General features: G+C 32.3%; 2 protein-coding genes and 1 long non-coding RNA gene across 4 annotated transcripts; 1 reads left to right on the top strand and 2 right to left on the bottom strand.

Moving 5' to 3' along the window:
* Nucleotides 1–64,153: 64,153 nt before the first annotated feature.
* LOC127698370 (uncharacterized) lies at nucleotides 64,154–67,290 on the bottom strand. The gene is made up of 3 exons (XR_007980806.1): nucleotides 67,091–67,290; nucleotides 64,659–64,727; nucleotides 64,154–64,238 (listed from the first exon to the last, which is right to left on the bottom strand). It is a non-coding gene; the product is annotated as an uncharacterized LOC127698370 (long non-coding RNA).
* A 2,382-nt stretch (nucleotides 67,291–69,672) lies between these two features.
* Nucleotides 69,673–108,508, bottom strand: LOC127698339 (uncharacterized). Its single transcript, XM_052201747.1, has 11 exons — nucleotides 108,416–108,508; nucleotides 104,763–104,961; nucleotides 99,879–100,184; nucleotides 96,329–96,383; nucleotides 95,048–95,127; nucleotides 90,230–90,310; nucleotides 85,584–85,634; nucleotides 83,758–83,814; nucleotides 78,101–78,193; nucleotides 70,698–70,853; nucleotides 69,673–70,325 (listed from the first exon to the last, which is right to left on the bottom strand). The coding sequence occupies exons 1-11, from the start codon at nucleotides 108,434–108,436 to the stop codon at nucleotides 69,850–69,852; spliced, it is 1,575 nt and encodes a 524-aa protein (XP_052057707.1). The 5' UTR covers nucleotides 108,437–108,508; the 3' UTR covers nucleotides 69,673–69,849.
* Nucleotides 108,509–108,518: 10 nt separating this feature from the next.
* On the top strand, nucleotides 108,519–140,455 carry LOC127698354 (uncharacterized). 2 transcript variants are annotated; one of them, XR_007980797.1, is made up of 11 exons: nucleotides 108,519–108,590; nucleotides 108,920–108,999; nucleotides 118,732–118,843; nucleotides 124,830–124,854; nucleotides 126,345–126,415; nucleotides 126,781–126,883; nucleotides 133,859–133,929; nucleotides 134,298–134,339; nucleotides 136,489–136,597; nucleotides 139,340–139,380; nucleotides 139,932–140,455. XR_007980797.1 is itself a non-coding variant. In XM_052201769.1 (8 exons), the coding sequence occupies exons 1-8, from the start codon at nucleotides 124,769–124,771 to the stop codon at nucleotides 140,219–140,221; spliced, it is 813 nt and encodes a 270-aa protein (XP_052057729.1). In that variant the 5' UTR covers nucleotides 124,711–124,768; the 3' UTR covers nucleotides 140,222–140,455. The 2 variants fall into 2 exon arrangements, 1 of the variants encoding a protein (XP_052057729.1); XM_052201769.1 differs by lacking the exons at nucleotides 108,519–108,590; nucleotides 108,920–108,999; nucleotides 118,732–118,843 and having other exon boundaries at nucleotides 124,711–124,854.
* Nucleotides 140,456–144,179: the final 3,724 nt, after the last annotated feature.

The following is a 144,179-nucleotide window of genomic DNA, read 5'->3' as shown; positions in this document are numbered from 1 at the left end:
AAAGAAAATTGTTCGGCTTAGAATGGGTGAAAATAAAAAGCGCATAAACTGTATGATACTATATAAGAAATATCTAAGCGACATCTTGCGAAACAAAAATTTTACGCGAGAACAAAATTAGGCGGAAGAAAAAAATAATAATAATAATAATAATAATCAGAACAAATACAATAGGTCTTTCCACAGAAAAGTGGAAAGACCTAATAATAATAATCAGAACAAATACAATATATCTTTCCACCGAAAAGTGGAAAGACCTAATTATTTTGAAAAAATCAAGTGGATTACTATAGCGGATATTTTAAGTTGGTATTTTATAGATGTATAATAGGCAAAGAGACATATGGATAATACATAAAATTGTTTTAATCAAAAAATTGTATAAATAGTTTGAAATTGTTTAATTTCGAAACGGCATGGTCGCCACGTGATGCCAATTATGATATAAAAGAGAAATTATTAAATCACAATACGACTAAAGTTAAAAGCAATGATATTTTTGTTGTGATTATATATTTGATGAATAATACGTGACCTCACGGTTATCGCCGCCATCTTGGATAGGGGGCAAGCTGCGTAGTAACTGCGATTGTTTACTTCCGGAAATTTCGTAGCGGGAATTTTGACAACATTAAATACAAATCAACTGGAGAAGGATTTGCCGTTGATGCTGGCACGGATAAATCCTATATGAGTTGTGAATGTTAATATATTATTACTTCTGCCCTTAATTTACATTCATTTATTAATAAATCACTCAGAAAACCCATGAAAACAAGGGGGCGTGGCACATACTTTGTTTTCATAACAGTGTGAAGAAAAACACATTTTATGAAAAAGCCATCATCTTTTTGGCATAAAGTTAAAAAAAAAGACACCCATATGTTCAAAATATAATCACTTACCTGAGTCCCTTGTGTAAGAGTGTTTTTGTGGTGTTGCATGCAATTACTGGAAAAATGGAGGTAAGTCTTAGAAAAAAAAATTAGCTATTATCATTTAAGAACAAGTGAGATTTCTTTAGGATAAGAGAAATCCAGTCCAAACTTGTTCTTTTCTTTATTCTTGGAGTGGTATTTTCATGGTCCTTATAATAAAAATAATTCAAAATAAATGCTAAAATACCAGGATAAACTTTCCTATTATATAAATTAAAGTGAAGCTTTTATGAAATCTATATTAAAAAAAAAACAAGTGTAGTCCATATAAAAAAAATAATTTAAAGAAATTTTCAAATATCATGAAGCAAAATATTATATATAAATTATAATAAAGCCTTTCTAAAAACTTCAATTCAATATTAAAAAAAAACAACAGTGATATGATGTAACATTTCAAAATTATGTCATGGATGTTTAATTTTCTATTTATGAAAATAAGAACATTAGATATGATTGACAATGAGATAACTATCCACCAGAGACCAAATGACCAGAATGTATTCTGTAAGCAACTGAATATGTTACCATATATCAATCAGCAACCTGTTATATTCATGTACACTAGGAGTTAACAAGTTTGTGTTAATAAAGATGTATTCACTTAACTTTATGAATAGCAATTAAACTTGAGTATATTACACTGGTCTTTAAGTCTCTTAGTCTGCTCAGAAGTTTTCAAGGTGATCCCTAATTTTTTTATTATGACCGCCAAAAAGTAACTGCTGATAAAAAATAAGATGTGCTAACAAATCAGTTCTTTTAGGTTATCAATGAGCCTCTAGGAGGATATTGAAATTGAATTGAAAAGAAAAAAAATAAATTCAAACTTTAAGAATTTGTATTCATAGTTTTAATTTATTTTACAGGTAAATTTAAAATGGATAATACAGATAATGCCTTTGAGAAACTTTCCTCTAACACTATTAGGCAAATTAAAAGATTTCTTGTCTACAAGAGGACTTTCATGTATGGGAACAAGCAACGGCTAGTATCAAGATGTTTTGTTGCATGGGAGTCGAACATTCCATTAAGGTATTCAGAACAGGAGCAACTAAGCAAACTAAAGACAGAATATGATAACAGATTAAAAGAGGCACATATAGATGACCCCAGGTCTTTAAAAGATGATGACTGGTCTTCAGATGTGAAGGAGTGGCCCAAAATAGATCTTGGCAAGATATTTTCTTTTATATTATCTATGAAAGAACAAGATATGGACTTCATTGGACATTACAAAACTCAAAAGGCCTACTCATATTACCAGTCTGGTTTTGTTGATACTGTGTTCTGTGCAACATTAAATGGATCTCAAACAATAAAGTCCCATGTGACTCCATCACAATCTGTCAGAAATGAGCCACATGATGTTTGGTTGGCTGTAAACAATGAAAATGAAATCCAAGTATCTTGGTGCAGCTGTATTGCTGGGCTTGCCCAAACTTGCAACCATGTTATTGCTGTGCTTTACAAGATTGAGTTTGCCACCAACATGGGTTACAATGACCCTTCCTGTACATCTGTTCCTTGTGGGTGGAATACCTCAACAAAGAAAAATGTTCAACCATGTCGTCTATCTGATTTGAATCTACGCCGAGACAACCGTAGTAAAATATCAGGTACTTTTGTAATAATAATTTTAATGAACACCTGTGTTAAAACAATTTTTTTACCTGGTCAATGTTTTCGCTTAATATGCAAATGAAGAATTTTGAAAACAATTTACCATCAAGAAAAAGCAACTGTTTCCAGACAAAAACAACAATACAAAAGTCAACGAAGGATGTCTGTTATGAGTTTTTGTATTAGGTTTTATTTTGTACTGTCTTTATATAATTGTGTAATATTATACATTAGTGGATAACAGTATATGGGAGATAACTCTAACTTATTTAGGAAGATTTTATAAAAACTGAAAATTCAATAAACAAACAATTTTAATGCAACATTATAACAAGGTATGACCTTAATAATTAAAGAAACTAAACATACCATACATTAACAATATACTATGCAAAATTCTAAACACACATGACAAAACATTGATATTGATACAGCTTTTTTTTATATGTGGTATGTTAAACCTGTCACAATATAAAAAAAATAAAAACCTTTGAACCTGTATTTATATTTTACATCATGATTGCATTGTGATTTTCTAGTTATTGAAAACTGTTTTTTTTCAGGATCTACAATGGACAATGCAGACGTAAACTTACAGTTAAAGCTAAAGTATGACCCAAGACGAGAAGATCACAAGTCAGTGTCAGATGGTAAAGTTGAGGGTTTATATTCATCACTTCACAGAGTAAGACCGAAAGCAGTACTTTTTACTGGTTTTCCAAATACACAGGCTGAAACCAATTGTCCAAAATCAATGCTTGACGCAGGAGCAATTTTTGACAAAAACAGTACAGATGCAAGCAGTTTCATAAACAGCTTAACTTTAACTCCTGATCAGTCTATCTTAATTGAAAAAACAATTCAAGGGCAGAGCAGTAACAATTTTTGGTTGGAGCAGAAAAAAAGGCAGATTAACAGCTTCAATCCTTCATGAAGTCTAAAAAAAATGAATGAGATTGTTAAAAACAAAATAACAAAAATCACTCCTTTAGTAGCAAAAGTTTTGGGTAAAACTTCTAACATTGACCATGTTCCAGCAATTAAATATGGCCGTGCTCATGAAAACACAGCCAGGAACTTGTTCCTAACTCTAGAATCTCCAACACATCGTAATTTTAAGGTTGAGCATTGTGGCTTATTTGTAAAAGCAGACCGTCCTTACATTGCAGCCAGTCCAGATGGAATTGTATCATGTCTTTGCTGTACAAAACAGGTGCTTGAGATAAAATGTCCATTTTCCTTGGCAAATAAATCTGTTGTTGATGGTTGGAAAAATCTAGATTACTTGCAAATGAATGAGAGCACTCAAAGATTAGAACTTAACCAGTCTCACTCATACTACACCCAAATGCAAGCTAAAATGGCAGTGACTGGTTTGAAAATGGGACATTTTTTTGTATGGTCTCCTAAGGGATCATTCCAAACCAAAGTTCAGTTTGATCCTATATACTGGGTAAATTTGCAGGAACAACATACAATATCTTTCAAAGCTTATGTTGTGGCATACTTGTTATGTAACAAGCAACTTTGTGTATTTCCAAATTGTGACAAGGTCTGCTGTGAAATTGAAGAAATATCTAATCAGTTGGAAAGTAGTGTTTTATGTGAATGTTGTGATTTGTGGTACCACTGGAAGTGTGTTGGCATTAAGAATAATCCAACTACTGAGACATGGGTTTGTTCCAGCTGTCTTTTGAATGCTCTTGACTTGTAAATTTCATGTTACATTGTATCATATTCATACATTTAGATTTGTTTTATAAGCATGAGGCAGCATACACTTTGTAGTTAACTAAATAATTTTACATTAATGTTCAAGCTACTTAATAAGTATTTCTGTTAGTTATTTCTAAAATTCTTTCAAGTTTAAATTGGTATATGATGCTTGCAATAGGTAAATGAATACAGAACTTCCACCAAAAAAATGTATGTTGCCTTGACAGTTACATTAGATTATAAGATAGGTTATTATAACAGTATTAAAGTCTGATAATTCAGAAATTAAGTTTTTTTAATAATGCGAATAATACCATTAACAAACCGATGTCTCACTTGGTAAAATGTACAAATATATGTAAAAATAAAGTCTCTGATTCTTAAAATATGTATGTAAACAGTTTTTCCTAGTTCTTTCATGAATCATTCATATTCAAATTGCAATAATTAAAACAAATTATTTCTAAATATTATAGTTTATAACAGAATTATATATATTAGTGAGTCTATTCTAGCATTACAGTATTATATATGTTAGTAAGTCTATCTTAGCACTACACTTGCATGCATTAATATTTTTTCACCATGACTGCATGCACTTTTAATTAATTTCCTATATAAATATTTTTGGAAATTATCGTTATAAAATCAAATTTTCTGTCAATATGGTTGTTAATCTTTATTTAATGATTTTCATTGTAAGATTAAATATGAACTACAGATATATCTTTATAAAGTACTTGTTTATTAACATGATTTTTTTTTTCTGAATACACTATTTTTTAATTCAAAAAAGACAGTCCAATAATTTTAAGGAAGTGACAACAGATAAGTATGCATACATAGTATATTATTGTTAAAAGTTAGCTTAATAATCTACATATTGAGACTAAATGAACAACAAAATACTGTAGTCCAGAATTGGTAGCAATCTGTTATATGTAAACATAATTTGCAATTCATATGCATTACTGGAAACTTGAAAAAAAGATAAAAGTTATAACTACTACTTTGTTCTTTGTTGTTCATTCAGGGAAAGCATGGTGCTAAATTATTTCACAATCAATATCTCTCATGTTTCAATAAATTATACATGCAAATCTCACTTCGAAATAGTATAATAATATCTTTAACAGTATTTTTCAATCAAACTTTCAGCATTTTTCATATCATGTATATTTTCTCTTCAAAACAATATTAATATTAATGCATACTAAATGTGAGAGATTTGATTTGATGACATAATTTAACATAAGGGGTCCAGCAGATTGCAAGCAGGACAACAAACAACAACAATATCATCGCACACAGGCAAACACGAAATAGGGATTTCGTTTTTAAAAAAACGAAATGTTTTGAGACGTCCAATTGCTTGCTCAACATAAATTCTAACATTTGCAATTTTGGAAGTTTCCAAAACATCTCCTGAAGGCATAGACAGTTTACCACAAGTGCTTGGCGGGATAGCAAGTCTTGCTTGAACAACCATTAAGTCTTCTATTATCTTAAAACCCCTGTCCGCCATAACTTGGTCATTTGGTTCCAAGTTAAAAATAAAGGCACAGTTGTTGAAGATAAATTTGTCGGACGCTCTGCCACCGTAGCATGGAGAAACATATGAAAACATTCCATTTGAAGTAATGGCAACTAAAAATTTAAATGTGCAGTGGTGTTTATAGTCAGACCAACACTGAGCCTGTGTGTCAAGGCTTGAAGGAGTTTCAATAAAAATCTCAGTACAATCAATGATGCATCTGACATTAGGGTAAAAAGTTTTAAAGCATGATGGGAGATTTTCTTTAATAACCAGTTTTGAAGGCCAAACTATAAGATGGCATAACTCCAACCTCATCAGTTTAATCCATGTTATAAATATGGAGCTGACAAGTGCCTCTGAAATTAGGAAACGATATGCCAAATCATGTACCAACAATCCTAACCTCAAACGCATCATCACCAACAATAACTCAATCTCTAATTTTAGTTTTCTACCAGGACCTGGTTTTACAAATAAATCTGGATCATCATCCATAGCATACCTCATTGGTGCCTCTTGTAAAGCTTGTTTTGGTCCCTTCCAGTAGTGCATAACTGAGGCTTTCAGACTTAAATGATCAAATACAGTTTTAAAAACAGTGGTATTCAGTAGACCAGTATAAAACTGTACATCCGCATCTCTGGATATCTTTACGGATGCAATAGACAGGGTAAATGATTCATTTATAACACTCAATTCTGATAAAGATTCTTTTTGGTTTTTTTTGGGTTTTTTTTTCAGGTGTTCTTAAAGTTAGTGAGCGTTTAACAGGAGGTTTCTAGGTTTTGTTGTCACTGTTTGTAAGAAAAAGTGTAGGAAAGGAACATCTAAATGTGCGTTCACCATCCTCAAAATGATAAGAACAAACTTTAGCATTTTTATTTTCAGTGTAATCGTTTCTTCCCTGATGAATCTTGGAATTCCAGATTTGACGTAGTTTTTCGTCTTTCAATAAGCCATGAAATTGGAAATTTGTTACATGTGATCGTATGACAATTTTGTCAGGATAGCGTCTGTCATTATTGCATATTCCAATGCTACACCTGTCACCTTTACCCATTGTTAGTAAATTACATAGACATGTTAAGGAATACAAGCAACAAGCATGCAGAGAAATGCAGTACATTTTCTTGAGAAGCAAATAAGCATGGTTAATTAAGGAAGAAGCATGTAGACAGGCAGGTATTGTTCAAAACTGTGAAAAGCACTCAAAACTGTTCTACCTGAAAGTAGAAAAAAGATCTTTTACTACTCTCTATTTATAGAACATTTTTTTATATAATGTGTATGGGTGTGAACAATTAATAGGAGGATTTTTTCATTCTGACACATTTTTGTAACCTTTGTAAAGCCATGGGGGATCTTTATTGCAGATTTATGAATGTCAGGTACCCCCTTTTTCCAGGTTATTTATTCACTGTTTCTCTCAAAATACTACTTTAATTTTGAACACATATATATATTGTTTGATTCTTAGCAAAAATAATTCGAACTGGCTAGCTAAAAATTATTTGAAATGATATAAAACTTTTTTCAGTTTGTTTTATAGAAATACCACGCCCCCTTTTTTCATCATGGAATTTTGTCTATTTATACTCTTTCATACTGTAAAATCATATCAGCGGAACATAATGGTCCTTTCTGTACAAAAAAACAAACTACAATGTGTTGAAATATTACCAAGAAAGTCATTATCAGTTTTATAAATGGTTGTCGTCAAAATTGCCGCCTCAAAAATTCCGGAAGTAAACAAAGGCGGTCGCCGAGCAACTTGCCCCTATCCAAGATGGCGGCGATAACCGTGAAGTCGTGTATTCACCCAGTGATTCTGCTGCGGAAATAATTACTTGGTAGAACACGACAAACTCTCTCAATTCAACAAGAACGATGCATACATCGTTTGAACGGCTACATCTTTAAGATATATTGAGACTTTTGGTTGCACACACAAACAAAACGAATAAATTTGAAATAAGTAAATAAGTAAATAAATAAACAAATCTATTTGTGAGTTTCAGTATGTTGAGAAGATCTACCAGGAAGCGTACAGCATCAGCCAGAGCAGGTGTAAGAAGGACCCCGGTGGTTTCGAAGGGAGTATCGTCACGGACGTCAGTACAATCAACTCTGAGGGATGTAAGACCTGAGGCTATATATACAACTTCTGGACCTGAAGGCGTTCCCATACCAACACCGGCAACAGTATCAACGACAAGAATGCTGATGCCAACACTTTCTAGCAATCCGGACAACGCCGTCCACATTCCGGACATGTTACCATGGCAACAAAGACGGGCAATAGACCCCGAACCAACTTGCGATAACACACAGTTTGTGTCACAAACAGGTAATGTGACCATTAATGATTATTTACCAGTTCCTAATAGAATTGAAAGTGTTCACGAGAATTTAGGCATAAATGTAACACAGTCAATTAAAGAAAAAATATTGAAAGGGGAATACATAGATTTAGCTTGTCTACTAAATAATTCAGTTAACACAGGTTCTGACAAACAAAAGCTAACATGGGTCCATGGGGAATTCATTTTACAACCCATGTCTCAACAATCAAAAGTTACAAATATTGAAAAATGGACAGATGCTTTCATAATTTTTATTTATTTTTATTGTTCAGTGCACATAAACCGATTTAGGGAATTGTTAAAGTACATGCATACAATACGCCTTGGGGCACAAAGAAACCAAGGGCTTGGCTGGAAAAACTACGATGAGCAATACAGACTAAGAAAAGCTCAAGAACCATCTAGTTTATGGAGTAATATAGACAATGAGCTTTGGTTATTATATATGCAACCAGTGAATACTATCTCAAACGTGTCTTTAAATGTAACTAATAGTAATATTAATGACGGTAGTGGTCATGGGAATAAATGCTATAGTTATAACTATGATGTAAGCTGTGGAAAAACACCTTGCTTTTATATCCATTTTTGTCTAAGGTGTAATGGTTCACATCCAATTATAAACTGTCAAAGACAATATGGAAATGTGAGACCACATGTTGGTAATACACAATATAGCACAGGCTCTCAGTTTCAGTTTCGGGCACCCGGGGCTCAGTATAGAACCGGGCCCCAGTTTCAGTTTCGCCCAAGGAGCGCTGAATCAAGAGTCAGATTTCCCCAAGAAATGCCATACAGTTCACACAAGCAAGATCTAGACCAAATATCAAACTATGGCAACTTGGTAGAAGCCCTATTAAGATTGGTGTTCTGAATGATATGCTGAGGGCATATCCGCATGCAGGTGTAGCAAAAGAATTATATGAAGGATTTTTATATGGTTTTCATTTGAAATATTCAGATCCGAGAATTTCTTTTATTTCCAAAAAATTACAGTCGGCAATTTGTCATAAAGTTGAAACGTTGGATAAGTTAGAATAGGAGGTAAAAGCGGGTAGGATGGCTGGTCCCTTTTTAGAAAAGCCGATTTCTACACTTCGAACTTCTCCTATCGGTCTAGTATCAAAAGAGAAATGTTGGAGGTTAATATCTCATTTGTCATATCCGCAAGGTTCAGGGGTCAACGATTTTAATGATCGCGATGAATGTTCCGTTCAATATGCATCTTTTGATGAAGTTATACAAATGGTCAGCTCACTCGGAAAGTCTGCATTGATTGGGGTCCGGGACATAAAGTCCGCTTTTCGTTTGCTGTCACTGCATGCATCAGAATTTGAATTGTTAGGGATTTATTTTGATGAAAAGTTCTTTGTAAATAAAAGTATGGCTATGGGATGCTCAATATCATGCAATTTATTCAATAAGTTTTCGACCTTTTTACACTGGTTAGTAGTTGAATGGAGTGGAGTGGGCCAAAAGACAAATTGTTAAAGCTAAAGTCCTTACTTGAACCGATTTTGTTGAATAAAAAGATTACACACAAGGACTTAGAATCAGTAGTGGGTTTGATGGCTTTCTGTTCAAGGGCGATTACTTCGTCTAGGGCTTTCCTTCGTAGGTTTTATGACGTCATAGGGTCTATAAAAAATAAAAAAGCCTTTTTATTCAATTAGAATAAATACAGATCTCAGAGAAAATGCAAAAGTTTGGCTGATTTTTCTGGAACATTTTAACGGAGATTGTTATCTATCAGAAAACGCATGGATAACAAAAGAAACATTATACATTTGTACATTGACAGCTGTGGTAACTCTGCTTTAGGTTGTGGTGCATATTTTGATGGTAAATGGGCACAATATAAATGGCCGGAAGCATGGTCAAATATGCAAATCATGAAGGACATTACCTTTTTAGAGTTAGTTCCAATTGTTTTAGCTATGTTTATATGGGCATCAAATTTCAAAAAAAGAAAGATTTTATTTCGAATTGACAATATGGCATTAGTTAGCATTATCAATAAAAGAACTGCCAAGTCGAAGCGTGTGATGACATTTATTTGCCCCCTTTTTTTTTAGAATGCAGCACAATATTCAGTTCAAAGCACAACATATTGATGGCTTAAAAAATGAAATTCCAGACTCGATTTCTCGATTTCTGTTGCACAGATTCCGGGAACTAGCACCCGGGGCCGAGTCGGTTCCAGAAAACAACCCAGATTTGATATGGAGTCTGAAACAAACAGATTAATTAATTGTTCGCTTGCTCCTAATACAATTCAAGCTTATCAACGAGCTTTAAATGCTTTGGTTAAATTTAGGGATAGTTTTGAATTAGATCATAATTTTCCAATACCATTGAACCACGTTACTCAGTTCTTTGCATACATGTCTTGCTTGGACATGGCTCCATCTACGGTGAAGTGTTATATCTCAGCTATCAGTTTTTATAATAAGATTAATAATTACGAAGATCTGTCTCAATCATTTGTTGTAAGAAAAATTATTAATGGAATGGCAAGGTCAAAGTTAAAGAGACCCGACTGTAGATTACCTATTACTATTGATCTATTAGACAAAACTATAAAGATTTTGCCCGCATTTTGTATCTCCAGATATGAAACTTTCTTATTTTCTAGTGCTTTTTCGATGGGATTTTTTGCATTTCTGCGAGTTAGTGAAATGACAACTGCATCCTGCAGGAAAGGGTCTAATGAAACTAATCATGCCATTAAAATTGGAACTGTGGAGGTTACTAATCATAATATCAAAATATACTTGGCGTCTTCAAAAACAGATCAGCTAGGTCGAGGGACATCAATTATTGTGGCCCAACAATCAAATAAAGAAATTTGTCCGGTAAAATTTTTGCAAGAATATATAAAAATTCGACCTCCAATTAGTGGTCAATTATATTGCCACTTTGATGGTTCCCCGCTGACTCGATATCAGTTTTCAGGGATGCTCAAAAAAGCCCTGGGGTATATTGGCTCTGACCAATCAAAGTATGGGACGCATTCATTTAGAATCGGTGGTGCGACTTCAGCAACTATGCTTGGTTTTTCTGACGAGCAAGTTAAAGTAATGGATCGTTGGAGTTTTGATACTTTCAAAAGTTATATACGAATACCACAATTTTGAATTAATTTCGATGAATTTGATGGTCAATTAAGATTTTTAATGTCGATACATGTATACATGTATTAAATTGTAGGCCAAGATGTGTCAGTATGGATAGTCGGCTCATCTTTGATAAGAAATGCATTTGTACACGCAAGAAGTAGAACAGGTGGTGTAAATTTAGGTCTCCATAGAATAGGAGTTAAAATTTGGTGGCAAGGGTATGGTGGCATGGGTTTGAAAGATTTGGAATCAACTATAAGAAAACTGCTGAAATATGAAAAACCCCCCGAAAGATGTTGTCCTTCATATTGCAGGCAATGATTTGGGGAAGACGAAAGTAGGTTATTTAAGAAATGAAATTAAGGCCACCTTGGAGAAGGTACAGTTATTTACTAAATAGTTCGATTGTTTGGTCTCAGATTTTACCGAGAACAAATTGGCGTTATTCAGAGTCATGATAGCATGATGGCATGCAGACTTAGGATAAATAGTGCCATAGCATCATTCGTGTTAAAGAATGGGGGACATTATATAAAGTATCCAGATATACTTCATAATAGTACCTTTTTAAAGGAAGATGGTGTTCATTTGACAGATCTAGGAAATGACATATTTCTAAATAATTTGCGCTTGAAATGTTTATTTGTTCTGGTTCGTCGACATATCCAGATAAATTTGGTAGTATGTATATATCTTAATTATCTTTGAAAACAGTATTGGCCACAGTCCTATCGCAGCTTCATCCCCACTTAAGTGGCGGTTGATCCGGTACGGTTGCGTTTGATATATACCGTACCTGATCAAATTGGCAACTTCGCTGCGTGTGATAAACTACAGTTACAGTTGTCTATATTTTAGTGATAAAGTACATTTTGTGGATCGCTGTATCCCAGGATCCAACAGCTAAGTTAGTTGATCGCTGTTTCCCAGGATCATAAATCTATCTATCATCTATATATATATATATATATATATCTAGTTTCTGTAGGTTGCCAGAGGTAACCAAAAAATGATCTATACAAAAAATGAGTTATCTATGAATATATCTAGTTGAACAATATATTATATCTTTGAATCAATCTAGTTGAACAATATATATCTTTGAATCTATCTAGATGAACAATATATATCGTTGAATCTAGTATATGTGTGTAAATATTTAAATTTGAGTTTAATGATAAAAAAGCTGTGGCCAATACTGCCAATGAATCTTAGTTTTACAAGCCATCTCGAATAATAGAATTTATGTATTATAGATAAATTCGGTTATTCTAGTGAAAAGTCTTAATCTCGTCCGTTGCAGTGCTTTCTTTTGTCAATTCATATATAGTCGTTAAGATGTATAGTTTGGACGTCAAAATTTGACGTTGACGTTCTTTTGAACTTTGAGCTGCAAGAGAGCAGACGTGAATAGTTATAGAGAGAAGTATTTTGAAAATACCCACCCTCCCTCCATCATGTATAGTTAAACCATGTATTTTGTTTTGGGTACTGCTCTTTTGTTTTTTTTCATATTTTCAGATACATGTATTTACTAGTAGTTAGAGTTCCAGTATGCAAAAATTCTTCTCTATTGATGATTTACCATTTGCTGTCAATAATTGCAGAAGTCAGTTAGATGTTGGATTTATAGAAACATTTGATCGTTAAAAAGTAAAAGAAATGTGTTTGGCAACTTCGCTGCGTGTGATAAACTACAGTTACAGTTGTCTATATTTTAGTGATAAAGTACATTTTGTGGATCGCTGTATCCCAGGATTTTACATCTATCTATCTATATATATATATCTATCTAGTTCCTGTAGGTTGCCAGAGGTAACCAAAAAATGATCTATACAAAAAATGAGTTATCTATGAATCTATCTAGTTGAACAATATATATCTTTGAATCAATCTAGTTGAACAATATATATCTTTGAATCTATCTAGTTGAACAATATATATCGTTGAATCTATATGTGTGTAAATATCTAAATTTGAGTTTAATAATAAAAAAGCTGTTGCCAATACTGCCAATGAATCTTAGTTTTACAAGCCATCTCGAATAAATGATACAATTTAATTTAGAAAAAAATTGCTAATAATTAAACCATAGACCAAAAGTCAGAAACTCTTTTGAACGGACACATATATTATAACAGACGTAATTTTATCTGAAACCTTATTTTAAATTTTGTGAATTTTTTATGTTCATATCTTAATACACTCTTGAGTACTAATTGAATTTTTAAATTGGATATACCTGTATGATTCATTGCTTTAAAAAAGAGGGACGAAAGATACCAAAGGGACAGTCAAACTCATAGATCGAAAACAAACTGACAACGCCATGGCCAAAAATAAAAAGACAAACAGACAAATAATAGTACAGATGACACAACATAGAAAACTAAAGACTAAGCAACACGAACCCCACCAAAAACTGGGGGTGATCTCAGTTTTAAGATATCGTTTACTCTTACTGTATTCATCTGATGTTCTATCAACGTCGTGTGGTAGATTAAGTGTTTCACAAACTGATATTTTCTCTTTTCTTGCATCGATATCATTGGATTTCTCTGGTTTGGAAGATTGTGAGTCGGAAATAATTACACACAACTCGAAAAACATGCATTATATTATAAAATTTCGTATGACATTAAAACAAATACATGTATAAATATACATGTCAATTTTTGGAAGTTCTATAATAAACAGGATCGTGCGTTTACTTGTTGAAAAGTCACTGTACACATGGTTCGAAAAGAAATCGAGTCTGAGTGTTCCGCGGAACCCTGTGTTTCGCCTGCGATTGCTGATGACAGTGTAAAAGTGCAATGTAGACTGAAAATAAAACTTAATCTTTTTATCATTACAATACGTCAAAATAAAAAAATAAAACCTTTTCTGAATAAATTTTTTCATTATGAAGAAGCCTCTGTCAAAGTTTCGTACATTTCATTAAGTTTTTACAAAGCTGTTGTCATCTTAATATATTTCATACTTGGACTGAATATAATGTTTTATTACTGCAAAAAAAAAAAAAAAACTAAAGTCAATTGTTAGTAAAATACTACAATCATTCAAAACGTTATCGTAATCAAAATAAAAATAGTTTTTTGTGTTGCTTTTGTTTATTTTTTTATTTTGGTTCATTTGTATGTTTTGCAGTTTATTGTGGCGTTCATTTCGGTGATCTTGTATACATTATTGTTCAAGGGCCAGATAAAGACCGTCTCCAGATGCGTGATTTAAACTGACAAGGTTGAGGTCACTTGTAATAACAATGGTCTTACAGATAAACGTTTGATCTTCGATCAAACGGGATTGACGTATAGTTTTAAAATAAGGACAGTTAAGTCTTAAATATTTTAAGTTAATAAATCACCTCTGTCAGTATTTTTACTTATTGTTTTGTTTGCTTCCAAGTTGTTTAATCCTTAAACAGCAGGAACATTAAGAAATGCTTTTTTGATAATGGTGTAGTTATTAATCTAAACAAAACACTTAAAAATTAGGTCAACATTACAGTCTTCTGGCAGTATTCTTTAACTGCTTACAAGTTTCAGAAATATTAGAGTATGGTCGATTGCGTATGTACTATATGAGTCATGTACTTAAAGTTATAGGGGAATCATGTAAGCTTCATGCTGATTTTTATGCCCTTCTTAATAATTAATCAGTTTACTGTAACTATTACAAGGTGTTGAACATTGGCAGAAAAGCATTTTCAACAGAATTTCCAAAAAAGATTATTGAACATCTTTTCTTTTTACTGATAACCGGAGTAAAGAAACATGGTTATCCCTTGACCTCGATCATCGGGCAGTTAAACTAATGCAATAAAAGAGGAATATCCGTTTCATGACTACGAAGGATGTATAAATACGCAACCACGTCGGAATGGGACGTTTATAAACCACTGTAGGCATAGCGTCAAGCTCTCTTAGCGTTATAAAAAAAATCTTTTAGAGGTTAGTAGGTGGCTATTGCATGCCAAAACAGCTGTCGAAATCTTTCACCTTCATCTTTATCGATTTACTTTGCAAAACCTCCCTATCAGATTTATTGTTATTTGTTTAGTCTTTAATTTTGTTTTTGCAACTGCTCTTTACACAATATATTCAAGTTTGATGGAAAAGATGCTTTCAACAGTCACCAAACTTTGAATTCTTAAGTAAGGGAACATAATCTATATATCGGAACGTGAAGTTAAAGGATATTGCTAGCTTCTTTTCATTCTTCCTAAGAAAATCCTGTATGAAGCCAGACTCATATGAATATAGGATTAGTCGCTAGAAGAGAAGCACAATTGGTTACTATGGGAATACCAATTGTTTGTTGAAAAACACGTCCTCCAAACGTAACAAATATGCTGTCAATTAAGAAATCTTGATAATGTCAGTTTCAGAGAATTATATTTGAATGAGGGTATTTTTATGCCCCACCTACGATAGTAGAGGGGCATTATGTTTTTTGGTCTGTGCGTTCATCCGTTCGTCCACGCTTTAGGTTAAATTTTTTAGTCAAGGTATTTTTTGATGAAGCTGAAGTCCAATCAACTTGACACTTAGTACACATGTTCCCTATGATATGATCTTTCTAATTTTAATGCAAAATTAGAGTTTTTACCCCAATTTCACTGTCCACTGAACATAGAAAATGATAGGGCGAGTGGGGCATCCGTGTACTATGGACATATTCTTATTTTTTTACAAAGTAAGGTCCTTGATTGGTCAAGTAAGAATTTAGAATTCCTACTCTGCTGAAAAAAATCCAAGCAAACATTTAGCTTTCGGATATGGGTTGCATTATGCACGATAGTAAGAATAAAACGGCTTTTCATTTTTGTTCTGTTTAAAGGCCCGACATTGTCCGTTTTCAATTTACCTTACGGTTTCTTAATGCTATGTGTTGGTATCATAGGTGTATAAAATGTACTTCAATTTTTGACATGTCACCAATATGCATCGGTCACAAACATTCCTGAAGGTACCTGGTCAGTAAAACGCTTTCAGAACACCCTTTGTATTTCCCAACCCTAAAGGACAAGGTAATTAATATCCTTAGGTTCATCAACTAACCACTCCTGAATCTAGAAGGATAACTCCATATTCGCCCATTAACTTTGCAGATACTTCTTCCTCCATTCTGTCTTTTACAGTCTGAGATCGTGTTTACTATTCATGACGTCTACCCCCAACAACGGAACTGCGTTTAGTAAGGTAATAGTGCCACCTGACGATGTCCCTTATTAAATGGTGTTTCCAGCTTAAAAATAGCCAGTGTTGCTTGGAATCGTGACATATAGCTGTGTACATGGTTTTTATGTTCCTGTCCAGTCAAAATGTAACTTGATTAACTCAGTTTTCACGTATTAAAGTCATTGATGCACCAGTGTCCTACACACATGATATGTCCTATTGATTGATTACCAGGTCGAGCGGGATTTAGGGAGAAACAACATAGATTCTTACAGATCACACGAAAATACACTTTTTTTTTGGTAATATTTGCATGTTCAATTTATCTCACAGAAACAGAACAATGCAGTTTCTTGCATAGAACGATGTTTACTATATTTGATTTTTCATTTACTTATTGTTGCAATTCACAATTCGACACGCATTTAGCCTGTATGAATATTTGTGACGTTAGAGATTTGTTTTTAAATAAAACTTTGCTCATCTGGTACCTGATGAATCTCGAAAACTATAGTAGTCCATCGTCACTGAAGCCAATGGACTTCAAGCTTTAAATGTCAATTTACCTTTAACAACTTTTCAATCAAATTTTAACATTCAGATTCATATTACGGCAAATACCATTCAAAGTAGTGTTCTAGGTAAAAAAAAATACCACAAAACGTCTAAATAAGCGTAACATCAACGCCTTGTTGGCTGGAAAACGTCAATTTTTGAAGTTTTTCACAACCAACTAGATTACTAAAAACAAAGTCGGTGATCCAATGATTATTTTACATCATTAAAACGGAAATTAATATACCAACAACATATAGTTTTTTTTAAGAAAAATCTATGTATTAGAAATTGGACATTTTATTGATTTTAAGACAAATTTAAGAACGTTTTTCGCTTATTGTATGTGCTTTATATACAAATGTTCATCTATTTTGAAAGAATTCAATCAGTAATATTTCAGACAATAAAAGAGATAAAAAAATTTCGATATTCAGTTGTATTTCAATGAGCCAAAGTTGTATGCAAAATTATACCTGCATACAGTATTATCTGTGACATAGCCCATTTACTATTCCTTGACCTTAAATGATACATGATTCTTTAATTATACTGCAGAAATTTGCCTAAGAAAATTTACTTTAAATAAACGTAATATGAACAGCAAAAATTGTCCTTTTCTAAAAAAAATATAACAAAATTACCGAACTCCAAGGCAAATCCAAGAAGGAGAAGTCCATAAAAACTGACAATTAAACGCTATCAACCAACAGAACAAGTGAAAAACAACCATTATCCTGACTTGGTACAGGTATTTTCCGAAGAAAATAGTGGGTTAAACCTGGTTGTATAGCTAACTTAACATCCCACTTGTATGACAATTGTTTATAGTTCCGTTATATTGACAAAACTGGGCGAGCAACCCAAACAGATATAATAGGTTAATGTGACAATAATTGGGATCTAGCATACATCCTCATTTTTACGGAGATGTTGTTTACCGTGCCCGGAAATTTAGAAACGATCCTGGTAAACTTTTCGATCCTTTAAATAAACTTATTCTAAAAGGTTACCAATTCAACACTGTTATTAGAACTTTGAATATTGTTTTTATTGGTATTCATATTTATTTTGTTATCAGTAAATTAAAAGCAAACTAAATATTATTGTTATATACAGATGCACTTTCATGGATCTACAATCTGTCGATACCTGTATCTTGGCATTGCACAAGGTCATGTTTTTCTCTGACTGTTTATGACGTCTTTACACTAAATCCATTGGATGTTAGATGTGTACTGATTGATAATTTAGTCTTAGATGCATGACTTTTTTTTTATAAGTTGTTAGTGGCTTTGAACTAGCTGTGACTGCGAGTACTCTCAGATCTGTACTTAGTGTCTTTTTGTTGTTGGGATGTACAAGTTCCCGGCCACGTCCACTCTGTGTTTTTGTAAGATGTATTTCTATGTGTATCCATCTGATGAGTTAAGCCTTTTTCAACTGATTTTTATAGTTCGTTCTTATGTTGTACTGTCACACCTCTGTCCTAGGTTAGGGGGAGTGTTGGGATCCCGCTAACATGTTTAACCGCGCCACATTCTGTATGTATGTGCCTGTCCCAAGTGAGAAGCCTGTAATTCAGTGGTTGTCGTTTGTTGCTGTGTTACATATTTGTTATTCGTTCATTTTCTATACATTAATTAGGCCGTTAGTTTTCTCGTTTGAATTGTTTTACATTTGTCATTTCGGGGCCTTTTATAGCTGACTTTGCGGTATGGGCTTTGCTCATTGTTGAAGGCCGTACGGTGACCTATAGTTGTTAATTTCTGTGTCATTTGGTCTCTTGTGAAGAGTTGTCTCATTGGCAATCATACCACATCTACTTTTTTATATATACAACACTTCAAAAAAGGTGTAGTTAAATTGACAGAAATGTCAACAACGAAAACAAGTTTTTTTCGTTGATAGTAAATAAAATTGAGAATGGAAACGTGGAATGTGTCAAAGAGACAACAACCCGACTAAAGAGCAGAAAACAATCCATGGCCACCAATGGGTCTTCAACACAGAGAGAAAATCCCGCACCCGGAGGCGGACTTCAGCGGGCCCTGAACAAAATGTGTACTAGTTCAGCGAAAACGGATGTCACACTAAACTCCGAATCATATGAATTAAAAAAAATAAAAAAAAAAAAATACAAGACTAACAAAGGCCAGAGGCTCCGGACTTGGGACATGCGCAAAAAATACGGCAGTTAAACATGTTTTGTGAGATCTCAACCCTCCCCCTATACCTCTAACCAATGTAGAATAAACACACACAGCAATACGCACAGTAAAACTCAGTTTAAAAGAAGTCCGAGTCCGATGTCAGAATAGGTAACAGAAGAAACTAAGCAAAATGACAATGATACATAAATTAAAAAAGGACTACTAGTAGTTACTGACATGCCAGCTACAGACCTCAATTAAACTGATTGAAGGGTTATGTCTTCATCATTTTAGAATCAAGCACAATCCCTCCCGTTTGGTGTTTAGTATCATACCCTCATAAAATATACGAAAAGAACATTACCCGTATCATGCCAATAACTGGTTTTCGAATAAATGTGTTTATTTCCGATGCAAAGACCGTATGAGTGAATCAATATTAATTCCAAAAAATGGCATCTTTAATGACCTGACAACAGTATCGTAACTATTTCCCTTTTGAATAAGTCTGTTTAAAGATTTGGTTAGCTTTTGAGGTGAATGACGACATTTTTGTGCTTTGTTTAGAATATTACCATAAAAGATTGGATGTGAAATACCCGATGGTGCATATCGTATATAGTACACACTTACTCGATAAAGTAAAGATTAAGTAAATATAAAAACAAAATAAAAACAACACTCTAAATACACTGTGTGTCCGAATCGTACCACAGGACCCACCTGCAACAGGAATGCCCAAAGTTAAAAAGTCAAGAACACAATGGCGGGTAGCGTAAATACCGAGTCACGCCAAAAGTCATACGATTATTTGTGAAGTAGACAATGAATTTTTATCTAATTGGTCTTATTACTTTCCGATGAACTGTCTGAGAAAGAAGACGAGACGTTCTTTGACAATACCCTTGCTCATCAAGTTCATTTTACAAAGTCTGAATAGCAGTTGCAAACTTTTAGATATCGTATGAGTTCCGAAATGTATACTTCATACGCCGGTGAAGTTATATCCCATTACAGTAAATTTTAGTTTCACACGGGAAAATACAAAAATTTACGAAAAAAGAGACGGTTTTTCGTTTCTTATTGTTAATTTTCATTTTTTATTTCAGGCGGTGATATTCCTTTGGCTCCTTCTCACTGTCCATGTCTGCAGTACTGTTTTAGATTTGAATCAACGTAATGTTTGTATAACTGGTAAATTATCAAGGCAGGGATTTCGTTACCACAAATCTTAAACTTATTTTGTTTACTAACTTTGAATACTTTTTCTACAAAAATTTAGTTTGGACATTTAGCTGTACCTGTATCTGTGTACTTCCCAAATCTTGTAATTTTTTTTCTCTCCACCATAAGAAAAACCCTCTTTAGTACGTATGCCACATTGGCCGAGGTTTGAATACAATAAACAGTGCATTATGGAAGAGTAGCAGGACACTTTGGTCAATGGCAAAAAGCTGCATTTATTTTTTTCGATTTTCCATCTTAAAAAATAAAGAAATTTTTTCTGCCAGTTTTCCAGATTGCAATACATAGGGGAAATCCCTTACTATTAGGCGCCTTTTCTCAACTAAGAAGGCCCGTCCTAAGGCAGAAAAGACGATAAACCAACCTAAAAGGCCAGAAAGTCAACCTAAAGGCAATATCCATGAGGGGGTAAATCTTTCATTTACACCACCCAGGCATACAATAGGGATATATGGCTCAAAAGAACGCTTAGGGTCCCAGCTACCTGTATCAATCTTTACTTATTCTCAATTATACGAACGTAAACCAAAAACAATTTTAATCGACCCCTACCCGACTGTCGGATAGCCAGACGCAAAATATTGACCATAACGACCCCGGATCTTTTTACCCTACCGACCGAGAAGGTCCATAAAATCATTAATTTTATAATTTTGTGCAATAGTAAAATTCTAAACTTTAAATCTTAACAGTTTTTACGTCGAAATATTTAATTCAACTGTCTCCTCTCAGTTGGTTCTGGATTAAGGGAGCTACCATTTTATTTTGATGGGGGGGGGGGACTTGGATGAAACATGTCCTGTCTTTTTATTTTTCAGTCTATTCGGTCCTGCCTTTTTTTTATTAGTTTATCCTGTTTTTTTTTTTACATAAATCGTCATCCTGCTTTTTTTTTGCCAAATTGCTCATCCTGCCTTTTCTTTTCCTCAATTGACTCGATGAATTAACGTTGTACTTGAAATGAAACCGTACTTAACTACAAAAATAACCAAATTACATGCTTAAGATATAGTAAATGGGTTTGTGTTATAAACTGTCATGTTCAATATTCATATTCTTTCGCAATTTTAGGTATTCGACTAAGGATAGTGTGATTTTTTTTCTGATTCAGTTAACTTGATTTTGAAAAAAAAATCCCGAAATTCTAAGTAAATTCAGAACATGTAACCAACCATGCTTGAGTCATGCTTTGTTTAGAGAAAAATAGAGATGGCAAACCATGGCACAGTGGAAAGAAATGTACTTTATAAATTCCAGTGATACACTTCATGAATTTATAATTAACTGTTTTGTTATTCTCGGTTGAAAAACGAACGTAAATTATATATTGTAAATTTTTAAATAGTTACATAGACAACAATCAGTTTTAAAAAGCGTGTTTATTCATTATATGTATTGATAAAAAGGGGAGTCCCTTGTTGTACATGCATTTAGTCATCCTTAATTTCTTAGTATTTCGTTTATCAGTTTATCATACATGTATGATTTTGTATTTCATTTTGAATACGCATGCATACTACACGTCACTTTGGCGGATAGTTCAACAATGTTATGCAAAGCTCTATTCTTACGGTATGAAATTAAAAGATAAATTTTCATCCAATTAAAATCGAAAACAGTTCATTTATATTGTTCCTTATAAACTACGATATTTCTCACAAGTATTTATTTATTTTTCAGTTCCACACATGCAAAAGAAAAAATCTTCGCCGATGTAACATTTCAATCCTTTTTACACCAACATGCCTTCACTGAATTCATTTCGTGGTGACCATGATAGTACATTGCATACTACGTCTTCATTCACGTGCACACATGATACGATTATTGTTGTTTTGTTTCTATCTTTCGGGGACAGTTTGTTCCGTTTATGATACGTTATTTCTGAATGACCAAACGCTACTGTGTGACGTTCTGTGTGATCGTTTTATAGCATGAAAACAATAAAAGAGGAATGTGCAACCCATCATGATATATTTAAAATAACAGTACTTTGGTATTACTTACTTAACCTCATCCTCCTGGAGTAAGCACTGGATGGTAGACAGCAATCACTAATGTAATTGAGAGTATTTAAAAAGTGAAATTTAATCATCCTAGCTTCTTACTATTCTTATCTTAAAAAGTATGCAAAATGCATTTATGTTCTCTCTGATTACTGGAATAACTCAGCAAACATGATACTTAACAATATATCTTAACCTTAAAATGGAGAAAAAATGGGGAATGGGAAAGGCATGTAACTTTATTCTGTTCTTGTCTTAAAGCAGCAGGTGAGTAAATGAAAAACTAGTTTGAAGAAATAGACCTGCAATTTGTATTTACAATTAAATTAAATCCATTTTTGATACTGATCTAAGTCCAGAATACTAGACTTATAATGAACAAAAAAAGTACAAATATTTGGTAATTTAGAAAAATCAACTGCACTAAACAACTAAAGAACTACACACCGAAAATCTGACAATGTATCTGGAGGTCTGGTTCATATCTGTCATATTTGTTTTTCGTAAATTGTTTTTATTTACGCCAGACGCGCGTTTCGTCTACAAAAGGCTCATCAGTGACATTCGAATCAAAAAAGTTAAAAAGGCCAAATAAAGTACGAAGTTGAAGAGCATTGAGGACCAAAAATTCCTAAAAGTTTTGCCAAATACAGCTAAGGTAATCTATTTCTGAGGTAGAAAAGCCTTAGTATTTCAATCGATCTGACCTTTTTAAATTATATTACCCGTGAAATTGTAAACACTGTATATAAATAGAAATAATTAATCAAATGAATGTGTTAATTTCCCTCGAATTTGGTAGAACACGCTTGCAAAACAACAATCGATGAAGTTTTATTTATCTTTCTTACTTGAATTACAAATCTAAATGTTGATACTGTTGTTCTTACAGTTTTTGTGATACACTGCATATGTAGTATTGCCGCCATACATGCGCACACTTTATTTTCGTTTCAATCGTACTAGTTAAGATCGATCTCTATGTTCACATTTAAGGTTAGATCAATTCAAACTGAACTACTTCTTTTGGTGTGCAAGTTTAGACCGATTAAAGATCGATTCAAAGCGTTCACACTGGACTTGAATCGATCTAAAGTGAACTGATCTAGTTTAAATCGATCTAAATTTCCAAGTGTGAACGGGGTCTTAGGAAAAAAGTATATTTTCCTCTTAAAGAAGATTTTATTTACTTACTACCATTGACACCTTTGGCGTATAGGGCAGTAACGAAGATCTTTCCACTTTTGTCGGGCATTGACAGTTTTTTGTAGAGTGCCCCATGTCTGTTGATGTAAACTAGCCTCTGCCTCTACAATACCGATAACAACAATACTTTACTCTCTAAAAAAACAATACAATCAGGTACAGAGAATGACATGCAAAACAAAATACAAATAATACATAGTATGGTTGAGGTGAGTTAACATTGGTGTAGTATGAGATACAATATGAAAAGAAAACATAAAAAAAAAACAAAAAAACATACAGTTCGTCTCCGTATGATTTTAGGTCTTTCTCTCTTTCTTTTACCTTCTGGGATCCATGCAGTGGAGTGATATCTTGGAGATATCCTCTTTCTTTTTCCGTGGGACATGATCATTCCACCTCCAGCGTCTTCTCGTTATGGCATTGGCTATGTTTTCTTGTTGGCATGTTGTGAGAAGGTTCTGATTTGCGACTTTTGTGGCCAAAAGATTCGCAGATATTATATAAGGTCATATATCTTTAAGGTATATTCCACGATATAATACATCGTTTACCAACATTTTTGACTAAATTTAATGTTTTTACTTTCGATGTCTGTACAGTATGAATAATATGAAGCTTAATGCTTATTGACATGACCTCTCAAGGGTTGGGCGATTCAGAAGTTTACTTTTTGTTAATACATCTGTCTATTGTTGAACACTATATTTTGACAACTAGATGATGTGTTTAAGGTTATTTGTGCTGTTTAGCTGCATTGACTTTTTCCCCAGATCTTCTCTAATTCATATTGCAGAGTATTCCAAATGACCCTCATAGTTAAGTTTGTACAGGGAAAACAAGTTTCAGTATCTTATATTTATTATCATTGGATCTTATTTTGTTTTGATTTGTGTGTGTTGTGAATTACTCGCAAATAACTTACTCAGTCCGGATTCTACTTTGTCAAAATTATCTCCCCATTACGCCACCTAATTTTTATAATCGTAAAAATGGAAACCATTGTAGTGATGACGCGCTGTCAATTAAGCTCTTGGAAACCGATAAATTTGTCCGCATAGTAGCATTACGATCCTTATATGCCAGTTGTATTTTAAAAGACAAATGTATCTACTAGCTATTGAGCATCATTTAATGTACTTATATGCATTTGGTCAACTTAAAACTATTGTCTGATCGGTTGTCAGGGGGGATTTTCGAAAGTTCAAAAATATTTAAAAAATTTCTAATTAAATATTTCGTGGAAGGGCAGACTAAAATATTTCAAAGGTTGAAAGACTAATTATCCTAGATAACACACACAAAAAATGAAGTTTTTTTGAAGTTATGCATTTTTAAGATCCACCAGAAAGGTTTGTCGTCAAGTACTTTTAGTAAAAATTTGTTATTCGAACACACCTACTCTGTTGTTATGATTCATTAGAAAGATATTTCACTTGACCCATATATTTCATCTTTTAGAACTGTATTTTTTTTTAATGTTTTTGTATAAACGTACAGCATAAATATATAAAATAGTAAAATATGAAGCCAGATGATGTTTCAAATATTTTTCATTTATACGTTAGTCAACTCAAACACGCCAGAACCTAAAAAGGTGTACTCGACTTTCTCTTTTCGATGAAATTATTGCCAATTTTGGGGATTTTTTCCCAAAAAACTGTCACCGGGGGCAGAGATGCAAATTGATGCTTTAAGATGATAAATCTATTATCTTTCTTTGGAATTTTTTTCGGTGGAATTTATGCTTATGCACAAAAAAGATTCACGAGAATTTGCACCTACCACAATCGACTGTTTTGTGAAAATTTGTCTATAATTTGAAAGTTTACAAATATCTCGAAGCTCAATTCAATAATTTAAGTAAAAACTCATACATAAGATGCATAAAATCCTAAATTTGGCACATTCATTAAACTTTTAAAGCCCATAGCAACAGATGTAAACAATTCAAATTTACTAACTTTGCCTTTTTTACCTTCTCTAACAAAGAGTTCCATTTCTTTTGTTTAATTTCAACTTGGTTTCCGCCTGTACTGATTCATAATAAGTTGTTTTGAAATGATACTGTTTACATTGGTTGCCACACGACGACTTATTATAATTATTTGGCACTGTTTTTGTTAGTGTCAACGGTATATATTTACACTATCTTCCTCAAAGCTAAATTTAACTAAATAGTCCTGTGACAATGTTTAAAACATAAATATTCATGATACATGTAGTTATTATCGTTTTATGACTAATTGAGATTTAAATACAGTTATTGGTTTAGATTCAAATTGAATGTATCGAAAAGCCATTACATTGTTTATTTCCTTGTTAATTTTATACGGGAAAAGTTATTCCATGAATTAAAGAAATATTGATATATATAAAAAAAATCCTACGAGAAGATGTAGTAGTGATTCGCGTCATGTTTAAGTTGAAACATATATTAGTAAAATTTTGTACAGTTATTTATATTCTTAAGATTTCTTTTAGTCTGACACTAAATAGCCTAGGAGTGTGCAAAATCTCACAGTAAGTAGATTAATAGCTAGACTTACTATAATATTATTAGTTCTCATGATACAACAATTTGATTTGTAAAATCTTTTTTGTTTTTTTTTTTTTTTTTGAAAGGTAAATAACTTTTATTACATATCTGCTGTTTTAACAATTTACTCGGATTATTTTTGTAAACCTTGCATTTTCTTTATACATGTAAATCGGAGTTAAGAGTATTTATCACCATTTTGACATGAAATATCATTAATATGTTAATTTTCTGTAGATATACTGTTTTCAAGTAGAATTATATGTAACACTAACTTTTTGAAAATTTAGAGTTTTGATACTCCTCAACTTCGTATTTGATTTCTTCGTCCAACTGTTGACTGATGGACTGATGAGTCTCATGTAGACAAAACGCGTGACTGAAGGAACTCCTAATAATATGAAAATAAAAAATGGTCGACAAAGAGAGGTGCACATTTGGTTTCCATAGGAATACTGACAACTTGTATACTAGTGTTCAACTTTGCAAAATCGAATTACATAGTCCTGTAACTTTAAATTTAGCATAAATGCATAAATGTTCACGATATATGCAGTTATAACTACAATCGTACCTACAATCCCGTTCCCTTTTCTATATATGAGATCACCCCTGGTGTTTGGTGGGGTTCATGTTGATCAGTTTTTAGTGTTTTATGTTGTGTTTTGTGTTTTGTTGTTTTTCTCTTTTTGCCATGGCGTTGTCAGTTTATTTTCGACTTATAAGTTTGAATGTCCCTTTGGTATCTTTTGCCATTCTTATTATTTACGAATATTTGCTTTCAAAACTTGAATAACTTCGGCTTTCTAGATATTTGATCTTGAGCAATTCTAATAATGGTTAATCCAGAAAAGCATGTCGTGCGCTCGGAAATTGGTATGATGCGTTTTTTTTTTTGTGTATTATAAGAAAAAAAATGTAATTTCTACTTTAGATTACCTCTTTTTAGTTTTTTATTATAAATGTATTTTTTTAATGTTCCCATATCTACAATTTTTCCATTGCATTCTAAATGGTTTTACGCGTCTCTTAATGTGTACAAAGTTTGTCGCGGGAATGGACAGAATCTCCTACTCAAAAACTTTTGTTTATTTAAACGTATCACCTTCCAAAAAATTATCGGTACATTCCTCTTTTTAATATTGAAAAGTATTGACTCTAATTGAGTGTATTTTTAAATTACTTTATAGCTATGACACATGGGAATTGAGGTGCTGTCTCAATTATAGACTACATCCAACCAAAGATGCTTGCATTGGTAAATACTTTTTAACACTGTAAAATTTTAGGGTTTTTTTATCGGCGGAGACTAATTATTGAACAAATCGGTCAATTTTGCGCAAATGCTTAACCCATGTGAGCGCCATATTTTAACCCATTATAATGAGAACAATAAAAATTAATAAAATTAAAAGTCCCGTTATGTTGAATTGCGGAAAATAGCGTCCGTCTGTCCGTCCGTCCGTCGTCCACATGTCGGACAATAACTAAAAAATGCTTTAACCAATTTTGCAAGAAACTTTGGTGAATTGTTTATATCTATTGAAGTTCCCTTTCGTTTTTTATAAATTTTAGATTTTACGTTTCCGAGTCAGGGGGTTTTATTCATTAAAAAAGGGGGGTTTTCCAGTTTTCGGACAATAACTCAATAACACTTTCACCAATTTGCAAGAAATTTTGGTGAATTGTTTATAACTATTGACATGAGTTCCCTTTTGATTTTTATAAATTTTAGATTTTACGTTTCCGAGTAATGGGGTTTTAATCATTAAAAAAGGGGGATTTTCCAGTTTTTAGATAATAACTCAAAACCACTTTCACCAATTTGCAAGAAACTTTGATGAATTGTTTATATCTATTGACATGAGCTCCCTTTCGATTTTTATTAATTTTTTATTTTACGTTTCCGAGTTATGGGGTTTTATTCATTAAAAAAAGGGGGATTTTCCAGTTTTCAGATAATATTAACTCAAAAACACTTTCACCAACTTGCAAGAAACTTTGATGAATTGTTTATATCTATTGACATGAGCTCCCTTTCGACTTTTATTAATTTTTTATTTTACGTTTCCGAGTTATGGGGTTTTATTCATTAAACAATGGGAGATTTTCCAGTTTTCGGACAATAACTCAAAAATGCTTTCAGCAGTTTTCATGAAACTTTGGTGAATTGTTTATATCTATTGACGTAAGCTTCCTTTCGATTTTTATAAATTTTAGATTTTACTTTTCGGAGTTATGGGATTTTATTCATAAAAAGGGGTGATTTTCCAGTTTTCAGACAATATCTTTAAAGTGCTTTGAGCAGTTTTCGTGACACTTTGGTGGCAGGTTTATATCTATTAAGATAACCTCCCTTTAGTTTTTTTTTAAATTTCCGATATGACATTGAGAAGTTATTGAACTTTATTCTTTGAAAAAGCGACGGGCGTATCATGCGCTCATGACGCAGCTGTTTATTATTCCCTGGAATGAAATTGAAAAAAAAATCTTATGACGAACTTCCACTACTGTTAACACATTTTTCAACACCGACGTTGCTGTGCATTATCAAATATTATCTATTTCATTTTTTTTATTTGTGGAAAATTTGAAAATTTGATTATTTGGGGAATATTGGAAAATATTTTTTATCTTCACTTGGATTTTTTTTTTTGGCCAAAAATTTCAAAATTAAAATTCTTTTTTTATTATCACTTTCTCCAAAATTTAAATTTTCCCAATTTTTCAAAAAATTAATTTTTTGAAAATTTTGGCATTTTTTTATCCCCTGGTGAACTGGTTTATTCTGGCTAATGAACCAAGTTAAATCCAGGTAAATCTTGTGGAAAATAAAGAAAAAGCATAGTTTCTATTACAATATTTTATTTAATAATTTCATAGCACATTTTGTGTAAATAATATTTAAAAGCACAATATGAATTTATAGGCACAAGGTTATTCACAAGCAATTGAAATTATTTAGGTGAAAATATTAATATATACAAGTAAATAATATCAATTGAAGTATAAATATATTAAAATTGTAGTAATTATTCTTTGAAAAAAAGCACTAAAGTATGAGTTACACTACATATTCATTGAAACAAAGAACCGAAAAGTACACTAAATTGACATTGAAACAGAGCACTTACACAATAATACATTGCACTAAATTGAACACACAAGTCTTAATCAATGTGTAGGAGATGAGAAGCAGCATCTCCATACTGGACTGGCGTAAGTTCATCATTCTGTAACCTTGTTTTCAGTGTTTGAATATATAAATAAGAAGATGTGGTATGATTGCCAATGAGACAACTCTCCAAAAGAGACCAAATGACACAGAAATTAACAACTATAGGTTGACGTACGGCCGTCAACAATGATCAAAGCCCACACCGCATAGTCAGCTATAAAAGGCCCCGAAATGACAAATGTAAAACAATTCAAACGAGAAAACTAACGGCCTAATTTATGTACAAAATAATGAAAAAAAAATAAATATGTTACACAGCAACAATCGACAACCACTGAATTTCAGTCTCCTGACTTGAGACAGGCACATACAGAATGTGGCGGGGTTAAACTCGTTTGAAGGCGCCAACCCTCCCCTAACCTGGGACAGTGGAGTAACAGTTCAACATAAGAACAAACTATAAAAATCAGTTGAAAAAGGCTTAACTCATCAGATGGATACTCTAACTAAAACACAGAGTGGACGTGGACGGTACTTATACATCCCCACAACAAAAAGACATTAAGTACAGATCTGAGATTACTCGCAGTTACTGATAGCTAGTTCAAAGCCAATAACAACTAATAAAAAAAAATCATGCATCTAAGACTAAAATATCAATCAGTACACATCCAACATCCAATGGATTTAGAGTAAAGACGTCATAAAGTCTGTCATCTATTTCTCTGTATTTTCTTTCTTTGGAATACGTTTTCCACCGGCTCTGTATTGGATAAGTGTGAGAGCATGGAAGGCGTCTTCTTGTCTCAACAACTTGATCATGCTTAGTATGTTTAGGTGAAGTGCATTGACTAACTTTTTCAGTTTACTATGCCAACCTTCTAAATGATTTGTTGTTCTAGGACCTTCTGTTTTTGTTTAAAAAATCATTATTTATTCAAATAATGAAATTGATTAAATCTTTGAAGCCAAAGTTGAAAGTGTAGGTTACTATTAAATGCTTTAACTACCTTTTCTTTTAAATATTTTATTTTCCAGACTTCTAAATGCTTCTACTACGGGTAACCTTTTCTTTTAAATAAGTTTATTTTCAAGAAATTCCATATTAGAAGTACTTAATTATAACACTTGATACATGATATGTTTTCATACACAAAAAAAAAACGTTTTTGTACATAAATTTCATATAAATAATTATTTTATTAAATTTCCACAGGTAAAGTTACCTGTGACCTAACAAGACACTAATGATTAAAACAACATATTTTGCAATAACAACATCTATTGTTCTTCCCATAATCTCCCATGCAGATATGGCCAGAATAGTACGGCGTTTTACGTTTTCGGAAATTGGCATTACTTTTCCGGGAAAAAAAATGACGTTTCCTGGAAAAAAGTCTACGTTTCCGGAAATAAATACCTTACTTTCCCGGGAAAATAGTAACGATTCCGGAAAAAAATAAGTTATTACTTTTTTCGGGAAAATAATTAAGGAATACCACAGTAGTACATTCACCGTTTACAAGTTTTGTGTTTTGTTCAACAAGGAAGTCCATCTTCTCCTTTTCATATTTTCGAACGGGTGCTTTTATAGATAAAGTTCTCATCTTTATGCATGATGTTGTTAGCAGTTTTAACAGCACATCGACAAAGACAAAAGTGTAAAACTGCTCGTTCAAGTGGGCATGAAAGGACTCGGCACCATCCGTTGTTCTCTTTTCCTCGGTGTCAGGAGGTGATGCCCAAATAGTTAGTGGAAATCTCGAATTGCCATCTATGTAAAATTCCAATATGTAATCTGCAAACTTCATGCATTTATCGTCAGATGGAGCATCTGCTATTAATTCTACAAAGCATTCTTCAATCTTATTGTTTGGCAAGTAAGCCAAACCAAAGAAATGTGTCAGCCATTTTCCAAAATCCGAATCTTTGTCCTTGTAATCGGCACTAAGACCTATCGACTGAATTTTACGCCACCAACTTTGTCCTAAATGAAACCTGCAACAACTGATTGTAGCAGCATGAAATGAATAAGATCAGAACCTTTTTTGTATAAAAATATAAAATAAATAATTTATCTAACATATATTCAAATATTTATAATTTACTACCAGGTAAATTTCCGGAAAAGTAATAAATACAAATTCTGGAAACGTATACTTTAAGTTTCCGGAAACGTAGTATTGGAACTTTGAAAAATTAGCGGAAACGCAATACGCCCGAATAGTAAAATACAAAATGTAGGAATAGCCAGAAGACACCGGTGGACTAGGGTGGGTGTCATTTGCACCCGGGTAATTAACCAATCAGATTGCAAGATTCTTGGTTTCTTAGAAATAATGTTTTATCGTTCTAGAAATGGAAATCAATAACAATGCTCAATTGCTCCTACTGTGAAGAGGAGTCTGATCAAGCGTATGCTATGCTTGGTCACACAGTAATAAAGCACCAGCATAACTTCATTTCCATCAGAAATTAAAAGAATAAAAATTGACACTGTATATTTGTGAGGTGAACGCATATTATATACACATTTTTTTTTTATTATTGTTATTTCAAAAGCATCGTATTGAAGCTTACAGATTATTTATTTCGTTGTTTATTAAATACATTGGACAAGTCCCCGAATTTATCATCAGCTCAGTAGTCAGTACTTCGGTATTGACATGATTTATAACAAACCTTTCTAAAATTATTTGCCTCCAAGGGGGACAGGGTAATAGAAATATGGTCACTTAAGTCCTCTTCCGACCGACCCTTGCCAAAGTGGGACGTCCGTTTGGCTGTGTGGGATACTCATGTACGCAGCCACTTCCGGTCAGAATGGGGCGTGTAGAGTGAATGCTACGCTCATTGCACGTTAAGAACCCTTGTAACAGCTCTTTGAAGGGTCCGTAGGTGGCCTGTTGCAAGGCAAAATTTCTGTCCATATCAAATATACTCTCATTTTCAGTGGCAGTCTAAATTGCCCGACATTTATCCAGAATCTGCTGTTACAGGACTTACTTATTGGATTTATTGTTAATTTGTTCTCGTCCTGAACATGCATGACACATTTGCCACTGAACGTTAAGCAACCAACAATCAATCGTTTAGAATTATTCGTTTATAAATTTGAAAATTGTGAAGAGGCTAAGGTTTCAACTCCATCAGGCAAAGTAGACCATAGATATATTTGGCTATTTTTATGTACTTTTGGTCATATAGCATTAAATCATAAAGTGTTGTCTTCATTTTTGTCGAGCCTTCGACTTTTGTCGAAAAAGCGAGACATAGCGATCCTACATTCCGTCGGCGTCGTCGTCGTCGTCGTCGTTGTCGTCGGCGGCGTCCACAAATATTCACTCTGTGGTTAAAGTTTTTGAAATTTTAATAACTTTCTTAAACTATCCTGGATTTCTACCAAACTTGGAAAGAAGCTTGTTTATGATCATAAGATAATATTCAAAAGTAAATTTTGTAAAAAAAAAATTCCATTTTTTCCGTATTTTACTTATAAATGGACTTAGTTTTTCTGCCAGGAAACATTACATTCACTCTGTGGTTAAAGTTTTTAAAATTTTAATAACTTTCTTAAACTATCCTGGATTTCTACCAAACTTGGAAAGAAGCTTGTTTATGATCATAAGATAGTATCCAGAAGTAAATTTTGTAAAAAAAAAATTCCATTTTTTCCGTATTTTACTTATAAATGGACTTAGTTTTTCTGCCAGTTAACATTACATTCACTCTGTGGTTAAAGTTTTTAAAATTTTAACAACTTTCTTAAACTATCCTGGATTTGTACCAAACTTGGACAGAAGCTTGTTTATGATTAAAAGCTAGTATCCAGAAGTAAATTTTGTAAAAAAAAAATTCCATTTTTTCCGTATTTTACTTATAAATGGACTTAGTTTTTCTGCCAGTTAACATTACATTCACTCTGTGGTTAAAGTTTTTAAAATTTTAACAACTTTCTTAAACTATCCTGGATTTGTACCAAACTTAGACAGAAGCTTGTTTATGATCAAAAGCTAGTATCTAGAAGGAAATTTTGTTCCATTTTTTCCATATTTTACTTATAAATGGACTTAGTTTTTCTTCCAGTTAACATTACATACAGTCTGCAGTTTAAGTTTTTAAAACATTTATTAGATTCATAAACTATCCTGGATTTTTACCAAACTTGGACAGAAGCTACTTACAATCAAAAGATAGTATAGAGAGGAATATTTTTATTAATTTTTTTCCTCATTTTTGCTGAGCCTGTGATTAACAGCAAAAAGTAGGCGAGACACTGGGTTCCGTGGAACCCTTACGAATTTTTTATAGATATTCTATTCAATACAAATGTTATTGTAAATTTTTTTTTTTTTTTTTTGTGGGGGATTGGGGGTGGCTCTTTGAGTAGAATATTTGGGTTTATGTTAAATTTTTCTGATTGTTTACTACTTTTCCTTAGTTTTCTTGCTCCTATGTTTTTTCGTCAATGTAATATATATCAATCATAAAATATTATTGGCTGTAAAAACAAAGGTAGCATGCAATGAAATTAAAAAGATCATGAGTTCCTGTACTCGGTTCTTAAGGCCGTTTTAAAAAGGACCCATTGATTTCTTATATATCGCAATACTGCAATGCTATGGTAAAATGTTTTCAGAACCGAAAGTTATCATTAAATTGAAAATGGTTAAATTTGATCAACATGGTAATCTGTTTTTGTGACTTACTAAGAATATATAATATTGTCCTTCGCTAAGTTACAGTTACAAACTAGAAAAAGTCAGTTTTTAATCCAAAGAATGTCTTCTTTCTTATTCACATTTTCTTCAAAAAACCCAGACCATTTGTTGAAAAACCCGGAAGTTTTAAATGTTGCTCTCGAAAAAACACGGACAATATAAAACACTATATTGTAAGTGAACTACAAGGAAATTCTGCGTCGATTGTGTTCAAAACAAGTATAGCATTCAGAATAAGATGAACAGTCACGAATAAAACTATTATACTCGCGAAATAGCAGTAAATCTATCTGATCGCATATAAATTCACTCGGAAAAACCTGATCTACACTCGAAAAAAGTGGATGATTCACTCGAAAAAACACGATCTCCGCCGGACACTATACATTGTGTACATACCGTGAATTAATCTAGATATAAACGTCCAGTTACCATATACATGTTACAGTAATTGCATGAAGTAAAAAGCAAATGAATTGTTAAGATGTATGAAAATCAAAGTCACTTTGTAAGTAACTTATCACAAAACCTATTCAAAGGGGTGGTGCTATAGGAATATTTAATCATTTAATAGAGTAAATGGTATTTATTTTAGTCTAATAAACGGAGGAAAAGATTGTTTCTGCCTATATAAAACTTTTGAAAAATGTTCAAGATAGAAAATTTTACAGTAAAACCACAATTGGCAAAAACACACGAATTAAATGCGTCAGGTCATTATTTTATGCAATGAAGCACTTTTCTTCAAAACAATAACCTGTCGTTCTAAAAGGAAATAACTCCATATAGGTATATAAAATACAGTTCATCAACAGATGGACAATGTTTATTCCACAATTAATTAGTAAATAACACAAACGATATTCTTGAAAGTTTGTAAATATAAGTATGTCCAAAAATAGATAACGATGGAAATCTCCAAACCACAAATTAATAGCATAGAATAATATATGAGCTGCGTTGGATAGAAATCGACCTTATGCAAATGTATATCAATAAATCTGTTAACCTAATTCGGGTTGAAAAATCTCTACGGTTGTACGGTTGTATAAAGTCTATAACTGTTTGGAAATTGAGTTGTTATAAGAACCCTACAAAACAGATCAAAATTAATTTTTTTATTTTGTATTTGAATGTTCAAAAATCAATCAAAGTCTTATACATGTGCACGTATACATGCACTTGCATAAGGTCGATTTCTATCCGGCGCAGCTCATATAAAACTATATATTGCGGTTTTCTTTTCTACTTTTCTCAATAAATACTGACTAGAACAACAAGTTCTAAAATTCTAATTTAAGATAATCTTGAAAGTTTTATGATGTAAGTATAGTTCTGATATTTCTGGACAAATCTGATTTTTTTGTATCGATCTTTTATAATATTGTTATAAACAAAGTTTGGTCAATTGTAACATTTACAGCACATGTGCTTGAGTGTGTAGGTAAAGGTAGTATCTTTGGTGAGCTTGCTTGTTTGAGTTTTTGATTTTGCCATTTGGGACTTTTCGTTTTGAATTTTCCTTCGAGTTCGGTATTTTTATTATTTTTCTTTTTGCTAGCTGAAACATGAAATCATTATTAGCTAATTTACTACCTTCCTTTGGGCGGAGTCACTGGTTAATCAGAGAACCAATCAAAAGTAGGGACGGTATATAAACATTGTGATACCAGTTTTAAAAGTCAAGTTAAAAAATAGGTTTTCAATCTAAACTTAAAATCTAGTGTCTATTATCAGCTAATTCACAAGCATAGTTGTAGGTATGTTTGATTTGTCATTTCAATCCATTACCTCTCTTCATCTATAACTAGATTATTTACATGTGTAATTGTATACTGTAAGCACTAGTTCACAATGATGTAATCGATTTAAAAAAATCATTTTCTAATTATATATGTATACATATACAAGGATATCATTGTCTTTGATTTAAATGTGTATGTTTCGGGGGAGTGCTACAGGATACAGAATGTGTAAAAATAAACTTAGTCGGGTAAAATCTTTGAGATCTGTTCACCATGCTCATGAATCAACGGTATTGTAGTATTGTTTTGATTGGTACGAGCAATAGCGGGTCAATAGATAACGCACGAAGATTGCAAAGCTACTTGAAGACAGGATTTCTTTTTAGCCCTCTCCTCTTTTCTAAAAATGCATGAATCAAAATGCATGTAACTTACATATAAGATGAAATTGAAAAATCAAACACACCTCAACATACATGTGAATTAGCTTATAATTGAAACTTAATCTGAAATCAAGATTTAAAACGACTTGTAAACTGGTATCACAATGTTTATATACTGTCCCTACTCTTGATTGGTTCTCTGATTAACTATTGACTTCGCTCCAAGGAAGGTAGTAACTTTGCTACAAAAGATTTCATGGTTCAGCTAGCAAGCAAGCTAACCAAAGATACTACCTTTACCTACACACTCAAGTCCGTGTGCTGTAAATACATGACAAAATTCACATATGCAAAATTTGGTGGAGTGTGACCAATAATTTGTTAATAAATATCAATTAAACATCATTTAGATATTATGTGTACTATTATACATTAAATAAGAATCTAAATCGTCCAATTTTCGTATTTTGTGTTTTAACTATCAACTGAACTTCTTTTTTTTCGTGGAAAACACATGCATACATTGCAAAAGTACAATGTTGAGTTTAGATAAAGTGTATACATATGATCTGTTTAAGGAGTCTCGTTTAAGCGATAAAACATTTTAAATATTGATTGTATGTTTTGTTTTATCATACCTAGATTGTCCTAATGGAACGTTTGGTGTTAACTGCGTGCATGAGTGTGAGGACAATTATTACGGTTTTAATTGTCTTTTCGAATGTAACTGCTCTGTCAGTGAAACGTAAGTATTAATGATAAGTATTTTCATGAATTACTCCCGTTATATAGATGTACAGTAAAGTCATTCATAGTCTAGTTCATAGTTCTGTTTGCAAAAATATGTGAAAATACAAATAGTTGAACTTATATTTACGATCATATAAAAGAGAAATTTCAAACATGAAAATAAATCATAATGACAGGACAATATCAATATCAATATCACTATGAAAATATAAACTACATATGTAGCAAATATTTCAACCGTACACCGTTTAACAAAATTATTATGTATTGAAAACTACTGGCAGAAATAAATAGCATTTGACTTTTCAACGGGATAAATTCCCGTCTGAAAATAGCCAATTGTGTTGTTGTTTTTGTTGGTTTTTTGTTGGGCTCAAATTGTCATCATTATTTTCGTTGTTTTAGATGTTATAAGACCACAGGTTGTGAGGATAAATTATATGGAAATTGTAAGTATAAAGCAAATTCTGAAATGTTTTCACTTTGTCAACTTATTGACAATAAATTAAAATCTCGCGGAAACTAAATATTTTGCTGACAACATCAGCATGACATTTTTTCAATAAATTTCATGAATGGTATTGAAAAATAGTGAATAAATTTGGTAAAAAAAAAATAGCCAGCATGAACTATATTACAATTTTGTGTTACATAATTTTGTTACTGTAAACCAATCTTAATATAAATAAGCACAAGTCATGCATGTAATGCCCTCAAATATTTTAAAAGTATATACATATTTTGTTTCTATTTCAGATGATAACTCCGTTACCAAAACTAACAATACAACTTCAGTACTTACTGTAACACTAGTAGCTGTAGTCCTTGTTGTAACAGTTTTTGTTTCATGGTAGGTTTATATGTATGTTTTCAATTAATACATGATGCATCTTAGTCCATCGATTAGTAACCTTGAAACTAACTAAAAACAAAATACTTAAGTTATTGGTTTTTTTTTGGTTTTTTTGTTTTGCTAGGTGTAAAATCACACACTAAAATGCATTACTGCATGGAACCATATAGCGGTTGACTGTCATAGTCTTGATTAAGTACAGGAACTTTCAAATTAAAGCAATAGATAATACTAGGTTTTACAGCAAGAAAGCGCCTATACTACTTGTATTACAATCACTTTAGTTGTAATCAATATTGTATTCTTTGAGTAAATATTCTCAATTACACATTGTGTTATATATTCTCTGATCTAAATGGAAGCCCCCTACAAGACGAGGTGCAATGGCTTTTCGGTGTCCATAGATCCTAGAAAACTTCCACACAAGTGTATAATAAAAAAGAGGCTTAGCAATTCAGTAATATAATTCTCAATCAATGAGTATTTATACATCCCGCATATCAATGCCGTTCCCCTATAAAAAAAAAGCAGTTATGAGAGTACATTGCATCATACAGAATGCATACTAAATTCTATAAAATACACCCGATACACTTATTTTTTTACTAATGCTTATATCATACAAGGTTTCCATGAAAGGTTGAAAGCAGAGGTGCAACAAACTCATACAAAAAACAAGCATCCACTGCGATTTAGTCATGAAAAGTTACATGACCATCAAGTCAAAATGAATTTTAGTCTTTTGAAGTAGAGCACGTGTGACGTAATTCCGTTGGTAAACTTATGCCTCGTTCACACGTACATTTAATTCGAATTGAATTCGAATCGAATGCGAATCGAATTCGCTAATCGCGTTCACACACTCTTCTTCTTCAATTCGAATTGAATCGCATTATCCAATTCGCATTAGAAATGCGTTTTTGGTAATACGAATTAAAAGTTAACGTCGTTAGGACAGTAAAGCGAATTTGACGCGCATTGCAATTCGAATTAGAATTTACGTTTGGACGTTAAACGTTTCGAATGCGAATTAAACTAATTCGAATTAGTTAATGCGAATCGAATTCGAATTACGTGTGAACGCAGCATATGATTTCTTTTACTCTTTATCCTAGGTTCCAGGAGTTAAGGTACCGCACAGGTATTTCGTAAAGCATCTTGATTTTTTGTGTTTAAATCGATTTTAAATAAATTTCAGTTTCTTATTGACCTTGAAGGTATGATTGTCAAGTAATATTAATTAGATAATTGTAGATATGTATTCACATACATTATGTTTTTCCTGATTGAATTGTTTTACACTAGTCTTTTTTTGGGTCCCTTTATAGCTTGCTGCTCGATGTGAGCCAAGGCTCCGTGTTGAAGGCCGTACTTTGACCTATAATTGTTTACTTTTTACACATTGTGACTTGAATAGATAGTTATTTCATTGGCACTCATGCCACATCTTATTTATATTGTAAACATTACGAATACACAATAAGTCTTTTTCATGATTGTTTTACATGATTTTGTTTTAAAAAAGAGAACACATTCAATCCTTCACGTAAACGTTCCGTCATTATCTCTCCCTACGTAAAAAGTAGATTATTATGTAGCTTGCGAGTATTTTCTCTCTCTCTCTCTCGCATATCTATAGCATTTAACAGTTTTGTCTTTGATGACTTGAGGTGGCTTTTGTTTTTTGGGTTGTTCGGCGATCATTAAAGCTTATTGTAGACATATTTTTTGTGTTACAGAATTTAAAGAATGAAAATGTTAAATTAGTTATTAACCTAACCTACCAGCCAGCTAGATCAGTATTCCAGTGGCACAAAGCAAATATGATGTGCTAGCATTGGACCAGTTTAACAGCCCCATAAAATGAGTCATTCTTCTCAAATTATATTAAATTAACCTGGTTTGGCGAATATTTAACATGTTTTTTTTACTAAGATCATGATCCAGCTTAAACTGTGTTGATACAAATTAACAGAACTTTTTTTCTCCATTTGAATAGATTATTATACTATAACAATCTTGACTATGATGTCATCTCGAAGTTTTTTCAAATTTTACCAGACCATTGAATTCAGTGATGTATTTTACTCTTTTCCATGCATGCCCTTTGATTTCAATGGATAGGTTCAGTGTAATAACCAGGTGTAAATAATACCTTGTTTTAAAGAGATCTTGCTACCGTCTGAGCCAGCCTTACATTTGCATGATCGAAAATACATATGACCAGCAAGAATATTTTGCAAATTTTGATAAAATCAAGTAATGATTTAGAGGTGGTTTAATATGTCGGCATTATAAGATGTTAAAAGTTGAAAACGAATTATTGTGCTGGTTTTACTCAAACGTGAGTTTTATTACATTCTAAGGAGTATATATAAGTAAATTTTATGTATAATACAATTAATGGCAATCGTTCTGTATTCCAGCCATACGTGATGCTATATCAGTCACGCTTGCACACTCAGGCTTTATCAAAGTTAACTCCTATGTACTATAAACTACAAAAACTTTTTTTTGTCGGCCTCTTTGTCAGATTTATTTGTTATACTGTATTAACTATCAAGTATAAAAACTTTTTTTGTAAGCGTCTTTTTCAGATTTATTCAGTGAAGTTTGTTTTAGTTTATTAGTCAGTTGTGTTGTATGTCTGTTATCTATGTTCACACAGTTTTCGCTTCTTGATCCCAATTATTGTCCCATTAACCAATTATGTCTGTTGAGATGCGAACCTGATTTTGTCAATTGTCAACGGAACTATAAACAACTGTCATACACGTGGGAGGGTTAGCTGGCTATAAAACCAGGATTAACCCACCATTTTCCTCTGAACATGGCTGTACCAAGTCAGGAATATGAGCTTTACGTTCCGTTGGTTGATATAGTCAAACGTTTGATTTTGTCAGGTTTGATGGACTTCCCACTATTGAAATTTACCTTGGAGCTCGGTGTTTTTGGTAATACTATTTTTCTCCCACAGAAAACCATCTGTTTTTAAGTATGTAATTAATGTATATGAAGTGGGTTTTTTTTCAATATCAACCGTATCAATACGCAACCAATACAATCACTCGAGCAGAGCTCTCGGGATTATATTGTCGTCTCTGGTTGAAATTGGTGTGTATTAAAAATGCCATATAATATTTCTTGTCAACACTAACACGTTTATTTTATTCGACAGATTTATACATGAACACAACGGTTCAAAAGCATTTTAACGACGCCGGTTTTTACAAAGATCTTCGTGATAAGGAATCTTTTGGTCTGTTTAGTCGAATATATGTTGAGTTTTCTTGAATCGAATACTTTTTTTTACATATTAAGAATCTTGGCGGTATTAGCTTGCACTTAAATCGATAGAAGGACATATATACATTATCTTTTCATATTATTAAGATAAGCAGAGAAATGGAAAGTCGCAGGGCTAAAACCTGACAATTGTTTTCGTAATGACTCTTGACAGAATTTTACAGGAAGCGAGGCACATTCAGAGAAAATATTTAACGTCTTATGTATACATGTAACAATATCAACCTCTAAGCACTGGTGTATACTTCTTGGTCAGTACTAGAACGTATACTATACAAATGACACAGGACAACATGAATAGGTCGTCCTGCATCGTGTGTTTGTAGACCATTTCTGTTGCAATTATTTTGAGGTATAACCATAGAATGACTGGACTAATATAACAATGTGCAATGTCAAGTGTTGAATGGAAACAATTCTGCTTCGGAGGCCGATCAATGAAGTTAGGTTTTTGGACGGTCAAATCAGAAGTTAAATTGATATAAAAAAAATGGTATAATCCAAGAAAAAGAAAGGTTATCCTTTTATATGTGTTCTTTGTTTATTACCAAGGCTATTTTTACACGACTTATAGGCGGGGCCCTGTAAGGAAGTTAAAGCGATTCACGTTCAACATTGACAATAAATGTTTTGAGAACCTATCATTAACGAACACGAAAAGTTTGACATAATTACGAAAAAGGATAATAGAAAAGCAATACTTGTGTCTCGTCCGTTGCTATTCTGTCAAGAAAAAAATAATGTATGAAACTTGAATTCAATATAATATTTGTGCAGTGAGGATAAAGCCGTATAATGCGTGTCAGTTTGGATTTGTGACACCGAAGCTTGATACCTGTTCATTTCGTGTCGTTTGGTTGCTGTCTCCTTTTAATATTCATATAAACAGCGTTTTGAAGATATTACAAAATTATCATTTTACATTTATGTTTGAAATTGCACAGTTGAAACTTTTCATTGATTATACTTCATAAACAAACGTGTCTCCTCTTGGATTACTAATGTAATCCCTTTCGTCGTAGAACACATTCGGTTCTCACCCCCCCCCCCCCCCCCCCCCCCCCCAGAAAATCAATTGGTCGTCGTCCTCTTAGTAGTCAATATGCAAAATAATATATTAAAAATGCATGTATTTTGGATAGACATTTTATCACTTTTAATACATGTTTAATTTTATCCGTTTTTTGTCAATTCTTATTCTTCCGATTGATCGATGATTATTTTTAAGCGCTGAGCACTATGATTTGCCATTACAGCGCCTCATTTCCTAGTTGTTGTCCAAATTCCCTTCTTTGATCCCTGTTGACCTTCCGTGCATGTAATATTTACCACCTATGTCATATGTACAAATTTCTTTTCCATCAATTTCTTTTCGTTGTGGTAGTACGTCGTTTCCTCGTGTGTTCACTTGTTCATCACTTGTTATTCTTCACTTTGTTTATGTCGTCAAAACTTAGGATGAGCTCGATTATGCATTGCATACAAATCCAATTGCCATGATTTTTTTGGGAAAAGGATCTGTTTTAGTCGACTCCTTTTTGTAGTGTTTGCCATCCACAATTATCCCTTTTCGGGAAAGACTATAGTAGATACAGTGACACCTTAACAGCAAACATGATCAACACAATAAGATGTACAAACAATTTAAAATACGGAAATCAGCAGTTCACTCCTTTTTGAGTTAGTTGATTTTAAAACGATTTAAATTTTCTCCATTTTGTGATTGTTTGCTCAAATTATAAAAACAAAGATGACCAACAAGACAAAATCTCCAAATAATCCAAAACAAACGAAAGGCTAACAATAAAACGTAAAGTAACAAAAATACCGACCTCCAACGAAAATTCAATACAGAAAGTCCCTTATCAAATGGTAAAATCAAAAGCTCAAACACATTAAACGAATGGAAAACAATTGTCTTATTCCTGACTTGGTACAGGCATTTCCTTATGTAGAAAATGGTGGATTAAACCTGGTTTTATAGCTAGCTAAACCTCTCACTTATATGAAATTCGCATAAAATTCCATTATATTGACAACAATGTGTGAAGAAAATAAATAGACATAATAGGTAAAAAAAGGTAGCTTCTGCAAACTAGGTCAAACTTGATGAAGAAGGTGGATTACGTTGCCGCCTACAAAAAGGGTATGTAGGGTTGGGCATTAAACGGGCTATGCAACGGACGACCATTGGTCTTCTTAAAGAGTTGAACATTGCATGAACTCGTTCACGAACCGAGAGAGGCACGCGACATGGTTTTAAATCCCAATTCAGACCGGACGTGAGTGCGTATTTATACATCTCACATTGCCGAACGCCTCTGTTAAGTTTTTATTGCAGGATAGGTGAAGTCAATGTGAAATGATTTCTATATCCTGGTTAACTTTTTTCACTCCATGTTTTTGTGTGATATTAAATCCCTTTTAGGAATATGTCCATAGGGACAACTGGATTCTCCTAGGATTTTGATTAATAGCCTTAATCTGGTGATTTAGATTTATTGGATTTATAGCCTTAATCTGGTGATTTAGATTTGATGTCTTGATTTCAATAAATGTTTGCAATATTGATGAGATTAAAACACGTATATGCATACTAGATTTTAAAGAAATTTAATCTTTGTACGGAAAATAATGTAAGAGAATAGAAAACTGTTTGTTCATCCCTTATCTAACATAAAATGGTTTGATGGATCCTGTGAATAGCTACAAAAAAATAATGCACGCACGTTTGTACACACTATTCAAATGATTTAATAATATAACGATATCATAATTACAATTTTAAAGAAAACATACATGTTTTTATTTTCATTTCAGGAAGAATCGCCACAGATTAAAGAGTATAAATCCTTTAAAAGGCTTATTCCTCAGTACGTGTTTTCTTTTTATCATTTGTATAAATATTGTATTTGTGGATCTTTTAATTCAATCAAAAATCAAATTTCACGGTGTATATTCAGAACGCTTGCTTTCCGATTCAAACGACTTTAACGCTTGCTTTCCGATTAAAACGACTGTAACGCTTGCTTTCAGATTTTTGTTGAAGACGAAGCAGGAGACACGAGATGATCCTTCAATTGGGTGGTATTTGGCGTTCTCTCTTGGATCTCACGGAACAATAGAGCTATTTTACTTGATAAAAATATAATGCATGTCATTATGAAAGTGTTTAGTCAGGTCGTAAATGGTACCACAAATGCGACATTGTAAACGATTGAACACAATAATGAATTTCATTTGTACGAAACTGTTTAAAACATTGAAATTAAGCCAGTTTTCAAATCATTTATTGACTTTTCATTTATTATTACTTTTCCATATCTGAAAATTTATTTAATCTAGCCATATCTGCAAAAACTCTCAATCAGAATTTTTTTCCTTCTCCAGATCAAAATATTTCGTTCTCCAAAGTTGGGAATCAGGATATGTTTAAGAAAACAAACCATAACCCCCCCATCCCCCCCCTTGACCCCTTCTCAGATTTGAATTAGCGTTCTCTAATGTAATGATTTTCTACAATGAAACTTGTTTGGCCATACTATGCTGAACTTGCATCCTTAAAATCTTAAAGTAAGAGTTTCCTGAATCTCAAAGTAAGCGTTACAAATAGATTTTTAGAAAAACGGCGAATAAACCTGAAAAGCCCATTTTGTGGTCTTATATTTTGTATGAGCATGATATGTCAACCCTTATTTTCAAAACTATGTTGAGAAAGATTGATAATTGCGAATGAGATTGTTAAAATTTGGACATGAATTGCTGCAAAGTCTGTTTTTTAACACAACGCAGTTCTTGTGAAAACGAAATAACTTTCATTTATCATTCGAAGATACAATAAATTATGAACCTGGATACCTGGTTATTTGTTTTGTTCCGTCAACTTCAATTTCATTGAAGAAAATTGGTTATTCATTATTTTTTTAAGATTGTAGCAAATTAACTTTCCACCCTCGTTGTTATTTTCTTATGCAATATCGGAACGTACGCGTTTTCAGAATCGGAAAGCAAGCGTTACAGGCGATTGAATCGGAAAGCAAGCGTTCTGAATATACACCGTGAAATTGCTTTTTTTCATTATATTGCGTCTTAAAAATTTGAAGAAAAATATTTTCAGCTGTCTAAATAAAGACACAATTAAGATGCATATGTATCAAGACTTCATATGAATGATGAATCGTCGCGACAAAAGTTCGTTTTAGGCTTGATTTAAAGGTCTAGTTTAGGAGTACTACTGTCATTTTGGATCTCAAATGACATATTATTGATCGTTGCAGAATTCTACTATAAATGACAAATTTATTGTCGGAAAATAGGAAATCATTCGTACGAGCTTTAAAAACATGACGAAAAGCGAGACTCACCGATCTTTTCTCCTGTTTTGTAGCAAATAAATAAGTAAATAATAAGTACAAATAATATATATTAAGAATGTCCGGCGCAATGTGCATTTATTGTTTTTTGTCCTGTTATTTACATCCTCCTCTTTTTTTCAATTGACGTTTTTTTTATCTATGGAAAGGTATACACTACACTTCCAAGAATTTACTCAAACTTTTATTGAACTTTTCTACCCTCTTGTAAATCAGTAATAAACGGCTACATGATAAAATTGTAATGTTGTACTTTTAGTAAATTCAGTACTGTTGAATTTTATACTTATATTTGTACAGTGACTTATCTTTTATATTCAGTAGTACTTTTTTGCAGTACTGTAACAGTACTGATTTTTTGCATTTCTGTAACAGTTCTGTTTTTTTTCAATATTGTTTTAGCACTGATTTTTTTCAGCATTATTTCAGTACTGTTTCTAGACTGATTTTCTTAGTAGTGATTCAATACTTACTTTTGATTGCTGTTCCTTATTGATATTTCATCTTGTTGAAGTCAGTCTTTCCGTTAAGTCTTTTTATTTGTTAGTTTAATATCAACAACTATTTCCATAATGATAAATACAAAAAAGGAGATTTTGTATGATTGCCAATAAGTCAACTACACACTAGATAGACCATTAAAATGTTGATATTAAGTACTCTTTTGTTAATTCAGTTTCTTATATACCACTGTTTACATATTGGGTGTGGTAAAACAAAATAGCATCTGTAGGGTTATTGAAATTACACATTACATTGAAATTCCAGCGAGACTTAGGTACGACCAATGTCAATCTTTTTTGAAATTTGTCTGAATGAGGTTTGTCTAGGATTGATAATAGAATAGAGAATGGAAACGGGGAATTTGTTAAAGAGACAACAACTTGATCAAAGAGCAGAAACCGCTCCAAGACCACAAATGAGTCTTCAACGCAGTGAGAAAATCCCACGAAATGGACGCCACACTAAACTCCGAAACATACAAATGAACCAAAATTAAAAAAAAACCACAAAACTACGAAGGATAGATGTTGCTGACTTGGGACAGGTGCAAAAATGCTGAGGGGTTAAGCATGTTTGGAGAGATCTCAACCCTGCCCCTATACCTCAAGTCAATGTGGGATAAACAAACACACAGCAAATTGCACAGTAAAACTCAGTTCAAAAGAAGTCCGAGTCAGATGTTAGAATAGGTAACAGAAGAAACTAAGCAAAATGACAATGATAAACATTAATTAACTAAGGACTACTAGCAGTTACTGACATGCCAGCTCCAGACTTCAATTAAACTGATTGAAACATTATGTCCTCATCATATGAAAATTAACCACAATCTATGGAACGCCTTGGCTGTCTTATGTGGTATCTGATATTTAGCTGTCTTGTGTGGTATCTGATATTTATTGCCTTAGAGAATTGACCAATCCATTGAATGAGTTGCAATGCATGATGGACTACTAAGTACTTTCTCGAAAACACGTGTTTTTCAGTGACCTACAACTCACTTTTCTTCTTTTGTGTATACGTTTAATAAAGCATAAGTTGTATGTACAGATTAAAATATTAAACGGAGAGACGATGGACTGTAACACCTGATAATTTTTAGTTTATTACGTCAACAAAACCCTGTAACAGTGTTATAACCTATGTTAAGCACATACTTACAACTTCTCGTCCAATCAAATTGCTTGAATTTGCCTTCTAATTTTCATAATACATACTTTTTCCGTGTACTAAGTAACTACGCATGAATTACCACAAGGGTAAGATTTCATTGTATCGTAACCAAGATATTAAAACAAAAACTGACACTGGCTATTTTGAAATAAAATCTCTGTCCAAAATTAAATTGAAAAGTTTGTAATTAGTTTTCGCATTGATTTTTAATTAGCACATACTTACAACTTCTCGTTCAATCAAATTGCTTGAATTTGCCTTCTAATTTTCATAGTACATACATTTTCCGTGTACTAAATAACAGTACTACGCATGAATGACCACAAGGGTAAAATTTCATTGTATCGTAATCAAGATGTTAAAACAAAAATTGCCACTGGCTGTTTTGAAATAAAATGCTGTGTTCCAAATTAAATTAAATAGTTTGTAATTAGTTTTCACATTGATTTTTAAATATCCTGCTATTAAAATCTTTGGATCTAAAAAATGTTTTTGACGATTGCAAGTTTCTTTCATTTAAATAAAGAGTAACAAATATGGTTCTTTATACCTTTATTAGAGTACAACGCCATCTTAAAATTGTGATAATTTATCATCCATGCAATTACTTTGTACACAAAAAAAGTGTACTATGAAACCTTGTGAAGGGAAATTAAGGCAACTTGATCTATTTCGTCATGAATAGATTAATTGATTGATTGATTGATTATTGATTGCTTAATGTCCAGTGGCAAATATTTCATGCATGTTCAGGACGATGTCATGAATTGAAAAACCGTGATAATGTCTGAAGGGAATATGATATCTATATATATATATATATATAAAATGACTGAATAATAGCCAACGATAAATCTTACGGGGCGATGGATCATATAAATATGATACAGTACACTACAAAATATAATATATAACCAGTCTAAAAGGGTACAACATCACCAAAAAATGACAATAAACGAACAAATGTAACTATAAATATTTCGGATAACAGATATCCTTCATCAATATGAGCACGATGTAAAATGAATCAGATAAATCTATTCTGATTATTAAACTATAGCAATCTTGAATTCTATACAATAAAAAAAGTGAAACAGTTTCACCCGAACATCATATGTAGAGACGCTAATAAATTTTTAAAATTTCCAAAAAACGACTCAAAGACATGCCTGAAATGAAAATAGTAATTATAGATATGAACTGGCACAACTTTAAAATTCCAAAATGACGTCAGTTAAGATGTTATAACAACTACGTGTAAATACATTCTCAAAAGAACAGCACTGATCGATATAAGCTGGTAAAATATGACAAACAGAGGCTGCGTATTTATCATTCCAAATAAATAGCAGTTTTATAATGAAAAGAAAAAATAATAGTAAATTTGAGCTAAGGTTAAAAGTTGGACGTGGATGCGTACTTGTATATCCCTACCAAATGCCAATCACCCAAAATTATCCAAGATCTTTCCCAATCCTCCTGTCTTAGCTTTTCGGAGACCAGCAAGTCTGAAAGACTTATTTGTGAGAGCTGACGTCTCCTCTAATAAAAGCTGTTCAACTGCAGGATGGTGCAAGTCGTGTGGTAACAGACGATGTCTGACTTGCCAACAAATACTGAATACTCAAACATTTACTTGCCACTCCACTGGGTCTGTGTACACTATATTTTGTAATGTAACTTGCAAAACACAGAATGTTGTATACCTTCTTCAGTGTCGATGTGGCATGCAGTATATTGGCGAGACAGAACAGCCTTTCAACAAACGCATGAATGGTCATCGAAGTGACTACACCTGCAAGCCCGACCTCCCCGTAAGTCGTCATTTGAGATCACCTGGGCACGCCCAAGCTGATCTCAAAAACCTTACAATCACAATCATAGACCACAACGAGGGTTGGTCAAGGGCCGAAAGACTTGCTCGGGAAAGGTTTTGGATAAGAAAGCTAAGGACAGTTTCCCCAGAGGGCATAAATGAAAAAACATAGAATGAGTCACTCATTTTCCCTACCATCACTCATTTTCCTGACATCATTAGTTTCCAGTTACTCCGGCTTCCTTACTTGACTCTTACAGTTTTAAGGATTCTTTTGGAATTTTTGGAATTTTACTAGTTTAAATACCAGGGTTCTTTTCATTTGGTAGGGATATACAAGTACGCATCCACGTCCAACTTTTAACCTTAGCTCAAATTTACTATTATTTTTTCTTTTCATTATAAAACTGCTATTTATTTGGAATGATAAATACGCAGCCTCTGTTTGTCATATTTTACCAGCTTATATCGATCAGTGCTGTTCTTTTGAGAATGTATTTACACGTAGTTGTTATAACATCTTAACTGACGTCATTTTGGAATTTTAAAGTTGTGCCAGTTCATATCTATAATTACTATTTTCATTTCAGGCATGTCTTTGAGTCGTTTTTTGGAAATTTTAAAAATTTATTAGCGTCTCTACATATGATGTTCGGGTGAAACTGTTTCACTTTTTTTATTGTATAGAATTCAAGATTGCTATAGTTTAATAATCAGAATAGATTTATCTGATTCATTTTACATCGTGCTCATATTGATGAAGGATATCTGTTATCCGAAATATTTATAGTTACATTTGTTCGTTTATTGTCATTTTTTGGTGATGTTGTACCCTTTTAGACTGGTTATATATATATATATATATATATATTCTCATAAATCTTTTAGTTGTTACTTTGAAAAATACCACAAAACCTATAATCTTTGATCTATGGTTAGTTGCTTTTTAATGCCTATCAGCTAGACTGTCTATGGGCACATATATCTATATGTTTCAAATTTATTATAGCTTTAGTTTTACTATTAAATTGAATTTTTTTTTTTCAAAACATGTAAAGCTTTCACAGCAATTTAAAAATTTTGGTCAATTTATTTTGTCATCTTATCATGTAAAGAAGTATATTTAGTAAAATACCGCTTTATATTAATATACATACTTACACCAGGAGCTACCTTCTTTTTATTCTGGAGTCAAGGGCCTTTTGAAATCACATATTTGACTATGATACTAGTGCGTAGATTTACAAAACATTAAACTTCGTTAATGAACTGCGATTAACAAACACCTGTGATACAAGTATTTTGGCCAAAAATAAACTGATTAGACCAATTAAAAGATTACTTGAGTTGTAAATATGTGATAAATTGGATAGTCTATGAAATGGTATATACTGTGAAATTAAGTGCACGGGTCAAGCCCCTCGCTCTAAATTTCATAGTATATACCTTTTCATAGACTAACCGATACGTTACAATTAATCTGTTTAGTATGAGGCTTTTGGTAATTATTTCTACATGAATTTTGATAGTAAGTCTTTTCCGTATAAAGAATTTTAAGTTTTATTGAGGATTTGACATTCCCGCCAAAATGTTACAGAACAAACGAAAGCATGCAGACCAAAGAAACTCAAGCTAGGGTGATCTGGTAGGGGTGATCCGGCTCAGATCACCCCTGGTAGAACAAAGGAGCTGGGATGTAAGTTGACGTATACGCATCAAGGGGAATATGCTAAAATAATCATCCCTTTCGAATATACTTTTCGGTGTACTATTTTTGAAGAATAATGTGGATCAATGTCATATGTCGTACTACCCTTCAGTTGTAGACCCCTTTTTTCGTAAAACAACATCATCGCCAATCTAGAAAAAAAACTGTGTTTAATTGTTGTAGGTCCCCATGAAATAAAGATCTTTGATATACAGCATAGACGTAAGGATTATGCACCGTTTTAATGTTTCAATGCACTACAAACCAGTAAAAGTCTGAAATGGCCTATATCTGTACTCGATTGTACTGATTTTTACTCGACCAGTCTGAATTGGTCTGAATTTTACTCGACATTACTCGACCCTAGTCTTAACCATACTCGACCGTACTGATTTGTACTTGACCCTTATCTTTGCCAGAAAATAGTCTAAACTATTACTCGACCAGTCTGAAACAGTCTTAACCCATTCTCGACCTGTACTCAACCAATTTTTTCAGTCTTAACCATACTCGACCAAAGGTCTGAACAATACTCGACCAGTCTGAACCATACTTGACCAAAAAACCTATAATTTTTTTTAATTTTAGCTGTTAAAATTAATTTCTTTTTTTCTGACATGACAACAGCCACAATAAAATAAAGATATATATAAAAACATATTTTTACATCCTTACATGATTCTCAGATTTATCAAATAGAGATAGTTAAATTAAATTATCTTATTTAATAATTTAATTATATTAATTTTAAAGTTTTAGAGTTTTGTTAAAAAAAAGATTTTCTTTTAACTAAAAACCACACCTTTACTGAGGGCAATAAAACCGTATCAAGGTGCTTCTTGTTTGGCATGTGTTTTTTGTTTTTTTTTAAACTTAATTTTCCTAAATTCCTAAAGAAAAACTATATAGGTTTCATGGTTACATACAATAGTTATATAATTATCTTTTTAATGAGGTAACAACAGCCAAAAAATCACTGAAATTGTTTAACCTTATATTAGAAATATATCTGTTCTTATTATAATTTGGGATATATTATATATAATATATATCAAAAAGGGATAAAAAAAATTAAAGAAATAGATAAAATTTTTCTTCTGATTAGTGGTAAAGTATAAAGTAATACCTCCTGCTTGGGGCAAACTCATTAAAAAGATCACACCTTGTCAGAGAGTATTAATTTCTAATTAGCATTCATTAAAAATTGCAACATCCTGTAAAACTTAAATCGCAAGGCCTTTTGAATTCACTAGATAAGTAATACACGAGTTTAAGAAAAAAAGGGCTTTCTTTTTACCTGTAAAACACACATGTACCGAGGTAATTAAACCTTATTAAAGTGCTTCTTGTATGCCATGTCTTTAATTTTGACAAAAGGTATTTAAGTTTAATTGAAATAAAGTTTTTCTGCAACTTTGGAACACATTTCCTTTTTTAAATGGTTATCGAGGATTGCTATGAAAGTTCTATCATGATTATATTAAATTCTTGGTTTCACAAAACAAAGGTGTGATTTTTAAAATTTACTAAGTTGCTTTATATACTATTTTGAATATATTTTAATAAAAAAAATGTTCACTGCATTATTAACTAAACTCAACTGACACCATAAATCTATACAAGGCTTATGTAAATGGTGAAAATTGTCCAGTAACCATAAAATATATCTGAAACATTCAAAAAAATTTGAATAACATTGAAAATATTAGTCACAATTCAGTTTTGAGATTATTTGATCAGCTTGTTTTATTTTTATTTTAAAGGTGATATATATGCATGTATATAAGTGTTGATAAATATGGTGTTGAATTTATATTATGTTCATTGTGAAATTTTGGTTTCAATGCCATATTGAATACATTTTAAATTTCAAATTGTTGTTCAAATTTCTAGCCAGGGGAAATAGCTGTTAAAACAGTTCCTAAATTGATGAAATACAATAGATAGATACAAAAATTAGGTCTAGGTTGGTTAAGACTTAGTCGAGTATGGTTCAGACTAGGTTGAGTATGGTTCAGACTAGGTCGAGCATGGTTCAGACTAGGTCGAGCATGGTTCAGACGAAAATAAAACGGTTAAGTACTGGTCGAGTAAAGGTCGAGTACAAGTTCAGACTGTTAAGTATGGTTCAGACTACAGTCGAGTATTATCAAGTAAATTTCAGACCAATTCAGACTGATCGAGTAAAAATCAGTACAGTCGAGTACAAATATAGGCCATTTCAGACTTTTACAGGTTTGTGGTGATGCTAAATATAAACACATTTTATGTTTTAGAAATTTAAAAACTTATCTGGATTTTGCAGTGCACTTTTTTCCTTCCTCCGGAAGGTGCCAAAAATAAACAAAATTGTGAAAGAGGTTTGAGAACTTCCCCACAGGTAGTAATTGAAAATGGTACATTGAGTAATACTCTCAATCAGGGTAATTATTTGAGCATATTCCCCCAGATGCGTATACGTCAACGTATCTGATATTTTGGAAACGTTTTAAATTGACCGACCTCTATTATTAACAAGAGTATTGGTGTCGTCCACGCTGTTACGGGTTTGCCTCTATTATGGTACATGTATTATGAAAAAGCACAACATTAATATAATTTTCATCAATGTACATCTGGTATTGTACCAGATCCAGGATCAAGTTTACAAGTATAGACAACAATAGATCGTGTAAATTAAGTCATATTGAAAGTACGAGCATCCTTTGGAACTAGTAGGTCTGACATATTAAAACACACAAGTTTTTCTTCTTCTCAGTAAGTATTTAAAAAGTATACTATGGTCAGGAATATAGATATTTATGCATAAAAGTCAATCAGGATCGGTCAAGCCTATCTGATGGTATTAAGGAATTATATATATATTTAATGCATTCCAATAGAAATACAAGCCACACCAATCTATGAAAATAGTAAAAAATAAATAACCAAAGCGTACTTTTAAATATACATGTTCAACTATTATGGAAACATTGATTGAATGTGAACTAATATCCATAAAAAAAGATACTGAAAAAGACGGACTGCATCATTTACTTAAGAAGTGTAATATTGATGAAGACAAGCACTAAAAAGTAAGTACTGATTCGGTACGGAAAGAAATCAGTGCATGCTGGGACTATTATACTATGTTAGTATAATAGTTCCAGGTCCATGAAACACATTGAAAAAAACCTGTACTGTTACAGTACTGAAAAAATCAGTACTGTTACAGTACTGCAAAAATCAGTACTGATACAGTACTGAAAACATCAGTATTGTCACAGTACTGAATTTACCAAAAGTGCACCATTACAATTTTATCATGTAGCCGTTCAGTACTTATTTACAAGAGGGTAGAAAAGTACAAGAACTGTTTGGGTAAATTCTTGGTAGTGTTTGAAATTTAGAGCGAGGGGCTAAAACTAATTTTATAGTATATACCTTTCCATTGACTTTCCAATTTAGCACTTACACACCAGTTCTATTGTTATACTTCATAGTTTCTATTTCTGACACAAGTGTAAATTGAATAGATCTATTGTTACGAATAACAATGGATTTTGACCACAGGGTGTGACGAGCGGGGTTTCTGGAAACCCCTGCTTCTACATCCCGAAAACACAGTCCATTGTTATTCATAACAATAGAAATTGATTATTTTCTAAATAGAATGAACATAAGAAATCACTGATAGTGTTCACTACAAGTTGTTTCAAGATATTAAAAAAACACATTTTAAGAAATTCCAATAACGAAAAAAATATTAAGCATCTATTTTGAATAAAAAAAATCCTTTATATACTCCTTTGCTTGAAGGTAAAATTTTTGATCCCAGTCATATGTGTCCATTCTAAAGCATTGATCTGAAGAAAAAAAAAACTGGGATTCTAACTCCTTTCTTTCTTCTAAAAGCGTAACATATAAAATATATTTATGATTACCTTCATTTAACTGATACAGGTAAGTACTTTGGGTTATGATATTGCTTTTATCTTTAGTCTTTTCTACCAAATCCAACGCTGGACTCAAAATGTCGTCCGTCTTATACCCTTCCATATTGACAGCTGCATACAAGGAGCATGATGTATTTTTTTTTGTAATAAGAATGCACGAAACGGTCAACCTTGACCTGCTGATCCATATAAGCACATGGATTTAACGGGAATATGCAAAACAGCTACTTTGACATTTGTAAAATCTAATCACTTGTCAAAGTTTGAACGAAGATAGCCAAAGTAAGGTTACTAGTGGGGTTTCATGTAAAAAAAAAAAAATCTTATAAATCATGGTTTGATATTGTCAATAAATATGCTATCCGTACTTTTTCATTTAATAATCAATGTTAACAAATATAGGGTTTAGTATCGGGTATAAGTAAGTTATACACCTCGGGATACGGCGTGTATGGATAAGAAACCCCTCCGGCCTCCGACCGTCGGGGTCTCTTATCCAGACACACATATCCCTCGGTGTATAACTATTACATATTTACAGCTCGAGTAATCTTTTGATTGGTCTATTGATAGTTTATTTTGGCTGACTACTTGTTTCACATGTGTTTGTAAAACGGAGTTCATTAACTGAGTTTTATGGATTATACAACAACTGACGTCTTATATAAAACGCACAAACTATATAGTTTGCTAATTTTATATATAAATATATCAAGAGCACCATGTCTTTAGTTCTAGTGACTTTTTTTTTTATAAAGGAACCATTTACTGGAAATTCTATTAAAAGTTAAAAATATGTTTTTTCATTGTCTCATAAATCAATAAAATTCATGTTCAAGTTTTGTATTTCCGAAAAGGGTAAACTAAACATCTCTTAACTCCTTGTTAATTTTACAATTTAGTGAATAAAAGCTGTGTCATAGCCTTTGTTGTCTAGAAATATTTAAACGGATTTCCATTTCTATAACTGAGTTGTAATCACTGATAATCTTTCTACAGGTATAATTTAGTGTACCTAAAATAATAGTCTACCCCTAAATTTTGTTATAGACTGCTGTATAAAAAAAATGTATCTATTTGTTTTCTAATTTTGCATAAATTAATCTATAATTTAGCTGTTTATAATTTTGTCGAACATAATAATTAAATGATTTACAATTTTCGAAATTCCTAAAACTAATGTGCATTACATCCTTGTTTATCTTAACATTCATATTCCAACTAGCGTTGGATATCATTCAAACAAATGAAAAACTGTGTGAAATTTATTATTGCTATCAGAAAGATTTTGAACAGTTTTCAAATTATAGTAAATTTTGCCAACTATTCAAACAAACTTAAGTTTAAATCTGTGAACCTTGTACATTTTTTAATGTGAAAAATTGCATGCAATTTAAAATATTTTAAAAACAGAAATCCGGAGAGAATGATGAAATGAGGCCTAAAAAACTTAGTACAAAGAAAATAGCTGTTATCTCGGAATTCTTTTTAAAAAAATCAAACGAAACAAGAATGAAATGAAAACGATATTATACATTTACCTATTTTAATGAATTGCTTTTGTCGTCTTTTACTGAATCCCAATTTTGTATGCATACAGCTTATGATACAGAATTAAATATTTTTTCATTTTTTTTTTAAAGGAACACAGCATGAACTAGTCCAAAATAGACACAACACAAGCGCTATAGACATTGAAGATGACGACCTTTACTCAGAAATAAGGGAATCAATGATGGTTAGACCTGTGACAGTTTATGGAAGAAAACTTTCTATTAGATCGTCGTACATTGATTCTGATGATCCTGATGATCAGTATCACCGTATAGAGTTAGCGACGTCATTACCAAGACCAAACATAGATAAATTTACCAATGAGTACAAAGATTACACAGAACTTATTGAGGAGCCGTTTCTCGAACCGAAAAACAATATTTATGAACAACTTATTCTTGATGAATTAACAGAAACCCAAAAGAACAGTGACAATGCAACCTATGCAGAAGTCGTAGAGAAACCTCACAATGCATGTTCCCATCACAAGCATTTGAACACAAATGAACGTTCCAGCAAATTTGATTTCGTGTCTGAAGTTGATAACACAGAGGATAAAGGTGATACCTGCACTGAAAGAGAAATGACCGTAAATTGCATGCAAATGCCTGAGAACACATCTGAAATAACAGACAAAAAAGATTTCGTTACAGAAATCCAAATATCCAGAGACAATGCAACATATGCCAAAGTAGTAACGAATTATAACAATGAATATTCCAGTAAAATCCATTTTAACACAACTGGAATTCCCGACCAAGCAAATTTCGCTACAGGTACAGATAACACTGAGAAAATAAGTGAAAACAGCACTGAATCAAGAGTTCACACTACAGATAACAAAGGAGAAATGACCACAGAGAGTTAATCTGAAAAATAAGCAGTCATTTTACTACAATGTTTCGAAATGATACATGCCTGAACAAGGGCATCGTGTCTGAAATTGGCGTTTATAAATTTAATAGGTTTCATATGCAGATAAGTAGTAACTCATTGTCTTTGTATAACTGTTAATAAGACAGTCGGTATCCAGTTGCTATATCGTCAGTTTAAGGTTGCACTTCTGTAAATATAGACAATGCAATTTCCCATAGGAACTCCCTTTGCGGCTAAAATTGTGCCACTTTTACTATGAAGTTTCGTTAAAAATTATATCCTAGAACGGAAAGTTGATATGCACTACTTTTTTTTTCAAAGGTCTAAACATAGGGCTGTGTGGTATATTTTCAACATTTATATGCCCCGAACTTCTAAGAGTTTAAACTTGTACTAAAATTCTGTACTATCCCTACCTCCACTTTGGGTGTCCCTCAGAATTCAATTATCGCCGCTACCATCTGTTTTTATACTGGTAACATTCCCAAGTTATTTCTCTATGAGATGAAACATAGAGATCATATCTGGGAACCAGTACGTAAACAAAATTAAATATCTATGAATATTATATATCTCCCCAAAAGAGGCGTGGCTTGTGAAACAGCTGTATTTACAAAGTTCAACCTATAGAGGTAAAGCCGATTTCCCTGTATGTAATTCTTTCACAGGGTAAAAATCTGTAAGTTGTCAAATCCTACAACGGAAATTAAATATAAAACAGTCTATATCATTTCTTTGAAAAAAATTCTACAATTTCACATTTTTTTCATAAAATCCAAATGTATATTAACGCTACATGTTGTTGTTTTAACAAACAAAATCTAATTTAACATGCTTTGTAAATATTTGTTTTGGTGATAGTTGTTTAACGTCCAGCTGCAAATTAAATGCATATCCAGGACGAAAACATGATAGTGCGATATAAATATAAAACCTTTTTTTTTTACAGAAGACCGACAAGCTGAGACGGATTTTGAAGGTGCTAATTCAAAAAGCACCAGCTCACAGAAGATATGTCATCCTACCCGGACACATTATTCTGACTCCGGGTGGACTAGTCTTTGCTCTTACTTTTAAATTATGCATGCGAAGCGGAGTAGATGAAAAAAAAATTCGGTTTGATCCGGACATGGATCAAATCTACTACCTCCATTCCTCGAGACGAGCACACTATCACGAGTCCACCGATGCGGTATCTTTTTCATTAATGTGAAGGACGTCGCTAACCACTGTATCCGAATTTGAAGGTGCTAGTTCAAAAAGCACTAGCCTACAGGATTTTAGTAATCGGTTAAGAAATAAGTCGTGATATTGCTATAACCTAAAAGTACATATTTGGACCTATGATACAAAGAATTCAAGTAATGATTGAAAATCTTTTTGACAATTGACCTGGTGTGATATTAATCAAGGTGAAATTGACCTCTTTGCTACTAAGTAATCTTCAATAGAATAAATTGAGTTATGATGTTATTCTTAATTTCATAAAAATCATATTTTTTATAAAGCATTTTCGTAATTTTTTATTTGCGGTAACTATTATAGTAGAAAGATAGAAACTGCAATATCAAACATGATCTGCAAAGATGTTCAAATAATACGGCAACATCGTCAAAATTTGCAAATTTGTAAGTCAACTCCGTTAATTTACGAAATATTGCCCTTGAATTGCGATTGTTTACCAATTATGGTGGTTTTCGTTAATATCTTCAAAACTATGGTAGAAAAACTCAAATGAATGAAATTATCAATCGACTCCTTACAAGAGTTGTTGACCCTAAATCACAATTGTAATCATTTTTTTTTTTTGCTGATATAATTTATCTTGAATTTATAATAGATAAACAGGATATCAATTCAGCAAAATCTATCAACAGGATAATGTTTTGGCCAACAAAGTTTCTTTTGTCACAAATATATGATTAAGGTTATATGGATTTCCCCAATTTTGTATTTACCTTGAAGTTCAGTTTTTTTATTAATACTTTTTAATACACAGATTTTCCAAGATCACGTCACTATTAGACATTTTTAATCAGAATATTTCATACAAACGTTTTACTTATGTAAAACTGAAATGTGTCGAGATAATGAAAAAAAACAGACATTTTATCATCATTACTATCCATGCGTCAAGCATCCGAAAGTTAACATGTCCACGGCTCCATGTTGAAGGCTGTACTTTGACCTATACAGGTTTACTTTTACAAATTGTGACTTGGATGGAGAGTTGTCTAATTGGCACTCATACCACATCATCTTATATCTATGTAAAAAAAGTCATGAAATTCATATCTATTTCCTAATATTTAGCCAAACGCGATTTCAAAGAAAAACTCTTCCCGGAAAACATCGATAAAACATAATTGGCAATAGGATGGTACAATATCTTTAACAATAAAACTGATTTGTTTGATTAAGTATAAACAATTCAAATATTCTTTCCGGTAAACATTGATATTGACCCAAATATATATCAAACGGATGTATGTGAACCTGTTCAATTAAAAAATCTCTGGCAACATCGTGCATGTTAATCGAAATGGTCTATATTATATGTATTTTTTTGTGATTTATGATTCATATCTTGACGTTTTGTACTGAACATATGAATTACATATTCTCATAACTGTTTTTTTTTTTACCAAAACTTGATCATATCAGTGATACATTTCTTTAATAAGAATTATATTACGAAGTGAAATATCAAAATTGATGTACTGTTACCAGTCCTCCTGGTATCTTTAGAGTTAAATGTAAGGGGACAGAACATGGAAGGATTTATAAACACGGAGGCTTGGTACACTTGAAAAAACAAACAAAATCCGTCATGGCTGTTCCAAGCAAATAGACATCACTCGATTTTTTCTTTAACACCGAGCCAAATGTTCTTAACAGATATTTAGACACCATTACCATCGGTTGTTTCAGTTGTTTCGGTGTTGCAAGTTGAGATAGAAAAAAAATAAAATTTATTTAATGATTTTTAGCTAAAAGTGTACAAAGTGAATACAGATCTACAGAAAGCACAATGAAATGTGGATAAGTTAAATAGTAAACGAAAACTTTTAAATGTTTTCAACTGTTTTTTTTTATTACATTATCATGATATTTCTACTTTTGTTTTACTTTGTAACATGTATTAAGTCATTATGAAGTCCGATTAGAGATTGACAAATAAATTATTATACTTAGTAGTAAATACAAGTAAATTGTATGTGTAATATAATCGATAGCAATCATGCTGAATCAGCCAACCGTGATGATATCGATATCAGTCACGGTTGCAAAGGTTTTATCAAACCCCTAATCTGTATGACGTCATGTAATCGATATCAGTCGCGGTTACAAGGGCTTTATCAAACCCCCTATTTATGTTGTGTCATGTCTCGTGAAAAAAAAAAACCATCTATATTATTTGTACTTGAGGTACATGATGTATATAATAAAGCGTATATGATATGGCATTTTCTACATCACCTCTGTATCAACCCGAGACACCAATATAATCCCAAGAGTTAAATCATAACCATAAAATTTTAATGAAACCATCTAACATACGGTTAAATCATGTACCATTCAAAAGAATATCAACTAAACTATATTTTATGTCCGGTCATTAAATATTTGTACTGTGCAATTTCCGTCAAATTAAGAAAATAAGTCAGGGACGGACATTTTCTCATTTTTCAAGATATTAGTATGTTTGAAAATTCTGTCTTCTGTTTAATAAAATAACGTTTGGATTAACTGTCACTTATCAAATGCACTTTAAAATATTAATGACGCATTTTTAATAAAAAGCGCCCTATTAGAAAAATTCTAGAGAAAATAATGAAAATTGTGAAAAGCGAAATTCAAATATTATACACCAAGATCAAATGAAATCCTTTATTGTGTGCGAAGGAAGTTTTTGACATCATCAATAGGGATCATTCGTAATATTTCTTCCTGTAGACGTCGCTGGTGTTCCATAAGTGGTTGTCGGAAACGTTTTAATCACTTGGACGCTTGAATCGCATTACGTTGCACATGTTTACATTAGTAACCACAAACGACACTCGCTAATTTCACCCAACTAAGCTTTAAAATTGTTGTGTCCCCGGCTGCAATTATTCTGAAGGGGGACCACAGATTCCAAAAAGACCATGAAATTCTTTTGAAATGGAGAGAAGGCATCAAGAGAGTTGATCCACCCATCAAAAATATCTAGGGAAAGCCGGCGAAAAATTCGACCAAGTTTGCCATAAGTTAGCATAACCAGCTGATAACCATGTCATGCCAGGAGATTATATAACAACAGGATTAGGTTATTATGTATTTATATTTTTCTTATATTTAGTGCATTATTAATCCTCTTTGTTTTATTTTTTCTCGATTAAACAGCCCAATAATTTGACAGGTTATTATTTATTAAAATAGGGGGGATGACACAGGGATGTATTTTATTCTTCAAATATACCCTCACACTTTGTAAGTTTTTTCCTAGTCTTCACATTTTTTCACCCTGTTTCCTTTGTTTGCATTGTAAATAAGAAATAATAATTATGTTGTGCACTTAATTATAGCAAGTGAAATATATTTCCCTGACAAAACAATGCATGAATTAAGAGAACTACATGTATTGGGAAATATGACAATCCCTATATTGTATTCTAAAAAAAACCATGGTACACATGAGCATAATTTTTTTATTTGTTTGTCGCAATAGTCTGTCGAGAATTTTCTAAGGACTTTACATTAAACTTATAGCAAAAGCTGTCAGAACATTTTTTTTTAATTCTTCAAAGTTGGAAATCAAGAGTATTTTTGTGAGAAAAAAAACATCACACACATCCCCGCATTAAACGCTTGTCCTTTATGAATGATAAGAAAAATTTCTGAACCTGCAGTTTATTAAATAACATGATGCTTTGTGGTTTCCTGTTGTAATATTTCAGAAGCCATCATGGATAACAGACTTTTTACCCAACCATGAAGTGATGGATGGGATACATCTTTATGTTTGAAATGAATTCATGGTTAAAATCCAAGTGGCTGCAAGTGCTATGATCAATACTTTTGTCAGAACCAGATGTAAAAAAAAAATTGACAAAGGTGACAACAAATAGCAAATAGTGGAATTATGGAACAGGATTTATTTACTAGCCAAGACAGTTCCTTGTATTAACACACAAACTTTTCTGAAAGGGAAATTCCAACTAGATCAGAAGAAAGTAGTTTGTGATAGAAAAGTGTCATCCAACCGAATTCACATTAAAAGAGTCCTTGTATTGTCTGAAAGTTACACAAGGGTAAAACTTAATGCCCCTCCTCCGCTGTGGCAGGGGAATAAAAAATCTGAAACATGTAATTCCACGTGGAAACTTCTAATTCAACTTGGTTCCAGAATAATCTATGTTTGCTGTGTTTTTTCTAATTTCATAAAAATACATTGTAAATAATTATGCATAAAAGATGAAATGGATTTACATGCAATTCATTTTATTATTTGTTCTAATGTGGTGCTGTTTCACCACTGCTTTCCCAGTTAGCACCAAAAAAAATAGAAAAATGTTGGGGAAAAAAATTGTAGAAAAATATCAAAATCATGCAAAAATGTATGGTGTTAAAAATATTTTCAAAACATTTTCATGATACTTTTAAAACATCATTAAAATGTTACTAAACTTTGACGACAATGTTTGTAAAATGTCTTATAAATGATTTGAATGTGTTTGTTAATCAAATATCCCTGAAACATTTTAAAAACATATAAAAATTTATTTCTGCAGGATAAAATGTTTTGAAAAAGTTCAAAAAATATTTTTTAACAAAATGTTTAAATAATCTTCATATTCTCAAAAAATCATTAAAAAAATCATTTAAATGTTATACGAAATATAATTATAAAGATGTTTTCTAACATAATCTTTCAAGTCTTTTTATAAAATATTCAGAAACATAAAAACAATGTTTAATATCAGAGACAGATTTAGGAGTGGGGTGCCTGGGTCCCCCTTTATGGCCCTTATGGAGCTACATTTATGGTTAATCCAGATTTTTTTATTACTCTCAAAACTTTGTCTAGTTTAGGGCCTGATGACCCCTTTTTATGCCCCCGCAACTGAAAGTTGGGGGGGGGGGGGGATATTATTTTACCCCTGTCTATCCTTCTGTCTGTCTGTCCGTCCGTCCCGTTATGGGTATATAGTTATTCAGCACAACTTCTCCTACAGTTAGAATCCTAGGAAGTTTTCACTTTGTTGTCTGTTTGTACATATATTGAAGGTGTGCATGTGGTCAGGGTTTTGATTTTTATTAATATTTGCTCTTTTGGGAGATAGTTGAACTTTGTCATTTTTGGGGTATAAGCGGTTAAATGTTATAGTTATTTTAAAATAACACTTTGCATCTACGGGGGCATCAATTGTGTCTCCCAGACACAATAATATCTCAAAGAAAGTCCTACATTGACTTTGTTTTAATACAGTTACTTCAGAGTGGAGTGGGGGGGGGGGGGGGGCATCACTTTATCTAGATTCAAAATCCTGCATCCACATTTGAGAAAACAACTGCCGTCATACTGATCTTTACCCCACATCTCCTTTTACATTTGTCTGCATGCTGTTTATGCCAACTTAATCTACATATATTTTGGCTATTTTTGTCGGGTTGATGTCTCATTGACAAACCCCAATATTTCCTGTCTTAGATATCAATTTTATTGAATAGTCAATTTTTTTGTATTTTGCACTGAACACATATGAAAAAGAAGATGTGGTATGATTGCCAATGAGACAACTCTCCACAAGAGACCAAATGACACAGAAATAATTACAACTATAGGTCACCGTACAGCCTTCAACAATGAGCAAAGCCCATACCGCATAATTTGTTTCACTTACATAGAGGTATTAATTTTTTCAGATTATAAATATCCTCATGCATTTCATTTGGTCCAGCATTGAACAAATTTTTTCTTAGAAGTGTTTTTTTTATCTTTTGTTTGATCATGTGTAGCATCTGTCATTTTCTGTCTGAACAGCTTTTCGATTGTGTCTTTGCTGTCTTGGTCAACAATACACAAGATAACAACAATAAGAAATGCAAAAAAATTATTTAATTTTGTCATTTCACTGTTCTTTCTCAATTTTTCTTTTGTTCCATTCTTTTTATTTCTCTTGACTTCTGCTGGCTTCTGCAAAGAAAATGTTAACAAATTAGTCCTGTTGTTTAGTGAGTAAACTAGTAGAGATAATTTAAATTTCATCAAATTACACAAGAAAATTTTATTTTAATCCAGTCTGGTTTCATAAAATTTTATATTGAAAAGCGACATCTAATCAGTGTGGCTGGATTCGGAAGGAATATGTATAGCTATTAGATATACACGTACATCTGTGGAGTTTCAGGTGTATTATTATCATATGAGTCTGTAACGGTAGAGTTCACCAGTACTAAAATAAAACTGTACAGTACCATTTTCCCAACTGAGATAACTTAAGGACCTGTAACCTTTACTTGGTCTTACAAAAAATCAACTCTCTTAATGGTAATTGTATATTATAACACAAATACATTTTTGTGAGATAGATTGAGGCTATAAAAGGATAAATACCTTCACACAATCTGCTCCTCCAGAATGTTTTGAATCTAGGCTTATAAATTTTGGCTCTTCTAATTGATTCTACAAAAGATAAGTCAAAATATTAAATAAAATACAGTCAAGAAAAAATCACATTGTACTAGTCAGCTACAAAGGTCACAACATTCAAAAATGAAAGAAAATTCAAACAAGAAAACTAATGGCTTGATTTTAAATTATAAAATAAGACAATAAAAAAACAAATATATATGTATATATATCAGAAATTAACCAACTATAATTACTAAATTAAAGGCTCCTGACTAGGATTGACACATTAACAATTATCTATACTTACAAAAAATGTATCTGGCCTGGCCTGAAGGGCTAGCGATTAATCACAGGCACTTGTCTCAGAAAAAAAAGGCCTATATACCTTAATATAACACGTGTTATATAAAGGTATATAGGAAATTTTTTTCTGAGACAAGTGCCTGTGCGTTTAATCATGAAAACTGTATAATGAATATATTGTCTTTCATGGTTACAAATATCTACCAGTAGAAAATGTCTGCAATATTTCACTATTTTAAATTACTTTACTAACTAATACACTGTTGATGACGCTGAAAACAGCATACCTAATATATGCTATGTCTTGCTTTTGGACTCTGTCAAGGCAAGACAAAAAGGAAAGAAATCAATGATTCAAGTTCAAATATATTGATTGATTGTTGGAATCTTAATGTCCTGTGACAAATATTTAATGCATGTTCCAGCCTAAGTTTAATTAAACAAGCTAAGGAATGGTTTAAATTTTTTTAAAACATGTACATGATGTAGGTAAAGATTTTTTAAAGTACTATTACACATGATAGATTAAAATGTTAGGATTACAAAGGAGGTTTCTGCTTGCCATGAAATATTTGAAAACAAGATATCAAGTGGATTTAATGGTATAACTAATGAAATTTTGAAAAATTCTTGTATGCTGAATGTTGGACATGATATGTATATAAAATTATGAAACACTACTTTTTTTCTTAAAATTTACTAAAATTTTCTCTCTAGCAAGAAGTTCTTATTGGAGAGAAAATTTATTTAACCCATATTCAAAGGAAGATGTTTTAATAGCCCTTCAAACAACAGAGGTATAACCCTTTTTACTAGTTTAGGAACATTTTTTTCTATAGTATAATAGTTTAGAAAACTATTAAGAATCTTATAAGATTATCTGCCAAGAACAGATAGGATTCAAGAAAGGAGGTAGAACTATAGGGACCACATTTCTAAGTTTAAAAAATATTTAGTTGGGTTAGTTTTCATAATTATTTTCTAATCAATTTTGCAGAATTTGAAATTATTCCATATTTAAATAATTCCTTCAGTTGTTTGAACTTGAATTGCAAATAAAACTTCATTATAGATGTACATATCTTTTAAAATTTTCAAAAATGGCCCCATCATGTTGTATGTAAAAAGTTTGCAGAGAAGGGCCTTTATATTTTTTTTACAGTGTCTTTTTTTTTTTAGGTTGATGAAGCTGAGACATATCAAAAGATTTAAAGATTAAAAATGTAGAATCATGTCTTGTTTAAAAGTGGTATTGGGAGGATTTAATACTTTCCTTGTGTAATTGTCCCATATTCAAAAGTAATAAATTGTTTATATATTACTTGGACTATTATACTATTAGTATATAATAGTCCCAGTATATAACAAGTTAAATTTAATTTTCCCTTGCCCAGTCTGCATGGTCTGTATCACATTTCATGGCCAACAGATAATATCTGTATTATAAGAACCCCTATTTTTAATTATTAATATACAAAATCATTTAAATGTATCCTAGAAAGTATAATTATACATTCATGACTATTTATTTGTTCAGTGGGTTTTTTTTTGTTTTTTTTTTCTAACTTGGGGTACATGTATTTGTCACTTGGTATTTCACACTAAATATTTCATATAAAATTGCATTTCAAAAGATTATTTAGGGGACATTTCTGATTTGATTTTATGCAACTTGGTACCAACAGCAGAATAATTATTTGTTTATTTTCATTTTCTTCTGAGATAAACATAAATATTATTGTCTATTATAAACAATCTTGCTATATAATTATATTTCAACCAAGGATTTGTATAGTGTTGTATCACTATACAAATCCTTGTTTCAACCAAATTAAATTGTAAAAAATAGTATATGTGTTCACATCAGGAGAAAATAAAAACAACTGATGACAGAGCTATGACATAACAAACAAATACTCTTTATATACAATTCAGCGTTTTTCAACACATTATTTGTAAAAATACAACCATGAATGCCTCCAATAAACGTGTTTTTATATGAAATATATAACCCAAAAATGTAGGTGGCGAAATATTTTTGGCCATGTACTGTAGCGGCGTTTCCGCTTATAATAGAAGAAATCTCAATAGTTTTTAAATACATCGTTTACCTTTCTATAAGATCTATATTTCTATCTCTTGTGACAGCTCCACGTAACGTTAGTTCTGGAACAGACCAGGTGATGTAATCATCGGATGCCATTGTTTACGTTGTAAATACAGATGCAAGCGTTTTACGTGATTGAAGCGTTCAAGTAACCACTTATGGAACCGCAGCGCCGCCACGCGTGAAAAGTCGTGAATGATTCCTATTGACCACAAATACGCTTACTGTTAATTTAACAGTCAATCATAATAGGAAATACTGTAGCCCAATATACCACCATCTGCAAAAAGACAGCTTTATTTAGATGTTCTGCGTTCGAAATTTGACTGTAGTAAATATTGGGTTATTCTTGATCTTTACCTTTTTTTCCGTATTGTAACTAAAACAACACCTCCTTCTAAAGGTAACTTTTCTGATACTGTTTGTCCCGTGGATTTCATATTTTGGAGGATCGTTTCCAATCAAATTTTATAAAACAAAAAAAAAACAAGGGGATGTGATATGATTGCCTATGAGACAACTATCTACAAGAGACAAAATGATATGGATGTAAGCAACTATAGGCCAATGGACGGCTTTCAACAATGAGCAAAAATCCATAACGCATATTAGTTCAGATTAGAGGCTCTCAAGAGTTGATGTCGCCTACATAGGTATATGTTTTTCTTCTACAATGAATACTCTCCAATACTGAAGACTATAATGTAGTTCAAGAAAAAAATCTATTTTTTGTTGATTTTTTTTTTAGTTTATATTTTCTTCTTTAGTTCATGTCCAAAACACAGAAAAGGGTAACACATTGTTATCTAAAGGCAATAACTCCTATAAAATGTCAATTAACGAAATTCATGTCTGGGCAAAGTAAGCTAAAAAATATACGAGATGAGAACATGTAAATCCTTTTAAACGGGGTAATCAACGACCTGATTTATGACATAACAATAAATGAAAACAAATTTGACAGTATCTATCGACAACCACTGTCTTACGTGCTACTGGCTTGGAACAGGCACAGAAAGAATGTGGCATGGTTAAATAATATTTATGAGCTCTTAAACCTGCCCTCATCCCGGGACACTCATATAAATGCTCAACATAAGAACAAACAAAATCATGTAGTTGGAAAGGACACGACTTTCAAGATTGGGACGAAACACACACACAATACAAAACTAACAAACATACATAAATAAGACACCAATAAGACATAAATAAGACATCATTGATCTAAGAGTACCAGACAGCTAGTTCAAAGCCAGTTACAACTTATAACTGTTTCGGTACTTATACATTCCTCGGATTTCAAATGTTTGACTTTGAGCGTTCCTAATGAATGTAAATCCAGAAACGCGCTTCGGACGCATGAAATTATTAAACGTGATTTTTTCAATTATTATAAATGAATCATGTAAAATATCAACAAATCTGCATTCAAAGGATTAAGCGTGAAGACTTTTACATAGAACATAATGCATTGTATCATTTACTGTTACCAATCATTACATTTACCATGTAAAGACCTACATTGATATATATAATGTCTTAAGGGTATTGATAGCTTTTATTGAAGGGCGTCTGTTCCTTGAAAGTATACCCAATAACAATATATTTTATAGGCGAGCAAACCTTGTCCTCTCACTAAATAATTCAAAGTTTGGTGACTATGTTGAGTGCATCTATACCATCGAACTTGAAATTAAGGATACAACAAATACAATTAAGTCTGTCCCATATCTTGACTTACATCTGTACATTGACAACGAGGGTCAGTTGAGAACAAAACTTCACGACAAAAGATATTTCAGCTTCTCAACTGCGAACTTTCCAGCATTCAAGCTGCGCCGGCATATGTAGTATTATCTCCGAGTTGAAACGATATTCCAGAGCTTGAATTTCCTATAATAATTTTTTTGATAGAGGGTTGCTACTCATAAAGACAAATAAAAGCATGAGTTCAAAGTGGTGAAGTTGAAATCATCCCTTCGAAAAATTCACGGACTCCATCACGAGTTGGTTGATCGTTATGAAATATCTGTTTCACAGATGACAAAATTTTTCTCTAATGTGACCTACCGAATTAAAGTTATCACCGAGTTTGTACTTACATTAGCAACTCGACAGGTGCCACTAGTGCAGCAGGATCAGGACCCTTCCGAAGCGCATAAGATCACTCCCGGTTTTTGGTGGGGTTCTTGTTGCTCAGTCTTGAGTTTTCTATGCTGTGTTTTGTGTACTGTTGTATGTCTTTTTTCTTTTTTTTCGCCATAGCATTGTCACTTTATTTTCGACAAAGGCGCTTGAATGTCCCTTTTGTATCTTTCACTTTTCATTTTTAACCATTACTGACTGAGGAAACACTCTAGTCATACTTGTACCACAACTCCGTTTGTAAAAAAATATGACCAAGAAATTTTGCAGCTTAATCAATTTGGGGTAAATTAAGAACACATGTTTCCGACGTTAGGGACGCACTATAGGACAGGTCCTGGCTTGGTGAAAAGGACAAAAGTTTGAGATAAAAAACAACATACATTTGTGACGTCTATGAAGCATTAAAGGAAGGACATATTTTTGATAAAAAAAGACTAAGATTTAAGGCTGTATTGCTACTTGACTCTTTTTGATATGGGATTACATTTTAAACATGTTTTGCAAACAAATATACAAAAAAGAGCAAAATTTTAGTGTCATCCTCAATATTTTTTTAGTAATACAGCAATGTCTTATGTGTCATATATATAGACTAATACAGCACCAAAAGGTTTAAAGCTTTTCAAATATTTCTCTTAAAGTACTTTCATACAAATCTTCATCTTTTGACTTCTTGTACTTACAATAATCAAGATGAATTTCAAAGTCTTTTTTATATAGTTTACATTGTTCATAAGCACAAACAATTTTTACTTTAGGAAAATCATTTAAAGCTTTAAGTGCAAAGTTTACACTGCTTTCGGATAATCCATATCTTTTAAGTTTTCCTGGTAGAAATTTTTTTGACATGTAGAAAAATATCATGCCACACTTGTCCATAACATCTGTGAAACTAATCTTATTATTGTAATTGCACCACACGAAAACGTCTTCAAAAAAATTAATTTTAATGTGATTATAACCCCATTCGTCTGCTAGCGTTTGCAGATGATCCTTGAAACTTTGTAAACTCTCTACACTATCCGTATTTTCCATATTGTTTGTTTCTTTCAAACTTATATTGTCTTCTACGTGTAACACAACAATATCTGTAAATAAAAAGGTACATATATTAAATATAATTATGTATTTATTCCTGTTACGATACTTATTCCAGGAACGCTTGCCGAGCGGATGGATATTGGTGTTAACTATTTTGTTTATTTCATTGATAATTAGTAACGGAATTTTAGTAGGAAAACAGATAAAAGATTAAGAAACTAAATAAATGATACAATTTAATTTAGAAAAAAACTCTTATAATTAAACCATATACAAAAAGTCAGAAACTCTTTTGAACAGACACATATATTATAACAGAAGTAATTTTATTTGAAACCCATTTTAAACTGTTATGCATTTTTAAGGTTCATAGCATAATACACTCTTGAGTACTAATTGTATTTCTAAATGGGATATACCTGTATTCTTCATTGCCTTAAGATATCGTTTACTCTTACTGTACTCATCTGATGTTCTATCAACATCCTGTGGTAGATTAAGTGTTTCACAAACTGATATTTTCCCTTTTCTTGCATCAATATCATCGGATTTCTCTGGTTTGGGAGATTGTGAGTCTGAAATTATTACAGACAACTCGAAAAACATGCTTTATATGATACAATTTCGTATGACATTAAAACAAATACATGTATAAATATAAATGTCAATTATTGGAAGTTCTATAATAAACAGGATCGTGCGTTTACTTGTTGAGAAGTCACTGTTAACATGGTTCGAAAAGAAATCGAGGCTGAGTGTTCCGTGGAAATCTGTTTTAGCCTGCGATTGCTGGTGTCATTATTAAAGTGTAATGTAGACTGAAAATAAAACTAAATCGTTTTATCGTTATATTACGACAAAAAAAAAAAATAAAACCTTTTCTTTGGATGCTATTTTTCATCACGAAGAAGCCTCTGTCAAAGTTTCGTACATTCCATTAAGTTTTTAAAAGCTGTTGTCGTCTTAATATTTAGACTGTATATACAGTTTACTGCAAAAAACTAAGGTCATTTGTCAGTAAAAGAGGGACGAAAGATACCAGAGGGACAGTCAAACTCATAGATCGAAAACAAACTGACAACGCCATGGCCAAAAATAAAAAGACAAACAGACAAATAATAGTACAGATGACACAACATAGAAAACTAAAGACTAAGCAACACGAACCCTACCAAAAACTGGGGGTGATCTCAGGTGCTCCGGAAGGGTAAGCAGATCCTGCTCCACATATGGCACCCGTCGTGGTGATTATGTTATTACAAATCCGGTAAATAGTCTAATTCGGTAGGTCACATTAGTGAAAAGGGAAGGGTATTGTAGTTACGACATAAGGAACATATCCGATATCATCTGTGAAACGGTTATTCCATAACGGTCAACCAACTCGTGATGGCGTCCGTAAAATTTACGAAGGGATAATTTCAACTTCACCATTTGGAACTCTTGGTTTAATAGCTTCCTTGTGAGCAGCAATCCTCTATCAAGGAAATAATGATAGGAAATATCGACGCCGACGCCCATTACATTGTTTCAAGAATTCTGATAGCGCATCGATCATGACAAGTTCCTAACACAAAGCAAGAACACTGATTCAGACATGACAGAAAAAAGCTGTTGAAAACTCATATTTGCAAGCAGTTTTCTATGTCCAATGATCAAAACGTCTTCAAAAATTTGCAATCATCATCAACGTAGTATTCTTCCATGAACAATGCATGTGTTATACCTTCTAGAAGTTGTGAATAATGCCAAGCTAATTTTAACTAAACGCCAACAGGCTTATCGGTCTTTATCAATATATATAATGCGAAGGGGTAACTCAGTGACCCGAACTTTTTAATTACAATTTTCATCACTTATTTCAAATGCAACACACCTTCAAGAAGTGATGAATATTCACGGCAAATTTTATTATCCACCTCCATGTGAGTTTAAAGATAGAAGGAAAAATCTAAGTCTGGACATATGCATAGGAATGGCCAAGTTGAAGTATAGTTAAACTAACTGTATTCTTTCGAATACGCGACGTACCTTCTAAAAGGGTTACATACTAATGCTAAGTTTCCTAATCGAACTAAAAGAGATTTAAAAATAGATAACTAGATTTAGATTAACTTGGTTGTATTATTGATTTGGAAATAAAATGCTCCGCTAGGCGCAAGCTTGATACGACCGCAGAGGTCGAAACCATGAACAGTTGAGGCAAGTATGGACACAACATTTAAGCTTAAAACAGTTCTGAATTTGGATTGTGATTGAATATTTGACACAGCATAGGTTTGTGACACAAAATAAATGTGGTCAAAGAACTGAAACATTTGAAATTGGACATCTACCTATTATGGTCCAATATCCAAAATTTAAGTACATGGTAAGAATCAGCATATCAAAGAACCCCAAGAATTCCATTTTTTATGAAATCAAACAAAAGTTTGATTTAGGACCCTTTGAATCTCAATGTTGACCAATTTGATAAAGGAGCCTAAAATCCAAAAACTAAATACATGGATAGATTCAGCATTTCAAAGAACCCCATAAATTTAATATTTGTTGAAATTAAACAAAGTTTAATTTTGGACCAACTTGAAACTAGGCCCAAAAAATCCAAAACTTAAATAAAGGATTAGATTCAGCATTTCAAAGAACCCTAAATATATTCAATTTATGTTGAATCAATCACAGTTTAATTTTAGACCCCGATTTGGATCAACTTGAAAACTGGACCCAAAATCAAAAATCTAAATACATGTTTATTAATAGACAATATAAGCTTAGTTTTTAAAAGAGTTCGCTTCATCATAAAAAAATAATATTAAAATTAGTTCATACAGAATAACAAACAAACAACAAAATTCTTCAAAACAATTTACCAAAGAAAAGGAAAAAAAAAATTCAAAAATATAATTTTATCATTGATTCAATTGTCTTTAAAAAATCTATAAAACTTATCAGTAATTATCTTAAAAATATCGAATAATGAACAGTAAATTTCAAACTATATTTATACTGTCCTATAGAGCTTATCATCAACACCACTTAGGAATCACAAAATTTTCAAATAAATCTGTCAGTCCAATTAAATTATGTTATTGATAATTACCACATGTTTGTTATCTGATAATAGGTGAACATTATTTAAAAACACTTAGTGTAATCAAACTTTATATATATAATTAATAGTTCCCAATATTTTTTTCTTTCCTTTGTCACAAACTTATATCTGCAACTTATCTATCAATGTCAACAACTTTATCTACACAATGTATTGTAATGAAATATATCCTTTAATATAAATAGATTATTATAATAAATAAATGGGGAATGTGTCCATGAAATTTATACTTGATCTGAGTTTTGTGGTAATAAGCATTGTTTATACGTTTCATAACATTTAATTGAGGCAAACTTAAGTTAGAGAACAGAAACGAACATTTAAGCATTTTTTCTATTTGTAAAGGTGCATAACTCCAAAACGGTAAAAGTGATGCCACCAAAATTCAAACTTCATCTGTGTTTTGTCAAAAATAAGCATTGTGTATAAGTTTCATAATATTTGGTTGAGGCAAACTAAAGTTAGAGAACGAAAAACGAAAAATTGAGCATTTTTTCCATTTGTAAAGGGACATAACTCTAGAACGGTGAAAGTGATGCCACCAAAATTCAACATTGATCTGTGTTTTGTGGTAATGAACATTGTGTTTGAGTTTCATAACATTTGGTGGAGGCAAACTAAAGTTAGAGAACGGAAACCAATTATGGGACGTACGGATGTACAGACAAACAAGGGTAAAACTTAATGCCCCCTCCGCTACGGCGGGGGCATAAAACTAACCTTTTTTTATTATTATTAAAATTTAACATAACATAATGTATGGCACAATTGTATTTAAAAACGTCACTTACATACAACTCCCACTTCAACGGATGACAAAGGTTTTTTTTAATTTTCAACCATAAAAAATATTCCAACATGTTTACAATCTTTAAAAAGAACACAATGCATACACAATTATCACCGCAATTAATATATCTGAATCAACAAATATATTTTAAACTATGACTCAATTTAAAATTTCTATTAGTTTACAATAAATTTATAAATGTAGAGCTTGATTAACTGTTTAATATCCCAACCCTCCTATTATGGTATGGAACCTTGTGCTAAAATTTCTTACACTTCTTACACATCCATACACTTATACTAAAGTTATCGTCTGTGAACCAATTTATTTTCCATGACCAAGTGATGTAAACCACAAAAATAGTTCTCTAAAATTAGATATGATTAATTGTTCAATAACATCTCTGAATTTAGATTCTGAGTAAATATGTAATAGTAGTTTTCTGTGATGTAATGAATGTGGTATAAGTTCTTAATAATTTTTAAAACTAGACATTTACCAATTATGGTCCAATATTCAAATTATAAAACATGGTTGGATTTAGTATATCAAATGACCACATTGTTTATTTTTTTTTGTTAAAATCAAACTATGTTATATTTTGGATAATTTGGACCTTTATGAAGTACTGTTTAAAAAACGGACCAAAAATAAAAAAATAAAAATACAACACTGTTAGAATGCACACATTAAAGATCACCAATGATTTAATTTTCGAAGAAATCAAACAAAGATTGATTTTGGACCCTAATTTGGACCAACTTTGAAAACCAAGCACAAAATCAAAACATCTAAAACACTGTTGGATAGACCACATCAAGCAACACAAAAATTAAATTTTTGGTGAAATCAAACAAGCTTCAATTTTGGACCCCAATTTAGTCCATCTTGGATACTGTGCCCAAAATCAAATATCTAAATACACGCTTAGATTCAGCAAATCAAAGAACCCCAAGAATTCTTTTTTTTTTAAATAAAAAAAAGTTGTAATTTGGACCCTTTGGACCTTAATGTGGACCAATTTGAAGACAGGCCTCAAAATTAAAAAAATCAAAATACACAATTAGATTCAGCATATCAAGGATCACCAATAATTCAATTTTTAAAGAATTCCAAAAAAAATTTAATTTTGGACCCTTTGGACTTTAATATGAATCATTTCAAAAAACATATCCTAAAACCCAAATATTAAATACCCAATTAGATTCAGCATATTAAAGACTCCCAAGACGTTTGAATTAAACCGGATTGAAATTGCTTAAAAAAAAATAAGCAATTTATATAAAGTATTGGTTTTGGCCCCTTTTAACTAAACCAATAAGGTCATAACCCCTAAAATCAATCCCAAACTTTATTCTATGGTATAACACCTTGTGTCACTATTAAATAGCAATATAAAGACTTATACTCAAGTTATTGTCCAGAAATCAGAAAATCCTAGTTTTTTGGTCCCTTTTCAGCCCCTTATTATTTAACGGTTTGGACCATGATCCCTGCAATCAATCCCAACTTTCCTTTTAAAGTATGGTATCTTGTAGTAAAATTTCATAGAAATCTATACTCTTATACACCAATTATTTTCCTGAAACATGAAAAATGCTTGTTTTTTGCCCTTTTTTGACCACTAATTCCTAAACCGCTACGACAATAACCCCCAAAATAAATAAAAACCTCCCTATGGTGGTTTGGAACATTGTGCTAAAATTTAATTCAGATCCTTACACTTATACTCAATTTATTGTCTGTGATCCTGACAAACAATTGTTTTTGTTATACCCTTTTCGGCCCTTAATCCCTAAACAGCTATGACACTAACCCCAAAAATTAATCCCAAACTTCCTATTGTGGTGTGGAACCTTGTGCTAAAATATTGACCAAATAAATATCACTTATACTCAAGTTATTGTCTTAAAACCAGACAAATAAGTGTTTTTGGTCCCTTTCTGGTCCTTAATTACAAAACCACTAAGGCAATAACACCCCAAAACAATCCCAACCCTCCTATTGTAGAATGGAACCTTCTACTATAGTTTCTTACACATCCATACACTTACACTAAAGTTATTTTCCATGAACCAGGAAAACTGACCTTTTTTTGCCTCTTATTACAAAACTGCAAGGACAATAGTCCCCATAAACATTCCCAACCAACCTTTAGTGGTATGAAACCTTGTGCTAAATTTCATAGAGATCCATGAACTTATACTCAAGTTATTGCCTGCGAACCAAAATTTCTTCAGACGCAGACGAAGACAACACCATAACATAATACTACCGCAAATAAATTTGCGGTCAATAAATTTGCGGTCTTATAAAAAAATTATTACACAAATTTTGACTATAAAGATTTAATTTATTAAGAAAGGAAGACAACTCAATTTAAAATACATAAATGATAAAATTTCCATTTTTCAATACAACAATCGGATTATCCTGATTATTTAAGGTATAACACCTTGTGTCACTATTAAATAGCAATATAAAGACTTATACTCAAGTTATTGTCCAGAAATCAGAAAATCCAAGCTTTTTGGTCCCTTTTCTGCCCCTTGTTATTTTCATAGAGATGTAACATGTACGTAAATAGGCAATTTTACGGAATTTTATGCAATTTTGAATGGAATACACATGACATCGAATATGTAAGCACGAAAGTATAGAATACACGTAATATCGTAGTAAAGTTCAAAATTATTTACTTGAAATTTTTATTTCTCGAAATTCTGTCCTACGGAATTTCCTTAAAAATGATGTGTTAGTCCCAAACTTCAATTTTATATTGATACAACTATCACAAGAATAGTCTTTTGAAAATAATTGTAAAGTATAGTCGACTACAGATGACCTTATCGAGTATGAGGGCTTTGTCGTAAACGGTATGAGGAAAGTTGTGTTCATAAGCTGTCATATGTGTACAGTAATATAAATATGATCAAATTTCCAAAGGTTCTGAACAAATTATAAAATTTAAATAACGGTTTAGTATGGTCTACTCCACAAGATGACAAATTATTGTATTATTAAAGTATGTTTTTTAAACCGTGTTAGAGGAGTTCCTTTCAAAGTAGACAATTGTGTTACATCTTTACCAAACAATTCTTAGTCCAATAATGTCTTCAATAAAACGCAAAACAAGAACATGGTTAAGATTATATAAACTCAAAAGTCCTACAAGTATGAAAGATCTATTTTCAAAGATTTCAGAAGTGTTGCGTCCTTATGGATCATGTGTTTCAAGAATAGAAATAACTGGTTTAAATTCAAAAACTTCTGAAAAAATCTAAGATGGAGGTATAATTTCAACAAGAAAGTACGATTTCAAACAATGCTACAAAGTATGAAAAGCTTTCAGAAAACGGTATCTGAGTGTTCAGACGGACTGACAAACAGACGGATAAAGACTTCAGTCGTTTAACTATGGCAACAGTTACATGTGCGACTGTGTTGAATTAAAGTTGATTTTAACTATAAAACAAAACTTCACAAAAAGTCGTAGTTCCCTGAATGTGTAAAATGCTAGCAAAATTGCTACTTTAACCAGATTGAGGTTAAATGTTAAAAATCACAAAATGGATTTTTAATATTTCGATGTGATATTTTTCAGTGTGTTATTTCTGTAAAATTGGAAGCTTTTTATTTCATTTTATAATTTTCCTTGAAATTGATCATAGTTTCTGTTTGTTTTGATGAGTGTGTATACTATTATATTTTTTCTCTGTCTTTATTGAAAATAATTATTATTTAGGTTGATAAGGGACCCATTGAATTCAAACATTTGAGTGACTAAGTATGCATTTTATCTCAAACATTAGGCTATTACAATCATTTCGTTTTAGAATGAATATTACGGACGGACAATGTAATTTTTGATGATTTAATATACTTATAATCCTTATAAAAGACGTTCTTATACTATTTACCAGCTAGTTGTAAGGATCCGAAGTTATCTGTAAGCAGTAAAATGTCAATACTTGTGTCTGGTGGTACGATTTTTTCCGCCACAGTGGTATTCCCTGAAAAAATTCATAACTAATAATTCAAGAAAAAGCTATTAAGACACTTCAAAAACTTAAGGAATGTTCCTTTGTTTATTTTAATTATTTGGACATATGTCTTCTATGATTAGACAGACCTGTAATTTGTTTCCATTGAAAGATTGACTTCTTAGACATTGTTAGTATGATTTTCAGTCAAATTAACGTATGCTGAAAAAGTAAAATAACAAAATTCCGAACTCCGAGGAAAATTCAAATCGGCAAGTCCCTTATCAAATGGCAATATCAAAAGCTCAAACACATCAAACGAATGGAAAACAACTGTCATACTCCTTTCATGGTACCAGTGTTTGAGCAGAAAGTTGACGGCCCAGGGTTATGTCAAAGAACGTCTCGTCTCTAAAAAAAGTTCATCGGAAGATACCAAGACCTTGTTGATGAATATTCCGTATCAACTTATAACAAATAATACATGATGGTCTTGAAGTATAGATTCTAGGAACTCACGTTGTTTATCATCTTTTTTACGTGTTATAGTGCTCTTTTATTTGTCTTTATAAATTATTAACCTTTACTGTTTAGTCCATTTTTAGTAATATCTTTTAAGCGTGGCTCGGTACATCCCGCCAATGTGTTGTTGTGCTGTGGTCATTTTGTGTAATCTTGTCTTTCATTTTTGTTTATGTGCTTTGTCTATATACTATTTCGTTTTTTTTGTTGTTGACATATTTGTTTGTTTTTATAGTGATTAAGATTATAACACATTGTTGACTGCTGTACCCCTACTCTTGACATTTTTACCTATCATGTCTATTTGTTTTGGTCACACATTGTTGTAAATATAATGGAATTTTATAAGACTGTCAAACAAATTAGAGGTTTAGCTAGCTATAGCTTGCACTTTGTAAATACAGCTGTTTCACAAGCCAAGCCTCTTTTGGGGAGATATATAATTATCATAGATATTTTAATTTGTTTACGTACTGGTTCCCAGATATGATCTCTATGTTTCATCTCATAGAGAAATATCTTGGGAATGTTACCAGTATAAAAACACAAGGTACCGGTGAAAAATGAATTCTGAGGCAGACCAAAAATAAAGGTAGGGGTAGTACGGAATTTTAGTATAAGTTTAAAGTCTTTCAAGTTCGGGGCATATCAATGTTGAAAATATGCCGAACAGCACTATGGTTTGACCTTTGAATAAAAAAGTAGTTCATATCAACTTTCCGTTCTAGGATATATTTTTTTACGAAACTTCATAGTAAAGTTGCACAGCTTTAGCCGAAAAGGGAGGTCCTATGGGAAATTGCATTGTCTATATTTACAGAAGTGCAACCTATATTTGGTGAAAAAAGAGAACATATAGATTTCACCAAATCTGGTGTATCTCAGAGATTTTAATAAAATTAACTCAAATATGAAGTTTAATAAATATTTCATGAACATTGAGAAAATCTAGGGCCTTAAATATGATGACTCAGCATACATTCACAGTTTATAGTATGCATAGTTTACTTAAAGCCCTGAATGCAAAATTATTTCATAATATATGCATATTTGTAATTTAAATTGTTTAGAAGTGCTTATATTTACTCTTCACAGTCATTGAAACTCATAGATCCATGATGAATATTGTTGTTCGGGTGTTTTTGTCCTGTTGATAACCCAAAAGTAAGCCGTAACACCTGAATTTGTTTTTTTTGTGACCGCAGCAAAAAAAATACAAGCTAGAAATACAAAAAAAACTCAATAAAACTAATAAAATGCTCCGCAGGGCGCAGCTTGATACGACCGCAGAGGTCGAACCCTGAACAGTTGGGGCAAGTATGGACACAACATTCAAGCTTGATACAGCTCTGAATTTGGATTGTGATTAAATATTTGACACAGCATAGGTTTCTGACACAGAATGAATGTGGTCTAAGAACTTAAAAATTTTAAATTGGACATTCACCTATTATGGTCCAATATCCAAAATCTAAATACATGGTTAGATTCAGCATATCAAAGAACCCCAAGAATTCAATTTTTGATGAAATCAAACAAAGTTTAATTTTGGACCCTTTTGACCTCAATGTGGACAAAGTTGATAACGGGGCCCAAAAATCTAAATACATGGTTAGATTCAGCATATCAAAGAACCCCATATATTCAATTTTTGTTGAAATCAAACAAAGTTTAATTTTGGACCCCGATTTGGACCAACTTGAAAACTGGGCCCATAATCAAAAATCTAAATACATGTTTAGATTCAGCATATCAAAGAACACTAAAAATTCAATTTTTGTTAAAATCAAACTAAGTTTAATTTTGGACCCTTTGGACCTTAATGTAGACCAATTTGAAAACGGAACCAAAAATTAAGAATCTAAATACACGGTTAGATTCGGCATATCAAAGAACCCCAATAATTCAATGTTTGATGAAATCAAACAAAGTTAAATTTTGGACCCTTTGGACCTCAATGTGGACCAATTTAAAAACGGGGCCCAAAATCCAAAAACTTAATACACGGTTATATTCAGCATATTAAAGATCCCCAAGAATTCAAGAATAAAACCCCATTGAAATTGATCAAGAAATAAGCAATTTATAAGAAGTATCTTCTTTTGCACAATACTGTGCAATTGAATATTTCTTGCTATTGCGCAATACTGTACAATTGACAATTTCTTGCTATTGCGTAATATTGTGCTATTGGATATTTCTTGCTATTGCGCAATACTGTGCAATTGAAGATTTCTTGCTATTGCGCAATACTGTGCAATTGAAGATTTCTTGCTATTGTGCAATACTGTGCAATTGAAAATTTCTTGCTATTGCACAATACTTATTATATAAAAATTTACACATCCTGTTTGGTGTGTATCTCCTACCATATCATTATTATTTGCTTTTAAACATAAATCAGAAATAACCAACTTAAAATGGAAAATTTTAAAAGAAAAAAAAAAGGAAAAAAAGAAAAAAAAAAAGAAAAAAAAAAAAATCCCCCCCCCCAAATTTTTTGAACCCCCTTATGATTCATCACCCCCAAACTCAATCCCAGCCTTCCCTTTGTGGTATGGTACCTTGCAGTACAATTTCAGAGAGATCCATACACTTGAACACAAGTTATTGTCTTGAAACTAGAAAAATGCTTATTTTTGGCCTCTTTTTGGCCCCCAATTCCTAAACGTTTCAGGCAATTACCCCCGAACTTAATTCCAGCTTTCCCTTTGTGATATGAAACCTTGTAGTACAATTTCAGAAATATCCAAACACTTACACACAAGTTATTGTCATGAAACTAGAAAAATGCTTGTTTTTTGCCCCTTTTTTGGCCCCTAATTCCTAAAATTTTGAGGCAATTACCCCCAAAATCAATTACAGCCTTCCCTTTGTGATATGGAACCTTGTGGTACAATGTCAGAGAGATCCATACACTTACACACAAGTTATTGTCTGGAAGTTACAAAAATGCTTATTTTTGGCCCCTTTTTGGCCCCTAATTCCTTAACTGTTGGTACCATAACCCCCAAAATCAATCCCAACCTTCCTTTCGTGGTATTGAACCTTATGGTGAAATTTCATGGAGATCCATTAACTTAAACTAAAGTTAGAGTGCGAAAACCAATGTGTCTTCGGACGACGCCGGACGACGCCAGACGACGACGACGACGACGACGACGACGACGCCAACGTCATACCAATATACGACCAAAAAATTTTTAATTTTTGCGGTCGTATAAAAATGTGTTCTATCATAAATGAGTACTAAATATTCCATATTCACAGAAACAGCAGAATAAATTAGCAAATTTGAGGCCCCAGTGGCAAAAAAAACAGAGAAAATGCCTACCCCTTGGGTCATAAAACAGATAATATAAACTGTAAATGTTATGATTTTATTTTTTTAAAAGTCTTTTGTATATACAAATATAACTGTGCTTGGAAGTTATGCAAAAAAAGAGATGTTAGCTGTCAGTTCTATAAAACTTTTAGTGAATGCATACATCAGACTGGTAACTTCATAAATACAACTTTTGCAAATATGGCTTTGTTTAAACACTTCTAGTTCATGTATTAGCTAAATTATGTTAGAAATATGGTAAGAGATGATATTGTTGTAACAAGATTTCTAAACTGAACATTTGAGGCAGAAATTGTGAAGGTTAGGCATACCGTAAGATGTGGACTGGAGACAGAGGCATGATTTGATACTTTATATAATCTTGAATGTTTGAGTGATTAACTACTAAACTTTACATTTATAGTATTCTGAAATGCTTTCAATTTGTTATCAGAATAGTTTCAAATAGGTTCTAGTCATTTCATCTCAGCAAACATGCACATAGGGTAATCCTATATAGATATTTTAATTTGTTAACGTACTGGTTCCCAGATATGATCTCTGTGTTTCATCTCATAGAGAAATAACTTGGGAATGTTACCAGTATAAAAACATAAAGTACCGGTGAAAAATGAATTTTGAGGCAGACCAAAAATAAAGATAGGGGTAGTACAGAATTTTAGTATAAGTTTAAACTCTTAGAAGGTCGGGGCATATAAATGTTGAAAATATGCCGCACAGCACTATGTTTTGACCTTTGAATAAAAAAGTAGTGCATATCAACTTTCCGTTGTAGGATATAATTTTTTATTTAACGAAACTTCATAGTAAAAATTGCACAGCTTTAGCCGCAAAGGGAGTTCCTATGGGAAATTGCATTGTCTATTTTTACAGAAGTGCAACCTATAAAACCAGGTTTAATCCACTATTTTCTACATACTGAAATCATACACTGGTGACGTTTTATAAAGTCTGAGTAGCATAATTTGTTCTTTCCTATTACAAGATATTAGTATCTGCATTTGGTCATTCGGTTTTCGAAACAAAGTTTGACAAATAAATTTAATCTATCTTTCAGTTTAGAATGGGGAATACTAGTGATAAGAGTATGGCATTCAAATATTATTATACTATATTAAGAAGGGAAAGGAGCGTAAAAATAAAAAATACCATGAATCCAGTTCAGCCTGCTACATATCTAAGATCTAACATCTAGAAATTGATGTGCATGCATTAACATTACACCATTGCATTTATGTGCAGTACACATATGCCAGTTGAAACCATATTCAAAAGCTTAGGTTTTCTGTCATGATTTTCGTAGATGAAGGTCAATGCTGTCAATGAAGCCGTTGAACCAAATATTCCTAATGTTAAGGTTGACGTCATCTCTTCCGAAGTATGACGGACGCCATTATGTTTTGATTCGGTTCACCACTATGGAATATCAGTGTAACAAAAAGCAAAATACCGAAACCAAGAAAAATTCAAAACGTAAAGTCCTTTATCATATGGCGAAATCAAAAGCTTAAACACACCAAACGAATGGAAAACAACTGTCATATTCCTAACTTGGTACATGTATTTTGAAATGTAGAAAATGAGTTTTCACTTAAATTCCTAGAAATATTATCAGTCGAACCTGTTATTCTTCAGGGGTTCTGTGCACCTCAAATATGTAAATGCAATGCACGCATACATATATATATATATACAAGATGTTTAAAAAAATATTGTAAATAAGAACCTTGTTTTACTTCTTTACTGTCCGAAGATTTTTCCACTCTGTTTTCATCAACTACAACTGAACGTAAAACTATTATTAAACAGAGAGAACACAGACATAAAAATTAACATCTTTTTTGAATAAGATATAAAACATGTTGTACGTTTCTGCAGCCTAATTGTTATTCTTCTGATGAATATTTTGTGTAATTAAGAGGCGATTAAAAAGTAAAGCTGTCAAAATACCAACGCAAACATCCATATCGCGTTCATTTACAACAATGTTTTTAACATATGGCATTTTTGATATTTATGAGACAGACTTCATAAAGAAACTTTGTAGGGAGAACGAAAAGAAGCTTGCATATGTATTACCGGGTACTACAAGTTCCGTTATAAAGATTACAAAATAATAAGGTTGATGGCTATGTTGAACGCATCAATTCCATCGAACTCAAAGTAAAAGATACCACAGATACAGTTAAGTCTGCGTCTTGACGTACATCTAGAAATTGACAATACGGGTAAGGTTGATAACAAAGCTTAACGACCAAAGAGATGATTTTAGGATCCCCATTGAGAACTTTTCATTTCTATGTAGCAAAATTCAAGCAGCATCTGCATATGGAGTATATTTCCTAGTTGATACGACATTCCAGAGCTTCCACTTCCTATCACGATGTCCTTGATAGTTAGGTGTTGGGGACAAGGAAGAATTTAAATCAAGGTTTCCAAGTAGTAAAGTTTAAGTCATCCCTTCAAAAACTTTCACAGAAGAAGACTTATATCTTCATATTATTGTTACCACAATACCATCCTCTTTACCTCGAATGTGACATCCCCAAATGAGAAGCGGGTTCCGTCTATGACCGTCTCAAGCTGAAATGTCCAGCATGCTGACTTCACATTTACTATGTAGCTAAAAGTTTGTTTTTATGAGGAATAGTTTAGAAACAGATGATATGCGGTTGTCCTTTCGTCAACTGAGTTTGTTTTATATTGATTTTAGTGATTCAATCAGTTAAAATATGTCTAACAGAAAGAACATATCCAAGAAAAAATGTGCACACAATTCGATAAATCAAAGTGCTTGTTAGCACTGAAGGGAAAAGATTGCCTTAATTTATCAGTGGGAAGTAAAATTAAACATTGCATTGTAAAAATATTGTTTGTAGTTGATTCAACTACAATTATGGACAATGGAAGATAACTCCAATTTAAAAAAAATAACTTTAACAATGACAGCGTTGATATTTTTAGAGCAGATATTAGATTCCTGCACCTTGCACAAGTTATGTAACTTTCTTCAGAAGTATAACATCATTTTATAATTTGAACATCTGAGCATATATTTCATCGATAAATTTCTGGAAATGTTCATAGACAGGATGTTTAGAATGTTATGATCAATGCACTATATTTTGTGAATCTCAAAAGTAGTAATAACCCTTGGAAGATTCAGAAATCAAGTCAGTACCATATTAGGGTTTTGATTGCATTTCATGCAATCCTTACCTAAAAAACTAGGAAAACTTAAAACAACATCTGTACGTAGCATTGATTATGAAAATATTATTGGACATACAAAATTGAGATCATGCTATCATAAAAGAGCAATTTATTTCTGCGAAAATAGTAAACTTACTTCTTTTAACTTTAGTTACTATTAAATGTACTTGATAAAAGGAGTTTTCGACAGAACCATATGAAACATATAAAACTTGAAGCAATAGTGTGATGCCTGCTATCCAAGGATTTATTTCTGTCCTGAAAAATAAGCATGACATTTGAAGGGTTTAATTTATTACCTGTCCCTTCCTAGCTAGAAACTATAATGCATAATATTACCTGGTATTGCTACTTTAAAGTCGTGTCCTTTTTCCAAATCCCGATGAGCAACTTAAATACAAAAAAAAAGTAAGTAAGATTAATAAATATAAATAAACTAAATTTATGTATGCATAATGTTAGTAAATCAAACAACAGACGTCATATGTATACCATTTTTTTGCAATTTTTTACATGGTGTTAACTGGGAGAAACGATAGTGAAACCAGAGATTGCTGATACAAAATGAGCAAGCTAAGATGTCTAGCCTAAATTACTTATTATGACTTAATCTTATGTTCAAGGTTCCACTACATATATCACTTAAATTCTAAAAAAATGAACCATTAAAGAGTGACATCTCATTCTCATTCTAATAATATAGTTTGACTTATTACTTATAATATCTCAAAAAACAGACGTAAAAACAAAAATCATGAAAACGAAAAACTCTTGTTAAAAGGACGTTTTAACGAATAAACTGTGAAGATGAGGTTGAGGTCAGCTGAACCATCATGACCATGTCAGACAGACATGTTTAACTTTTCATCTTATACGCACAATATATTTTTGATTTATACTAAAATGATATGAACCAAAGAGCTGAAAGCTCTGAGGAAAAATTACGCCATTGTCTCTAATATTGGGATATTTTTGATGCAAGTCTTGATTTTCACATAATTTACCTACTGAATCTTAAGAGACTTTTCAGTTCATGGTAGGTAGGCTGACTGACAATAGAATAGAAATGAATGGTTTTCAATGTCTATGGCTTTTTTATTTGTTTGTCAAGATATATATATATATGTGTGTGAAGTGAATAAAAAAAGAAGATGTGGTATGATTGCCAATGAGACAACTCTCCACAAGAGACCAAATGACACAGAGATCAACAACTAAAGGTCACCGTACGGCATTCAACAATGAGCAAAGCCCATACCGCATAGTCAGCTATAAAAGGCCCCGAAATGACAAATGTAAAACAATTCAAACGAGAAAACTAATTAACGGCCTAATTAACGTACAAAAAAATGAACGAAAAACAAATATGTAACACATCAACAAACGACAACCACTGAATTACAGGCTCCTGACTTGGGACAGGCACATACATACAGAATGTGGCGGGGTTAAACATGTTAGCGGGATCCCAATCCTCCCCCCTAACCTGAGACAGTGGTGTAACATGACTATATTTATATATTGGTTGTTTCTTTTGTATAAAGAAATAGCTCAAGACTACCTGAACGATCTACAATATTCAAAGTTATATGTGAAATTGTTTCTTGCAGTTTCATTATTCTTAGTCAGGGATACATTAACAGACTATCCCCTTCTTTGTAGAATTATTTAACAAAATGATGATGAAGAGCCTGCAGTAAGCAAGCTCTGATACCCCACATAGTCCTTATTTAAGAGATAAGTTATAAGTGACTTAGTGACATTGTTATTTCTGTTACTTAAAGGATGATCAAATTCTGTAGATTTAGACAATAGTATTGTTATACTAGTTTGACAATTACAAATATAGTGACACCATTTATACAACTAAATTTCATTGTTGATATTTATATATATATAAACTGAAATCTTTAAATGACAACATAAATTATTGCAGAATTATCTTTTTTCAAAGGATTTAATGTTTGTGAGTCATTTACTTCAAACAATTAACCCATACTAAAATAAGGAGATGTGGTTACATGATTGCCAATGAGATAACAGTCTGATAACTATCCATCAGAGTCTAAATAATGTGGCTGTCATGGCTGTTGGCAGTTATAAGTCACTTTACATCATTATAGCCTCATTTTTTTCAAAAATGACCTAGCTAGACCTTTTTCTTAGGCAAGGTGTTTATATAACTCTGAAAGCAATACACTCCAGTGTTCTCCTCAGGATTTTTTTATAGCTCTGTGGTATTAGCGCCCGATTTAAGATTGATTTACCTTAAGTTTCATGTCTGTGACTTGGTGTTACACTTATTTATAACTACCATGTTAGTTTTATTATATTGAATAGACAAAGGTCTGGATTTTTTATACATGTGCCATGTGCATTAACTGAAATGCAAATAAGTGACATTTCAATTATTAATTAAACTTTAAAAATTAAAATGCCTAGATAACTTAAATAATTTGATTTTATAACCACCCATCCCCAAATGTAGCACAGTAGGTAAATCACTTTCGGTTGTTTGACTTATAAACTAGTTATATATCCTTTACAGCTTCATAATTTACTTACACATATTTAAGAAGGTTTACAATGACAAAATTGGAATTTCTGCATTAATTTTTATTTACATTTTTCAAATTACAATTTTGCAATTAAAATTGGTATATCCTTTAATATCAAAGGAAGAAATGGAATAAATCTTTCCATAAGTACTGAAATGTTATTAAAGGCATGTTTAAAATATGCTAACATATTTGATCATATTCCAAGATGAATATGATAGAAATCTTTTTTTTAAAGAAGTTTTTTTTTTATTATTAAAGGTGGATTATCAATAAATAAACGTTTGCCAATTGAAACATTACAACCACCTTTAAAAGTTGTGTTTGGTTATTTTATGAATATGTGAATTATTGCCACCAGAAATATTTTACAAGATTTGACAATACTTGTTTTAGCACTTTAAATTTTGCCAAATGAAATTGTCTCCCTTCACAACTTCCTGTTTACACATTTTGTTGTATCTTTAGGAGTCATTAAATGACAGTCCTTATCCAAGTCATCCACAGTTAACATTGATTTTAAATTAATATTAATAGTTATTGAAAAGTGGATGGCAAATCTCAATATTTTTTTTTTTATTTTCAAGAAATTTTCGTATCCGATTTTGAAAATAGCGATGCAAGTAAATCGTAAAATACGGGCTTGTAATGAACACCTGGACAACGGGAATGCTTTTCTCAAAACAATACAGGTTCAATAGTTTAGTTGTTAACTCGAAAAAGTAATGAAATAATCGTAATGTTTCAAAAATGGACGAGACCACGTTGTCAGAGAAAGGGTAAAACTTTCCTTAAATACTTTTGGTATGATTCATTGATTCTTTTTAAAGTGAAGAAATCCAGAAAGAAATAAAGTCTTTTTGACAGAAAAACTTCTGCAATTATCGCCATTTTATTCTTTAATAGAACTGGCCCCTGCGATATTTACTGCTATATTATGTCTGCAGCAGTAACTTTGTAAACAAATCCATACGCACCGCGTGGATATAACCGTATCATTCTTAAAAACTTAAATCTTAATAAAGACCAATATCTTTCGTATGATTTCAAGATGATTCCGATTATTATATTTTGAATGGTTTCAAAGTTCAGCTGACAAGAAAGGTAAACATTCTTTCAAGAACTATTTTCTAGCGATAGCGATTTGTTATCATTGGTATGTAAAACTTCCAAAACCATAACAATACGGATCTATTTATATTCTGATTTTTTTATGGATTGTAAAGTCATGCACATAAAAGCGAAAGCTCATATAAATATGAAAAATATACCAAAGGGATAGCTCAAAATACCATTTAATAACAATAAACATATGGATAGGTTAAGAATGAAATTCTGTGCAGGACATAGGTATGTAAAATACGGAACCGAGTTCGGAAGGCGGCGTGGAAGCGACGGGAAGCGATAAAATGAAATCTGGTCAATGGTATAGTAAAATTGACGCTTTGACAGCGTCATTTTCCAAAAACGGACCTAATCAGGAAATCTCAACCTTAATCAATGAATAATGCAAACGAAGTCAAGATTATTTATTCCCTGTCTGATGGAAATGAAACCTTACAGTTATTCTATTAACTACTTATAGTTGTCCCATTACTTATCTGAATTCATGGGATCAATGGACTGACCCATTTTACAGCGAATATTCCAAATACAGTGTACTTTATTAAGAGACGTGTGATGGAAACAATTTATTCAAATTTCTTGAGGAATGAGAGATGCCTAGCAGATGCTTGTCATCTGTCTGAAAATGGACCAAAGCCTTTAATGCCCGAGGTACACGTAGCACAGAATGTTTATTTAAAACTAAGACTAGTGAGTGTAAAACGAACGTTCAAATATATGCAAATATAAAATGTAAAACATTTTAAGACTAATATTTTTTTTATCGAACTACATAAAGGGTGCTAAATAACGTCAGTAAAAGCCATACCGTCTATGCACTTTCATAATCTGGGTAGAATAATACACGGAATCAGTACCCTCATTTGAAAATTCAGTTGAAAATAAAAGTGTTTACAAGTATGGAAGATTAGAAAAAAATAAATAAATAAACCCTTTAATAGCATACTCTCATGATGTGTCAGAAATATGTGCTAAATCGTTTTTCTACTAAGAATTGTAAAATTGGAGAAAACTCAAATAACTACATTAAATCACTGGTGCACGACTAAGTCTCAAACAGTTCATTAACAGCAAAAATGTGTGCAATTTTCTTGTGCGTGTCAAGGAAATTTGTTAAAACACCAAAGATACCATGCTAACAATTCATACGCAAATTTTACGTTTCGTCAACAAACGTACTTATTTGAGAATATAATGGAAAGTTTATTTTTTCCTATATAACTGAAATTGGATGGCAAAAGTCTACCAAAGAGTTATGAAATAAAGTTTGTTGTAACCGCTGATTACAGTTATTTTGCTTACCGTAAATAAAACTGTACATGGTAAATATAATGTTACTTAAAATAATCCCAGACAGCATGATTTGCAAATAGAAACGAATTCCTGAAAATAAAGGAACAAATCTGTAAACATGACATAATATTTTCTTCAAGTCAATAGGAAATTATATTCGTTTGATTGAATATCTGATTGTTGCTTGTTACACGTGTAGTGGCACATAAGTTTATTATTGGTACGTGAGCATTTACATGATTAAGACATTTTCGATGCATTCTGTGTCAGCTGTCATCAAACTGAACTTACATGAAGACCGTACTTTGACCTATAATGGTTTACTTTTATAAATTTTGACTTGGATGGAGAGTTGTCTCATTGGCACTCATACCACATCTTCTTATATCTATTATATTTAGATCGAAAAAAAAAAGAAAAACACAAATATCACTACAATATGCATTACACATTAAATTTGATATAATACATGAGAGGCATAAGGGCATGTATATATATATATATATACAGAGAGAGAGAGAATAGATTGACATGATTCATTTTACATCATAATCATACTGATGAAGGATATCTGTTATCCGAAATATCTATAGATGCTTACATTTATTGTTTCCTTTTTTTTAATATTGGTGTTGTTTTGTACACTTTTTAGGCGTTTATATAATTTATTTATTGTGTACATGTAATCGTTACTCGTATCGATCCAGCGCCCTCGTAAGAAAGATCGTTGACTAATATCTAGACGTTTTATATATATATTGTTTATATTTTTTCGTTTGGGCTTGTATTATATTTGCCTTTGGGTTTATATAATCCGTTCATCCTATTTCGACTCTTCAAAATTCAAGAGTCTATCCTAAATTGAGGTAAATTATATGGCCTTCCAAATACCGTTTTGATTCCTAACATCACTGAAGAGACATTAATTGTCGAAATCCGGATATGGTGTACAAATTTTTGCTCCTCATGTTTGCATATACCATCTTTTCCGCAAGTTTATTGTTTTCTGTTCGGTATAAAATTAATAATTAAGATCCATTTTGTTACATCTGGTGATCCGTTTATTTGGCAATCGCCATGGCAGTCAGCAGGGTTTAAGAGCATCCGTTGTTCGACCTGCTTGTCAAATGCGTTTTGTTAAAATATACTTTTTAACTTTTTTTGTCTTTTGGAAAATGTTGTTTGTGCTGTATTTAGACCCCTCTACCAAGAAATTTGTTTTGCATACACACGTACAAAAATTGCGGTTTTTATCCAACGCAATCATAGGTTTGAACGTTGTTTTCAATTTAGACTTGTTAATTTTTTTTCGTTTGGGCTTGTATTATATTTTCCTTCGGGTTTATATGATCCGTTCATCCTATTTCGACTCTTCAAAATTCAAGAGTCTATCCTAAATTGAGGTAAATTATATGGCCTTCCAAATACCGTTTCGATTCCTAACATCACTGAAGAGACATTAATTGTCGAAATCCAGATATGGTGTTCAAATTTTTGCACCTCATGTTTGCGGTATACCATCTTTTCCGCAAGTTTATTGTTTTCTGTTTGGTATTAAATTTATATTAAGATCCATTTTGTTACATCTTGTGATACGTTAATTTGGCAATCGCCATGACAGTCAGCAGGGTTTAAGAACATCAGTTGTTCGACCTGTTAGTCAGATGCGTTTTGTTAAAATATACTTTTTCACTTTTTGGTCTTTTGGAAAATGTTGTTTGTGCTGTATTTAGACCCCTCTACCAATAAATTTGCTTTGCATGCACACGTATAAAAATTGCGGTTTTTATCCAACGCAATCATAGGTTTGAACGTTGTTTTCAATTTAGACTTGCTTATATTTTTTCGTTTGGGCTTGTATTATATTTTCCTTCGGGTTTACATGATCCGTTCATCTTAGATTCAATTTAGACTTATATAGATATATCTAAAACAAAATATATATATTTCTTGGTAGAGGGTCAAAAGCTCAAACACATAAAACGAATGGAAAACAACTATCGTATTCCTGACTTGTTACAGGCATTTCCTTATGTCAAAAATGGTGGATTAAATCTGGTTTTATAGCTAGCTAAACCTCTCACTTGTATGACAGTCATATAGAATTCCATTATATTGACAACAAAGTGTGAGCAGAACAAATAGACATAATAGGTCAATAATATGTCAAAACTTGGGGTACAGCAATCAACATTGTGTAATAATCTTAATCACTATAAAAACAAATAACTATTCCAATAAAGAATAAAATGCTCCGCAGGGCGCAGCTTGATACGACCGCAGAGGTCGAACCCTGAACAGTTGGGGCAAGTATGGACACAACATTCAAGCTTGATACAGCTCTGAATTTGGATTGTGATTAAATATTTGACACAGCATAGGTTTCTGACACAGAATGAATGTGGTCTAAGAACTTAAAAATTTTAAATTGGACATTCACCTTTTATGGTCCAATATCCAAAATCTAAATACATGGTTAGATTCAGCATATCAAAGAACCCCAAGAATTCAATTTTTGATGAAATCAAACAAAGTTTAATTTTGGACCCTTTTGACCTCAATGTGGACAAAGTTGATAACGGGGCCCAAAAATCAAAAATCTAAGTACATGGTTAGATTCAGCATATCAAAGAACCCCATATATTCAATTTTTGTTGAAATCAAACAAAGTTTAATTTTGGACCCCGAATTGGACCAACTTGAAAACTGGGCCCATAATCAAAAATCTAAATACATGTTTAGATTCAGCATATCAAAGAACCCTAAAATTTAAATTTTTGTTAAAATCAAACTAAGTTTAATTTTGGACCCTTTGGACCTTAATGTAGACCAATTTGAAAACGGAACCAAAAATTAAGAATCTAAATACACGGTTAGATTCGGCATATCAAAGAACCCCAATAATTCAATTTTTGATGAAATCAAACAAAGTTAAATTTTGGACCCTTTGGACCTCAATGTGGACCAATTTAAAAACGGGGCCCAAAATCCAAAAACTTAATACACGGTTAGATTCAGCATATTAAAGAACCCCAAGAATTCAAGAATAAAACCCCATTGAAATTGATCAAGAAATAAGCAATTTATAGGAAGTATCTTCTTTTGCACAATACTGTGCAATTGAATATTTATTGCTATTGCGCAATACTGTACAATTGACAATTTCTTGCTATTGTGCAATATTGTGCTATTGGATATTTCTTGCTATTGCGCAATACTGTGCAATTGAAGATTTCTTGCTATTGCGCAATACTGTGCAATTGAAGATTTCTTGCTATTGTGCAATACTGTGCAATTGAAAATTTCTTGCTATTGCACAATACTTATTATATAATAATTTACACATCCTGTTTGGTGTGTATCTCCTACCATATCATTATTATTTGCTTTTAAATATAAATCAGAAATAACCAACTTAAAATGGAAAATTTTAAAAGATAAAAAAAAGGGAAAAAAAAAAAAAAAAAATAAAAAAAAAATACCCCCCTCAAAATTTTTTTGAACCCCCTTATTATTCATCACCCCCAAACTCAATCCCAGCCTTCCCTTTGTGGTATGGTACCTTGCAGTACAATTTCAGAGAGATCCATACACTTGAACACAAGTTATTGTCTGGAAACTAGAAACATGCTTATTTTTGGCCCCTTTTTGGCCCCCAATTCCTAAACGTTTCGGGCAATTACCCCCAAACTCAATTCAAGCTTTCCCTTTGTGATATGGAACCTTGTAGTACAATTTCAGAAATATCCAAACACTTACACACAAGTTATTGTCATAAAACTAGAAAAATGCTTGTTTTTTGCCCCTTTTTTGGCCCCTAATTCCTAAAAATTTGAGGCAATTACCCCCAAAATCAATTACAGCCTTCCCTTTGTGATATGGAACCTTGTGGTACAATGTCAGAGAGATCCATACACTTACACACAAGTTATTGTCTGGAAGTTACAAAAATGCTTATTTTTGGCCCCTTTTTGGCCCCTAATTCCTCAACTGTTGGTACCATAACCCCCAAAATCAATCCCAACCTTCCTTTCGTGGTATTGAACCTTATGGTAAAATTTCATGGAGATCCATTCACTTAAACTAAAGTTAGAGTGCGAAAACCAATGTGTCTTCGGACGACGCCGGACGACGCCAGACGACGACGACGACGACGACGACGACGACGACGACGACGACGCCAACGTCATACCAATATACGACCAAAAAAATTTTAATTTTTGCGGTCGTATAAAAACATAATGGCATATAGACACTCTATAGACAAAGTACATAAGCAAAAATGAAAGACAAGAATACAAAAATGATCATAGCACAATAACACAATGGCGGAATGTATAAATGCCTAGCCACGCCAAAAGTATATAGAAAAAATATACAGGGACAAATAAAAATAAAGCACAGAGAATACATATTTAACTTGAAAAACACATTTGCAATGCATAGGATATCTTACTATAAACTATTTGTTGTCATTCAAACTTTTCAATGCCTTAAGTGTAGAAATATCTTGTGTGTGTGAGTCTTTTAAAGGGGATTTTTTTTTTGGGGGGGGGGGGATAAGACGAGATATGTTTTTTGTTATTTTCGTTATTTAAGAGGGTCTGGATGGGGGTCCATCATTCCTTTATTCATTTTTCCCTTTTTTCCTTTTGGGTTTGTTTTGGGTTCCCTTTTCTGTAGGTTTGGCCAATTATTCTCTATTCTGTATACCCCATCCAGACCCTCATTTAAGTGTGGTGGGTGGTGTGAGTGCGTGCAAACCTAAAAAGAAGTAAGTGTTAGCACTTATATCATTGATTTAGTGAAGCAGTTTTAAAATCTTACTGAAATTTTCTGTTTTCCACATGGATATTTCTGATACAGAGATTACATCAAAATCGTCTATTAGAATTACTGCTGTCACGCTGGAAACATAACATATAATATCGAGAGATTATTATTTTCTATACTGGTATAGATATTTTGAACATTATTTGGTATATGTATGTCACTGCAGTGACACACAATAAATACGTGTTGCTACAAAATACAAATAATTTGTATTATTTTTGCAATCTGGTGTACATACTCAAAAATTATTCAACATCATACCTCCAATTCAACAAGTACAAACTATTACTACTAGTTAATGATATTGGCGATTCTTTCGCCAAAAGTGTTACAGAAAGTAGGTATCAAAACTCTTAACCATAGCCATCATTTTATGCCCAATTTTGTTGATAAGCAATATCTTATGTGAAGGACAACAGCACTTGCGCACAACATAAATATGCCATTGGGCTTACAATAAGTCACATCGAGCCGACCTGAACATCACAACTTAATGTTGACCACTGAACTTAAAAAATAAGATGTTGGATGCACCTTTTAAGTCGTGGACACCCTTCAGTCATTTCATACACCAAATATAGTTGACTTTTGCTTATCATTAGTATCTTTTTTAACGGATTTCATCACGAAACCCGTACGTTGACCAATCAGCCATGACAATTTAAGTCAAGGCCAGATAAATCCACACAGATGGACATAGTTGGATAGTGGGAAAATAATCTTTCAAGACTACCTACGGACTCTCAGATAATTGGTTCAATGCTTCTTTCACATGCAAAAGGTGTGGTATTTTTCCTACACCATGAATAGAATTTAACGTCCCCATTCCGACAAGACGCGGCTGTGTATTTATAAATCCCATACAAACAAACAGATCCAAGATATGAAGTGTCCAGGTACTCTACCATTTGACATATGAAGCGTTATACAACACGTACAAATAGTGTTCACAGTTGTTGCATTAGCATCCCTTTATATCATATTCCAAAGCATGCAACACAATAACTTTTTACAGGGCGTCAAAAGAGTTCTTTGTAAAATTATCAGATTGTGTATGAAAGCAGATGTAGTATAAGATATCAAACACGAATAAAAGTGAAGATGATACCTAATGTCATTGCTTATTTTATGTAGCCCACAATGAATTGATCTAACAATTATTTAAGACACAGAAAGATCATTTACGTATGTGACTATTTCATAGTATCTATCAATTGAAGAAATTCAGCTGCTGACAGTGATCGTTATTTTCAAAGCCGTACTAAGATCACTTACTTTCTCGAATACTCTGTCTGATTTGAATGCACTAAAGAATCAACACATTCATAATCTGTAAGAAATACAAGATTCACAATTTTATGATAATTAGTATCGTAACAACACACTTTTTTTCAAATAAAACATTTGAGGCAAGTGATAAAGGTGTACCACACACAATAACATCATTACACCATACACTATTTCCTTTTTCTCTCTTTTCTTTCCCATTTGAATACAAGATTTGCACCATTCAAAATAACCTATTGCTGTTAATTGTATGTCTATTTTCAAATGATTTATTTTAACTAACTTTGAAAATGTTATGTCATGTTACTATTGTCAAATATTAACACAGGTATATTTTTTTAAAAACACTTGAGGTAACGTTCTAAATCATAAACCATCAGTATGTTTTCTCTTTTTTTTATGAGGTTAACACATTTGTAATAAATTGCTTCGCCGAGCGCAGCTGGATACAACCGCAGAGGTCCAACCCTGAACAGTTGGGGCAAAAATGGACGCAATATTCGCGCTTGATACAGATCTGAATTTGGATTGTAATTAAACATTTGACACATAAAAGGTTTCCGACACAGAATAACTGTAGTCAAAGAACTTAGAATTGGTTATATGATTTGAATTTATATTCAATTTTTTGCTTTTGTGCAATACACTTTGCTGTTGCGAATTGACCCCCCTCCTTCCCCAACAAAAAAAAAATAAAAAATTTACCCCCCCTTTTTTTCTGCTTTTGTGCAATACACTATGCTGTTGCGTATTAACCCCCCCCCCCCCCCCCCCCCCCCCCCCCACACACACACACACTTTTTTTGTTTGAAGAATTTTTCTTTTAAATTTCTGAAATCTGAAATGAGAAAAAATTGACCCCCCACAATTTCTTTTCCCTATCCCTCAAGATATGGTCATAATCTCAATTCAAATTTCCAATGGAGTTTGCAACCATAATTACCCATTTAAATTTACCATAGTGTTAACTTAATCTATTTTATAATAGAATTTAAAATATGATGTCAAATCTTTCATATGGATTTTTTTGTAAAAGAAAAAAGATGCAACATTTGCAGATATTTTTACTGGTCTTCCTTTATAAATATGAATTTCTTTAAACATAATTTAAAAGCAGTGTGAGGGAGGTAATCAAAACGTTGTATTTGGATTACCTCCCTTACACTGCTTTTAAATTGTCTTACTTGTTCATTAACCATTACTTTATACACAATTTAAAAGCAGTGTAAGGGAGGTAATTTAAATGATGTATTTGAATTACCTCCCTTACACTGCTTTCAATTATGTTTTGTACTAAAGTATTTGTCCATTAACCAGGACATCCTTGTTTTTCCCCCTAATTCCTAAACGGTTTGAGCAATAACCACACAAAGCAAATCCTAACCATCCCTTTGTGGTATGGAAACTTGTGGTATAATTTCAGAGAGATCAATACACCGTTCCACAAGTTATTGTCTGGAAACTAGAAAAAGGCTTATTTTTGGCCCCTTTTTGGCCCCTAATTCCTTAACCGTTGGTATTATAACCCCCAAAATCAATCCCAACCTTCCTTTTGTGGTATTGAACCTTATGGTATTATGGTAAAATTTCATAGAGATCCATTCACTTAAACTAAAGTTATTGTGCGAAATTCAATGTGTCTTCGGACGACGACGACGACGACGACGACGCCAACGTCATACCAATATACGACCGCAAAATTTTTTGCAGTCGTATAAAAATATTAGAATAAACAAGATCTTAGAGGTAAACTTTGACTTTTCGCTTGAGCTCTTCTTGGCTATATAGCTCACATTAATAACCTTATTTATACGGCCTGACGCCAGAAATCAGTATTTTCAAAATATTTTTTATCAAGTTACAAAAAAGTAGCACAAGAAACCGAATTAATATAAACACTTTAAAGCTACATAGGAAGTGACTTCTATAGAATCCTAAATGTAAGATTAGAAATTTTCTTAATATAATAAAATACAATCATATGCAGCTTTTAATAAAAATGATCACATCGAATCACTTGTTTATTAGTAAGTTCTATTAACTTAATTGAGAGTGCCGTATTAGCGACATTATTAACGTTTTGTTATTTTTTATTAAAATCAAAAAGGAAAATAATAATAAAATACTAAAACTCAATAAAAGATAGTCTAGAAAGAAGGGAATATAGAATATCCCCAAAATGCGTGAACAAAGATTTAACCAACAATGAGTAAGCTAATGCAGTAATCATTACAAAAATTAAAACATCTGCAATGTCGCCAAAATATCCAAAATAAGAACGACAATTTTTTTTTAAATTTGCAACAATTGAGTGCGAATTAAACCGAACTTACAAAAAAACCTTTAAAAACAAAAAGATGATTTCTATATTAAATAGAAAGGTAACCCCTATTTTGTTTACCTATTTGAATGCTATAATACCCAATAACTGGTTATTATAATTTTCAGTAAAGTTGGTTCTATAGAAGTATTTTTAAAGCAATCCACACAGAGTCACTCTACATGTTCACAATCAGTTGTTACGAAAGATGAAGATGACGGATTTTATGTCTTTATTTTACAGAAGAGATATAAAACTATTATAACTTCTAAGTATAAAGTAACGAGTTATTGTTAGTATCATTAGCAAAAACTACTTGTAAGACCAAGAGAGTTATTTTTAGAAAATATCATTTATTCCGCAAGATGTTTATGTGTTTTATTAAAAGCATCTCACCAAAACATATGTCATTAGATGCATGTATCCTGATTCTGCAATGCAAAAATGCAAAATGCTTTAGTTCAAATGAATGTAGTATGTTCACTGTTAATAAATCTTGTTATTCGATGTACACAAAAATACACTTCGTTATAACTTGTTCAGCAGTTATCAAAAAGGTTTTTCAATATACGTCCCGTAGGCTGCTATTTACAGCTATGTTCCTAGTATGAGAATCATAATGTAAATATTGGAACATATTTCAACTTGCAAAGGTTCAAGTATTAAAGGGTATCGGGGAAAGCTACAGTGATAAAAAGCTATATTTCGTTATTCACAATTATTGTTTTCATTTGTAATATCTTTGCGACACGCTGATATTATTTCTACCTATATGCACATTCTAAAAATTATGCTTGTTTTTCAAGTACTGTAACTTCACAGTTAAACTTTCTTGCTATAGAAGCGTAAAAATTGGATTCAACAGGAACTTTGATAAAGACAAAACATGTCCATCTTCCACTCACCTGTTACATTTGTCCATGTGACGTCCAAATTTTAATCAATCTAAATAAAGGAATCCGTTGTGTAGTTTTAGTCTTTTTTCGTTATTAACATGTAAATAACAATTCGAAATAAGCAGAAAATTGTAATGCATAGTGTCTCTCTCATTTTTACGACAGATGACTGATATTTTAGTGCAAATTCAAGCATCCGACCACACTTTATGATTACTTCGGACATACAAATTGAAAACAAACAGAAAAACGTAGAATATAGATTTCAGAGTGTAATGAAACGGTTTTATCATTTACAAACTAGGTAGGAAAATGCACAAACCTTCATTCATCATTTGACTCGTTGGACAAGTTTTTTTAAAGCACGTACACTCCTCTTCTGATGGTATGCAGAACACTTTGTTTCTTGGAATTGTATGGAAAGCATATCTTCTAGTATAATCGCACTTGCATGTACGATCTGACGTTTCATCACCTATCCTGTGTTCTATTTGACCCTCATCTGCGCAGTATGATTTGACAAAGTAGCATTGGTGGTTCTCATGGGATAAGAAATTAAAAGGTTGGTATCTGTCAGCTTGACACTTCTCATAATCTATGTACTTCCCACGAAGAACTGGATGGAAACCTTCATTAAAGGACAATCAAAATTTATTTTAACATTTGTGGAAAGACTGGCTGTAAAGCAATGTTTGAACTCAATGGTAATTTGAAAAGTAAACCATTTATGTGATTTGTTTGGAAAGGTTGGAATTATTGTTTCTTAATGCACCTGTTTCATCAATCAGGATGAAGCCATGATAGCTACTAAATCTATGCACACTGAAATATAGTTCCAAATACTTGTCAAGTCTGTATACATATAAACATATGAACTGTGAACAACTTAGTTTATATCTAAAGAGTAGATTATTCCAGCATGTATGTCATCAGTTTTGTCAATCTGCTGGCTAGTTTGTCATATTATTAGAGTACCGATTGACAACTGCCATGATCAATACACAATTACAAAACAAGAGGCTTGTAAAAGCATGAGTCGTTCAACTGACAAAACAATTTTTTTTAATTGCTGATCGTTTTTGTTGTTTTGTGTATTATAGTTTTCGGGACAAAAGACAAAAAAGGAAAATTAATCAAATGTATCGTCATTTAATCACAACAACACCTGTATGAAATCGTCCAATGGTTTCAGTAATCTTTGCATTTTTGTATATTTTGCATTGAAGATCAATTGTGTTCTTTATAGTTTCTATTTATCTATTATAGTTTTCGAGGTAAAAGTCAAATGTAATAAAATAAGTCAATAAAATGGCAGGGCGCAGCTTGATACGACCGCAGAGGTCAAACCCTGAACAGTTGGGGGAAGTATGGACACAACATTCAATCTTGATACAGCTTTGGATTTGGATTGTGATTAACTATTTGACACAGCATAGGTTTCTAACACAGATTGAATGTGGTCTAAGAACTTAAAAATTTTAAATTGGACATTCACCTATTATGGTCCAATATCCAAAATCTAAATACATGGTTAGATTCAGCATATCAAAGAACCCCATATATTCAATTTTTGTTGAAATCAAACAAAGTTTAATTTTGGACCCCGATTTGGACCAACTTGAAAACTGGGCCCATAATAAAAAATCTAAATACATGTTTAGATTCAGCATATCAAAGAACCCTAAGAATTCAATTTTTGTTAAAATCAAACTAAGTTTAATTTTGGACCCTTTGGACCTTAATGTAGACCAATTTGAAAACGGAACCAAAAATTAAGAATCTAAATACACGGTTAGATTCGGCATATCAAAGAACCCCAATAATTCAATTTTTGATGAAATCAAACAAAGTTTAATTTTGGACCCTTTTGACCTCAATGTGGACAAAGTTGATAACGGGGCCCAAAAATCAAAAATCTAAATACATGGTTAGATTCAGCATATCAAAGAACCCCATATACACAATTTTTGTTGAAATCAAGCAAAGTTTAATTTTGGACCCCGATTTGGACCAACTTGAAAACTGGGCCCATAATCAAAAATCTAAATACATGTTTAGATTCAGCATATCAAAGAACCCTAAGAATTCAATTTTTGTTAAAATCAAACTAAGTTTAATTTTGGACCCTTTGGACCTTAATGTAGACCAATTTGAAAACGGAACCAAAATTTAAGAATCTAAATACACAGTTAGATTCGGCATATCAAAGAACCCCAATAATTCAATTTTTGATGAAATCAAACAAAGTTTAATTTTGGACCCTTTGGACCTCAATGTGGACCAATTTAAAAACGGGGCCCAAAATCCAAAAACTAAATACACGGTTAGATTCAGCATATTAAAGAACCCCATGAAATCAAGAATAAAACCCCATTGAAATTGGTCAAGAAATAAGCAATTTATAGGAAGTATCTTCTTTTGCACAATCCTGTGCTATTAAATATTTCTTGCTATTGCGCAATACTGTACAATTGACAATTTCTTGCTATTGCGCAATATTGTGCTATTGGATATTTCTTGCTATTGCGCAATACTGTGCAATTGAAGATTTCTTGCTATTGCGCAATACTGTGCAATTGAAGATTTCTTGCTATTGTGCAATACTGTGCAATTGAAAATTTCTTGCTATTGCACAATACTTATTATATAATAATTCACACATCCTGTTTGGTGTGTATCTCCTACCATATCATTATTATTTGATTTTAAATATAAATCAGAAATAACCAACTTAAAATGGAAAATTTTAAAAGAAACAAAAAAGGAAAAAAAGAAAAAAAATGAAAAAAAAATAAATCCCCCCCCCCAAAATTTTTTGAACCCCCATTATGATTCATCACCCCCAAACTCAATCCCAGCCTTCCCTTTGTGGTATGGTACCTTGCAGTACAATTTCAGAGAGATCCATACACTTGAACACAAGTTATTGTCTGGAAACTAGAAAAAAATGTGTTTTTTGGCCCCTTTTTGGCCCCAAATTCCTAAACGTTTAGGGCAATTACCCCCAAACTCAAACCCAGCTTTCCCTTTGTGATATGGAACCTTGTAGTACAATTTCAGAAAGATCCATACACTTACACACAAGTTATTGTCATGAAACTAGAAAAATGCTTGTTTTTTGCCCCTTTTTTGGCCCCTAATTCCTAAAATTTGGAGGCAATTACCCCCAAAATCAATCCCAGCATTCCTTTAGTGATATGGAACCTTGTGGTACAATGTCAGAGAGATCCATACACTAACACACAAGTTATGTCTGGAAGTTACAAAAATGCTTATTTTTGGCCACTTTTTGGCCCCTAATTCCTTTACTGTTATTACCATAACCCCCAAAATCAATCCCAACCTTCCTTTTGTGGTATTGAACCTTGTGGTAAAATTTCATAAAGATCCAATCACTTAAACTAAAGTTAGAGTGCGAAAACCAATGTGTCTTCGGACGACGCCGGACGACGCCGGACGACGACGACGACGACGACGACGACGACGACGACGACGCCGGACGACGACGACGCCAACGTCATACCAATATACGACCACAAATATTTTTTTGCGGTCGTATAAAAATTGTCATTTCAGATCAGTAACTCTTATCATGTTTCATCTAAGGTTTCGGGGTCATTTTTGAAGATTTTGTATTGGTGATCAATTTTGGCCCTTACAGTTTTTACCTGTATTTTGTAGTTTTCGAGATAATAGCCATACAAAGGAAAAGTAGAAAAATCGTCATTTAAGGGCAAAAACTCTTACCAGGAGTCATCAAATGGTTTCGGTCGTGTTCGCATTTCGGTAGATCTTGTATTAATGATAAAAAAAAATTCTGTCAACAGTTTTTAACTTTCTATTGAAGTTATACGAGATAACAGTCAAAATCTCGATTTTTTTCCCAAATATGTCATGGGCAAACACTCCTATAAAGTTTCATCTAATGGGTTCGGTCATATAGTCATTTTGGTAGATCTTGTTTTGAACATGTTGAATATATTTTTTACTATTACAGTTTCTACCCATCTATTATAATTTTCGAGATTTTATGCAAAAATTGGGAAATAAGTAAAGAATGAATGAGCTGTCAAATTAACAGCAAACCCTGATTTTGGCTTTCAGGCTTTTTTAACCTGCCACATTATATACCTGTTTTTCAATATATCAAGGACTATAACTCCTGAACGGCAAAAATGAAAATCGCCAATATCGAACATGACCACCAGTTTGTCATCTGTAACAGCATAATAAAATTTTAAAAGCATGGGCTGAACGGTTCATAAGTTATTGCACGGAAACGATATTAAGTGCCAATTTTCAATCTAGCAAGGAACATAACTCCTGAACGACAAAACTGAAAATCGTCAATATCGAACTTGACCACCATTTAGTCATCAGCTACATGTTAGTATGAAGGTTTATCCAAAAAACTGAAAGACAAGTTCACAAGCTTCAGGTTTTTCAAAATAAAGTTATAAGGTTTAAACTATATCTTTCTAAGAGAAAAAATTATCGGCGTTATTTTAAAAATTTGGATCACTGAATAATTGTAACAGATAGACACAACTACGTCTGAATCATGTGTTTAAATTTTTTCACGCATGTTCATTTAAGTGTACTTCCACTAGTCTAATAGGAATACAATGAGGGATCTGAGATGCAGATTTCATATTTTATTAGATTGCTTTTTTTATACGATCGTTTTAAGCTCTGATGCATAGATACTATTTATTGCTATATACTTGAATGATGAAATATTTATGTTATCATCCATCATATAGGGATCCAATTGGAAATAAGCTGTTTGCTTTCATTTGTCATCCTTTGGTTTAGGCATCATCACAACAATGATTATATCTTAAGGTTTTGAGCTTTGTTTCCAAATCTTATATGCATTTGTATATTGCCTTTACCTCAATAATCATTATTATTATTTTAAAGGACATTATTTTTTATCTATACAATGAATATAAATATTTTGTAAATAAACAAATGTACACTTTGACGAAACAATTATAATTTCGTGTAGTCTTTAAAAACTAGTTATAAATCGATCGGACTTACAACAAACACTCTTTTTATGTACAATATTAAAACTATTTGTTCTATACTTATACGAAACTATCAAAATTTCCAAATCATATATTGATGATAGAATGACCAACTTTATCTGTAAAATCTGTTGTTTGCTTAATAAAACGTAACATTAACACGATGTCATTACCTTTCGAAACCCAGTCCCATGACTTGCAGTTCTTGTAATAACTTTGTTTTAAAGTCTCTGTATTGTCCTTCAGTAAACAATGAAATGGATTTTCCTCTGAACATTCACCACGTGTAAGCGTATAATTAATGCGTAGATATCGTTCTATAAACTGAGAGCACCTATCCTGGTATGCCATTACACACTGGAAAAGAAATATCTGAAACAAAATATGAAAAAAAAATATTTACAGAAAAGAAGCTTACACCAGAGTTGTAACATAACGGTTTTTCCGCAAGTTCTATTTTTGCTCCTGAAAAGGATCTTAATTGACTAGGATTGTAAGTTTTCCTAGCGAAGGTCGGTGGTTTTATCTGGACACTCTGTCTTCCTCCGCCAATCATGAAAAACTGACTGCCACGAATTGGAAATAGCATAAAACATGCTGAAATGGCTTTAAACACGAATCAATTAACTCATATCCTGTAAAGGGACAAGTTTAAAACCCTAATAAGAAAGACAGACAAAACCATTAGACAATCAACCTCCCGCAAAACATTACACAGAAACCAAAAGTTTGAGCAAATGTGACGAACCTATTCAAACATCTGAAGTTATTTAGATATTATCCGTCAGAAGCGTATTAGTCGAAAAAATAAATTTGTGTTGATTTTAACGATACACAATATATTCAATTTGAAAAGAAAAAAAAAAGATTTGTGTGAAAATTTTCAAATTTGTATTATGATCTGCTCCAAGAACTATTTTCAATAATATTTCAAAAGAAAAGAGCAGACAACTTCTTTACTTTCAAATATTTTCAAACAAAAAAGCATTCATTATAAACACACTTGCAAACAAGTAAAATCTACAAAACTATAGTAACTTGACATTTTACTCATTGTTAGAATGAGGCAAAAGTCATGCAATGGGTTGCACGTACATAAAGTTTAAAAATACGCCGATTAAATAAATTTATATCTTTTGTTGATGTTGGTTCTCTGCCATTTGTTATTTGTAAAGGCAAATTCATTTCCCTGTCCTTTTCATTCTCTTTGACATGTTTGACTCATTGCTGGTGCATTCCGTAAATTATATATCTATCTTGACACAATGTGAAATTAAGATTTCCTCAACAGAAAAAAATGTATTATCAAAGGGAAAATTAAATAACTTAATACTACCTTTTTAAGATTTAGAACATACCATTTAAAATGATCAATTATTTCATTCCATATCAGATAATTTTACTATTAACTAAAAAATCATCTTTGTCTAAAATGTCGATCGAATATAATAAAACAAAAGGTTGAGCATGGCTCACAAATGACCCACATCCCTACATAAAATTATGACAACGACTATGATTTGCTGAAGAAAAAAAACCCCCAAAAACCAGTCTTAAGTTATTAAGAGGAACATATCGGATTTCATTAGTGATCATTTAGTGAAAAAGGGACTTCTTAGCCTTACGGAGCATCCGAGCTCTTCCCTGCCTTTTTTGTTTTAATTTCTTTTTTTTGTACATTACTCCTTATTCTCTATTATATGTACTATTTGGATGCCAGACTGATCAATACTATAGGATACCGGATTACTAAAGGGATGCTGGCAATATTTATGTATGCGTGACATATGCAGCTATTTAAAAAAAAGGGAAATAATATTTTTTGGCTTCCTAGGGAGGTGATTTCGGTTATAACATTGCTGAAAAACACTCGCCTTGTTAACAGTTGGTAACATGATTTTTATTTTTATTTTAATATCAACTTGTGATATCCCATGGTTAGAGTAATTTTAGCAGGTTTTTATTCCCCGTGCTTACAGCAATCGATCACACTTTACGAATATAAAGTACTAAATATTGGCCCCATTGCCGGCAATGCTATTTTTAGCAATTATCTCCTTAAATGGCGTTTTTAATAAACTGTTTAGGGAAAAACTGCTGTTGTCTAATTTGAGCTCAATATCTATTTGTGATTTTACCGCACTTAAATATATATGGTCCCATGGCTTTTCTTGGTGAATTTTTGGGTTTTTTACCATACCTTACGATTTCGCAGAAAATTTTCCCCAATTTTGATCAAAATAAAAAAACATTTCAGGCCCTTGATCGTATACATTTGAGGACAAATTTGTGCTTGCATGAAACTTTATTCATAATGCTTTCCAGGAGAAAAATATATAAATGATATAACAACCAATCACAGATGGCCAGCTATTTTCATCTCTATGGCATGTTCCCTTCACGAATGGCTGCGCCCATGTAACTTTATTTAGTATATTGTAACCTATACGGTAATAAACCATTTCTGAAATCTGATATTTTTTGCCGCATTAGTTACGTTAACATTAATTGACTTCATACCACTATGCAAAAGACCTCATTGAAAACTGTAGAAAACACAGGAATTAATTTCTGGACCCTACCCCTGTTGAAAAACTGTTAAAACTTTACACTGTTTTTTATAGACATTACGGTACTGTTTGTTACGGGTGTAATATTTTGTTTCTTTATTAGTATTGCCTTTTCGAAGTTATCATGTGCTTCTGATATTGATCAACAAAGAATTTAATTTGAATGACGCTGTGCCGAAAACCAAATTAAAGATTCGGACGAGTTCAATATAAAATAAATACACTTAATTGAAACGGACTATAGTCTTAAAAAATCGGATACATGTGCACATTTTAGTTTCTTTTCATAAAATACAGCTTCTGGTGGTCTAAATTAGCCATAAAAATAGTCCGGGTAATGTTTTGAGTGATGTGAAAACGTTCCGCTTATGAAAATTACCCGTAGAGCAATTTTTACAAAAAAGGGGGAGGGTTAAATCCGAAGATTTCTGTTTCACGTGATGTGTCAAGATCTAACAAGTACCTCCAATAGTTAGGCCTACATCTGTCTAACAAGCCTTTAAGACAAATTTTGGATAAAAACAGAAAAGACACACCAAGGCGAGTTTAATTCTGTACCTACCCGTATTTTGAATGCAAATAAGAAACAGACTATAACATGAAAACGGAGCTATTCACACATATCAAAACACTAGAAAAGCGTTTTTGATGTCAAATTCTTTCTTTGAATACCATTTTTGACATATTCTGAAACTATTTTAGAATATAAAGTACTAAAATGTTGGCCATGGTTGCCGGCAATGCTATTTTTTATCTCCTTAAATGGCGTTTTTAATAAACTATTTAGGGAAAAAACTGCTGTTGTCTAATTTGAGCTCGATATCTATTTGTGATTTTACCGCACTTAATTATATATGGTCCCATGGCTTTTCTTGGTGAGTTTTTGGGTTTTTTACCATACCTTACGATTTCGCAGAAAATTTTCCCCAATTTTGATCAAAATAAAAAAAAACATTTCCGGCCCTTGATCGTATTCATTTGAGGACAAATTTGTGCTTGCATGAAACTTTATTCATAATGCTTTCCAGGAGGAAAATATATAAATGATATGACAACCAATCACAGATGGCCAGCTATTTTCATCTCTATGTCATGTTCACGAATGGCTGCGCCCAAGTAACTTTATTTTAGTATAAAGTTATACATTGTAACCTTTATATATATAAATATATATATATATGCATATAATCTCCCCTTTTATGCCCCAAGCTATTAATAGATGTTGTCTTTTTTAAAGGTAAATAAAGAAAACATACCTGAATAAATTGCATGACCATGGAACACACAAAAAAAAAACACGAATTCTGTATCAACTTGCTGTAAGATGCATCATTGACCTAGATATTTTGAAAAGACGACTTTGTTTATGAGTCAAATATAAACTCTGGAATTTCCAACTTTCATTTTTAGATTTAATTTGCGACGTTACAAGTAAGTTATGTTTATCCTTTAAGATAACCTATTTGATTAAGTAAAAGTCTTCTTAGTTACACTAATTTTCAAAAAACGAGCTCTTTCAGCTGAAATTTGTTGAAATTACCAGTTACATTGAAAGAGTCAGTTCACTCAGGAACATATATATTGACTAGATATACTGTTCCCAGGTTCACTTCGCATAAAATATGCAGTAGTAATGTAGTTTAATACCAAAAAAGAAAGAAATGCACTACAAAGTACGAATTACTAGTAACACATTTACATAAAAAAAAAATAACACGAATAATATAAAACTGTTTATTAAATAAATAGACTATTTATAGCTTCTTTGACGATACACATAATAGAAATCGTTCATGAGGGAACATCTGATAATTCAAATGTGATTTTTGCTTTATATACGGTAAGAAATCTTTTAGCTTTGCTGCTGCTTCTTTATGGAATAATTTACCGACCACTTCAGGACTGAAAATAGCTTCACACGTTTTAGAAGTCTTGTTCAGTCCTGTAGTGGATCGGACTGTTTTTGCTCTCCCTGCAGGTAATTTGTTATACATTTTTTATGCACTGTTATGCTGCAAAAACAGCTTGCTTTGTAATTGATTTTTTTACTTTTTATTAATTACAAGAATTATAGTTTTACTTTAAATTATTTACTGAAACTTTTAAGCTTCACATTATTTATAAATTATTCTTTTTTATACGCCCGTTTACGGGACGTTTTATGGTATATCGTTGTCCGTCTGTCCCTCCGTCTGTCCGTCCGTCTGTCAGTCCGTCGTCAACATGTCGGACATTAACTCAAAAACGCATTAACCAATTTGCATAAAACTTTGGTGAATTGTTTATATCTATTGACGTGAGCTCCCTTTCGTTTTTTATAAATTTTAGATTTTACGTTTCCGAGTTATGGGGTTTTATTCATTAAAAAAAGGGGGATTTTCCAGTTTTCGGACAATAACTCAAGAATGCTTTCACCAACTTGCAAGAAATTTTGGTTAATTGTTTATATCTATTGACATGAGCTCCCTTTTGATTTTTATAAGTTTTAGATTTTACATTTCCGAGTTATGGGGTTTTATTCATTAAAAAAGGGGGGATTTTCCAGTTTTCAGACAATAACTCAAAAATGCTTTCAGCAATTCTTATGAAACTTTGGTGAATTGATTATATCTATTGATGTAAGCTCCCTTTAGAATTTTATAAATTTTATTTATTTATAGTCTGACAACAGATTTACTAAGTATTGCGCAACAGCATTGTGTATTGCACAACAGCAAGAAATCTTTAATTGACTAAATTCAATTCATATAACCAATTTCAAGTTCTTTGACTACATTTATTCAGAAACCTATAATATGTCAAATATTTAATAACAATCCAAATTCAGACCTGTATCAAGCTTGAATATTGTGTCCATTTTTGCCCCAACTGTTCAGGGTTGGACCTCTGCGGGCGTATCCAGCTGCACTCAGCGAAGCAGTTTATTCATAGTATGTCTTAGTGCTTCATATATATGCTTTTAGTGTTAGCAAGATACATATATATATGCCAGAGTTGATGTGGTGCTTTTTTATTACTATTTATTTGCATGCTGCGTTCCTTTTTTATTTGTGATTGTATGTGTTTTTATAATTCGATGAAAAGCTCATTAGAGCACACGTTTAATTTGTGTGTCAACACGCCGAATAAAAATAAAGTTTTACCTACTTCTGTACTTATTTGCTTGCAGTAACTGTTGTGTTTTATGAAGATATTCCTGGAGGATACATGGAAGTCTTGTCACAATCATCGGGTTCATTCAGACAACATTTTCTTCATTAGGCCACACCAATTTGATTAATAGTTCTTTGGATTTTCCCGCTCCTGTTTTGGAGAAATTGACTTTTCAATTAAGAAAAATAATTACCGCTTCCGCCAATTTTAGGGCCGCATGCCGCTCCAAAATAAGTTTATCCTTGACAATTTTTTTCTTTTAGACGTTTTTCTTGTGCTTCTTCTTCTTTCTTCTTCTCTCTGTATTAGCTTCCTTTATAAGGAACACCAAGGATAAAATCCAAGTAAAAGTAATATTTACACGGTAAAATATAATGTATATTATATACTTTAAAAGTCAATGTCCAAGGATAATATACACAGTAAAACTCTTCTATTTACACATAAAATCCAGCTGTCATTTATGAATAATAAAACACAAATTATACGGACTAAAAACTGTTTATTTCAGACCGTCAACCATCCATTGCCTCAAGCAACTTTAAGCGCTTTATATATAGTCTGTAGCACATCTCCCTAGTTTTGGCTTCTATCTTGTTCATTATATTTTTATTTGTTAGTATTTGTGAGAAATGACTGCAGTCTATAATTAGCCTGATAATGTTTGGTTTGTATTGAAAGACACTGTGCCAAACTTCTGCTGTTGTATGTTGAGTAACATAGTCCTTGATCGGTTCAAAATACGTGTTTCTAGTTTTGGATAACAGAGGACAATCCAGGAGAAAATGAGAGATGTTTTTCTCAAAAAAGTTACATAATTGACAAATTGGAGAAGGTGATTGATTAAATTTTGCTCTATCTGAATTTAGTATAAATGTTCCTGAAACTATTCTAGTTTTAATGATAGCTTTTCGAACTTCAGCTTTTGTTTTGTCAAAGATATTCCAAACTAGATGGTTTTTGCCAATAAGTAGATGTTTAGTTTCCATATATCTTAGGGTTGATTTAGATTCAGCATCGTCTTTTAAAGTATTTAACCAGTAGGTATTCAATTGCTTTGTTACCAAAGATTTCCATTTCATTTTTGAAGGGAGAGATTTCTGAAGAAGATGAATCGGAGGCAGTCCATACTTCAGTAAGATTTCTCGAATTGTAGAGAAAAAGCTGTTCGGGTTATCATAGTTAACCGAAATTTGTCTAATGATGATATCTTTAACTCTTTGAACGTTCGAAGAAAGTAAATTGTGAAGAAAAGACAATTGCTTTTTGTGAAGTTCCGCTTCGATTGGGAGTCCGCCAATCAAGAGGTATATTGCAGCTATTGCCGTACGTTGAGGAAGAGATTGGAAATGTCTTAAATTCTTTCTATGAAAAGATTCCAGCTGTGTTATATTGGTCTTATTTAAAGGAATGGCTTCCAAACCATAAAGGAGTCTCGGCAGAACATATGTGTTGTAGATTTTATAAGACGTTACTGGATCCAAACCATTTGTCCCATGCACCCCAGAGCCCATTAGTGCATACAAAGTTCGTCTTGCAAGCTTAATTCTATTTGCCACATTTATTTCTCCTTCCTTTTTCCAGCTTCTAGTTATACCTAAATGAGTTGCTTCTTTTGATACTGTAACCGGAGTATCATATAGAGTCCAATCAGGGTTTGTGCCCTTTCCACATGTGACAATTTTTGTTTTTGTAGGATGAATTTTGTAGTGGTGTTGGTTAGAATATCTTTCTGAAATATTGAGCATAATTTGAAGATTGTCTCTATTTGTTTCAATAAAAGCCATGTCATCAGCGGAAGTAGGAGTACCGACAAAAATATTTCCAGTGTTTAAGCCTAAAGAGTTTCTTTCTAGTTCTAGGAGTAGATCTTGTACGAAGATTTTGTAGAGATGAGTTGATAAAGTTCCACCTTGTCGTACGCCTTAGTGGACAGAAAATTTTTCGCTAAGATCGCCTTGCCATTGTACTTTTGTTGTCAAATTAGAATATAGATCTTTAATCACCAACCATAGAAAGGAGGGAATATTTGAGTCTAATAATTTATCTAGAATAATGTCATGCTGTACCACGTCAAAGGCTGATTTGACATCCAAGAAACCCATATAGAATTCACTGTTTAACCTTGTTTGATCATATTTTGATTCAGATATAATGAAGCTAGAGATAAGAGGATTTAGGCCTTTAGTGAAGCCAAACTGTAAATCCGTAATATTTTGAAGATTGAGTTTTGGTAAAATGCAGTATTCGAAGACTTTTCCTAGAACTGGGGTTACTGTGATACCCCGGTAGCTGTTTACATCAGAGGGATCCTTATCCTTTTTTAAGACGGGGAAGAGAATGCCAGTTTTAAAGGTACCTGGAGTCCTTAGAGTTACTATTATATTGTTGAAAAGTTTAGTTAGATAAGGTGCTATTTCGTTTTTGCAAAATTTGAGATGTTCAGCACAAAGTCCAAATTCGTCACTACTTTTATTCATATTTAATTCTTCAATAGCTTTAATTATATCAACAGCTGTAAAATAATTGGAAGGTATTTCCTGGTCTTGTATAGTTTTCATCATTTCTTTTTGACGGATTTTGCATAAATTTACATATAGATCATCGTATTGTTCAGGTTTTGGAGCACTTAAGTCTTCGTAATAGCTTGCAAATGCTTTCCTTTGGTCTTTAGCCAGAAACAGATATTCATTCCCATCAGTTTTTATACGACCGCAAAAAAATTTTTGTGGTCGTATATTGGTATGACGTTGGCGTCGTCGTCGTCGTTGTCGTTGTCGTCGTCGTCCGGCGTCGTCCGAAGACACATTGGTTTTCGCACACTAACTTTAGTTTAAGTGAATGGATCTCTTTGAAATTTTACCACAAGGTTCAATACCACAAAAGGAAGGTTGGGATTGATTTTGGGGGTTATGATACCAACAGTAAAGGAATAAGGGGCCAAAAAGTGGCCAAAAATAAGCATTTTTGTAACTTCCAGACATAACTTGTGTGTTAGAGTATGGATCTCTCATACATTGTACCACAAGGTTCCATATCACAAAAGGAATGCTGGGATTGATTTTGGGGTAATTGCCTCAAAATTTTAGGAATTAGGGGCCAAAAAAAGGGGCAAAAAACAAGCATTTTTCTAGTTTCATGACATTCACTTGTGTGTAAGTGTATGGATCTTTCTGAAATTGTACTACAAGGTTCCATATCACAAAGGGAAAGCTGGAATCGAGTTTGGGGGTAATTGCCGAAACGTTTAGGAATTGGGGGCCAAAAAGGGGCCAAAAATAAGCATTTTTCTAGTTTCCAGACAATAACTTGTGTTCAAGTGTATGGATCTCTCTGAAATTGTACTGCAAGGTACCATACCACAAAGGGAAGGCTGGGATTGATGATGGGGGTAATTACCTCAATATTTTAGGAATTAGGGGCCAAAAAGGGGCAAAAAACGAGATTTTTTCTAGTTTCAGGACAATAACTTGTGTTCAAGTGTATGGATCTTTCTGAAATTGTACTACAAGGTTCCATATCACAAAGGGAAAGCTGGGTTTGAGTTTGGGGGTAATTGCCCTAAACGTTTAGGAATTTGGGGCCAAAAAGGGGCCACTAAACACATCTTTCTAGTTTCCAGACAATAACTTATAAATGTTCAAGTGTATGGATCTCTCTGAAATTGTACTGCAAGGTACCATACCACAAAGGGAAGGCTGGGATTGAGTTTGGGGGTGATGAATCATAAGGGGGTTCAAAAAATTGGGGGGGGATTTTTTTTTTTCCTTTTTTTTCTTTTTTTCCTTTTTTTTTTCTTTTAAAATTTTCCATTTTAAGTTGGTTATTTCTGATTTATATTTAAAAGCAAATAATAATGATATGGTAGGAGATACACACCAAACAGGATGTGTAAATTATTATATAATAAGTATTGTGCAATAGTAAGAAATTTTCAATTGCACAGTATTGCACAATAGCAAGAAATCTTCAATTGCACAGTATTGCGCAATAGCAAGAAATCTTCAATTGCACAGTATTGCGCAATAGCAAGAAATATCCAATAGCACAATACTGCGCAATAGCAAGAAATTGTCAATTGTACAGTATTGCGCAATAGCAAGAAATATTTAATTGCACAGTATTGTGCAAAAGAAGATACTTCGTATAAATTGCTTATTTCTTGACCAATTTCAATGGGGTTTTATTCTTGAATTCTTGGGGTTCTTTAATATGCTGAATCTAACAGTGTATTTAGATTTTTGATTATGGGCCCAGTTTTCAAGTTAGTCCAAATCGGGGTCCAAATTAAACAAATTAAACTTTGTTTGATTTCAACAAAAATTGAATATATGGGGTTCTTTGATATGCTGAATCTAACCATGTATTTAGATTTTTGATTTTTGGACCCCGTTATCAACTTTGTCCACATTGAGGTCAAAAGGGTCCAAAATTAAACTTTGTTTGATTTCATCAAAAATTGAATTCTTGGGGTTCTTTGATATGCTGAATCTAACCATGTATTTAAATTTTGGATATTGGACCATAATAGGTGAATGTCCAATTTAAAAATTTTAAGTTCTTAGACCACATTCATTCTGTGTCAGAAACCTATGCTGTGTCAAATATTTAATCACAATCCAAATGCAAAGCTGTATCAAGCTTGAATGTTGTGTCCATACTTGCCCCAACGGTTCAGGGTTCGACCTCTGCGGTCGTATCAAGCTGCGCCCTGCAGAGCATTTTATTATACAATTTATTGCTGATTGAGAGTTGTCACCCATATTTCTTCTGATGATTCTATGGAACATTTGTGAGCTAGAGGTGTTCATAATTTGGCTATGAATGGTATTTCTGTCGATAGCTTGTTCCATTCGTTGGCGTTGCCGAAGCTTTTTTTTATGGGTCCTTAATTCAAGAGATAACGGATGTCCAGTTGGTTTGCCCAACTCTGCCCATTTGTTGTAGAGAACTTTACACATCTTAAGCAAAACTGTAACTTCAGGGGAAGCCTTCCATTTTGGACCTTTCAACTGTGTAATTTTGGACGGAATAAACTGTTTTTGAGCATTAAAAAGTGAATTTGAAATAATATCTATTTGCTGATCAATTTCCAGTGTTGGAATATCCTTATGAAGCAACTCATTTAGGATTGTTTCCCTATATTTCTCTTCGTCCCTTTTTTCCCACAAGACTTTCGTTTTTGTGATTTTCTTTTGACTTATATTGTTGACAAGAAGAGGAATGCTGATATTTGTTTGTAGAATAACTGCACAATGTGCTGAAGTGTTGGCATAGGATTTATCTAGAATACAGTACTTTTTAGATAAATTATTCCTGTTGGAAAGAATATAATCAATCTGTGAGGATCCATGGTGAGCATGATGGAAGAAGGTAGGTTGATTGCCTATATCTGGTCGAAAAAGAGAAACTTCCTGGACAAAGTCCCTCAACAATCTATCGTGTTTGTTTGTTCTAGTCTGAAGAAGGGTCCCATTAAGATCGCCAGCCAGAATTATAACATATTTGGATTGATATTTTTCAATGATGTCGAAGATTATATCTAGGCATTCAGAGTATTGTGTTTCAGAGTTAGTATTTATTGTAGGCATATATGCGTTGATGATACAAAGCATAGGATCGGTTGCTATGGTTATGGCAATGATTCGTTCATTTCCTACCTCCAGTTTCTTATATTGCTCTGATCGATTCAAACGCACGTGTGATAAATCGATTTGTAAATAAAAGGTCAAAAATCGGGATGCCAAAATGAAGTTGTGTCAGATCATTGCCAAGGACAAGTAGTTATTAAACACACAGTTATTTTAAACGCATTTCGTTTTACCTATGAAGACCTGTTCTAGTAGACAAAAATAAAACAAATCTTTCTTTAGGTGACCACGATCACATCAGTACTTGTTGTCATGTTGGAAGTTAGAACCATTGTCATCCCCGATCATTGTTTCAACAGACTTAGTCCGAGATTACTCTGACGCCCAACGGCTGTTTTGCCAGATAAGATGGAGCGCTGTTGTCCCACGGCCCCAGCTTTTCTGGCAAAACAGCCGTTTGACGTCAGAGTTATCCCGGATTACAACAGACATAGAAAGATCTATCTGTCTTGGATGACATTAATATTAAATTCACACGAGTTTTTAAAAAATGACAGATTTATCTTATTTTAATGAAAACCTCATATCCCCTTGTTAGTCTATTGACATGCAATCAGAACTCTTTTGTAAGGGAAAATTTTAGAGTTCCAACGTTTGAGACCAAAGTGGTGGTATTGGGATTGGCATGCTAATAATAATTAGGGATGTGTTATTGGTGCAACCACTTACAGTTTGAAATACATTGCAGGTTTCAGGGGCAAAAGGAAAAAGTATTTTGCTAAGTCAGAATAATGCATGTGTATTTTAAGGGAATGTTTTAATAAATTGAGATCTACATGCATAGCAATTATAACGTATTATCTTACTGAGGATGTTGTTGAACTATTCACCTTACTCATTATGTTGATCCTATTATGGATAAATAGTTCCAACTGGATGTCAAGCAGCCAATAAACAATCATTACCATATAATAAGAACAACTATATCAAAAGATAATTAATATTTTTGAGGGCATTTTTTGGAATACATACACATATTTTAATTGTATTCAACACATTTCATTTAAATTTACCTCACTAACATAATTCCTCTTGCTAAACTGCATCTGCTATGCTTCCTTTATATATATATAATAACCAAAAAGTTGGGTATGGTACAGACTGTACTACAGGCACAAATACATCAAATTATATGCATAAGAGCATGTTTATCTTCCTTTTTCTTTGAAGTAACCAGTTTTACATGTACATAAAATTCTAAATCGCACAATTTAAAAAAATATTATACCGCTCGCTCCACTTGTAGAGCACCCGCCTCAACAAAACTCATTTTCAAGAAATAAATACAATCAAAAAAATTTCGCTCGCTCGCCCCATATTTTTTGGAGCTTTTGTCCGAAGAACTAAAAATCAAATTGGTGTGGCCTTATAATGTGCACTGTTATAAAATGTTCATTATTGTTTTAAAGCTTTAATCTAAAGTGGACGCATTTTGTTTTGGGGTATGTATAGCATGTTACACATTGTCGTGTCCTTGTCTTTTTAATTTTCTAACGTAACAACGAGTAACTTATTTTATTATTATTATTGTTATTGTTATTATCGTATTTCTTTTTAAATACTCATCATGAATTTATCATAATTTTTACGATTCATTTTCATATCTATCAAGAATACATAACTGTACCATTCTTTGTTTCCATGTTGTTAGGGATGTATTCGATCAACATAGTAACAACATCCATAAAGCGGGACGTGAAATTAATGGCAAATGTTTCTTAACATTTTTCTGAGAAACCCCGGTATAAAGCTTATCAATTCCGAATACAGGAACAAAGCGGTGTGAAGAGAAATACACATAATCCCTGTATGGACATTGATATTGAAAAAGACAATCACTAAACTTAACAAATATGTTGTCAATACAAATGTACGCATATTTATCATGTCTGGTTCGCAGAAAGTTTTGTTTGAAACATAGTGGCTTTTACGAAGTATGTTTTGTACCTTAAGGAGGTACCAAACACCTTGACTAAAATTAATTTGGCTCGTTTAATTTTCATAAAAATTTTGACAAAATATTTACTTTGACCCTTTGACAAAAATATAAAAATTTCAAAAAACTTGAAACACACACTTTATTGGAAAATTTTCATTGGATATATAGCAGTTTGACAAACACTAATTTTGATCATTGAGAACCTTAATACTTCCTTAACAATAGAACGTGATTAAAACGTTCAGCTGATTTTTACAGAGTTATCTCCCTGTAGTGTTATGTACCACCTTAATGCTAAAAAAAGATATTTATGGGTACATAGGTCATTCGTTTATATGAATAAAAGTTGGAAAAATTCTTGCAATCTGAAGTTTAGGATGGGAATACTTGTAAAAAGGGTTGAAAGTAAAATGCTTTGATATAGTTGAACTAGACGAGGTTTACACAAACATATCTTTTAAATCTTGAAATTTCAAAACCTGATTCACATTTCCTCTATCGTAGGAATAAAGTGAGATTGTTTCTGTGGGGTAAGCGTAAATGAGACAGTTTCCTAATTACACAATCATCAAAGACAATTAAAGGTCAAAATATAGTGGTTCCAACTGGGTTTTTTTACGATCACCGTTTGGGTTATTTGTCAAAGGAAGTTGAAAATCATGCATTTCTGTGATCTTTTGGGTATAGTCATATCTTTCCTGGGGCGTTGTGTCAGAGTCATACGATAAATCATTCTTTCCTTGTTACACTTACCCATATTGTTATATTTTACTTTGAATAATGCCAATGATGAATGATTTGTTTCTAAAAAAAAAATTAATATTTGCAGTCGTCATTGATGGTACTGGCACTCCGATAATGCTTCTGAAGCTGGAGACGTTGTTCCTTTGGTTGGACATTACCAAACCTAACTATGTCTTGAACGCAAATACTCCGCAAATGTAAGCAAATTTTGTACTACGAGTCACACTAAATATCGAAAATAGAAAGTTTTGTATTTATTCTTGTTTACGATGAATAAAATCCAAAAACAACGTATATATACTAGCCCATTTTCTATATCATAACTTTGATATGTAAGAACAGGAATCGGAACAATTTGTCAGTTCAAAATACGACAATTTGTTCTACTAGATTGTTTTGAAAATTGGTTATTGTCTTCTTGGCATTTAAGCCGAAGCCTTTCTATTCATTCTATGCCTATTACTTTTTGATGAAGACAGAGTTAAAGGCAAAATCATCATTGTTTATAATGAATGTCTCACCACCGTCAGATGCAATATCTCCCAGACCCGTGCGACATATAACATTTTGATGAAACGTATACTTTAAAATCCAGGAAATATTGACTTGGAAGCAACCATTAGATCTGATTCTATGATGTGAATTCATTTCTATGTAAAAAGTATGGAAATAGGTCGCCCAAAGTAGTTTATATACTGAAACTTGCATGTTATGTCTCAAAATCTGCGACACGGAAAACTGAGGAGGGCTGTTTGAGAAAACAGAGGACCGTGGACATCTGTATCTGCTTGCTGGAAATTGATTATTGATCGGTACCTTACGTGCAATACATTATATGGTGCTAACAGTTCTCAAAAAGGGAAAAGTTGATACTGTTACTTACCTTGATCGTTTTTGTCTCGCCTGCGACGAAAGTCGCAGAAAGTGAGACATAGGTATTACTATCCGGCGGCGGCGGCGGCGGCGGCGGCGGCGACGGCGGCGTAAACTATTTGTATAAAGCTTTATATTTCAGAAGGTAGAAGACCTGGATGCTTCATACTTTGTATGCAGATACCTTATGTTACGAACTTTCCGTCTGTCATATGTTCAATGTCCTTGACCTTATTTTCATGGTTCAGCGACTGCTTGAAAAAAAAGTTTAGTTTTTTTGTTATGTAAATTTCTCACTTATTATGAGTAATAAGATAACTATATTTGGTATATGGGTTCCTTACTACGTCTACATGTCCATCAGACAGGGTTCACCTGACCTCAGCCTCATTTCATGGATCAGTGATCAAGGTTAAAGTTACGTGATTAGGTCCGTTTCTCAGATACTACAAGCTGTAGGTCAGCTTATTGTGGTGTATGGAATGATTATAAGGGATACATGTCAGTCTGGCAGGTTTCATCTGACCTTGACCTCATTTTCACGGTTCATTGGTCAATGTTAAGTTTTTGTGTTTTGGTCTGTTTTTCTAATACTATAAGCCATTGGTCAACTATATTTGGTGTATGGAATGATTGTAAGGTGTACATGTCTGTCTGGCAGGTGTCATTTGTCCTTGACCTATTTTCATGGTTCATTGGTCAATGTTAAGTTTTTATACGACCGCAAAAAAATTTTTGTGGTCGTATATTGGTATGACGTTGGCGTCGTCGTCGTCGTCGTCCGGCGTCGTCGTCGTCGTCGTCCGAATACGCATTAGTTTTCGCACTCTAACTTTAGTTTAAGTGAATGGATCTCTATGAAATTTTACCATAAGGTTCAATACCACAAAAGGAAGGTGGGGATTGATTTTGGGGGTTATGGTACCAACAGTTAAGGAATTAGGGGCCAAAAAGGGGCCAAAAATAAGCATTTTCTAGTTTCCAGACAATAACTGTGGAACGGTGTATGGATCTCTCTGAAATTATACTACAAGTTTCCATACCACAAAGGGATGGTTAGGATTTGCTTTGGGGGGTTATGGCTCAAACCGTTTAAGAATTAGGGGCAAAAAAGGGGGGAAAACAAGGTTGTCCTGGTTAATGGACAAATACTTTATTACAAAACATAATTTAAAGCAGTGTAAGGGAGATAAATCAAATTCATCATTGAAATTATCTCCCTTACACTGCTTTTAAATTATGTATAAAGTAATGGTTAATGAACAATTAAGATAATTTAAAACAGTGTAAGGGAGGTAATCCAAATACAACGTTTTGGTTACTTCCCTTACACTGCTTTTAAATTATGTTTAAAGAAATGCATATTTATAAAGGAAGACCAGTAAAAATATCTGCAAATGTTGCATCTTTTTTTTTCACAAAAAAATCCATATGAAAGATTTGACACTATATTTTAAATTCTATTATAAAATAGATTAAGTTAGCACTATGGTAAATTTAAATGGGTAATTATAGTTGCAAACTCCATTGGAAATTTGAATTGAGATTATGACCATATCTTGAGGGAAAGAATTTTTGGGGGGAAAAAAGGGGGGGGGGTCAATTTTTTCTCATTTCAGATTTCAGAAATTAAAAAGAATTATTCTTCAAATATTATTTTTTTTTCAAATTTCAAATATTGAAAAATTTCAAGAAGTAATCTTTAATTGGACAGTATGCGCATTAGATTTGTAAAATCTTTGACCACATTTATTTATTTGTTATGCCGAATCTAACCGTGTATTTAGATTTTTAATTTTGGGTCCAGTTTTCAAATTGGTCTACATTAAGGTCCAAAGGGTCCAAAATTAAACTTTGCTTGATTTTAACAAAAATTGAATATATGGGGTTCTTTGATATGCTGAATCTAAACATGTATTTAGATTTTTGATTTTTGGCCCAGTTTTCAAGTTGGTCCAAATTGGGGTCCAAAATTAAACTTTGTTTGATTTCAACAAAAATTGAATATATGGGGTTCTTTGATATGCTGAATCTAACCATGTATTTAGATTTTTTATTTGTGGACCCCGCTATCAAATTGGTTCATATTGAGGTCAAAAGGGTCCAAAATTAAACTTTGTTTGATTTCAACAAAAATTGAATATATGGGGTTCTTTGATATGCTGAATCTAACCATGTATTTAGATTTTTGATTTTTGGGCCCCGTTATCAACTTTGTCCACATTGAGGTCAAAAGGGTCCAAAATTAAACTTAGTTTGATTTTAACAAAAATTGAATTCTTGGGGTTCTTTGATATGCTGAATCTAAAAATGTGTTTAGATTTTTGATAATGGGCCCAGATTTCAAGTTGGTCCAAGTTGGGGTCCAAAATTAAACTTTGTTTGATTTCAACAAAAATTGAATATATGGGGTTCTTTGATATGCTGAATCTAAACATGTATTTAGATTTTAGATTTTTGGCCCAGTTTTCAAGTTGGTCCAAATTGGGGTCCAATATTAAACTTTGTTTGATTTCAACAAAAATTGAATATATGGGGTTCTTTGATATGCTGAATCTAACCATGTATTTAGATTTTTTATTTGTGGACCCCGCTATCAAATTGGTTCATATTGAGGTCAAAAGGGTCCAAAATTAAGCTTTGTTTGATTTCAACAAAAATTGTATATATGGGGTTCTTTGATATGCTGAATCTAACCATGTATTTAGATTTTTGATATTTGGGCCCCGTTATCAACTTTGTCCACATTGAGGTCAAAAGAGTCCAAAATTAAACTTAGTTTGATTTTAACAAAAATTGAATTCTTGGGGTTCTTTGATATGCTGAATCTAAACATGTGTTTAGATTTTTGATAATGGGCCCAGTTTTCAAGTTGGTCCAAGTTGGGGTCCAAAATTAAACTTTGTTTGATTTCAACAAAAATTGAATATATGGGGTTCTTTGATATGCTGAATCTAAACATGTATTTAGATTTTAGATTTTTGGCCCAGTTTTCAAGTTGGTCCAAATTGGGGTCCAAAATTAAACTTTGTTTGATTTCAACAAAAATTGAATATATGGGGTTCTTTGATATGCTGAATCTTACCATGTATTTAGATTTTTTATTTGTGGGCCGCTATCAAATTGGTTCATATTGAGGTCAAAAGGGTCCAAAATTAAACTTTGTTTGATTTCATCAAAAATTGAATTCTTGGGGTTCTTTGATATGCCAAATCTAACCGTGTTTTTAGATTTTTAATTTTGGGTCCCATTTTTAAATTGGTCTATATTAAGGTCCAAAGGGTCCAAAATTAAACTTAGTTTGATTTTAACAAAAATTGAATTCTTGGGGTACTTTGATATGCTGAATCTAAACATGTGTTTAGATTTTTGTTTATGGGACCAGTTTTCAAGTTTGTCCAAGTTGGGGTCCAAAATTAAACTTTGTTTGATTTCAACAAAAATTGAATATATGGGGTTCTTTGATATGCTGAATCTAACCATGTATTTTGATTTTGGAAATTGGACCATAATAGGTAAATTAAAAAAATTGAAGTTCTTAGACCACATTCTTTCTGTGTCAGAAACCTATGCTGTGTCAAATATTTAATCACAATCCAAATTCAGAGCTGTATCAAGCTTGAATGTTGTGTCCATACTTGCCCCAACTGTTCAGGGTTCGACCTCTGCGGTCGTATCAAGCTGCGCCCGGCGAAGCATTTTATTGTGTTTTGGTCTGTTTTTCTAATACTATAAGCAATAGGTCAACTATATTTGGTGTATGGAATGATTGTAAGGTATACATGTCTGACTGGCAGGTGTCATTTGTCCTTGACCTCATTTTCATGGTTCATTGGTCAATGTTAAGTTTTTGTGTTTTGGTCTGTTTTTCTAATACTATAAGCAATAGGTCAACTATATTTGGTGTATGGAATGATTATAAGGTGAACATGTCTGTCTGGCAGGTGTCATTTGTCCTTGACCTCATTTTCATGGTTCAATGGTCAATGTTAAATATTTTGAGTTTTGGTCTTTTTTCTAATACTATATGCAATAGGTCAACTATATTTGGTGTATGGAAATATTTTATGATGTACATGTCAGTCTGGCCGGTTTTATTTGACCTTGACCTCATTTTCACGGTTCATAGCTCAGTGTTAAGTTTTTGTGTTTTGGTCTGTTTTTCTATTACTATAAGCAATAGGTCAACTATATTTGTTGTATGGAAGAATTGCAAGCTGTACATGTCTGCCTGGCATGGTTCATCTGACCTTGACCTCATTTTCATGGTTCATTAATCAATGTTTAGTTTTCTTGGTTAAGTCTGTATCTTAGAAACTATAAGCAATAGGTCAACTATATTTAGTGTATTGAATGATTGTAAGGTGTACATGTATTTCTTGTTTGGTTTATATGACCTTGACCTCATTTTCTTGATTCATGTTAAGTTTATGTGATAGTTGTAGTAAAGCTTTATATTTAGAACTATCAACATAATATCAATGATTAGTAAAGAAGGCGAGACATTTCAGCGTGTGCACTCTTGTTCTTCGCTTCGAAACCGCCACATCGTGTGAAATATAGCTAACACCCCACATGTGGCGTTCTATTCGAAAGAAGTGTTGACGGACTGAAAGACAGACAGAAAAAAAACGAGTGTCTATAGGGGCCTAGGGGAACAAGTTTATTATCATCCAAAGACAATTTACTTATTTTGTGTTATATTTGACATCGTTTATTTCCATTTGTTTATCTTTGTGTTTAGACAGTTAAAACAAAATTTCTCGTTTTCCCAATTAGTGTTTTATTTTTTTATTTTTGTGAAAATCAAGAAATTTGATTAAAAAATTATTTCCGCATCCTTCCTGCATTTTGTGGCAGAAGATTAGAACCTATAATTCTGAGGGTACTATTTTATAAAAAGAGAGATACCTTATACGAGAAATTCTACCAAATGTTTTTGATTTTTTAGAAAAATATTTTCATTTTCACCAGATTTGGCATCATCGATGCAAACTTTATTAAAGTTTGGGCAAAACCATGACCTTCTTAACATTTTGTGAAGAAGATGCAATACAGAATATCGAATTTATTGGTTATTTTAGGTCAATCACCGGGAAATATTAACATCAAAATTAAGAGCACACAGTAATTAATTGTTTCCGTAAAATATAGATAAAAATTAAAAAGTCCTTAAAAGTTATATTTGACGACAGTCTCATCTTTATCGGTGATGAGTTGATTTAATTGTTCTTGTTTCGTTTGACAAAATGTTGCTGCTTTTGCTTGTATTAATTATTGATACAACAAATATTTCTGCACTTTCTTTAGGCGCAGGGGTTTGTCAGAAAAAGAAGTAAGTATTTGTTTTTCCTCAGTACATTTGCATGCTTTATTATATGAACACACAGAAAAACCTATATACATGTAATCAATAGTGTATTCTGAAACAGTAAGCAAGACTTTCTTTACAATTTTTGCATTTGTTAGCAACCATACTATCCTGGAATATAATCAGTGAATGTGTTAAACATGCAATACCCATTGTTTTTTTTATTCTCTTATATTTGGCGATGCACACATTTACATATTGAACCATATTATTACAGAAAATATAAAAACTGCCCATAGTTTATTAAAATTATGAGAGAGTTCAACAGGGACTATAAAAAATGTTTTAATCATGTTAATAACATAAGTTAAAATGGATGAAAACAGTTTGAAAAAAAAATTCCAATGACGAAGTTCTGGACACTATGGACAAGTTTCAAAGTATGTGCCAGAGTCAAACCGCTATTAATTCCGTAAATGGAATAACATGGTACAGAGAGAAAAATGCACGAAAGAACACTTACTTGTACATGTACATAGTTGTCACGTCGTATATGTACAACTTGCCGTCAGTGTAATGAAGACGAATTCTATTTCATTTTAGTGTGTCCGAAATATAAGGAACTTAGAGTAAAATTTATTAAGAGATATTACTGGTCTAGGCCAAGTGTGTTTATATTTATTGAACTTTTGAGTTTAAAGAACATCAAACAGTTAACCAATTTAGGAAAATACATTTTTACTGCATTTAAAATCAGAGACCACATCATAACATGAACATTCTCTGTCATTTTACTTGTTTACTTGTTTACTTGTTTACATTGAAATTTTGTATTAACACCGATGAACTGTAAAGTTCAAGGTAATAAAGAATTTATAATAATATAAAAATAGAATGCCGAATTTATTTTGTCGCTGATAAAAAAACACTTTCGCATTAGACTCTTATTGTTTTGGGCTCATCGTTAAATATTTTCAAGTAACAGTCAAGATAAAAGGCGTCAGTCAATAAAATCGCTGCATATATCATAATGAATAATGTATATCTTTGAAATAATTGCTAACAAAAACAGAGGAAGATTGGAGTGACTTATTTTTACAAATTGCTTCAATAGACTTGTATTAGATCAATAAGTGAGCTTCCACAATAGACAAGATGCCATACTTCATTTCAAGCTATAAATAGGTCTTTGTTTACAGATAAATTGTGAACGTTTTAAACAGAGACGACTTAATTCGTGTAATTCCTAACACCAACACCAAAGTCTCAACCAACAAAGAAAAAACCGCTAACAAGACATATGTTTGGGATTTAAAAGTTTCGTAAGGGAACAGTCCTCCTCTTAGATTTTGATACCTTGATTCATACCATACAATTAAAATCAATCCAGAAAAGAAAATAATCATATTCGTTTAAATGATAAAGCTCCACTACTGCTAAATATGTTTACTTCGTCTTTTGTCAATCCCCTCTATCTGTTCCTAAACATTAATATGATGTTTTAACGTTTACAGCAACAACAGCAAGTTATTTTTAGAATGTTGTCAAGGATACAAGTTTAATCAGATTAACCAAACATGTGATGGTAAGTTGATTTCACTTTAAATGATGAATAACATGTAAAACTAAGTTTAATTTGATGCATAGTGAATGTACAAAAATAATTACTTTGTTTCCTTTTGGGCATTTATCGTTTCGATAATTAGTATTTCGTACATATGTATTTAATCATTGAACATTATTAAAGTTATAAAATTGAGAATGGAAATGGGGAATGTGTCAAAGGGACAAGAACCCGACCAAAGAGCGGAAAATGTATATCGTAAGAAAGGGGTTGTCAATCTCTTATAAACTTAGAATAGTGTTAAGTGATTGGTAATAATCGCGAATTCTTTTTATTATCAGTGCAATGTTTATAATTAATGCACGACTTCCTTTTCCTATTTACAGACTGTCCTGAAGGAAAATACGGTTATAATTGTCAGGATGACTGTTCAGATAATTTCTTTGGCTTACGCTGTAAACACAGATGCAATTGTAAGGAAAACGAAACGTAAGTTGAGGAATGCATGTTTGCGATTATATAAAACAAACGGTTTCATTTTAACAAAAACAACTTTTGACCAAGGAAGATAAAAGAATTGTATCAAATTCCGTAGAAACTACTTTTCAAAACTCAGACTTAGCTAACATCTAAATTTTGCTAAGCGTTATTCATCAGATACAATAAGGCCTTTTTATAATTACATGTTACATAAAAATAGTATGTTCACATGATACTTCAACTATTTGTTTTATAAATTGAATACAAGCTCAAAGTACTGGTATTTGATTTGCAAATTTGAAATCAAAGTATTCAAGATCATTTTAAACTTCAAGTTTTTTTCATTGCACTAGGATAATAATGATCGACGCCGTTTTAAGTCACAACCTAAGTTTTTATTTTATTTTCAAAGTCACAAAAAATCATTGTTGTTGATAGATTAGGACAAACAGTGATCTACATGTCAACTAAGAGGGATAATTCCTATTGTCCATGAAAATAAAGGTTTGGACAGTTTGCCCTCTAATATAAAAATAATTCTGAAAAAATAAAATATTATAACAATTCTAGCTTAGAACAGATTCAAGCAAGACATATTATGAAAATACATATTCTGAAAATTTTATCTTAGACGAGAAATGATTTTAACAATTGTACGTTAGAACACTCATAGGATTGTTTTAGAACAGTGTAGAACTGTTCTATGCCAGAGTACCAGTATTCGGACATTTCTGAAGACAAGAACTAATCTCAACGTTCGATTCGAGCTTGTCACAAAAAGACAGTTTCCGGTTTTTACATTATACAGACTTTTTCATATTTGTTTATATTATAAACCATTTGAAAGATTGATTAATTGTCATTTGCATAACGTCCAAAAACATATACTCAATGTATGTTCAGGACTATAACCGTCAAACTCACTATAATTTATAGGGTAGATTATGTTAATAGGGTCAATTAAGGTGAAGGGCGAGAAGTATAGACTGCCACTGGAAAATGAGGACTCATTAGACAGGCTCACATAGTTTGCTTTACAACAACGACATAACTTGCACTTGCTACTTGTGGAAGAGCAGCTGAGATCACTCTGTTTTCTGTAGGGTTCCTGTTGTTCAATCTTTGGTTTTTCTTTGTAGTATTTTCGTAGACTGTTGTATGTCTTTTCGTCGTTTTTCGGGGTTTGTCATGGTGTCGTCGGTTTCTCCTTGATTGTTCGTTTGGTTTCTTCTGTCTCTTTTTCAATGAACTCCTCTACGAGTTGTAACAGGATTTTCAACATGAAGAGAACGTGACTGTTTTCCTACAAGAGGCTTCGGATTTAATGTTCAAATTTTATCCGTACGTCGCTGCATTTTTGTACACCCAAAACATCCACATTGGTGACAACTTCGCAATTTTGTAGGAAAGTGAAAACATTCGACAGGAAACAAAAATGTACGCGTTTACGTGGAGAAATTGAAAAGCATGTCGGATTTCTGAAATGGAAACAACAATGTCTGCGTGAATTAGATGAGCACATATGAAAAAATCGAAACGGAGATAGCTGAAGCAGGCAGTATTTATAAACAAAGAGGGGACAACTTTTATTTTTGTTTAATTCTATGATCGCGTGTTTAACCTTTACTCTATAGTGTGTAATAAGTCTATTTTATTTTCTAAACTTCCTCTACATATTCTGGGGTTTTCGAAAAATCTGGTGTCTTGCATAAGGCGTCAATAATGGATGTCTGTTCGGATATGTTTTGTCGACTACCAAAAACAGCAGAGAACCATACGCTCTCCTCGAAAAACAGAGTACTGCTCACTAACCGACTTATATACCTTTCCACCTTTTATCCCTTTTAATCAAAGGAATGATTTTACTGATAAACTTTGTGTTGAAATGGACATTGCCATAAGTGCACTCTATAGTCCAATTTTAAGAAAATTTTACCGGTCTCGGATCATGCGTTACTCCTCATATTACGAGCACATCAGACCCACTCATGTTTATGAGAAAGAATTATCGATACTGTGAAAAAAAATGTCCATACTCAAATGATTCCCAAAATCTCTATAAAAATTGCACAATACAAACAACTCAGAACTCAGTTGTCATTTTTACCTGCGTCGCTGAAGGTGAAAGCAGGTCTAGTAATCGCTGGACTCTGTCCGTCCTTCATTCTGTCCGTCCATTCCTCCCAAAGACCTTGGGTAGACAACTTTCCTCAAAGATGTCTTTGCTTCTATTGAAGGGAATCATCTTGTATTTCGTTATAATTAATAATTATAAGTTCCAGCGTGTAAGTATAATTACTGCATCTGCCTTCCTGTTTGGCGATACTTTGAAATTTTACAAGACTCATTCCACAAGGAATGTATGAAAAGGAATGATCATTCATGCTTCAGTATAATAATCCAACCTATATCAGTTACATGCAGCGACGCAGGTCCAGACCCGGTATTGGTCTTGCTTAATTTGAAAAGATAGATAATCCTGATTGACGAAAAAAATTCTAACTATTTAAGTACACTATTTTACAACAGATTCCGATGAATAGTTTAAATTTAATATTCGACACAAGGATGTTTTTTTCGTATATTTTTGATTTTTTTATACCAAAGACGTGGACAAAAGTGCCATGCCCAATTCAGAAAAAATAAAAGATGATAAAAATATACCGAACGACAAGTACAAGGCCACGAAGAATGAATAGTTCTTAAACACCCACCCGCTGCATCCCCTCATTCTCTTTAACAAACAAAAAATGGAAAATGTATCTCTTAGCTTAAAAATTAAATATTGTCAACGTGCTCTTTAGTTGATCGCCATTACTTAACACTAAGTCTTGCTGAAATTAATTTCTAATTATCCCAACTTAGCCAACGACAGTTGCGATTTTTGTATTCATGTATCATGTAAAATTTATCAAATGATGTTTTTCCATGCTATTTTACTCCGTACTTTTACATCATACCCAACCTTGATAACACCATGTACAATAACTAATGTGTTCACAATACTACATATATTTCTTAAAAACCCCGTTGTTCAACTGTAGAAAATTGTCATAGGCGTTAGACTTTGTTTTGAAACGACGGTTTATATTTACACTTTGAGACGACCCAAGATTTAAATGCATTGTAATCATAATCGTAGATGTGTGACAGTTTCCGCAAAAGTCTACTATCGGTATATGTATGCTAATGGACAAACTTCATGATAAAACTTTACTAAAATCATGGACAAAAGTGTTTTCCTAATTCAGAAAGGATAAAAGTTATAAAAATATACCGAACGACGAGTACAAGGCCACGTCTTAAACACCCACCCGCTGTATCCCCTCATTCTCTTTAACAAAAACAAAAATTGAAAATGTATCTCTTAGCTTAAAAAATTAAATATTGTCAACGTGCTCTTTAGTTGTTCGCCTTTTCTTAACACTAAGTCTTGCTGAAATTAATTTCTAATTGTCCCAACTTAGCCAACTTTCCGTTTTGAATTTCCCTTGGAGTTCGGTATAAGATAAGATAAGAAAACTTTATTTTGATTCGGCATAAGTTAAAAAGACACAACACAAGCTCTAAGGAGCTTTTGACCGAATATAAAAACATATACATAACATAAAAACAGTCTAATTTGACATATAAAACAACCTGTTATACGAAGTTAAATCTCACTTACATAGCATGCAATAAAAATTTAGCAACAAATTTAAAATGAAATAAAACATGCTAGACCAGAGCAACCAAAAGCAACATAAATAATAAACATCTCAAGAATTATCTGCAAGCAGAACAGCGACATTCCAAACCGTTCCAGGACTGAACAAGACTTTTAAAATGTGAAATACTATTTTCAGTCCTGAAATGGTTTGGAAGGCTGTTCCATAAAATAGCGGCAGCAAATTTGAAAGATTTTTTACCGTAACGGGTTGACTTTACCTGTGGAACATCCAGAATATTTACATACCTGAAAGAATACTTAGATTTTTTGACGCTCACCAAATTTTGTAAGCACACAGGAGCTATATTATTTATAATCTTAAAAGTTTCTAGAGCCATTGTTCTAATCCGTCTAATCTGCAAGGAGGGCACCTTAGCTTTAAGTAAGAGGTCCTCATAGGGGCTGGTAAAATCCTCATATACAAAAATTTTTGTTCTTTAAAATCGCTTTAGAATAAGAACTCCAGAACACCTCGAACTAAATATTTATGCGGACTATTTGAGACAATGATTGAGATAAAGCACCGTCATTTAACATTATAACTGACAATAAAGAAGTTCAAAGACGCACGACTCCTATGTTTAATCAAGGAAAAGTGCCATTCACTAAAATACAATACTTTTCCAAAGCTTGTGCTAATTACATCATTATCGATTGAAAATACATAAGTGAAACATTTGAAGCCATACAGAAGCGTTCCTCACAATCACATGTTTGAGTTATACAGCCAAAACTAGAGTTGCTGGAATTCACGCATGGTTGTTGTTATAACTGCTTTTTGACAGACAAAATACTTGCAGATTTACTTTCCAGAGGCATGCTTGCTGTAGCTTATAGATGCCATCGGAAGGAAAGATGGAGCTCTTATACTTCTTACTTTCATGTAGAATGAGTTATGGGCAAGCAGACTATTAGTCGAGCGAGAAATATTCCTGATTGACGAAAACTTTGTGACATTTAAATGTAGGAGAGATTCAGTTAACATCCATAAACTGCATACAATATTCTCAACTTTCAAATAACCTTTATGTTTTACAAAATTCCCAATGATAAAAAAATCACCGAAGCATTATCCTTTAACGCAACTGAAATTGTATCTGGACGAGAGAAAACTTTTTCCAAATTGTGGTGAACGTATAAATAACGCGTGTTAGCGAATTTTCGATGTAACTACAGAATAATTACTAATTGTCAACTGTATTTATGAAGGATACCCATGGCAGAGTATTTCATTAATTAAGAGAATACAGTGAATTCAGAACACCATAATTACTGGATTCCAGCAACTACCTTCCTAAATGTAGTACGATCACGATGAAACAACAACAGACGCAAATTTTGTAACACTTGTATTTTGAAAAAGGGTTAGATATTCACCTTAATATACAAAAGAAGTGTTGACTTTAAACGCATTTAAAGTCAGAAGTAAGGATTAAAAAGGACTTTAAGTGAACATTTGCATTTGTATTTGTGCAATAATTACAGTTATGCACATATAAATTGTACAAGACCTTCCAGAACCACACTGATGTAAGCGTTTCGCTGATTCACTTGTCATCATTGTTAAAATCATAATTTCGGATAATCCTACAAATTATCATCTTTCGATAAAGTAGTAGAGTTCCATACCATTGCCTAGTAAAAAGAATTAGAGTTTCTCCGTTTATAAATGAAGAATTATATTGAAACTAAGGTGCCAACACAACAGCCAAAGTTGACCTTAGATTAGTTTGGTTATTTCTTTTTCATACAGCTCCACGCGTATTCGGGTATTTATACATCATTAACTTTCTTGTTTTTAGTTTGAGCGTTCCTGATAAATTTAAATTCAGAAAAGCGCTTTGGATACCCGAAATTTATATAATTTATTCATTTAGCAAATCACTGTTATAAAAGGAGAATTAGATTTGTATGAAACTACATATAGAATTTGATTTCGAAACATGAAACATGGTTTAGTTGTTTGTTGGTTTGAGAGGTTTGTAGTATGGACTCTCATTTCCTATCTGTGGAATGAGGACTTCACCATACACACACAGGTATCCGAAGATCAAAATATCTATACATTCATTGATAGTTTTATCTCAGTCATGAGGTAATAACTCTCACATATCAAATCTCAGACTTCAGTACAAAAAAATATACATTTACCGTTTGACTTACTTGTTAATAAGCATGTCTTGCTTTTAGAAACATGATCTGCCATCATGACCATGATTTCCTTTATTCTATTATTTTTTCCCTGTTAATATGACTTAAATAACCCAATATGTTTGCTTCTCTATTTACATTACTAACAAATAATCAATTTTGTTATAGACATAAATAGATATTTTAGTTTGGGAAAACATGGTTAATTAATAAATTGAAACTTGATTTAAATTGCTTTAAGTAATTGCTGGTATTTTTAGGTCAGTACTTTGTGGTATGATTGCGCAACTATCCACCAGAGTTCAAATGCAGTGGACGTAAGCAATTATAGGCAACCTTCAACAATAACAAAAAACCAATACTGTTAATTCGGCCATATTTCTTTTTCTATTTACTTTTTCGTGTGCTTCCGGCTGTTTTGTACAGTTTGTTATTTTGTTCTCCTTTGTCCCAGGTAAAGTTTGGAGTTTGTGCGCTCACCAACAAATTTAACTTCCATATCCTTATTGTGTCTGTCAGGAGCCTATATTTAAGTGGTTGTAGTTGCTTGCTTTCTGTCATATTTGTCTCTTGTTTATTGTTTCAGTATCAATGGTTTCCTTTTTAGGATTGTATCATATTTGTCATGCTGTTGCCATTTATAATATGTATCATATATACTTTTCGTGTTGCTCAGTCTTTAGTTTTTTATGAAGTGTTTTGTGGACTTATTCGTTTTTTACGGTACAAAATATTTTTCTTATATTGTTCCTTTGTTATTTGTAAAACCAATTAGTAAAAATATAACTCTCCCTTTTGCACATATGGAATGATGCTATATAAAAGGTCATTTTGTTTTGCAACAACATGCAAACAATACAGTGACCAATATGTTATGCATATTCAGGGTGACCATGAACCAAACAAGATGATGCATTGACATGTTCAACTGAAGAGAAAGCAAATGCTTGTAAAATTGAGATGGAATTATAATTCCCATAGTATTGTCCTTTTCTTTTACTTAGAAAAAAAATTAACTAACAAAAAAGATATATATTCTACATACAAAAGGGATATCTATATGATTGAGAAGAGTCGATGAATTTGACGTATTAACTTGATTATACAAAATATGGCATTTTCAGATGCAACAAAGTTCATGGTTGCAGAATTATCGAGAACATTGACGCAAGAATACCTATGATTTTAGTTAAAGGTATTGTAAAATATATACCTACAAATGTATTTATTTTTAAAGATGAAATTGAAAAGTTCACTGAGAGTTTATGTACAGATTGAAACATGTAATTTTGCAATTAGAATAATCGATGACTATTGATACTCAAAAATAAATATAAGATGCAAGTCACTCGTGAATTTGAGATAGAAAACAACGTTATTCTTCACAACGAAAATAAGTTTTTTTTTTTAATGTAATCAACTTAACTTAGGGTTAAATAAGTCTTTAAGAAAAATCTTTTTTGTTTGTTTGTTTTCTTTTAGGTGACATGTGTAAATAATGACACATTTCTTACCAATAACATTTTGAGATAAACATTGGGTTAACTTTAAAATTATTTTCAGAGTCATCCACCACTTTGAAAGATGAATTGACAGTACCAACAGGTAATAATGATTTTTTTCTTCCTTTATTAAAATTTGATGAGCACTATAAATGCCTGTAATATGTTACCTCATTAGTTGGTTTTTCAAAAGATTTATGAGATAGATCTAGCATCGTCCTCATTTATTCTTAGATTTGATTCTGTCACGAATTTAAAAAAAAACTTCATTTTTCATTTCGTGTAAATAACAGTCAAAAATTTTTAAATTGAAGAAATTTTTAGAGATTGATCTGTTTTAATAAAGTTTAATAAATAGTGTGACCTGTTGGTAATAGAATAATGCGCGTCAACTTCAAAATTATTTTATTATATCTTGCTGCCAGTCATTATTGAAAGACATTTCTTATTGGTTATTAGCTCGAAATACAATAAAAAATTTTACAAAAAATTGAATTACGTTTATGATTTCGTATACCGTATACATATCTATATATAAGGATACATTTTACATCAAGATACTTTCAACAAGTATATAAAAACTTTTAAAAAGAATCATGATACTTCTACAAACATCATGATATAAATTTCAACCATCGGTATAATCTTTAAAAGTATCCTGATACTTTGGCAGGTATTCAAAACATATAGACATATATTTAAAAAAAAAAGCTTATGTTTAAAATAAATATAATTAAATGATTAATAAATGTCATATTGTTTTAAACATGTATCCCGTTTATACCGAAAGCATTGGTAAACCTCTAATAAGACTTAAAGTGTTTGGATACACGAATAATGAATAATGTAAAAAAGGAGGACCCAAAATTCCGAAAGGTTTTGCAGATGAGGTAATCTATTCCTGGGGTAGAAAATCCTTATTATGTCGAAAAATTCTAAGTTTTGTAAACAATTAATTTATAATTATGACAATATCAATGATAATTCATGTCAACACAGTAGTGCTGACTACTGGGCTGTTGATACCTTTGAGGAAGAAACCTCCATCGCCAGTTGCATAAAAAGCAGGAGTAATTGATCCTACGCTTTGAGGATATGTTCACTTATCAATATTATAGAATATTCCCTGGTGAACTTATGTAAGGCGCTTCCTAGACACATGCTACATTTTATTTGTGCTATGGTAAAACATGAAAACAACACTTTATCAGGAACGCTCATAGCCGAATATTTGAAAGCTAAGGATGTAAAAGTACCGAAACAGTAGTATATGACTAAAAGGGACATAAAATTAATAGTTACAGCTATCTAAAGTCAACTTTGCCTCCTTAGTTTCTTACTAATTTCTTAATCTATATAAACGGACAATTTAAGAAAGACGTGCTATAGTTCATGTCAGTACCGGACTGACTACTGAGCTGATCATACCCTCGGGGACTGATGTTTTTTTTTAAATTTATCATTTTATTAAAAACCAGACTTCTAGATGTCATGCAATCGTACCGCTTTTCTCAAACCGTAACTATAAGTATTTTGACAAGTGGATGGGTCTATCCATCAAACAACAACACAAAATCTTTACATAATACAGATACGTATTTCAATTGCATCAAAGTTTCTTTGATATCTGTCGTAGTATTGCTTGTTTGAAGCCATGAAACATGATTAAGGTAGAAGTTTGATTTAGAAACACCGTGTTCGATACCTCAGCTGATGGACTTTTTGTACCATTTGCCGTGTAGTCTGTTATTCAACAAATACAGCATTTTCTACAGGTGAATATTTCCTAATTACGGAGAGATTTCATTTATGCAAATATTTGCTCTTCCAAACTGTATATTAATTATAAATTATATATTGTATCGCCATCGTATTTGAGCTAACTTATAAGTAGTACAAAAGTAATAATGGCATGGATTTTAAAATATCATATGAATTTTTGTCATGTCCTTATTTAGTTATTACTCGTTTCCCTCATACAATAACTAAACAAACAATGGTGAAACATTGAATGATTAGCCTTTTTATATACTTCTAAAACTTCTCTTTTCAAAATAAAACATTTAAAAAAAAATAGCCTACCTAGAAAATATGGTGACGAAATGAAAGTATATTGTTGAAGAGATCTAAATGTCCAGGTTTAATTTAGAATTTGTGTACTTGTAGACATAATTATTTAAATCTAAACACTTTTCTATATTTCAAATTGGCCATGGTTTCTTTTTAATTTGTTTTATAAAAATACATTGTAGAACATATGACTCATACATTGCAAGGTGATGATGGCGGAGACCCAGTCAACAGTATAATTATTGCAGTGCTACTAGCTGTTTTGGTTATCATCGTTTTAGTTATAGTATGGTATGTAATTTTATAACAGACATCTCCGCGTGCTATTTCAGAACATGAAAGTGACTAATAATAGTTACCAGAAAAACAAATTCTTTTCAACCAAATAACAACACAAATATTAGTATAACTCGAAACAAAAAATTCCCTACATATTAAGTGTGAAAAATCATTAAAACGTGCCCACTAAGTTATTAGAATTGAGATTTTATTATCTTTTTAGGACAATCATAATGTTTTCTCTCATATATTTTAAGGACTTATTGTAATTGTTTTCACTTGTTTCTTTGTCCATATATCTAGGCTTTCCATTACAAAATGTTGTTCTAAAAATCTTATCGTTTAATAATAAATGTGATGAAGCTTTAAAAACACATAAAAGAAGCCAGGTTTATACTTTGGTACGCCAGACGCACGTTAAATCTACAGATGACTACATTATTTAACAGCAACGCGTAAACATTTTCATATAAATTTTGGGTTTGCCAATTATAGCTTGAAATGGAGTTTTCTATTTCTGTACATGGAGAAATTTGTCACACTGAGATTAAATTTTACAGAGTAGCACAATCCCACATACTAGTATAGTTCAACTTTCTTTTTCATAAAAGATGACAAATAGCTTTTAAACACGCGGAAATTTGATAGTTTAATACATAGAGCATTTACAGTTGTCGATTTCAAACTTTGTCTAAATCTAATAAGTTGATTATTATAGTTATTGCCTTCATGATGTCGAAACTGAGACGGAAGGAAGTGGGAAAATGTTATTCTGTTAAAAACAAACTAACAATGTCCATTGTTTATGCCAATCGTCCTTTTGATACATATCGCATATTTTATCTTCTCCTTTGAAACTACTGTGACATTTTCAACCACGTTTTGGTTTTAATTAGGCATATATTATTCTACACAACTTTTGATACACATCATACACAAAAATCTCCATTCAGGATTATTCTGGAAACGTTCTCGGCCAGAGTAAACTCGTATTGCGGATGATGCATCCATAGCAGGAGACGCATAGATGTACCTGTCGACGAATCAGTTCTCGTTCCTTTTGAAGTTCAGTTTTCGAACCTTGTAAGATTGTCAGATAAATCAATGAATGAATTAATTTTTTTTATAGCTTATCTGTATTTAGGGAACTGATTGATATAAGTTCTTCCCGTTTTCGAATCCCTGTAATGTCTGTTGTATACTTGTAGTTTGTGCACTTGTTAAAATAAAACATTTCTTAATACAATGTTTATCGATATGTTTTGTGTATTCCTATGGGAACCAATTGCTCTCCTGTAACAGCAGACTTAATGTATTGTTACGGATCACAGTTTATTGCCTAACTCAGTAAAGATCCGTCTAAGTCATTTTGCAGTTACTTTGATGATTTTTTGCTTTAAAAAATCAAGTATTTTTTACTATACTGCGGAATATGCTTAGGGGAATTTACTTTAAATGAATCTAATATAAACAGCAATAACTGACATTTTCTAAATTAAATATATCAGTTTGACATGAAATACTCTACAAGTTTACAAAAAAGGAGGACATTTTTCGTCCCAATTTTTAATTTTGGTTTTTGTATGTTGGTGTTCCTTCTGCACCTCCTTTCGGTGTGTATATTTTCTAACTCGTTCGCTATACCAGTATCTGTTGTGTCGTTTTATATTTCACTGAAAATCATCTATTCATAACTGGTAAATGTTAAAGTCAGGAAGTTTGTTACATCCACTTACTTAAAACCTTTACAAAATTATTTGATAGATACAAATCAAATGGTTGGGAAGTTTTTAACTGTTCTTGTAGAAACCTTTTACAAATGTGTCTGTTCCATGTCAGCAACTTGTATTGCAGTGGGTATATTTGGTATATTTGTTCTATTGTTGTTATTTGAGCATAAATCAGGTAGTTGTTTTATTGCGTTACAACTTATTTTTTGTTTTATTTTATTTTGTCATGTCGGGGCCTCTGTAGCTTGCTATGTGGTATTGGATGTGCTTATTGTTGAAGGCCGAACTGTGAAAAATAGTTACTTACATCCACGAAATTTGGTTTCGGGTGGATAGCTTTTTAAAAAAAAAAATGCAATCATACCACGTCCCCTTTTTTTTATATATTAAACTAATACTGCTCTTTCATAATGGTAACAAGGATTGTAAATTCACAACATTTACTAATATAAGAGAAATTTTAGTTTCAAAATATATTGCATAAGAAAAGTTGCATAATTTGAAAATATTATTTTTCATAATTGACTAGTATTCATTTGTCCAATAGATATTTAATGAATTTACATGAAGATGTTTGTGACTAGACCAATGCAGATATTCAACTAACTGTCTTCGCTCGCTTACGTTGATCAGTCACAACGTCTTTGTAAATGGCGTCTGGACCAATCAAAACATCAAAAATAAAACCAAGTGACCTACAACTTACATTTGGAATCTGTTTTCTGAATTAGTTGACCTGATTTAAGTTTTTATCAGAGTCAGAGAAAGACTTGTATCTATTAAGTAACAATTTTAGTTTTAAAAGAACAATTGTAGAAATGCACTCAGAAAATATTTTATTTTATATGAGGATCGGAATTGTTCAAGGCTAATTGTTTATCTGAATTATATGCCACGACGTGCAGTGTTTAATGCCAGGTGAGACTCACATACTCTGTTGAGTTTATCAAATTAATATATATTCAAATCTGTGTAATTTAAGAGTAGAACATTTATGAATGTGGTTACTGGCAATTTGTTTTAGGAAGGAAAGAGAAAAAATATGTAGACGAATAACAGATTCGCGTAAGTACAGAAATATATATGCTATATGGTTTATTGCATTGGTTCTTAATTGTACACAAGTACTAGTAATATCTATAAACAGATTTAAACAAGCTATCAGAAAAGTGAAAAATATCTCTTAATGGGCATATAAATGTTTCGATGACGAAACTTAGTAAAATTACAGTAACATTCTTGACGAAGGGAATGGACATCTGAACTACCGGGTCGAACGGGAGTTTGGGAGAAACAACAGAGATTCTTACACGAAAATGCTTCTTTTTTTGGTAATATTTGCATGTTTATTTTATTTCATAAAAGCATAACAATGCAGTTTCTTGCTTAAAAAGCTGAATATGTGTAACGTTACAGATTTGTTTTACACTAAAATGATGCTCATCTGGTACCTGATGAATTTTGAAAACTATAGTAGTCCATCGCCACTGTGGTATAGTGTAAGCCAATGGACATCAAGCTTTTAATGTCAATTTATCTTGAACAGCTTTTCCATCAAAATGTAACATTCAGATTCGTATACGATGTTTACTTTTAAGTGTATTTTTACATTTTAGAAATGTCGTCAGTTCATGAGAGGCACAAAAGACGGCATGCAAACGAAGACGACGAAAATGCTTACTCTGAAATTAGAGAGTCGAAGATGGTCAGACCAATGACAGTTTACGGGAGAAAACTATCACACTGTGACCTGGATAACCAATATAACCATTTGTCCCTTAAACAAACAAATGGGATATCTCGCATCAACAACTACCTATATAATATGCCGACAGAGTACACAGAACCAATTGATGGGATTGGAAATGATTGCGAAAAGACATCTGAAAAAAACAGATCAGTCTGACAGACCAAATGAAAGCTGACCAATCTGAATTACATTATCAAACTAATTTTGGTATACAATCAAATAGTTCTGCATTGTGTTTCGTAAAGAAAGAAAAACATTTACACGTGTTTTATTATAATCTCGATGTTTTAAATATTTAGAAAGTTTTGAATAAAAATGGAAAAACGTATAACAATGCCAGAGACTATTCAAAAATATGATGTACATAATACAAATAACCCGAGAACAGTTATCGACTAAATGCGTTTCTTTTTTAAAGTAAATTCATATTCAAAAAGTTTTCTGTGTTTTCTGAATAAGATTTATAAAATTTAGTGCACTTTTTTTTGGAAAAGTTTATGTCACATTTGATGGAAACCCTTGTGACTCATATTGCTAATATTGACAAATTTACATGCTTTTGCAGTTGGTGGTGGGTTCGGTTATCTCAAATTTTTTTTATCGTTAATTGAATGTTTTCTATAACCTGTTCTAATTTGCAAACTTTTTGTGAAGGTTGAAGTGTAAGTTATGTGATCCTGATATAGTAACATCTCAACTTTTGGATATAAAGGTGATCCAGACTGAGTATTAATTAAATATTCAAATTGATCTTTTTTAGACAAATTAAAATAAGCAACGTTGCTTGATTCTGAATCCTATTGTATAATGTAATTATCATCTTATTTAGATCATGATTTGATTTATTAATTACAATATTGTTTAAACCAAGTATTAAAAAATGTCGATTTAATAAATCGACTTACCTTTATAAAACTTAACAATCTAAATAGGATAAGTTGTACTTATAAAAATAAAAGGAAAATGTGGTATGATTGCCAATTAGACAACTCTCCACAAGAGACCAAATGACACAGAAATTAACAACTATAGGTCACCGTACGGCCTTCAACAATGAGCAACGCCTATACCGTATAGTCATCTATAAAAGGCCCCGAAATGACAAATGTAAAACAATTCAAACGAGAAAACTAACGGCCTAATTTATGTACAAAATAATGAACGAAAAACAAATATGTTACAAAGCAACAAACGAAAACCACTGAATTACAGGCTCCTAACTTAGGACAGGCACATACAGAATGTGGCGGGATGAACTTGTTTGAGGGCGCCAACCCTCCCCCTAATCTGGGACAGTGGTGTAACAGTACAACATAAGAACAAACTATTGAAATCAGTTGAAAAAGGCTTAACTCATGAGATGGATACAAATAGAAATACATCTAACAAAAACACAGAGTGGACGTGAACGGGTACTTATACATCCCAACAACAAAAAGACACTAAGCACAGATCTGGTAGTACTCACCGTTACTGACAGCTAGTTCAAATCAATAAAAACAAATCATGCATTTAAGACTAAATTATCAATCAGTACACATCCAACATCCAATGGATTTAGTGTAAAGACGTCATAAACAGTCAGAGAAAAACATGACCTTGTGCAATGCCAAGATACAGGTATCGACAGATTGTAGAGCCATGAATAAGCATTTGTATATGAAAATAATATTTAGTTTGATTTTAATTTACTGATAACAAAATCAATATTAATACCAATAAAAACAATATTCTGATCAACGATCTAATTGCAGTGTTTAATTGGTTACCTTTTAGTATAAGCTAATTTAAAGGATCGATAAGTTTACCCGGATCGTTTCTATATTTCCGGGCTCGGTAAACAACATCTCCGTAAAAATGAGGATGTGCTATCCCGTTTGAAATAAGTTTTCTGCAGGTACAACCAAACTTCAAAACCAAATCTTTATATCTATGGAAGAATTAAGTAAAGGTTTTAAGCAATTTGTGGTAACGGAATCTCTGCCTTCATAATTTACCAGTAATACATATTTATCGTTCATTGAAGACCAAAACGTCACAACAGACACGGGAATAGCGAACGAGTTGTGATATATAAACACCGTAAGATGGTGCCAAAGGAACATCACCGTCCAAAAAAGGAAAATTAACAATAGGGAACGAAAAATCGTCCCTTTTGTCGTAAATTTTAGTGTAGAGTTTCCCGTGTATAGCTGAATTATCTAAATCTAGGAAAGGATAGTTATTACCGTTTATATTTGATTTATTTTAAGTAAGTTCCTTTGGATAAATTTCAGCAGTATATTTAGAAAATTCTTGATTATTTAACGATAAAATATCATCAAGATAACGGTAAGTGTTGTTGAATTTATCAATTGTTTATATGTATAGAAACTAAGGAAATACAGGAACCAATAATATCAAATCTGTAAAAGTAATCTGTTTTCCGAAAATTACAAGTACATTATTCCATACATTTATTATAAAGTTAAGATAAAAAAAACAAAACCCAACATTTTGTGATCAAAACATAATATTTAAACTCAACTTACACACTGAAGAACAATTTGTTTCCCAGGTCCAGTAAAGAGCTGAACAATTTATTAAACTATCCTTTGAAAAAAAATAGGCTAATAGGAATCATAAATTGCCATAATCCTCCTTTGGGAATCATATGATCATATAATTGCAAAATATTTCTAGGATGTCTTCTTTTAAGAATTCCATCTGATGGCTAAGATGATAAGTCAAAACTTCTTCTTGCCACCATAGGCTGTTCCCGCGTATCGATAAACCTGGAGATCATAAACGGCACTTCCTGAAAATTAAGTTTATTAACAGAGGTATTGATTTCATCAACTTATCGAGTATATTTAATGACTCTACCATTCAAAACTCTATACCTACCAATTTTGATAACACAATACCACCTATTATATCGTATACTTACAAAAAAACAACAAAAGTTTAATTTTAAACTATACTTCAGTAACATCAGACGTCAATGTAGAAAATAATACTCCTCTAATTTGAGACTGTGAATCGTCGAATTTTAGGTATGATCCCTATGGCCATGTTATTACGGGGGACCTCAATATCGTTTAAAACCGAGAGGTTATAAACTTTTTGAAAATCGTCCTCCATCTTAAATAGATTGGATACAGTGTCGTCAGGTCACAAAAGACGCTCTTTCGTCGTATTGTAAAAATTGGTGTAAACGGGAAAAATCAAATAAAAAATCTCTCGATTCTTATTTAAATAAATGTATGAATGTTGTGGATATTCGAATATCACATTTTGAAAATAATTCAGAAATAAATAAAAGAGTACATAATACGCCTATTTCTAGAATAAGAAACAAACTTCAAGTACTTTCAAAGCGGTTAGTGTTTGTACCGGCCGACAATGCAGCCAACAATGTGGTGGTGGTATGCCGTAAATACTACACAGACGTTCTTAAGAATGCAATTTTAAATACTTCTACATTCAAGTCTGTGCGCTCCACAGAGAGTCATATAGTAAAACAAACATATCATAACCACATCACAGATTAAGGCCTCTTCTGAACATTTGAAGGTCCCTACTAAGTATTAGTTACCTAAACTACACACAAAAAACCCAGTAAAATATCGATTCATCTCGGCCTCTAGTAAGTGTTCTACGACTAATTTTATGTGCTTTTAACTAGTTCCTTAAAGGAGACGTGACACAATTTTTTTTTTTTTTTTTAATTAATTAATATTGGTCAAAAAACATATTTTAATAAATTTTTCTTGTCAAAACCTCATTAAACGGCCTTTTTATGGTCAAATAATCCAGCGCTTGTCGTAATCTTTGATTTTTAATTAGATACCGGTCACGTGATCGTGATGACGTCAGTGGATACAAGCTGAGAAAATGTCTCAATATGGACGAAGTCGATCACATTTCTGCATAATTAAACAATGGACGGTGTTGACAGCAGTTTTCAAGACAACTCTCAAACTTTAGATATTCGACCGTATCGGTTTGAGCCGTTACTTGTTGAAAATAATCAAGTAGAAGATATAAATTCGTCATCCGAAGAGTCCGACATTGACGATCTTTCAAGCAATATGCAAGCTGTAGGATCTGCAAAGAATAAATGTTTGTTGTT

This window comes from Mytilus californianus, unplaced genomic scaffold (genome assembly GCF_021869535.1).
Source record: "Mytilus californianus isolate M0D057914Y unplaced genomic scaffold, xbMytCali1.0.p SCAF_4, whole genome shotgun sequence".
Classification (NCBI taxonomy): domain Eukaryota; kingdom Metazoa; phylum Mollusca; class Bivalvia; order Mytilida; family Mytilidae; genus Mytilus; species Mytilus californianus.
This window is presented reverse-complemented; position numbering and strand designations above follow the sequence as displayed.

Excerpts from the sequence above, each read along its gene's own strand:
- LOC127698339 (XM_052201747.1), bottom strand. The coding sequence starts at position 108,436 with ATGGTCATGCAATTTATTCAG. Across the intron at positions 90,311-95,047 it reads GTGGAAAACAGAAAATTTCA|GAATTCGTTTCTATTTGCAA; the intron begins GTAAGATTTTAA and ends CTTTATTTTCAG. Across the intron at positions 85,635-90,229 it reads CATGTACAGTTTTATTTACG|TTGCTCATCGGGATTTGGAA; the intron begins GTAAGCAAAATA and ends TTTGTATTTAAG.
- LOC127698354 (XM_052201769.1), top strand. The coding sequence starts at position 124,769 with ATGTTGCTGCTTTTGCTTGTATTAATTATTGATACAACAAATATTTCT. Across the intron at positions 136,598-139,339 it reads ATCGTTTTAGTTATAGTATG|GAAGGAAAGAGAAAAAATAT; the intron begins GTATGTAATTTT and ends AATTTGTTTTAG. Across the intron at positions 139,381-139,931 it reads TAGACGAATAACAGATTCGC|AAATGTCGTCAGTTCATGAG; the intron begins GTAAGTACAGAA and ends TTTACATTTTAG.